The 110951-nt window shown below is 41.0% G+C and overlaps 2 protein-coding genes across 7 annotated transcripts; both read left to right on the top strand.

Moving 5' to 3' along the window:
- The first annotated feature begins 1643 nt into the window (after positions 1–1643).
- Positions 1644–58295, top strand: USP10 (ubiquitin specific peptidase 10). Its single transcript, XM_030025585.2, has 14 exons — positions 1644–1785; positions 22649–22717; positions 26408–26453; positions 31297–32322; positions 38240–38331; positions 39895–40004; positions 40474–40529; positions 41948–42051; positions 42798–42897; positions 44160–44340; positions 47982–48147; positions 53277–53421; positions 54681–54746; positions 57204–58295. The coding sequence occupies exons 1-14, from the start codon at positions 1765–1767 to the stop codon at positions 57389–57391; spliced, it is 2370 nt and encodes a 789-aa protein (XP_029881445.1). The 5' UTR covers positions 1644–1764; the 3' UTR covers positions 57392–58295.
- Positions 58296–65463: 7168 nt separating this feature from the next.
- Positions 65464–94849, top strand: CRISPLD2 (cysteine rich secretory protein LCCL domain containing 2). 6 transcript variants are annotated; one of them, XM_041126163.1, is made up of 17 exons: positions 65464–65569; positions 66551–66597; positions 68944–69129; positions 70661–70986; positions 76313–76431; positions 78473–78605; positions 78715–78830; positions 80833–80933; positions 82504–82653; positions 83509–83569; positions 84191–84257; positions 85234–85364; positions 85513–85556; positions 86430–86502; positions 87187–87262; positions 91939–92072; positions 93882–94849. In XM_041126163.1, the coding sequence occupies exons 4-17, from the start codon at positions 70744–70746 to the stop codon at positions 93934–93936; spliced, it is 1503 nt and encodes a 500-aa protein (XP_040982097.1). In that variant the 5' UTR covers positions 65464–65569; positions 66551–66597; positions 68944–69129; positions 70661–70743; the 3' UTR covers positions 93937–94849. The 6 variants fall into 6 exon arrangements, with proteins under 6 accessions (XP_040982097.1, XP_029881895.1, XP_029881894.1 ...); XM_030026035.2 differs by lacking the exon at positions 68944–69129; XM_030026034.2 differs by lacking the exons at positions 65464–65569; positions 68944–69129 and adding an exon at positions 65631–65717.
- Positions 94850–110951: the final 16102 nt, after the last annotated feature.

Here is a 110951-nt window from a genome sequence, read left to right as displayed (position 1 = left end):
AACTGTATTAAGACGGGATAAAATTGAAGGCGTTTTAAATGTTGCTTAACTAGGAGACAGTGACATCCTTTCTGCCCACGTCAGTTTTCACCATCGGCTGTGGCTTTTAACAGTATTGGTATTTGAATTAACTGGTTTTCAGGTGGGAGGCACTGTGCACATTTGTATTTTCAGCCATTTGAAGGGGAAGCCTTTCCAGCAAAAACAGTCAGTTTACTTAGGCAGTATTGTGGGCAGAAGGGAATTTTTGCCTTCAACCAGATGAGCTACGTAAGGGTTTTCACTCCATTATTTACCTTGTAAATTAGACTCCCGAGGGGAGAGGGGGTTTCAGATGTTTGAAATGCTGTATGCAAAAAGCCTATACATTTGTCTCCCTTTTGTGTTTCTCTCTTTTAATATTCAACAGCCGTTTTCACTGTTAGTTCTCTGCCTTAGGACAGAAGAGCAACACTTGCTAGAAACAAAAGAAAGGGAGCGGCAGCAGGGTGTGTCAACTGAAAGGACAGACGCTGATATAGAAAATCATTTACTGTCATGAGCACACATTAAGTGTTGCACTTCATGAAACGGGAGGGAAATGTCCTTATCATAGAGAGGCTGATGAATCCTCTTTCCACTTCCAGTGAACGTCCTCTTTGAACAGCCAAAGACGACACAAAGTTCTTTTTTTCCTTTTTTCCCTTCAACTTTCACAGTAACGTTAAGCTTTCTCTAACACTCGCTTCCCAACTGAAGTAGACTTTTGCAGGGTTTGGTAGTTTGTTCAAGGAAAAAAATATGGAGTAAATTAGCGATTAATTTAATGGATTCTTGCCTGGGGGCTTCAGTATTCAGTTATGACTCAGTCATCTCAAAATCATGAGATTGGCTTAGTCACTAGATTTTTTATTTTTTTTTTCCAGATACAAACGCCGATCCCATTCCCACTCTCGTTATTTGGGACAGACAGGGGTCAGCTTGGCTCTGCCAGCACACGGGCACGCAGCCTACCGCTCACCTGCCGGAGTAACCCTTGGCACGCGGCCTTTTACCAACTTTCGAGGTGAAGCCACCATTAATTCCTTGGGGCAGCCTGGCTGCTTGCACGCTTGCATGTTTTCAGCGGCGTTTCTCCTGCCCGGCACTACCTCACTCCAGTAGCACTGGGCCGGCTGTGCTACCTTGCCCGGGTTACTCAGCTGGGCCAAAGGCTGCGTGGCTCCAGCTCCAGCAGCAACCTGGGAACCAAGCTCCCGCCACCGGCTCCGGAGGCAGCAGAGCTCCCCTCAGCCGAGGTTCCCCTCAGCCGAGGCTCTCCTCAGCCCGGGCCCGCCTCACAGCGGCCTCATGGCCGCCCGCCTCGCGGCAGCTTCCCCCGTCCCAGACGCTGCCTGGGAGCTGAGAGCGAAGGTTTTTTTGGCAGCCTCTCCCCCTCCCCGCCTCAGGGAGGCGGCCCCACGGGTGGCGACCGCCCCACGGGTGGCGACCGCCTCACAGCGCCCGCCGCTCCCCGCCGCCGGGCCCCTTCCTCAGGGCCGCCCCGCCCCCTGCTCGCCCCTCCACTGCGCCTGCGCCGCCGCCGCCCGCCGCCGCCGCCCGGCCGGCACGCATGCGCGGAGGCGCTCCCGCCCCGCCCCTCCCCTCGCCGGCGGCGCTGTGCGCAGGCGCAGTGCGTGCCGCCTGCCCGCCCGGCTGGTGCGTGCGAGAGAGAAGATGGCGGCGGCGGGGGCAGCAGCGTGAGGCGCCCGGGAGACGCCGAGCTCCCCACGGACGCGGGGCGCCATGGCTGTGAACAGTGCCCAGGTATCGGCCGCCCCCGCGCTGTCGGCCCCGGGGTGCTGCGGAGGGGGTTGTCTCTGACGGGCTCCGAGGGGCGGCCGGGCCCCGCGGCGCGGCTCGCCGAGGGGGGGAGCGTGGTGGCCGGGACTAGGCCCAGGGTGATTCTGCAGCTTCATTGAATCTCCTCAGGGCGGTGGAGGGGCTTCGCTGCCGGACGGGACGGAGGTCTCCCGCGCTCCCGGCGGCGGTCGTGCCCCGCCGAGGGGCCCAGCGTGCCGGGGCTGGCCCCCTCGCCGCGCCGGTGTCACGGCGGCGGGGCGAGGGGAAGGGAGCGGAGGGGCGGAGGAGGCCTGCGGGAGCCCTTTGCGGGGTGAAGTCGGTGCTGGACCCCATTGGGAAGAGGGGATGGTTGGAAGAGTTGATAGCTTGGGCTTTTTCTTTTTTTTTTGGGGAGGGGGGCAGAGACAAGCGATTCTAAAATGAGAAGGGAATAAGGAGATTTGTAAACTAATCTTCCCCCCCCCCCCCCCCCAAACACTCAATAAACCTCAGTGCATTGGGGTGCAAAGGGCTGAGTGTTGCAAGATTACTATGCATGGGGATGCGTGTGCAGTTTCCCTGTCTCCCACGAACTAAACCAGCCAGAATATTTGTGCACGGAGTAAAAAAAAAACCAAAACTGCAGTCGCGGTAGTTTTTCACTGGAAGTTAAAAGCTTGATTCCTGGTCTAATCTAGTGTGTGCTCAGAGCAAATGATTGAATGGGTTAACTTCACTATTTCTTTCCTGTAAGGCTTTTCTCCCAAAAAACTTTAAAACAAAAATGTCAGGCAATGTGTATGGTGCACTGAGGTGTTTATTTGCAAGACTTCATACAACTTTTTTATTATTTGCTAAAAACATTTAGAGAACTTTCATCGTGTTAAAGATAATTCTGTTAAGAAACCGTGTCTTTTGTGGTGGAAGATATCTTTCGTAAAATCGAAGTGTTTCAAACAAGGTGATGCTTTATTCTGAATTCTGTATTTTTTTTTCTGAAGAGCAGTTAAGGTACACATCTAATGAAGTGACGCGCTAGTTTCGCTGACAATTATTTTTCCATAAACAAAAGCTTGTAATCAGTGAAAACTATCATGACATTTCTTGTCCAGCTTGATTTATTTATGTTTGAGAGAAAGAGGGATGTGATTTTGTTAACATGGGTGTTCTGAGGGCAGTTGCCGTTTCTGGAGTTTGCTTAAAATTTAAGATTGTTTTAAAATTTTGTATCATTCAGCTTTTCTTTCAAAGTGGAGGAAACGCACTTAGTTTTGGACTTTTTTTTCTTACCGTCCTAATGAATGATAGTTAAAATGCACATATATCAAAAGGATTCAGTGTCCAACTCGGAAGCTGTTTTACTCGCTGCTTTCCACTCAGTACTAGGCAGCAGTTGGTGCATGTGGTCAGTTTGATAAGACTGGGTTTTACATTGCAGCTTTTTTCTTGATTTAGAAGAATTAAGGACACTCTTGTGTCTGTACTTAATTAAGTTGGTGTACCTTGAAACAAAAAAAAGTTCAGCTGGTGATGTAGTTTATGGTGAAGCACTACATAGCTGTAATTAAAACTAGACCGTAAATTCATCTTTAGTAGTAACTTGTACGTAGACTATTTTAAATCAACCCCCTCTATAGGCAAAGGTAGATATTTAGGTCTTGTGAGGATTACTGCTTAAATTTACAGGAGCAAATCTGTGAGATACCTTTCAGTTAATGCTTTGTTCGTGTCATTAAATACAGCTTATTTTTGTGTTTAAGTTCCCCCCCCCCCCCCCCCCCAATGTAAACAGTTTATTTAAATGCTGTCTGGGATTTATGTGAATACATATTCTAGAGCAATATAGTGCTATAATGCTGAAGGAAGGTAATAATGTTTTGGACTCTTTTGGATGGAGAACCTGAAGATAAGTTCAGGGATGTGGTTTTACATGCATGTGTTTCCTTTTTATTTTAGGATGGTAGTGTTGCAGATCAGTAGAAAAATTAGAGTTTTGATAAAAGTTGTCTGTTCTGAGCACAAGACTAAATAACATTATGTAGTCCTTATGTTTGTGTCATAATGCAGAGACCTAGGCAAAAGTGCTTCGTTTTTCCATGTGACTGTAATTTGGGTGTACCGTAATTGAGACCTTTCTTTTTGTCACACGGGAAAAAAAGTTCAAGAAAATCATGCTCTTCTAATAGCTAAAATGCATAGTCAGATTTCTGCCAATTAATGGATTCATGTAATAATGGGCAGAAATATTTGAGTCGGTTTGCACATTCTAGCAAATGAATCATGAAACATGACCATATCGTATATTTTCAAAGGAGCCTTAATTTTGGATGGCCAGGTAGTTGGCAAGCACATGAGTATATGGTGACACAGTTTAGATATTGCTGGTCGTTTGTACCTCTGTATTCCATGTCATTATTTCATAATCATTTAATGAGATATTTAAGTGTTGCTGTCAGTTTTCTGGGTGTGTTCTGAGTATATTCAAAAGCTGTACTTTTTTTTTTTTTTTTTTAATTAAGATGAGCTAGCAGTAAACCTGCTGTATCACTACATGTTTTGTATGACACTACAGATGTTGAGCTGATTTAGCACTGTATATAGTTGAAACCATTTGTCATCAAGGTCATCTAAAAATCTTCTGTTAAAAACAAAAAAGACTTTAAAAACTATTTCCCTGTTTGGAAAGAGTAATACTCTGTAGGAACTGTATAAACAGTTGTTTTAGCCACTTTTCCTATTGTTTTTCATAGAAAGAATTAATACAAACGCATCATTTATGAATCTTGTGAAAACAAGTTAAGCAGAAGAAAGGATACCATAGCAGAATGAATCATTTATGCTTGTTTTGTTCTTTCACCATTACTGTGGTGTCAAATTAACTCAGTGCCATTTTAAATGTACCACATTGCCCCCAAACCCAGCTGAAGTACAAACCAGTAGAGTTTGTGTTCAGAAAAAGCTGAACAAGCTCATAAGCTGCTCATCCTCACCCAGGCCTGTGTCTGGGCTGGCAACCAGAATAACTGGAACTTAGAACATGGCATGCAATCTGACTCCCTGAAATACTGCACTGCAAACTACCGCTTTTATGGCTGGCTTGGAGTGTTGCTCCCTGGCAGGGTGTAGTTTGATGTTCCCTTAAGCCAGTGCTGTTTCTGGAAGGAAAAAAAAAAAAAAAAAAGAAAAAGGCAGCAGTCTGTAGGCATTTGTTCTGTGCTGTCATTACAGTGTATTGCCTGATGTTTGTGGGTGACCTTGATTAGGAAATCTGTCTCAAAAATAATCTTAAAAAATGGTTGTTATGCAGCTGGATGAGTTTCTTGTGCTTGCTTGCTTGCATCCATGCAGATGTGTCTGATGTTACAGTGTCCTTACAGGCAGAAAGAAGTGTTTGGAGAGAGGGCGATGTGGATGCTGTCAGGTTTGTGAAATACGCTGAAAACTATGGGGGACACCCTGAACACGATATGAAAGGTGTCTCTGGACAAGGGCTGCCAGTGGGTGGATTTGTGAAGAGGTGTTTGAGTGCATCGTATTGCTGTAGCTGCTGCTTCTCCCCTGTCCCGCTCAGTTGCTGTTCTGTGTTTTAAAGAGGTAAAGAAGCTGGATTTGTCTCCCCTCTCTCCCTGTTTTTTTTTTTTTTTTGTTTTTTGTTTTTTTGGTTTTTTTTTTGGTCCTGCTTTCATTGCTCAGAAGGGCCTGGGTTTGTCCTTTTGCCAGAGCTTTTGCCTATGGAGTGAGAAGTTGTTCTAGGCTTCCGTGGTCTTGGGAATTCAGGCTGCAGCTGAAGCTGTGAGTTTAGGTAGCCAGAAGGTATCATTTGCCTTTCTAAAATGTGAATGGTGAATCCATGCAGAGTACAGTGGGTGAATGTGGGTTGGTTAACTTAAAAAAAGGAAGTCTGGGAAAACTGACATAGAACATAAATTTGGAACTATATGGCAGCATGCAAATAATAGAAGAAAACCCACAGGTTTTGTGAATCACTGTTACTTATTCTGTGCATTCTAGACTATAGCACTGATTTGGAGACTTTTTAGAATGGATCCAGCCATTTACCTATTAATAAAGCCAGTTTTTGTAGGCAGTTGCTTAGACACACTGCTTTTTCCATTCATGTAGCTGTTAAAATACTTGTAAAGTTAAGTGGGATTTTGTTTATAGGTAAACTAAGCAGTCTCATTTCTGTTTAGTGATATACATGCAACATGCTGTGTCGTACAAAACAGCCAAATCTGTTGTAATAGAAGTTGCTGGCCTTGGGCCATTGGATTATAGTCATTTGTCACTCTAATGCCATTTCAGCAATGTAGATGTTCATTTCCAAAGAATTAAACATGCTAGAGCTGCGGTTTTTCTTTTTGATGGAAGTGTCTTATGTGTGATCATTAAACATACAACTGGGGATTATGGAACAAAGGGTTATGCTTCATGGTGGAAAAAAGTGTGTGTGTGTGTACATGCGTGTGTGTATATATACACACACGCGCGCGAACACTCCGTAATGGAGCAGTCTGGTGTTTTAAAATTGGGATTCTAAACCCTATTTTTACTTTATGAAATTGTAACGTATGTGTTTAAGACTCCATGTTTTAAGTATTCCCAATAATGGTGCCACGTTGATTATTTTTAAAACACTTTAAAGGTTTTCATTAGATAAGCAGTCATGTTAATATATTCATTAACACTAATAGAGTAAAATTTTGAAGTACGTTAGTCTTTTTTGTTTTGTGTTTGACTTTCTAATACCTAATTTAATTGCAGATGCTCTGGATATTTTAGATACGTGTAAGAACTTTTCCTCCTTGTTTGACAGCATAAGATTTACTGATTTTTTTTTGGTGTGCGCTACAAGGTCTGTTTTTTCTTCACCTGTAGTTAGGCAGAAGGTAGCTTAAATCACAGTAGCCCTAATAAAGTGTTTGTGTAAGGCTTATTTAAATCATACACCTTACAGAAAAGCATGTGTTTAAAATAAAATTAAGAAAGGCCTTCCTGAGATCCTATGATAGTCACAAGTGTTAGTGCTGTACAAACTGAAAGAAACGTGCAAGAGTGCTTTTGGGAATTTTGCAGCTTATAGTATTGTATGTGAATTCATATGATGTATGGAAGTTTTAAAAGAAGCATTGTATGTTATTTGCATTGGAATTACAGTAGGAAAGAGAGGGATATGGATCAACTTCCATTGAATGGAATATTAACACAAACTGGAAAATCACTTAAGGGTTCTGTAACTTTTTTACTTTGTTAAAAAAGTAAACCCCCTGATTTGGGTTCAGCTTTGAGGTAGAAGAGAAAAATGCCCTATCTGTAAGAAACTGTAAAGAATAACATATCTCTAAAGGTTGTGTGAAAAGATGCATTTAAAAAAAAAACTATAAGAAAGTAGGTTTTCTTCAAAGAACTCTGTGTATGAAAGACTTCTCTCTGTTCTTTTGAACCAAACTGAACATAGTAGCAGAAATAACAGTGCTGTATTCTCTCAGTGCAGCGGGCATGTTTTTTCATACAACATTTAGAGCCTGCTGTAGTGATTCACAGGTTTCCTGCCTCATTTTTCCCCATGAATGTTGCAGACCAGCAATGGATTTACCAGTGTAACTTAAAATACAGAAGTTGTATATCATTCATGCAAAGAAGTGAAGGCTTTTGTTGTGAAAATGTTCTGTCTTGGAGTGGGATTCCTTTGTTGGTAGTGTAGCAACATGTTACCAATAGCGATTCTTACAGTGTCAAGGCAATGTTCCTATTTTCATGAGTACTTAACAGCTTTGCCATATGCACATACCTGTCTCAGCAGGAACATGTATGTAATTTGCTCTTTAGCCTGTATTGCAAAAATACACATATGTTTTAAGTTGCTTGAAGATAACCTGTTATTAGCATTGAAAACTCCTAGAATGCAAGTGGGATTACCAAGTATTGGGTGACAAGAGTGACTTTAGATGTGCTGACTTTCATTGTGTGAACGTATCAAGACTTCGAATGCTATATGTGGTATGAAACCACAGGTATTCTTGCTCCTGGTTGTCTGGTGAAGCAGAGTTCCTGTTGCACATGGCTCTCGTTTGAACAGGCTGAGTGTAAGTTTTAAAGAAGGAAATGAATTCAAAGCTAACATTCTTTACAAGGTGGGAGTTAAAGAAATTACTCTGACAGGAAAAGAGGGGAGATAAAGGCAAGATATTGATAATTGCTTTGATTCTTGCTGTAAGCATTAGAACGGACGGAGAGGGAAATGGAAAAAGTTCAGTTGCTTAGCTTAATGGTAGCAACAAGCAATTAGATTAATTGTATTCAAATAATGTTTTTGGACTGTGCTACTTAGGAGGGTATTTGGTTAAAAATGATGCTATACCGGTACGTGATATGGGATGGTCTTGTCATTTTAAACCTGAGTAGGGATGATAAAAGGAGAGGGAAATAAATCAGAGAGAAAGAGAGTCATTGTCAGCACAAGTTACAGCTCCATTGGAAGAAGAATCAACTTGTCTTGAGTTCCAGTCTACTTCAGTCGATCCCTCAAATCATATGGTCTCTAATAATAGCTAGCTGTTACCAAAGAAAATAAGAAATAGTGCTGTAATGTCCTTAAAGCACGGAAAACCTCACTTTCTGTTCCTCTGCTGCCTTTGGGATACAAAACCAAAGCTGCCACTGTTTGAAAATTTCTGTGGAGCACTGTAGTTTATTGATACAAAGTTGGAAAAAAGTCAAAGACAACTTAATTGGGCAATTCCCAATACTCATTTTCTTCTTCTCAGCTAAAGGCCGTGACCATAGGCTATTGGCCCTTAGGAAGAAGTTTAAGCTCCTTAACAAATCTTAGGACAACAAAAAAAAGGGTTTATGCTGTTAATATGCTTCCATAGCAAGCAAGAATGAGATAAATAAAATTATCATCCTGGCATTGCAAGCAACAGAAAACGTAAGTGCAGCAGAATCGTAATAGTGTGAAAGAGTAGTCAGCTTTCAGAGCAGAAGAAATAAAGCTGTTGAGTTTGCTCACGTCAACAGGTTTGCATTCTCAGTCTTTTGAACTTTACCTTTGTTCAAACAGAACACTGAACTGTGGTGGTCACTCTTGTTGCCATGAGTCAAAACGACTGTAAATACCAAATGCTGGCGTGCAGTGTTTCAGATGTTGCCAGACTCAGAGTTTCCTTAATTGGGGAGGATAAAGGCAATGGACATGTATTACACTTAGTACTAATGATTGTCACATAAAGGCCATTATGGTTTTCTGCTTTGGTGTAACTGCATCCTTAATATAGAGATTTCCCTGAGGTCTCATCAGTGTTCACCCCTGGAACGATGCGTTAGGGCAGTTGTGCACACTTTTTTCCTTCGCTTTATGCTGCTGCTAGTAATGGTGGGTACCACCTTCAGAAGTTGTGGTGGGCTAGAGGGATCCCTCATTCCCAGAAGCAGTGCTCAGTTGTGTGCTGAGCTATACAGCATGTGCATGTACAATATTTACATGGTAGTATGACTTTATAGTTTGAATTCTTCACAGTTTTTTCTAGCCAAAAATCTTAGGGCTTAGCTAAGAGCTAAGGTGTTTTATAGCCGTTTGGTTTGCATACCAAGTTTTGTGTAAGTGTTTGTGCTTCAAATTTATTTATTTTATGACAGCTTAAAAAAAAAAAAGTGCTTGTAATTAGTGAACAACTGCTTATTATATTATCTTTGAAGGTCAGCTCCAAGTATGAGTGTCCAACAGTGTGTTTACTGAGTATCCAGAGGTTGCAATATTTGATAATGGTAGACATCACTAATTTGAAACTTTTGTTCAGTTTGTATTTTCTGTCTTATTTGCAAAACAGCCATTTCGAACAACAGTATGAGTGACTGATTGTGTTTACCAAATGTTTTTATGATTTGCAAGATTTTTTTAATTGGATTTGGGACTAAAGGAGGCAATGTACAGCCACATGAGAAGCATGTTCTTTCAAAAGCTGCCTAAATTGGTGTTTTTTGGAAGTGGAAAGTATTATAAATTCACAATGCGCAGGCTGAAATATGAGGGTGTGGTTTCATCGTTGTTGCTCAACCTTGTCAGCGTTGTGGATTAGATGGCAATTTGCTCGTATTTATGTGGGGTCCCCTAAAATGCTCTTGCTCCTTTGTACCGTAGGTGGATGAGGGAGAGGATAGAAGGTGCTGGAGTCGCAGACATGCTCGTGGAGGTGAGGGGTGTGAGCAGGGACGCTGCAGACAGCAGCTGCTTCTGTCCTTGCAGTGAGTAAGCTGAAGAGCCAGTGCTGCGTTGTGTTTGTCTCCCCTGCCGTGTATCCATATTCCTGTTTGTAGATGGCTGGACGTGCAGGCCAAGGAAGTGGCCGACTCCTTCCTGGATGGAGGGGGTACACGAGCTATCGGTTGTGTACTGTCATCTCAGAGCCTTGTGGGCCTTATCAGTAATAGTATGTCAGAGTATACTCTGGTTTAGTCCCCTTTTCCTCCTCAGAAAGCAAGAGAATTTCTGTATCTTCAATATTGTAAACGTGTTGGGAAATATCTTGAGTGCTCTGTTTTGCGTTCTGTTCATTCGTATGTGCAAAAGAAATCTGAATGCTAAGAGAAGATCTCGTATAAGGAAAGACATGAAGTAGCACCACTATCAGTGTTATTCTTTTGAAATGAGCTACCTAAAAAAAAAAAAAAGTTCTAAAATTGACAGCGTTGTTATCATACAGTAAACCTACTGCCATATTAATGCCCAGTTTTTAATGCTGCTATTAATTAATATGGGTGTTTATTAGGCTTACTATCTGTGTTTTAGTTGCAGCAGTGTATTAATTTGTGCATTTGTTTTAACAGTTATCTTGCATCTGCGTAAAATTGTGTTGCAGATGCTTAAGCTTTAAAACTATCTCAGGAGGAGCTGGCGTATGTGTGGTGTCCCAATTTTCATTTTAACTTGCATGCCACTTCAAAATACAAAGTTGCTGTCATGGGCAGTGCCAGATCCTCTTAAGTTTCCACCTGCCACTTACCTCACATCAGGCTGCTAGAGGAAATGGATGGCTGCATATATACTGAGAATCAAAACAATAGATGGTGTCCTCAGTTTCTGTCTGGCAGGGGGATGTGCAGCATACACACGTCATGTGGTGAAGTAGTGGAAGGAGCTTGAGTTCCTGCAGAGAGAAAATCGAGTAAGAACCTCTGTAGAATTACTCTCAAACTTCAGCAGTTACAGAGCTTAAAATATAGGAGACTTTATTATGTGGTGGTAGTTGTGTTTTGTTTCTGTGATCCCCTTGAGTCATTTACCGATCATTGTGTTTTTTGCAAGTTCTCTGGTTTATTTTTGGCTGTTTCTCTATGAGATTATAACCCATTTTTGGCAGGTCACAACTCACAAAGGGGAAAGTCTCATTCTTTCTTGCTCCTGGCCACTTGCATCTTTTCTTTTATGCTGGTTCCTTATCTTCTCTTAACCCTCCTTCCCCCAGTGCAGTAAATAAATAAATAATCTGGATAATTTTCTCTCAGTTTGAGTATAATCGTCTTGCTGATCATTCAGCGTGTGCCAGAACTGGCACAGGGGAAGAGGTGGGATTGTGAATCCAGCAAAACGAAAAGGTGAGTAAAACCTGTGTGGCCTTGGTGAATGGAGCAAGTGGTGCTTGCTTTTAATGATCGGCCAGTGTTTTCTCTTACTGTCACTGTTGAAGGTGTAGCGCCTTGCCGGGGTGGTTACCCCTGTACAAGCTCTGGATATCATTAGCTTTTGCATTGTCTTTTTTTTATTCTCAGTGGCCAGTGTGGTTTTGATAGGACTTTGCACCACATCTAGATTAATACTAAACTTTCTAGGTTAAATCTCATTCAGCTCTAGTTCTAAGCATTCAGCACTTCTGAAATGTAGGGTTGAGATGTGAAGTTAGGCCTTCAGAAGAGGCGTATCAGTCCTGGGTAGGTGGGCTCAACTGCCTTCTGAAGGTGCTAATCTGTATTCCTTGTCAGGATGGAGTCCAGGTAGCTAATTTTTACCTCACCTAATCTTAGCCTTCTTAAATCCTGCCCTGAGTAATTGCTTCTGAAAAGCATTGTGTGGGTGACTTGGCTAGGCATGGTGCTGTTAGGGATAGATTTTAGTTTTCCACAACATTTAGCTACACTTACTCAGAGGCTATCTGTTCTTTTCCTACTTTTCTTTATCTTCCAGTGTATTTTTCAGCTTGCTTGACAGACTGGAACAGCGGTCTCCTTACTGCCCAGGGTGGAATTTTCCCCTGGGACAGGTCTGTATTGATCCTGTGAGGCATTAGTCCTCGTGAAGATGTGAGTAGTGGAAATAAGCAAAGAAAATATCGAATGTACACAAACTAGCGGGAATCAAATGAACATACAAGAAGCCTTAATTTTTGTGCAGCTTTGCTTTTGATTGCTTGATTTTAGAGGCATAGTTTTTAGTGTAATTTCCTTATCTTAAATAATAGGGTGCCATCCTGAATCTCACATGCCGTATCTGCAAGGTTAGCACCTTTGTGTACATGAAAAGGGCGTCTGCTATTAAAGCACATGAAGCAATTCACAAGAGAGGGAGTATTATTAAAGGAGCTGAGATACATACTGCTGTAACTGAATCAAAGAGCCTTTTGACTAACAGTTGAAGGATTATGCGATTCCAGAATTTTGGGTTCAGCTTTTGGAGAGGAGGGTGATCTGGCAGGCACAGATCAGTTCTTTCAATTTTTTTTTTTTCTCCTGTGCTGTCTCTACAGATAATTTCAGATCCTGTGTCATCTCTTCATCTAACTCTCGTTCCTCATCTTTGGCCTCATCAAGCCAATTGTAATCTCCTTGAACCACTTAAAAATGTGCTTATAGTAAAACTTGTTTAATTTCTTAAAACTCAGGGTCTCATTGCACTTTCTCTTCCCAGAGCTCTACATCTCTTTTTTTTCTTCTTAATAACCTCATCCAAGTCTAGATGTATTAGTTTTCCTTTTTTAAATCATGGATTTGGTGGATAAAAGTTGCCTGTGAGGTAAATACAAGTATAGTAAGCACAGAAGAAGAAAAGCTTTTCTCTGCCAGGGCGCTGCCAAGCACCTCTGAAGCTTGCTAGCTGGAAGCCATTACAGGGAAAGCCTGTCTTTGTCCTGGTAGCCCAGAGCATCCTGCCTTGCCGGAGTAGGAATGTACTGGCTCCTCAGTGCTATGAACTATGTGGATGGTAGAAAAGATAGTGCATGTGCTGTTCTTCCACCTGGAGGAATTGAGAGAAGCTCGTTGAAAACAATCCTTCAAAATCTTAGTTGCTAAAATACCTGCTAAATAAAGATTTTGTAAACCTCAGAAAAATGCTGATTTATACAGCATGTCTGGAATTTGGGTGGACTGCTGTGACGTGTTCAAAGACAATTTGCTACTTAATGTGGCCAAAGCAGTGTTCTCCAGATGCAAAACTGATTTTACTACCGTGTTCTTAGAAGTTTGTTCTGCTGTAGGTATCTGGCACAAAAGGTTGCAGCCCTAATGATTTTAGTCTGGCAGGGGAAAAAAATGGCTAACACCAAGGCTTTTCTGCTGGGAAGTATTAGATAAAATTAGTCAGATTTTTTTGCCTGCCCCACCTATAATAAAATAGTAGTTAAACTGGCTGTGTTCTTGAGTAACTTCATGTTCCAACTTCTCTCTCCTCAGTGCTTATCAAGCTATAGTAAATCAGAATAATTCAGGTGTTAATTATTTTTCTTCTTCATTATAGGAAGAGTCTACAATTTGTGCCTTAGACTCAGTAACTAGTTCAGTGCAAGCAGAGCTTGAAGTAAATGTGTTTGCTCAATTATGAGCAACCAGCTTGAAGCTGGTGTTTTCAAACTCTTCAAGGGTGTGAAGATAGAGGCTTAGCAACAGGTGTTTTACCAAGAATGTTCTTGAATTCAAAACTGAGGAAGGACCTGTCTACCCATTTTGGAAGTATTTATTTTTCTTTTGATATTTGCAAGGACTGCTGCTTGGAGAATTTAATAGGAAAGTATTTTTGTTTGGCTTTTATTTTGATTTAACATTGCAAGAAAATAGATTGGAAAATGTTACTTCTCTGAATCACTGGCAGATGTTCTGTGGGCTTCTAGTGGTGGAGCTGCTGGTGTAAAGGTGTCAGAAATTCCATCTTTTGCTCTCCAAAAAGCTAAGATTTGATGTAATCAGCCCTGACAATTCAGTTGTTATCCTCCCTCTTGCTTGCTGTCTGGAGTGCACTTTCCAGGTATTCCTGCTGTAGTCCCAAAATGGCGGCTCTTCACTGCAGCTCTTGTTTGTGTAACACATGAACATATATTCTTACCTTCTGCTCCGGTGGAAGGTACAAGGAAGATACTTCCTAAGCAAGAATATCTGATGCTCTCTAGCAGGATACAAATTAAAAGGTATATAAAATGTATATGGAATCATCCTGTCACTGGGCCGTTGCTTTATGATCACATGTAAGTGATACAGATGCATTGCCCTCTTTATACTATTATTATTTACGAAATAAAATTGTGGCTGGGTTTGGGCATAATTTTTTTTTTTTTTTTTTTTTTTTTTTCATTTTGTGGAACAGAGGAAACATATCAATTGGGGAAAGCTTTAAATGTGAAAGAGCAGAGGTTTTTTGCTGGGGTAGTCCTGCTTTGGAGACCAGAAGATAAGAGAGTCTTTCTGTAGTTGAGGAAGGTACTCATAAATGCAATGGTGTCTAAGATGATGGGTTGTGGTTCTTCCACTCCCTTTTTACCCCCTCTACTAACTACAATCAGCACTTTATAGACAGCTTCCTTGGGCTGGTTGAGCTTTGTAGCAGCTGCTGTTTGTTTGAAATGGAAGACTGCCGACAAGCACCTAACTTTTGGTAATAGAGTCAAGAGTGTACATAAACAGAATTTGTTTGGGTGTAAGAAATTGACTCGTGTTTTGGAACCTTTTTGTATGGTTATTGTTTGGTGTGTTGCTCTTACTTGAATTATGTAATGTGATTGATGAAAATGAATAATAAAGAGTCCAACATGCTCTGTTTTTGTGAAGATTTGAATTACAATCTTCAGGATAAACTGCTCTGATCCATGTTGTGTCCCCATGATAGTGTCAGGCTGTAGGGGCCATTTGTTCGCTAAACCTGCCCTTCCAGTAATGCTGTGGCTACAGCTGAAATTTCACCAACTTGTGCTTTAGTACTAGCCAGTGATCTGTTTTTCCCTCTGATCAGAAAATGAGCTTTTGAGAATGATAATTCTTTTTTTCATAATGGAATAAATTCCCATCACATTAATTCATGTAAAATGTGTGGAAAATTCCTAACTTTCTTCAGCTGCAAGAATTCTGTAATAACATCCAAGAAACCCTGAACTGGGGGGGGGGGGGGGGGGGGGGGGGGGGGGTGGTGTAGGGAAAAGGGAAGGTACACTCATGTGCTATATTTTTGAGCCTTTGATTGCTTAAATGGTAGACAGGCAGAGCTGCATTGACTCATGGGCTTAGTTGACCTACATTTACCTAGCTGTGATCTTTCTCCAGGCACTGTGTAGATTTGTTAATATTCTAGTTTTAAGCTGCAGGCTAGTGATAAAGGACTATAAGCTGTACTAAGAGTTTGCTCATGATTCGTTGCATTTTCAACTGTTAAAAGCTTTAATATGCAACTACTCCGCATTAAAGTACAGCTTCATTTCCATATATTTTTATTTATAAAAATGGACTTTATTTTTCCATAAAGAGGATATATCAGCATCGGATTTTTTCAGAAATGGATTTGCCTAAAATACTACTATTTAGGCTGTGATACAGCTGTAAATATATGGCCAGTGGTCTTCATAGCACCTGGTTTTGGGTTGTTGCTTGCTTATAAATTCAGAATCTAAAAAAAAACCAACCCCAAAACCAAACCTGTTTTTCAGTCTCACAATTTTGTCTGTGTTTTTATAAGCATTTAACCAGTAAGTTTCTTGAGATTTGGAAGTTAGAAAACCTTGTTGTATCAAATTAAGTAATTGTCTGTGTAGTAAGACTTGATGGATTTCAGCTCAAAAGGAAGGAGAACCTGAGGGAAGGTTGTCTTTCCCTACACTTTCCAGAAAAAAATAGACAAACCTTGACAAAATGAAAGAGAAGTAAAGGGTGAGGGAGAAATACCTTACTTGCTGCTGGGATGACTAATGTAAGAGCTTTTTCTCTGCTAATAAAACCCAAGTGTAGTCATATGCATGTGCCCTTTTTTCCTTGCCAGAAAACAGACTTCTGTCTGAATGGTTCATTTTCTTCCTCTACCACAGCCTATCCCGGTAGCTTTAAGAATAAGTACACTTTGTAGAAGTAGCTTGGTGAGCAAGATTGTATAGTTTATGGTATACATAAACTATTTCATAATTTCAATTTATATGTGAACTAGTTTTGACTTGTTAGGCCTTCTGCTTAGATACAGTTGAGTTATTCCTTGCCACTATTAGTAAAAGCTGTATTTTTAACTTGTTTGTGGAGAAGCAGTTGAAATGGGAGTATCTGCAGCTTAAACTAATTTGACTGGAAGAGCTGAAGCTCTTGGGTTAATAGGTGACAGCCATGTTAATTCTTCTTGAAAGCAGAAGTTGACACTTCATTTTCCTAGCTTTCTTGTAGCACAGGTGATGCCAAGATGATGATGCATCAGCAGTGCTATTTCTACCCATTTTTCTAGGACAAGCAGCTGTGTAATACGTACTCCTCCTCCTTGTATTCCTCCAGGAGAGTGTTCGTGTTGCTACACTGGAATACCAGTGGAGATTTCATTACAGGCAATGGGGTAATATTAGCATTCATTTTTTAAGTGGTTAAGGAGAGCACAGCAAAAACAGTTGACGTGGAGAGAGCTTGCAGGTCAGGCATTTTAATCTTTTGTGGTCTTCGGAGAACTTTTTTCCCCCTGTCTTGGAATCAGTTCTGTGGCTGCTGCTTTTGTCTGCATAGTTAAGAAGCCACTTGGTCAGTTATGGTAATCAGAGTTATTGTACATATATAAAAGTAATCTTACTTTCATTCCTGTGAAGTAGAGAACAAATTTTCTTGTATAGATTTGGTTAATTGGTTTTATGTAATTTGTGTTAGTTACCTAGATGTAGTTAGTATCTTGAAGATGTAAAGGTGGTATAATTGATGAAATTTGTTTTGTTCAAAGTGGTGTAGAATCTGCTGGACTGCAGATGTTATACTATTGTAATCATATTGTAGAGATTAGCTTAGAAACTGATTCTAGTTTTGTTGCAACTGGTAACACCAGTGACTGACAATCAGGAGGGTTTGGGTTGTTGCTCAGAGAAGTATTATAACGTGGGTTTTTTTAAAGAGAACTAATGTTGGGAGGCAGGTACTTGATGCAGGAAAATTTGATCTCTTACAGCATGTCAGACTGAACGCTAAAATTGGTGAGACCAGCTCGCTAGTGAGCTTTGGAAACACAAGCTGAAAGTCCTTTCCACTATACCACCTTCAATAGTGTCATTCAATATTCTTGACTTGTATTATAAAAAAAAATGTATTGCAAATGTCATATACTTTTAAAAAAATTTCTCATCTGCAGAGTATTTGTATAATATTCTGGTCTCACAATTTTAAGTTCTTCAAGAAAGTGACAAAGATAAGGTCTTCTGATGTCCTCTCTTCAGGAGTTCAGAACTACAGTTGTATCTGGTTCTTTCAAGATTTTTCAGGAATTTAGTTGTAACTTTTTTTTTGGTACTCTCCAAAGCTGTATGACAATGTTTTGAATTCAGTCCTCAGACTTTAATTGCAAAGTCTTGATGGGTAGAAATAAGGCAAATAAATCTGAAGTACTGGTAACATAAGAAAGTTTAATTAAGAACTGGAGTACCCATACCACCAGCAACTTCATGTGAAAAGAGATGCTGTTTTAGAACTGCACAAAGTATCTTTAATTTTGCATTGATTTTTTTTTTTAATCTATGTGCTAGTTGTTGTGTCGGTATCTGAAGGGAGAGATTTTGTGTCTGTCATGTATCCTCTGCCTAATGCTATCTCATTTTCAAGGTTTATTCCAGCATTCTTTTCTTTTATTTTCATCCTTGGTCTCATAGATGTGAGCATCTGCAGGAAGACATTCACATTTGAAAACTCCCAGAAGTTCAGAGTATCTTGACACTAGCATTTAAAAAAAGGGTGGAAACCAACCCTTGTGAATAATTTTCTTTTCAAAGCGATTGGTTGATAAACCTCAGTATGGAAGGTACTAGATGGAAAAAAACATAAATTTCTGATCATGCAGTGTAAGAAAGGCATTTTGTTATGTTGGTATATGTTTACTCACATTAGTTAAAATCATGTTAATTTTAATATGTTTAATAACATACTGTACATGTCCAGTAAATGGTCAAATTGGGTTACAGTCATGAATTGCAAAATGGAATAGATCCATCAGTATGTTTTGAGTTTGCTATTTTGTTTTTCCATTCCAAAGGAGAGGTTTGGAAACACTGACGAGAAAGTGGAAAGGTAGTGGAGGTAGGGGTTTCCCCCCCCCCCCCCCCCCCCAGAATTCCACAAAGCCTTGTCCTCTCCACACCCTCATGCCCCTGCCTCCCCCCAGAGGAGACTCTTATTTTCCATCTGTTTTTCTTATACAGCTGCAAGTGGAAGATCATTGGAATTTATATGATACTGTTTTGACATTGCTCTTAATCTGTAGCAGAAATCAAGCTCACCAGAGTGAGCTATCTGAAGGGCTCCTTGAATACACTTAATGCAAGGCTAATGATAGCTCTGCAGAGTTGAATAATCTGGAGAGTAGTGTGAGAAATGCAGTGTGAAATATGTGCTCCCAAAAAAGTGAGAGAGGATTCCTTCCCAGGAGCCAGAACAGAAAGCTTCTATGTAGGTTGCAGAGATGGTTTGAGAAGGAGAGGGAGATCAGATTTGACTCTGAATTAAGCCTCTTAGGGATTATGTATCTTTAAAAGTAAGTCTAGGGGTAACGTTACAATCAGAATTTTTCAAAACTTCTCCCCAGTATTTTCTTAGAGTTTTTCTTCCAAATCCAGTGTTGGTGTATGACTGCACTCTCTCTTCTAAGCGTCGTTCCTGCTCTGCCTTGTGAGTTACTACTTATACCATTGACTACTATTTAGCATGTTTTTCAAGCAGATGCTTTTTTTTGTCTGAGCATATAAATCAAAATTAGCTTTTGAAATACGTAATTGAGTGCTAAACAGTATTTTTTGCTTGGAGAAAGCTTGATTCCTGCCCCCCCCCCCCCCCCAATTAAATTTGTGTAAAGCTCTAATTAAGCTTCAACTTTTCACTGGTAGTACTTTTAAATATTTGGGGTTTGCATGTTGCCATACATGCTTTAGTTTATGTACTATCGATGGTAATAGGCATGGATTTTGCTAACTGGGACAATTCAGCTGTCTGTTCATATGCATTGTCATAGCGATTGTGCTCATCCTTTGCTCAGGTAACTGTACAGTTGTAGTAACTGTAAAGTAAGAAGCTGTTGATGTACTGACACATTGGTAATGGTTGGCATGACAAGCAGCTTACCTCCGAGCAGATCACAATCCCTTGCCTGCATTAGGGCTGATGGTAAACAGTCTGTATGTGAAACCCACTTTTTGCTTGGAGCTTGTGTGGTGAAGTCCCAGTCTATTATCCGTGATTGAGACCTCGGAGTACTGTGACGTACACATAAGTTTAGAGGTTGATACAGTGTAGGGCAAATTAGAGTTTGGCATTTAAAGGAATCAATTTGATGTAGTCCTAATGGGTATGTTTGTTTCTTACGCAAATGCACACCTGAAAATACTAAAACTGGAATTGAAATAGTGTGAAACAGCTTTGGCAAAGCTTTAACACATGCTAGTGTATCTCTGTGTTTTAAATGTTGTTTACGGAATGTGGGGTAAATTAATGCTGATTGTGAGAAGCTTGTATAGGAATTGTGTAAATAATTAAACTTTTGTTTGATTGGTCCAATGATTAGATTTTATTTGTCAGTTTGGAAAAAAGCTAACCTTGAGGCTTTTGAAATTATGTGGAATAATTTAGAGTGTACAAGCTAGGACCCCAAAAGCTCATACTGATAATGAGATTATTTCTTGTAAGGGTGTATTGGTTTTATACAATCCTAGTGCTCTCTTGCTTAAAAATGCTTACTACTTAAGCATTTCAGTTGCAGAAAAACCTTTTACATTTGAATTAATGGTTCAGAGTAAGTACTACAGTGATGTTTTTCTGAAGCTGTTTCACAGCTAAACCAAGTATTTTCTTACACAGAGATCATTTGTATAGTGCTAGGCACACTGATTCATTGAGGTGTAGGATGGACGGACAGCAGGCAGGGAGCTAGCGTGGTATTTCAGGTTGCTTAAAATGCAATGGCTTTCCCCTCCGCGTCCTTTTTTGTGTAGATTGTTATACTTCCCAAGTGATGTGAAATCTCAGTTCTCTTTCACTTCAACATGTAGTTGTGCCTTAAAAAGGGTAGAAAATTATGTCGTGCTAGCAGAGGGTGCTGTGTGTGCAACTTGCAGAAATCTTATTTCTTGAGAGCCAGAGGACAGGAAGGTCGGTTAAGTTGGGTAGGTTTAATGTCATCATCAGTCATATGGCCTAGTAAGTTTATTTTGAAACACTATTTTTCTCAGTTATGCAGCCATCTTTTAACTGGTTTACTTTGTGTTTGCAGGTGTAAAGCATTGTTAAATAAAGCCATAAAATCAAATAAAATTCTGGTTTCTTCAGGCCAAATGGGATGGGTTTTTTTGTGCTAGAGTCAGACTAGGATTAGTTTTTGGGTTAGATGTTGGTAATGTGTTTTAAATTAAGAAGAAACAGTTGCATAGACACAACATTTCCCTGTGTGAATACATCATTATATAGTAAAACCATTCCATTAAGACAGTATTAATGATAATTTTGTTTCACTTTTGTTTGGTGTTCCCTAATTAAAAAAGAAGCACTTATTTTGCTCAGAAGTACCAGGCCTGTAACACCTCAGTTAAAAATGCTGGTAAATGAAAAGATTGTATTATTATATGGAAGAATTAGGGTTGGGTTTAGATAACTTTTAGTAGTCTGGAGTTGAGATTTGTTTTGTTTTGATGCATGACTGCATCAAAAATATCTCCTAAAAACATAATTTAGTTATGATTCAGCAAGTGTTTTTTTTAGGCATGTTTTTGGAATATGATAAATTCTAGCTGGTATGTTACTGAATAAAAATGACTTGGTTATATTGAGAGCATAAGCCAAGTTTTAAGTCCTGTGCCAAGAACTGTGAAACCATTCACAAGTACAATTTAGGGATCCTGTTCTGTTTAGGTGTTGTACTGCCTCAGTTGGTAGTTAGCAGCTGATTAGTGAAGGGGTTTTTTTAAAGCATTAATTGTTTCACTGGGCTTCAAACATTGTATCACATATGTTCCAGTTTATTTTGACTGTTGGAATTGTTTGTGGACTAAACCAGATTATATTAATATTTGTTTAAAAACACTGAAGGGCATTAAAATGGTTAAGCTCTTTCCACACATAAGTGATACACATATAAATAACTTTTTGTGTAAGAAAATACATTTTGTAACTGCTGTGGAATTTAACTTAAACTTTGAAATTTATGAATGTAGATGGCTGTGAGTCATGCAAACAGCAAGTACATGAGTTATTGGAATAGACCACCTGAAGTCTGAGAAAAATACTGTGATTGATTTACTGTATCTACAGTTTGTGGCAACAGTCTGCACTTCACTAGAGGTGATTTTTCAAATTTTAAGAACTTTTTTCTATGTTTCAACTCCCAGTCTAGTTAGTTGTATCTTGATATAGCCAAGCTAAGGATTTACCATGAGCAAGACTTGACACTGCTGAAAAAGCTCTTCTAATGGAAGGGTGGAGGATAGCAAAGAATGACTGTCAGAGTACAGTGAAGGTGAATGACAGTGGTATTGTAAGGTACTGGACCAAACTGACCTCCTTTTTTCCATAGCCATAATATTTGTGACTGGTGACTCTTAATGTGAATTTCCTTCCACATGCCAACAGTTTATAGAAGCTTCCAGGTGCTATGAAATGCCAACGTCAGGCCTTTTTATTGGGAATGTTTCATTTTCTTCTTATTGGGAATGTTTCATTTTCTGTAAACTAGGTATAAAATCTCATTTTAGTGTGGGGTTTTTTTGTGGTCTTGTAAGGTACTTTTTTTTTTTTTTTTCCATAGAAGTATAGATGCAAAATACCTAAAGAGGTGCAGGGAGATAATGTTGGGAAAAGACATTTCATCTTAGGTTTGTTGTGCACAGTTTCAGGCACAGGGGTAACAAAATTCGTAAGAGCAGTTGTACCAAAATTGATGATATTTAGATCTTGTGTATTTTTGTACACCTAGGCAGTTTCATTTCTGTGCTTGTGCACTCAGGTAGTGGTACCATTAGTCTTGCATAACTCATTAGTTTAGCAGAACTCTGGAAAAGTAATTCGTGTGTTATCTGTTGTGAAGGGTAGGTATTTGTGTTGTTTTTTAGAAGGTAAACTAGCTTGTGTCTAGGGCTTATATGAACTGATGCAACTTCTCACTGTACGTGTTGGTTTAAAACCAGTCACGGGATGAGCTGCACTTTGTGCTGTGATTACCTCTAGTGGGAATTTGAAGGAAAATGCATTGTATACAGCTTTAGAGCCTAAAGTACTTTGCTAAGTCCTTGGGAAAGAATTAAGATGAGAGTTGGGATGCAAACAGGTGAGTTTCTGCCTCCCAACATACAGGTCTTTTTGAATGCTAGTACCTTAATAGATTTTTATAATAAATTTATTAATTGTATTGAATATAAATAATTCTTTAACAAAGATCCTTCTCTTTTATTTTTAGTATATTTTTGGGGAGTTCAGCCCTGATGAATTTAATCAGTTCTTTGTGACTCCACGATGCTCTGTTGAGGTAAGATCTACTTTAAACCTCTTTTAGAAATAACATTTTAAAGCTACATCTCTTTGTATTTGAAATGTAACAATACAATTATTTTTTTATCATTCTCTTAGCTTGCTAATTTGCAAACTGAAGATATTGAACAGGAGTCATCTTTCCATGTATGTGGATGTTAAGTCGATTTTTAGAAATAAGAAATTAATTATTCCACCTTCTGCTTGTCATCTTTCAGAGATGGTATAGCTAACATTGTAGTGATAGGATATTGAAAGTGAATTATCCAGCCCTATCACCTTAGCTTTGATTTATTTATTTTTTATTTTTTATAGAGGTGGATCTAGAGAAAACTTTTTCAGCAGTGCTCCTGGTTGTAAGTAAGGTGGGCTTCTAAGTCTTGTGAGCCTTTTGAAGCACAGGGATTCTTAATATTTTTTGACAGGTGGAGCACTGCTAACCATCAAAGCTATGCTTACAAGGAAGGCTGTGCATGAGGTCTGAGAAGTGGATCAGTAATGAACTAATTACAGTGACGGCCATGGAGTGGAAACAGTTGTCTTTGTTTGAGTTCATAACGTACTACAGATAGTAGACTCTTATTCTCTGTAGTCCTTGGTAGAGAATGAAGAAACCATTTCCCTTTGTAGGGAAGAGTATTATGCCATTGTCCTAATCTCCAGACTTGAAAAATAATTTTCCTCTATGTCAATTTCCATGTTTTTCCTCCAAACATTTCCATTCGAACATTTCAGTCATGCTTTCTTCCTCCCCCGTCAACATAAAGGAAATGAACACTTCAACTGTAGATGGGGAAATTCTTTTGTCACATTTTACAAATCTGATGGCCATTGTTGATGTGACTTAGTTTCCTGTAACTTAATTTCCAAGTATGGTTAGTATAGTATACCAGTAAACAATAAAAGTGCATGAAGGGAATAAGGTGAGGTGGGGGAAGTTTAGAATGAAAAAGATAGCTTCTACTTGCCTTTAGGGATAGCTTTGTATCTTTTCTGGTAGGTGGGAAGCAATGCAGAATGTATCTTCAGGTAATACGTGTTTCTTCTGATTATATTGCTGTTTTCCCACCATTAAATACAGTAGCAGCAGTGTGACGTTTGCGTCCTATCTAGTGTCACCTTAAGGGTCCTACGTGAGCTATTCTAATGCTTACATTGTGGAAGATGAAAATGTCATACCTTGACTTCTGTAAAGCTATTCTCAAAGTATGTTGAGGAAACATGAACCTACAGCATTAGAACCAGTCTTACTTAATTTTATAACTGTATCAAGTGTACCACTTACTGGTTAGCTATCAAAATAAAAACTGTGTTGAACGATGTTCCTTAAGTTTGTCCTTGATCTGGTTCAGTTTAATGTTTTAATTATCTGGATGATGAAATAAAAATTATGCTTATTAGTTTTACACTGTGCAGATATTTTGGAGAAAAGTGGTCTGAAAAAAATAGGGTGAAATTCAAGAAGGACAAGACTGAGATTATAATACTGCAGTGGTGTTTGACATACATTCTGTTGGGGGCAGTGCCAGTTCTGGGAGTCCCAGCATCTGTTGATGCTGGTGTCCTCCTGAAGTCCCTTACCTGTAGACTGAAGGGTGGACTGAGGCAAGGGACTAGTTGAAGCTAAAAGTTGTCTAGAATGTCTCTTTATACAAGGCGGTTTTAATACATATTCTACTAGATACCTGTTGACTGAGATGATTCAGATGACCCAGTTGTACAAAACAGGTCAACTCAGAAATCTCTGCTTCACAAAAGTGCTGTTGATTAACCAGATATGTAGGGGACCAATAGGTGGACTACTTTTTTTTTACTTTGTATTTTCTTAAGCCCTTTGAATTGGAGAAAAACAGGAATTACGTGTTTTATCATAAACTGTTGACTGTAGACTTTTAGGGTAACTTTTTTTTAGCTCTAACTATAAAATTATATTGAATCTGTGTTCAGTATTAATATGGATAATAGGTTCTTAACAGCTTGGAGCCTCTTTCTGACCCATTGATTCTCATTTGCATTAAGATGTATTATGGTTTATAAATGGATTTTACAGTATGTGTTCTTTTTATGCACTTTTTTATAATGTAACTTCAGAAATATTTTTCTTGCCACTTCTGATGCACTGTTGTCTATAGTGCTTTAAGAAGGCAGTATGTAAGTATCTGTAGCTTCAGAGAACTGAAGACTCCAACAGAGAAATCTTTGATATTTGTTACACCATTATAATTAATATTTAGAATAGCATTATAAAACTGCACTATACTCTCAATGTTTTATCTCCCTCTGCAGAAACAGTTCAGCTGTTCTCCGGACAGCTGCTGGATTGCAATGTAGCAATGGCTACCAGTTCACATGCAGGCACAGGAGAAGGCTTTCAGCTTCTGGGGGAGTTTGGGGGCGGGCAAGGCAGGGATTAGAAATTGCCCACCTGTAGTTACACAGTAGCAGGGGTTCTGTCAACCACTGAGTCCATAAAATGATGCCAGTATTCTATGCCAGTGTTTTATACCAGTGTTGTGGTTTAACCCCAGTGAGCAGCTAAGCACCATGCAGTTGCTCACTCACTTCCCCACCCCACTCCCCCAGTGGGATGGCGAAGAGAATTGGAAGGAAAAAGGTAAAAGTCCTGGGTTGAGATAAGAACAGTTTAATAGAACAGAAAGGAAGAAATTAGTAATAATAATAACAATACTAAAATGACAATAACAACAAAAGGATTGGAGTATACAAAACAAGCGATGCACAATGCAGTTGTTCACCACTTGCCAACCAATGCCCAGTTAGTTCCCGAGCAGCGATCCTCTCCCACCCTGGGCAACTCCCTCCAGTTTATATACTGGGCATGATGTCACATGGTCTGGAATACCCCTTTGGCCAGTTTGGGTCAGCTGTGCTGGCTGTGTCCCCTCCCAACTCCTTGTGCCCCTCCAGCCTTCTTGCTGGCTGGGCATGAGAAGCTGAAAAATCCTTGACTTGGTATAAACACTATTTAGCAACAACTGAAAACATCAGTCTGTTGTCAACATTCTTCTTGTACTGAATCCAAGACATAACACTATACCAGCTACTAGAAAGATGATTAACTCTATCCCAGCCAAAGCCAGGACAACCAGACATATTTGCAATCCAGATAGGAACTATATGCTGTGGTTACATTATGCTTAGGCTGATGATCAAAAATTTTTGTTTTTTTAAAAATATGATTAAGAGTACACCTTAGCTGAAACATTTCAAGGGCAACACTATAGCTGAAGCAGGTTGAGAATCAAAAGGTTTAGGTGTGACTATTGTCTGTGCAAAATTTTGTTTCATCCTTTCACGGGTAATTTGGTCTATCTTCAGTTTTTGCCTAAAAAGAGGATATGTTCTTCATTGTAAAATCGTGGTGAGTACTGTTGATGAAGGAGGATCCTGATGCTGTGAGGTGAATTGCTTGAGAATTTGATGAGCCTATGGTGTGTAACCAAGATAATCTTTATCTTTCAGTAATTGTGGTAATCTGCAAGGACACTTGAAGCTACAGTGTGGGATTTGATAAATACAGAAGCATGTGTTCAAGATATACTCTCAGAAAATCAAACCTTAATACTGGTGTTACTTCTAAAGGATTCAGATGTTTCAAATGAAACTGATATCAAATGTTAATAGAGTTGCTTTGTCTTTAAATAAGTTTCATTTCTTTTTTGTACAGCTCCCCCCATACAATGAAACAGTTTCATGTGGTATTAAGTCCACAGGTAAGTTTCATGATGGTAAGAAATCAACATCTATTTTTTTTAACTTAAAGGTTGTGCCGCTTACCTTAGATTTACTACAGCCTCTCTTTAAATTTAATCTTTAGAACACATTCAGCAGGTATATGCATATATTCAGCAGGTTAGTTTTTTAAACAACTTTATTGAACAAGATTCATGAAAGTATTTGAAAATACTGCATTGAACTTCAGCTAATTAGAGTGGACATGCTTACTCCCCGATTGTGCTACCACACACTTTTAATGTCTTGCTGAAATATTGCAGGATGTAGCTGTAAAAATGTGGGGGGCTGAAGTTCGCTAGAGCACTTGTACTGAAGAAATAAGTAACCAGTGTGGCATTCAGCTGGCCCTCCTGTAAGAGCCATAGCATGAATATTTTCTGGCAGTTGCAACCTGAAGACAGCTCTACAAGCAGTGCTCTGTTTGGTGTTCCTTTTGACTCTTGTTTCTGTCTGGCTTAGCTATTTCTCTGGAAAATCCTTTTTCTTGTGGTGGAAGTATGACTCTTGATGTAAAATGCATTACAGAGTTCCCGTTGTAAAGCTGTAGCAGTCACACATGTACTCTGTCTCAACCCATACACCTTACAACCTGGCCTTACTTCATAGTTATATAAAGCTGACAGTTAAGTAGGAGTTGCCATGTGATCATCACTCTATCTGTATAGTTTAAACCGAACTTTCACAGTATTTTACGTGGAAGGTAAATTAGTGGTTTTTTTTTTTTGCCTGAACCAGAGGAGAGCAAGGAAGCTGAGACTTACCCAGATCTCCTTCAAAATAACGCAAGTGTCTGACTGGACATTTCTCAGAAGTACTTAAGAGGACAAAAATGCACATATTGATGTTTAAGAACACCTAATCGTTATGCTTAGCTACTTTGGCCTTGATGTAAAGGTAAATAAGATAGCCCATCATAAAGAAGGACAACAGGTCCCATTTGAAAGCAGATATGCAACATTTCTGAAAATTTGGTACCTTTGTTTAGTACAAGACCAGTTTTAGGACCCCAAGTAGTTTTAAGAAGAAGTTTGAAAAGTTCATTAAAAGGACCATATGTTATGAATTGTCAACTGTTGTTGAGGACAGGGGTGTCCAGTCATATATTGCTTTGTCTGACTATGGATTTAAGTTCTGTTCTTTAAGACTGAGATTTTAACGTTCACAAGCCATACAGAAAGCTGGTTTGTACAAATGTTTTTCAGATCATTCCTAGACCCTGAGAGAACCCCTCCCAGCCCTGAGATTAGGTAATGACAGCAAATTAGGTTTTGCCTGAAAAATGTCTTTAACAAGCTTGCACTGTACTGTGCATGCATATTGTCACTGTGATGGCTGCATAAGAAGCTGTGGAAACTAAAATGGAATGCTGTGCTTATGCAGAATATCTATAATTATAATAAGATGACATACACTGACCATGTTGTCACTCCCCATAGTCTAATTTTTTTTCTATACTTATCTGCAGTATTTAACTTTTACGGAATTAGAAGTTCTGTTAATACTTACTAGGAATAATCAAATCATGGCTGAAGCTCTAATGTGCAGAACTCTGTTCAGACTGATTAGTAGTACTATGTATTCACAGCTTTTGCTATTGTACATAGGCTTTATCCTTGGAGTATCTGTTGATACTTGTTTCAATATGCGTGTCATGTTGTTCATGACAGATATACCTGTTTCAGTCCATTCGGAAATAGCACTGTGAACTAGATTGAAACAAAGATGCCCAGAAGCAAAGTGGAAAGTCAAAACAAATAGAAAGAAATCCCTCTCACTTTTTTGAAACAAACTTGACACAATCTTACAGCAAATGAGCTTCTGCCAATCATTCCATAGACTAACTATACACTAGCTACTGATGTTTATTATTCTAATGCTGCTGTGAGGTGTAAAGTTTAATTTGTCAGCTGTAACTTCCTAATTTGTGTGTTAAATGCTAGAATATCAGTTATGCTCTTGGCAGGATTTTAGCTTACGATGTTCATGTAGCACCTTCAGCTAAATTACCATTGTGTCATAATCGTAAGGGATGTGTTTTGTTTTCTGCTCTCCAGTTGCCCTGAGTTGGCTCTTGTGATTGTCTGGTGTACAGTAAGCTGATAAGTTCACCAAAAACAGGAAAAAAGAAAATACTCGCTCCAATTTTTTTTTTTTTTTTTTTTTTTTTTTTTTTTTTTTGCTAGATTAGCTTTTGGTAACACAGCTACTGGAAACTTGTTGTAGAGTAGAGGAGCAGGACAGGAGTGCAGAAGTGAGAACTCTCAGTTTTAGCTGTCGTAGACTTAACTTGCCCATGAAGGGAAACCATGTTCTTTGTTTTGAAGCAATTACTATTTTTTTAACTGGGATTTTGGAAAAGAAGCAGAATTCCCAGATTATTTTGAACTGGTAGGGATTTGAAATGTGCCAAATAATTCATTCTTCTCATGGTTGGAGTAATATTAGGTGTTATCAGTTGTTGCTTGTGCTTGTTCCTGTTGTAACAAAGGGTAAAGAACTAGCTCTTGGTTCATGCTTGAACTAACAAGTTGCTCTGTAAGCAGATGAACTAATGAGGAATAGTTTTGTTGTGGATTTGTGTCCCGTACCCCTTAAAACCCCATGCTCTGCATTTGCAAGCAAATGAAGCTGTGGCTGGTTTCGAGCTGTGTGTGTCCTGACAGGTCAGCCAGCGTATAGCACTGATAGCCAGTTAGTGTTGCTGCTGAACAATTAGGTGATGTCTGAGATCTCCCAGCCCTTCCCTCTTAAGTGGATATTGATATCAGGCAGCAGCTTTCCACCTCCCTGCCTCTAGGCTGCTGATTTTTTAAAAAGAAACTTAAGCCCTCTTTTCTGGTTGGTGATAGCAGGTCAGTGATTGCAGAAGTAGTTGATGAATGGTGGATTGACAGGCATGGTGTTATAAAATGCTTTCTCATGGGTGTAGGGGAAGGGTGAAGAAAATTTGAAATTTAGGCTTTTGTTAACATGACTTAGAGAAATCAGATGTGTATGGAGAGGTTTTCGCTTTTTTTTTTTTTAAAAAAAGTTTCCTTTAGTCTGACTGGCAGCAAGATTGAAATGTGTTTACTTCTCATTTAGGTTAATAGATAAAAGCAGAAAAGCAATTAAAATCTGTATTATATATCTTTGTTCATTAATTCATAATATGTTGGTATTGCATGTGTAAGTCAGACCTCAACACACATTGAATGTTTGTTACCCTTCATTTGATATTAAAAAAACATGTACCTTATAGATTCTTTTTCTTTCAGATTTTTTTTTAAAGCTAAAATTTTCATCAGCAGACTTCTCTAGAAAGTATTTGGAGAGTTTCAGAACAGTTATATTGACAGTTATGTATCAAAACATTCTCCACTAGAGTCTGTTCTCCCATAGGATTATTTCTTTAGTTGTGCGAATAACTTTTTTTTTTTCCTTAGGAACTGTTGCTTGCTTTTTGTTATGTTGTTGGGTTTGTTTTTTTTTAAAAAAAACACTTTATTTTTAGTGTCTGTGGTATAGTTGAAAATAGGCATTTGTTGATGTGTCAAACATAATGTAAGTTGCACAAAATCTTTGAAGTTTAGTGGTGTATCCACTTACATTCCTTTGGAAATACCTATCTAGTGTTATTTGGTTCTCTAGTAACAGTCTTAAAAATTTGAAATGTGTTTCTTAGCCCCCCCATCTTTGAGGAAACAAAATATTAAAATGAATGCCTTTGGAACAGTAACATACATATCATAGAAAGACCTACAAAACTTTACTAAAATGTGAGCTTAACCTTTAACGTTCTTGAGACTCAGTTACATTAATTTTAGGTCTTTATTTGATAGTTATGGAAATAGTTGTAACTGAAGTATTCAGTGTGACTAGTTAGCACGCGTGCATTATAAAACTAATTAAGTTCCATGAAACTGCAGTACTTTGTGACTATTTTGTGATACTGCAGCCTGCCATGAGAATATTTCTTGGTGTTTCTTTAAAGAGCATGTAAAAAATTCCTAGGTAAATAAATAAATAGATCCGAACAAAACCCGAAACAAACCAACCCCCCCAATCCAATCCTGTTCATAAATTTTTCAGTACTGCTTGTATGTACAAGTTGAACGCTGACTTATGTTGAGGCGTATCTGTTGTATTTCTTGTCTTAGAATCATACAGTCATATATATCGTATTCTCATATAGTAATAAATTCAACTGTGATAAAATTAAGTAAGTTATTGATGAGCCTAGAGTTTCAAAAGCTGTAATTGCAGTGTTTCCATACAATTAATGAAAATATTTTTCAGTTATTAAGGATGATGATAAGTCTTTACACACCAGGAAAACCAAAGCACGCCCCCCCCCCCCCCCCCCCCCAAACCAAACTCCACACATGGATATTTTTAGAAGTTAAACAGGTAAAGGCTTGGATTTTGTAACTGTCAGTGGAAAAGACTGGCTTTAGAAGCAGTGTGGAGTTAAATATTGCACTATATTTTATATGCAATTATCCAGTAATTAACTTAATGCAGAATATTGCTAAAGTCATTGAGCTTTAATGTTTTTTTTTTTTAATAGGTGAATTTAATAAGTGTTATTTGCAGGAACTGTGCAGTGATTTGGAAAATTACGTACTCTGTTCAAGAAAACCTGAATCGTACTCTGTTGTCTTTAAGAAAATGACATTTTGAAATAGCCTTCAGGATTGAGATAGAGAATAAGAATTATTTTTGTTCGAGGGAATGTAGTTTGTTTTCTGAGTTGCAGGAAAATACAGGGTTTTTTTCTTGATTTTGTAGCTTTTTGATTAGATGTCATTCACTAAGTTAGGTTTGCTTTTGCTTTTCCAGGGGAAGAGTATCAGAGGATTGAATTTGGTGTTAATGAAGTTATTGAGACACAGTCATCTGTACTAAATAACACCGACTACAGTATTTCAAGTACTCTGAATCCTCAGGCTCCAGAATTCATTCTCAGTTGTGCACCTGCTCAGAAAACCCCTGATGATACTCTCGGTGAAACAAACTACAATTCCATTGACTGCCAGTTCACTGATCCAACCCTCGCTTTGGACAGCGGTTCTAACGCTGAAAACGATGGCTTGTCTGGAGGCCTTGGGCAAAGGGAGCGTAAAAAGAAGAAAAAAAGACCCCCTGGATACTACAGTTACTTGGAAGATGTCAGCGATGGCATTGCTCCCACAGAAGCTCTTGTAAATGGCCATGCAAATTCATCGGGACTAAACAGTATAAGCACGGAGGATACGGAACTGACGGGAGATATACCCTCCCTGGCCACACCAAGGACTTGCAACAGCCCGGACAACTCTGTGGACTTCGTTAATGAAGCCGTCTCTGATGATTCTGTTTCTAGCACACTAGACAATACCAGGACTGCAGGGCAGCCTGAGGTATGCCGTGTTACTAATTCTGAACAGTTTTGCATCCCCTCAGAGACTGGCAGAGATAGCCCTTTAAGGACAGCTGTTGTACAGTCTTATGCTGGTACTGATACTACTGAAAATCTTGGCGTTACTAATGGACAAACACTTGAATCCTCTGGTGAGGACACAGCTGCCAATGGGGTAGAATTGCACACTGTGGAAAGCACTGACTCAGACCAAGCTAAGCCTGAGGAAGCTTCACCTACTACTGAGGCAACAGTCCCGGTTGCAGGATCAGTCCCTGTTAATCAGCCTGCAAAATCGTGGGCTAGTCTTTTTCACAATTCCAAGCCCTCTGCTTCCACATCTGTGGTCTATGTTGAGACTAAGTATACCCCTCCTGCCACATCTACTCTGGTCCCTGAAAAACAGGTTGAAGTCAAAGAGGGACCTGTTCCAGTTTCAGAGGATCCTGTAGCCATAAAGATTGCAGGTATAGTTAATACACACGAGTGGATGTTACACTGGAAGGGTATTAACTCTGCTTGTAAACAGGAGCGTGCTGTATTGATAGAGAAGATTCCTCTGTTAATGTTCTTAGTAAGATGACTGTTCAAACACTGCTATGGAAGATGTAATTTAAATAAGCTAGTTTTGTATCCCCCTGCGTAAACATTCCAACAGGATGTTACCATGTCATTATCCCAGATGTGGTAAAACTATTGCTACTTGTCAAACAATATTTTTAAGTGATCTGTGATTTTTAAATAGGCTGGTTGCATTCAGCTGTGTGCTATTGTAATAAGGAGAATTATGTTAGAAAAGTTTGTTCTGAAAATGGTGTGTTATATTATCCAGTATTTACAATCTTGTAATGCATTCTGTTACAAGAAGGGAAGAGCACTGATGTTTATGCCAAAGTAGCTGAAATTTCTGGACTCTTACAGTACCTTAAGTGTAATGTCTAAATAGGTCTTGCTTCAGAAATTCTAATTGAGGAAATAGTTTTTATATTTACTGATTTGCTGTTTGAGAGGTCTGTCTTTCAAATTTTGAAGAATTATCCTTCACCATTATAAACTATTATTTTATTCAGAAACAATGCTAGCTATTGCCTATTCAAGAATAACCACAAGAAACTGTCCAGAGGGTACATCAGGAAAGGCAGTGCATAACATAAGGGTTTTGACAGTTGGTCCTGTCATATTTGTGGTTCTAATGAGAAATGCTAGAATGTGCATGAGATCGTTTTTGCAGATTCAGTTAGAAAACATGAGGAAGAATATCCAGTTGGTTGCATTTTGTGTCACTGACTGGTGAGTGTTGGAACAAAAATAATTTTTTTAAATCTGTGAAATACTCTGTATGTGAAAAGGCTTGTACAAAATCCTGCTATTTATGCTACAAGCTAATTTACAAGTACAATAGTGTTTTGTGTGTGACAGCTTCAAGTCAAAATTTTTTACTGTAACCAGAAGCTGACCTGGAGATTTCTATTCAGAATACCCAGAAGTATATGCCTGTCTCTCATCCCCTCCTTACTCAGTAATGGTTTCACTACTTAAAATTGTTGAGAGGAAAGCTGTTGGAATAACTTATATTTCTGCGTATTTTTTACTTAGGTGTTACAAATGCAGTTGACTGTATTAAAAAAAAAAAAAGTATAACCAGGTGATTGTGGCTTGTATGAACCCATACATGTGGAGTTTGTTGTACTCTTAGAATCTTAAGCTATCATTTGGTAGTGAATTTTAACTTAAAACTATTTTGTGACAATCATAAAGCTAGAACTGCTTGCCATAGATGAAAAGGTTTTTTTCCTCTTGTCCAAGTTGCTTCAGCTTTAAGTTAACTTTCTAGACTTTTACTGTTTCCATACTATTTTTTGCCACCAGGTGGGAGCAGAGCTTTTTATTTTGTCTTTAATGTATTGAAATAGCAATGTAATTTTTATACAGTTTTCTTCTGCACCTTCACTGTTGGCTAGCTGGTTTTGCAGAGGAACAGTCTGAGTATAGATCCTTTTTCAGTGAAAAGGAATTCATCTTCTCATTGTAGCTGATTTAGGTAGGAGTTATATTGCTGCAATTCCTGTAATTCAGATGCTACTGATTTCAGTATAAAACGTTTACTTGAAGATCTGAATGCCATGTAATCAGTGCTTTGCTCTGTGGAAAAAGGTGACTTTCTTCATTGTCTGTTCTTTTTTTAATGTTCTCTGTCCTGTTTGTAAAATGGGTACATTAGTGCTTTGTTCATACCCCCCCACTCTAAAATGTGTTACATGAGTTTCAATTTATGATTTCCAGACAGATAATTTGCTCTGTTCTGTACATAATTAATTTCAAATCTTTTGCCTAGGTTAACATCATTGTATAAGGGTATATAGCAATCCTGTATGTTTTTCATAGGTAGCTGCTGATTGTGTTCCTTGTTTTCTGTGTGGCTGAGTTGAGATCCTGTTGTTGGATTTGCTGGGAATTCACCAGTTTCAACTCGTGCCAATGGGAATGAATTTTTGACCACAAGTGCCGTAGGGTGCTAAACACAGGTAAAATCTAGACCTAAAGTATCTCGAGTTTAGCAAGCAAAATTAGCAAATCTTCTGACTTGATGTTGGAGCTCTGAGGCTTTTCTGTACGGTTTTTATTTAGAACAGCTGCTCAGGACACAAGAAGATAAGTTACTTTTCCAGGGACAAATTGCTGGTTTGTGCTGTAATTTCACCAGTTCTTACAAGGGAGGTTAACGATTCACAGACACCTTGAAGATTGTTTAATGCTACTTGATTCAACTGCAAAGGTCTGTGGTTTCTTAGTCCTCAAATTTAAATGAAAGCTACGTAAGATAAGGAGATGAAGATCAGGACTAGAAGATAAATAGAACAGACAAAGAAATTTCATGTTAATCTTGAGAAAAAAATACCAAAGGGTTAATTTTAGCAAGTGGGTAAGGTGTGTGGTGAGCTTTACTGGCACCACTAGTGAACCAGTTAAACGAACTTCTAAAGCAAACTATGACCCATTGATGTTTATTTGGCAAAACTCAAGGCAGATAGCATCAGAATGGTAGAGAAGTAAGGTACAGCACTTGCATATTTAGAAAGGGACAACTGTACTAATTATATACCTTAGCCTAATTTAGATGCTAGGACAAACATTTTAATAATTCATTTCTAAGGGACAGTAAGGTTATAAATAGTCCATATTTGTAAAAAATAAGGCTCTCTTCCAGGCTTCACTTGCCAAACCTGATAATAGTTAATAATGCCTTATCTAATGTTCTAAGTAACTAGGGAAATAAGTGATTGGAAAACTAGCTGTTCTCTGAGTAGTCTTTTAACTGTTCTTGGTAACTTTAGGAAAAATTTCAATGGGAGAGTCTAAGAAGATTTTCTGAGTCATGTTTTCTTGCAGTGTTTTCATTGTGGATGATGGTGGAATTAACAGTGCACGTAAAATTTGTTTACAGCAGGGAGAATTTCAGATGAATTGAAGAACACAAACATTTAAGATCTGAATAAATCTGGAATGATTTTAAATTAGGAGGGGGGGAATCCAGTAAATGCAAGTATGGAAGAATACACCAGAACAGAAATCAAATGCAAGCATACAGTACAAAGAATAAATGGTTGGTAATAGTATTAGAGAATAAAAGGATCTGTAAGTTCTAGGGAATTGATAAGTGTCTGTAGTAAAGCTGAAGATGACAAAGTTTTTTTCCACTGTGTGTTAATACCAATTTACATGGAAAAGATGGAAGATAACTATAATTCTGTTGTTGCTGTTGAGGACTCAATGAAAATGCCAGTCTTTGGGCATTACTTCTCAAGGAAGGTGTAATAGTGCAGCAGCGAAAACAGAAGTAAGACTTGAAAACCATACTCTCTTGGCAAACATGGAAAATTTGTATTTACTTTGTCTCGGATGAGATTGTTGGAGTCATCATGGATGTAACTTCAAATACATAAAACAAATTCATAAAGAAGATGACAAGTCACTGCTCTCCCAAGACTGTAGTGAACAAGACAAGAATTACTTAGTTTAATTTGTAACAAAGGTGTGTTTCAATGTTACATAGTAGAAAATTTTTTGTTACTAATAAAGCTAGGTAAGCACTAGAAGTAATTGTGGCAGGGAGGGTAGCAAGGTTTGGGCTTTTTTATAAACAACTTCAGAAAGTTATCCTGTTGTACTATCAAAATGCATTCTTGCAGAAACTGATTTTGTGTAGGGTTATCTAGCAGTGTTGTCCTGGCATTTTTTTATCATCGTCTGGATATGAAGAAAGATGTGAGTGACATATGTGATATTTGCCAAATAATAGTCTCAAGCTAAGCCTTAAATTGCTAACTTGTAACACATATCTCTTCAGCATGGAGACCATATCCACAGGGTTTCTCTTTTGTTAAACTTTGGACTTGCATTGATTAGGGAATTATCTCCCCCCCCCCCCCCCCCCCCCAAAATGTGACAGGTGTTTGTAATAACCCCACCTGGTGAATAAACTTCAGCAAAATGTTTTCTGTTTACCAACAGAAATTTCTAAATATGATAATATTATTCTAGATAGATATGTTTTCAAATCAAGGCTATGTTTCACAAGTCAGTATCCACCAAAGTGAATGTGAATTCTTTCTGGTTAGTGACATGTGCTTTATAACAGGCTTTGAAATTTTAAGAAGGTTTTCTCATGGTTGCAAGTGGGTTTTTTTCTTCCGATACTCTTGTTAAAAGTTCCTTTAGCTATTGTGTAAATGTTAGATGTGAGATGAAAATGTGGTATTGAATGTAACTGCTGTACACAAAAATAATTCTTTGTTGAAAGAAACAAAACTCGCTGTAATTGCTCTAGACATTGTTTACAAAGCAGTTTTATGACCACAAGAGGATGCTAAAGGTCCTAATAACATTCTTATTTAGTATGATACAAAAATGGGGAAAAACACAGTTAACCTAAAAAGTTACTGATAGACATTAAAAATAAATACCTTTTTCATAATTTTTATGCTAATTTTCCTAGTTATAGTTATTTGTTATCCTAATATCCTAGTTATATTAACAAAAAGATTGTATGTGTGCACAACACGTTTCAAACTTCGCTGCTTTAACAATATATTCTGAAATACTTGAGCATTAATAATTTAATAACAAATACATTTCAACACTTGCAGAAGAATTTTCACCTGAATCTGTGCTAGGTGCTGATGTCTTCCCTTTTACATCTTTTTGCTGTCTGCCCTTTCAGGTGTCAGAGTTTTTATGTAATAGAAGACTGATTTAAATATTTTCTATTTTTTGGCATGTTTTTATTTGGTTAGAACTGGTGGTGTCATCAGGAAATATGATCTTATTGGTAAAGAGATAGTTTGCAAGTAGCAGGACATGGATTTTGTTTGCAATTCTGCCACCTCCTCTGCTTAGTCATGGCTTTGTGCCACTGCTTTTCCACCTATGTCATGTTATCTTGTCTGTTTCGATAGTCCTTCTAGTGAACAGCTCAAACTTCTAAGTTTATGTAGTGTAGCATATAAGGGCTTTAGAGGCTCTCACATTTATTGTAAAAATAAATAACCTCCTTGGTAGACAATTGCTATGTTTATTTGCATGTTTTAGTCTGTCTTGTATACCTCTTGTCCTTATTTTGCAAATTTAAAATATAGCAGATCCAATATTTTCCTTAAACAGTTTTTATTTAGGTACCTAAATAACAGGTCAGACTTCCTGGAAAATCTTTCCCCTGTTGCTCTCAGTTTCATAACTGAGACAGACTTATTTATGTGCAGTGGTTTCTAATTTTTAAACTCAGGCCATTGCTGAAGTTTTTGAAGGCAGGAAAACAGTACACATTATATTATCTAAGCCTGTTATCTTGTAGATTTTGGAAGTCTTAAACCAGTAAATAAAACATATTGTTCCAAAGACCACGTTAACATCTGTCTGTCCTGTTTGCACTAAGGTATTTTTGTTGTAAGGTAGTGTTGAAACTTGTAAACTGAGACTGCTGTATCAGCTTCATCTCTCGTCAAAGCAGAAGAATTTGGGAAATACTTCATATAATTGGTGGCAAGGGATTACTGCTAATGATACTTTTATATCTATATCTATATAAATAAAAGTATCTGGTTTTAGGAAAACTGAAAACAAATAGGTCATCTCAGTTTTGAAATTACAATGATTAGTTTTTGTACCAGCATCCTCCTGACCCAAATTCCAGGATGTCTTTGGTTGAAGAAATATGTCTGATTTGAAATATGAGCAGTGTTTAAATGGAGCAAAAATTATTTGCTGAAGTTTCTGGGAATCTTGTTAATTGATTTGAAATATTTTGTAATGCGTCAACAGATATTTATTTTGATGGCTAGCACATGCATTTTGTTGATGCTCAATTTACTGTTTCTCATTCTGCAGAAATACTGGAAAATGTAAGACTAATACATAAACCAGTGTCTTTGCAACCGCGAGGGCTGATCAACAAAGGAAACTGGTGCTACATCAATGCTGTATCCTTACCTTGGAAAAAATTAATACATTTAAGTTAAAATTTGTATATTATATCTGTCAAAGTTTTTCTGGATTATTCTGGTAAGTATTTTATAGAAGTGTTTGTCTTCCCATATCCTACTACTGTGGTTAAAATGTTTAAGGGTAGCATCTAGAAATCTAGGCGTATTTTGGATCATTGAACCGTGTGTCCAGGGTTCCCCTGCAGCTGGTTGCACAATCTTGTTTGCAACTTGTCTGTTACCTCTGTCAGAATACTTCAGAACTGTTAACTTCCTCATGACTGAAAACCTTGTAATTTCTGGTTATGTTTACTCATGACTCTTTGTGCGTCAACTTAAGTCGTTATAGCTCTTTTGTACATGAAGTCAACTATTCTTACTCTTAGGCTTTGTTTTGGCGATTTGGTAAGTGGATCATTTGGTTTTCTGTTGAGCAGGCTGTCTATCATATCAACTGTGTAAATGTGGTGTTTAACCCTTTTACAAAGGGATGGAAGATTAGCTCACTCTTAATGTATTAGAATTGTATTCCCCTGCAAAAGCGACTTGTACCTTGGGTAACAGAAATCTTCCTTTTTCACTGCTGTCTTATGATAATTTTATCAATAATAATTTTTTTATTAATGTATCTCTATTGCTTATGTTGTCACTTGCAGTGAGCCATTGTTAATTAGGATACTTTAACTGCTAGTGAAAAATATTACGACCAATTTCAAGACTGATCATTGCAGAACCTAATAACGCATTTCCAGACCAGCAATCGTGCTTTAAACGTCAGCTTTTATCTCATGTAACCAGTTCTGCACTCATGTGATTGTATGTATTAGCTCCCATTTTTTTAGTCTTAAAATGTTACATGGGAATTTGTTACTCAATTTTTGCACACTACAGGAACCAAGTTAATATATCTCTCTAGCTGTAGAGGTTGCTGCCTTTTTTGTCATTTCACTGCCCCTCCAGTCTTTTAATACATTTCCTCTGTTCACTGTTCTTGCTGAGTAGCACAGACTTTGATGTGTTTAAAGTATTTTCTCCCAACGTAGGCTGTAGTTTTACTGGTTACTCCAAACTCTTCCTTACACTGCAGAATGTTTCACATCAGCGCGTTTTTTTGGTTTGGTTTGGTTATGGGGGTGAATCATCACCTTTAACTTGAAGTCTGTCAGCTGGCTTCTTCCATTCTTTTCAGAAAGCATGTTACAGGTTATCACTTGCCAATTTTCAAATTGTTAATTTTATGAAGTCTTTCCTATGAAGGTTCTTTTCCTCTCCTGCTCCTGGACTAAATGTTTCCTTTCCCCTTAATTAAAGTTTTTGACATTATTGACGTGCCAGCGAAATCACTGCATGTTACAAGATGCCAGGGTTTTTTGGTATAACTTCTCTGCATTATTAGTTAATGTTATGATAAAAGTCCATCCATCTGTTCCAATTTAGTTATTGGATTGGTCTACATAATAAAGAGTTAGCTTTGTTTTGCATATAACTTTAAATATAATTGAATATTTGGTTAACATGCAGATTACATTTTCTGAATATTTCCTTAATGCCACTGCATAGACCCTGCAAGCCTTGGTTGCTTGCCCTCCAATGTATCATTTAATGAAGTCCATTCCAATGTATTCAAAATCACAGCGGCCGTGTACCTCAACACCAATGATAGACAGTTTGTAAGTAGCTTGTTAAAAAAAAATATAAAATAAATCTGTGATCTGACTAAGCTCATTCAGAAATATCTAACAGATGATTGTTTACTGCAATTGTTGAAAGTTGATATGTATCCAGAAGTCTTTTTTGTGGGTTTTTTTGGTGATACATGGTTTTTATAATGAACTTGGTATTTTACAATTGCTTGACTAGTCAAGGAAGATAGTTCCTGTTGCCTGAGGAAGACCAGTTTTAAATAGTGTTTAATATGCAAAACTGAACCGTGAGAGCTGCAAGAACTAACCTAACACCTTGGTTTCATTGGCAATGATCAGGTTAATTTTTGTGTGAACTTTACTCAGACTTATTATGATATTCTTTGGTTTGGTTTTTTTTTGGCGGTCAGTAATGACAATGATCTAATTTTATTATTTGTCCTTCTAAGTCTTAACTTGCTGCTCATGTCTAGTTGTTCCTTCCATTCTGTTTCAGTGTTCGTTTAATGAATGAGTTCACTAATATGCCTGTACCTCCTAAAGCAAAACAAGGTGAGTGGTAATAGAGGGAGAAAAGTCTTAAAATCATGATAAGAAGGCTTTGTGGTAAGGATCTGCATTGTGTGATGTACTTAAGACATTTAAATACTGGTGCTTGAACCCCTTGATGGCTCTTTGGACTTTTGGCGTTTCTTGATATCTTAAAAAGTTTGTTACTGCTTTTCTGTCAGTGTTATGTGTTTTCTTACTGGTGATTCATGTCAAGAAGTCATAGGTTTTGCACCTTAAATTTTTTCTTTTATTTGGTAGACTAAATGTACAAGTGCAGTAAGAATAGTTTTTGTTGAAGATTAGCTTAAATGTTAAGATGTCTTCTAAGAACATGCCCTTTGTAACAAAATAATTTGATATTCACTGTATTTTACTCCGTTTCCTTCCTTACATATTCCTAGCTGTTTGGTTTATCAACTTGCTCAATTCTATCACTTTTCCTTAAATATTAAACACTTACTTTTGTTTGGAACAAAATGAGGCCATAATAGGTCTCTTTAGCAGTTAGAGATTGCCTGCAGGCATGTTATCGTGGCTTTTAATTCCTCCCTATCCTATGCACTATTTCAGTGTGAAAACTTCAGAAGTGTATGGGTCTTGCTAACATGTGTTTAGGATCAGTGATGATTATGTAGTGAGGAATAGAATGGGGTTTTTTGATGCAAATAAATTATCTTGTAGGTTTCATTTTTTAATCTCTGAACCAAATCTGTTGTATTAATAACTTATAGAAATAAAGAACAGTTTCAGGAATGTGTTTATGTAACATTATAAGAAAATATCACAAGGAGCTGGTTATTCCAGTGATTTCCAAACAGTTCAGACATTTCTGTGGTTTGCTGCTTAAGTTTTGTTTCTGTAAAACAAATCTTACTGTCTTATGCAACTTATTATAGTTCTAGGTCATTTTATTGTATTGTGTAGTTTTCAAATATAGTTTCTGAGGCCTTGTATTGCCACTAGGTTGAACATTCTGTCAAACTGTTCCTTGTTGGTTTTTTTGTTTTTCCTCTGCAGTGAGGAAAAGTGATCTATTGGAATTACAAATGTATAAAAGACTTAAGGAAGTGTTCTTTGAGTACAAAAGTAGTACAAAAATTCAAATAGAATTATTCTTTTATGATGGTTATGGATGTTCTTGCTAATCTTCAGAGTGCTGACTATAAAAAGAGTACTAACTTTTCCAGACCATCTGTAAGTCTATGTAGGGTGACATAAGACGTTTTTAAAAAAATGTGTATGGATAAGAGAGTTGTATCTTATGAATTCTGAGCTTGAGTCACTAAAATTGTAATAAGACTTAATAAAAAATAATTTTGGATTCCAAAATCTAGTGATGTGTGAAGAGAGTGTTAAGCTATAATGTAGAAAAACTTCTATATATTGTTATTTTTATGTACTTCTTTTTTCCCTTGCAGCTTTAGGTGATAAAATTGTGAGAGACATCCGACCAGGAGCTGCCTTTGAACCTACATACATTTATAGACTTTTGACGGTTATAAAGTCAAGTCTGTCAGAAAAGGTGTGACTTACAAATCTTTGACTTCTGTAATTGCATTGCAAGGCAGTAACTGTCATTAAAACAATATAAAGCCATACATCAGGTTCTGTGCCTAAATACCACTAAAATCAACTAGTTGATAGTTCATTATAATGAAGCCAGACTGTCTTGGGACTTAAATTATAGGAAGATGTTAATTACAAGTTTGGCAGTTCGATATGTCAGAATAATAAATTACTATTGGAATGGAATATCTCTTTTTATAAAGAAGGTACCTATTGATTTATATTTAAGAAATGAACAGTGGTTCATTTCTGCTTGGGATTCAGCTTGGAATGGTTGAAGGTCCACAGAGACTTCAAAATACTATTTCACGTTTAGTTTTAATTTAAAGAAAAGATAATAGTTCAAACCATCTTTTGATTTGGCCTTGGTTTGACACCAACTTTTAATATCACTTTTTAAAGAAATAGCCCAAAAAACCAAAACAAAAAAAAAAATTACCAACTCGGATGTTAAATTGAACTTGTATTGAAAAGAAAGCAGAAATGCTTGTTTCCAGGTCAAGCTTATGTGTGTACTTACTGCTTATGGCAGGTTAATGAGGGTTTGTTATAGTAAAATTTAAACTTTATTTAATTTTACAACTTCGCTAATTTACCAACTATTCAGTCTAAATTTACAGGAGAAGGCTAGATGTTCCATGTCATTAACCTTCTGTTAAAATGAAAACGTCATATAATAATTGAAAAAAACATTTTATTTAGGGCAGGCAAGAGGATGCTGAAGAATACTTGGGATTTATCCTCAATGGACTACATGAAGAAATGCTGACCCTAAAGAAACTTCTCTCTCCACATAATGAAAGTTAGTGGATTTTTTTTTTTTTTGTAGCAAACTTAATTTCTTTCAGATATTCTCCTTTTTTTGTGATTCTGTAATACAGAGTAAATGGTTGGAGTAGATGTTGAGATAGGGATAGAGTGCCATGTTTTAGGGGACTCAAAAGACATTAACAAATAATCTTTTGTTAAAATGTGTCCGAAGGATAAAATGAGTCCATTCTGTCCAATTTATGAATGATCTGAAGTGTTACTGGGATTTGGAAAAGCATTATCATTCTGTAAATACTCTGAATGACAATAAGTCATACACTTGGTCCTCCTGAACAACGAATTTCTGTATTGCAAATTTTTACTGAGCTCAACTGAGCATTATTTGAGGCTAACTCAAGCTGACTAGTCTTGTCTTAAGCATAGGTACGTTTGTCTGCCATTCATAATACCTGCAATGTCAGTTGTTTACTGGGGTTTTGGCTCTCTCCATGGTAGTTCAAAAATATATCGGTGTGTTTTTTCACTGATCTTTAAACCACTGTTAAGATCTTTTTTTGAACTGGAAACTTCTAGACTAATGGCTAATTTCCATCTAATATAAAACAAAACATACCAACTTATTTTAAAATTCTTATTGACAAAATTGGAGAAAAATTTTCTTTGGAAGAAGTATTAGAATTTATGCAGAGTAAAATGCCATTTTATTTTACAGTGGCTTTATGTTTGGGTCCCCTATTAAAAATGAAGCAAAACGCTTAGTCTTCATAGAATTAAGATCACTAGTTACCCACTTTCTCATTAGTAGGGTAAATTCTTTATGATATAAAATGATCATTTCATATTTTGTTCTTTAGCTGTGTGCAGTTTATAGCCTCCTGACTTTGGCACTTGCAAAGAAAATATTTGCTAAGCCTTGGGTTCCCTGTAAAATATCTGTGCAGAAAAGGAGTTGTATTTAATAATGGCATAATTATGTTTCCAGAATAACACTTGACTTTCTAATTTTCTACCCCATAAATTTGCTACTAAAAATATATCAAACTTTGCTAGAAAACTACATTTGTTTACATACAGTCATCAGTGAGCTGTATTGTGTTAATGCATGGATATGTCCAGCTGTGAGTGAGCCTGGAATATACTTGTTCTCATTTACTTTCTCAAATACATGATCTATGAAAACATTTTATCATCTGAAAATTATTTGAATTGGATTTTTTGCCTTTTAAATTCTTTATCTGTATACATGTTTTATTTGTAAAATACCAATATGGTTTTTTTCTTCTTCACTTTAAGAACTCTCAGTTTCCAATGGCCCTGAGGCTCAGACTGTTCATGAAGAAGAGGAGCAAGATGAACAAGGGGAAGGCAGTGAGGATGAATGGGAGCAAGTAGGACCTCGCAACAAGTCATCAGTCACTCGACAGGCTGACTTTGTTCAGACTCCAATTACGGATATTTTTGGTGGTCATATAAGGTATAGTGTTTTTTTCTGAAAGTTGTTGAGGCCATAGGCTTCTTTGCCTTTACATTTAACATTTTCCTCTGCTTTGCTTTCTGTATTTTTCACCATTATTGAATAGTTGGATGGAAGAGACTGCTACACAGTTTGTTCAGGCCAGGAGAGGTGAACATTCTACCATGAAGCATTTGTTATGCAAGAGAGAGTTCAGAAGATGGAACAGAATGATCAAAGGATTGATCAATGATCAAATGATTCTATGACTTACTGTAGAGTCTGAATCTTTTTAAGTGTCTTAAAAGAACAGATAGTTTAGAGAACAAAAGCCCTGAATTGCATATAGAGGAGGAGTTTGAAATATGTATGCTTTGCATATTAATGTCTAAGAATTCCAAAGAACTTTACAGCTACCTAATTTTTGTGACCTCTGAGGAGTCTTGACTCGTTTTGTAAATAAGGATACTAAGGGGTAGTGAGATTTGCAAAGAGTTAAATCTGGTCAGTAAATGAATGACATAAAATTAAAAATCATAAACTTTTGGTTATTTAGACACTTATGCTTCCCAGAGGCAGGAAAGTTAGGTGTAATAGTTAATAAATGTTAAAGGCGAAAGAAGTTTGGAAAAATGTAAATTACTACAAGATGTTACAGGAATGAAAAGCATGTGGGACATTACTTGTATTCAGGTCTGATACCAGATGAAGGCAGAAAGTAGATACTGAAAGAATATTTATTGGAAAGGAAGCCTTATGACTTGTTTGAAGAAATGTGTAATTTAAAATGAAAGCAAGGTAAACACTTGCTAAAAACATATTCCAAAACAAAAATACTAGACTTGAAGAATTATTTTTAAATTGGAGACAGACACTTAATTGCTAGTGTTTGACTCCGTGTTGCCAGGTATTCAGTCTAGAGGTGTGAATAATGTGGGCTAGTGCCTTCTGCCTGTGAAATGCACTGAAATTATTCTTCTGGGATTTGAGTCAGACAGCTGGCAAATAAAATGATATTTTCCATAGAAATTGGCAGACAGATGTTTGTACGTATTGATGAAGTTCCACATTGATGGTATGTTCACATACCCAAGGTATTGTTAATACCCTTAGTATATTTATCATGGTCAGAATTGTTTAGATCTTTACATGATTCCATTAGTTTTTAAATTAAGAAGACCAAGAGAACTCTGTCTTCTGCAGAAGTCCACAGAAAATGACATACAGCAAAGGTAATACTGAAAAAAGGCAAAAACTTGCACTGAGCAACAGAACCACAGGGTCCAATCCAACATCTGTTGTCTGCTGTCACCACACCCACTTTATTTAGCCTCCAAACCAGGTCACAGGGTTTACTGCAGAAACAGTATCCCATGTTGTGATGTTGGAAAGCTTCATCCTCTGAAGCTGAGGGTGGAGGTAGGAAGGATTGAATACAGAATTACCAGTAGAATTCCACTAAAGGAAAGCATCAGAAATTGGAAAAATCGAATGGAAAAAGCAGCTAGGAAAACATGGTTTGAATTGGCATCTTTTGGCTTGGGAAACTTTAGGCTGTCCTCTCAAGGCTTTAATTGTCTTTTAAATGCCTGTTTAGGCACAATTGCTTAAAAGACCCCCAACAACCCCAAAAGTCTTCCTTAAGCAATGTGAGACTTACACATTTAAGTACAAAGATACACAGTTCTATCAGGGTCTGGTTTGTTCATGTGCAGGAGTCCCTTTTGACTTTCAGTTTGTGTGAATTTCAAGTATTTGTTATGCAAGCTAGCTCACAAGCCAGTTAGGAGTCTGCTAAATATTTCCGTAAGTAGTACCAACTTTTCCCTTCAAATGCACTGTTATTTTAGAAGAAAATACATCAATTACATTGTTTTAGTTTAAGCAGGGTAGCAATGGGCAGTGCCTGCATTCCTGAAAAATTCTTACTGTAGAGTTCTTGCAGGACCTGAGAGTAATTATTCATTGAAAATGATGCATTTTCCCTTGACCAATTGAAACTTGTAATTATTCTAATAAGTGGTATTGTTACAGAAAATCATAGTCCAGCTAAGGTTTTGCTATCAAATAAATTTCTGCATATCTTTTTGAAGAAAATGTTTTGAAGAAATGTTGCAATTTAAATAAAAATAATAATAATTATTCCTGAATGTTATACTTTCAGAATATTATCCATATTATTAATTGAATCTTTAATACATGGACTTGAAAACTGTTGGGAGTTGTTAGCATTTTTCTGTTGATTATTGCACTAAATAATGGTTAGCTTAAAAAGGGTTTGGGAAGTGTATCCAAAAGCAGCAAGACTTAACAGTGAAGGGTTTGTTTGTTGAAACACTGCACTTGCCATGTGTTGAAGGTTTTGTCCTTAAATATAGCCAAGGAGGAAGTGTTAAACTGGAATAAAGATGCTACTGTTTTTCATACGCTGTCTTTCCTCTAAAGGATATATATTTGCCAATATAAAGATGCATTGGCTTTCTGTTTGTGCTTCAGGGCTTTGCCTGAGTCAAGGGGCTCTTTTGATAGGAGTTTGCAGTACAGGCATTAAACCCATATGTTAACATATTGTACGTGACCTGGAGAAATTTCAGCATGGCTACATGAATTAATACTATGTTAATTATCTTACTTTCAAGCTTTGTAAAGGCACTGTGAGAAGCGTAACAATATTGTAAATGAATGATTTCTTTGGCTGTATAAAACCACATTTTTGTAGATCTGGAGCTTTTTGATGCAAGTACTGCTTTCAAAATAAAATAAAAAAATTCTTGAGCCATGTTTGATGGTTTTAAGTTTTCAGCGAAGTGTAAGAGAAACGAAAATCAGAAAGAGTTCACTTAGTGCAGTGATGTTGTGGCTGAAGAGTGTACTGTCTCGTTGCACAAGACGATGATCACCAAGCCAGGCTACTTAAAGGCTGCAACTGAATACACTTCAAACAAAAATAAAAACAAAAAAACAGGAAACATGTTCTCATGCCCTAGGTCGTTACTCCTGTCAGTTTTCCAAACAACTCCAATTTATGTACAAAGGAGTAAATGGACAAAGCCTGGACACAGAAAGTGATGGGAGGAAAAGGAAATGCCAGTCCTTGATGGAGCACAGTTCATACTTCCTATGGCAAGATTTAAGCAAACAATTTAAAATCACTGTGAAATTGGTTTTAATGAAGTGACTACAGAATTTGTGTATTTTTATTGGAGAATCTGGCATCAGTTGTAATTTTTACAGTAGAACATGCAGTTAGATAAGCACTAGTATTTTGCACTTCTAAAGATCTGTTGGAAAACATAATTTCAAAACTCTTAACAAAAAGAGTCCACTGGTGAATCTTTTTAAATGCATTATCAAAAATTTCAGTATTTTTCTTTAAACTTGATGCTTATCCAACAACTGGTTTAGTCCTTGCATAAATAAAACAATTCAAATATTATCCCATTCAGTATGCTCTAAGTGGATGTGAAAAACATTTAAATTGTGGTAAAGTGGATTCAAGTCATTGAAACTTATCCTTAATCTTGTATTTGTATGTGTTGCTTTGGATTAACTATAAATCAAGTTACTAAAGTAGACTTCAATCCGTTCTTACTTGAAGGTTCTATATTGTTGAAAATTACTCTGCTTTATTACATTTTAACTTTTTTTTTTTGTTTCCATAGATCTGTTGTTTACCAGCAGAGTTCCAAGGAGTCTGCTACACTGCAACCTTTCTTCACCCTGCAACTGGATATCCAGTCAGACAAGATACGCACAGTTCAGGATGCGTTGGAAAGTTTGGTGGCAAGAGAGTCTGTCCAGGGTTATACCACAAAAACCAAGCAAGAGGTGTGTTCTGTTGACCCCTTTTTACAGCCAAATACTAAACTTTTTAAAAGGGTTTTTACACAGCTCTTGCCTTACAAATAGTTACTTGAACACTATTACTTATGTTAACAAAAGAGGTACTAACCTTTTCAAAGTATCCTGCAGCGGTAAAATGTATTACACTTGAACACATACACTGAAAGGAAGAGACCTAACTCTTAAACAAAACCATGCCTGTAAATAGGTATGTTTTCTGAGTTGGTGTAGTAATTGGTTGGAGATTTTACTGGAGCGTATATTAAATTAACAGGGTGAACTGTGGCAATAATACATACTATTATGAGTAAAATAGCTTGTAGCTGATCTTAATATACTGATTCCTGGGGATTGCCAGATGTTCTTAGTTAAAGGAGTGGCTCTTCAGATTATTGTTTGAAAGTACACTCTAGCTTTAAGAAGAAAACTCTTGTAGCAGAACACTTGCATGGTTGTGTGTGTGGCTATCTTCGATGGGTTTTGATTTACACATTTCACTTACAAATCAAAAATGAAAATATTTACTGGTGGTAGGCCTGGTAGAAGTCCATCTAGACCTCACTAAAATATCTGATGATCACTGCCTTTCTCTCTGGATTAATAATCTGAAATCTTTCAATAGCCAGTAACACCTCTGTTCAGTGTCCTTGGCGCTATATAGTTGACTGGTTTGCTGTACACAGCCCTAAAAAAACTAACTTGTCAGTAATACTGTATTCAGTTTTAGGTCATCAGTTCAAGAAAAATGTTCTTCGCAGTTGGAGAATATCTGGAAAAGAGCAATCAAAATGAATGTTAGTATAAAATTTCTGATGGAAAAGGAACGAGTGAGGGGGAGGAGCTGTTCAGCATCAAGAAGAAAAAACATGGAAGTAGAGAGATGGAACCAGATGTAAAATTTAATATGTCAAAGGCTGCTCTGAAAAGGAAAAGACTGATTTTTCTCAGTAATCCTCAAGCAGTAAATAGGAATAGGACCTAGACTAGGTATTATGTGGTGCTTGTAGAGTTGTCCTCGCTGCTTTAGGAGAAGGTTGGAGAAACACCAGTCAGAATTTACAGAAATCATTATAATTGATTCAGAGGGGATGGAGCGGAGGACCTTTTGATACCTCCAAGCCCTGTGATTCTCTGTCACTTTCAAGTACTAGGACATTCTATTCTCTTCTTGTGCAGCTCTGCAATTTCTTTTATCTTACTTTACAAATAATACAATACAATACATAATAGTAGTAATTGCAGTAGAAAAATACTTCATGGGAAGAAAAGCATGCTTTTGGCATTACAGTTTGAGAACTTGTGATATAGGGTAATTAAACTTTTTCCCAACTAAGGTATTGCCTTGCTGCTTATGGTGTGCATTAGTAAAACCATTATCTCTCATGTGCATGGTTTGCTCTGATGGAAGTTTTGTATGCGCTATTTATAACTTCTTTCAGTAGGCCAAGATGGAAGGAGGCTCTTGAGTTGTAGTTATTCTCTCTGACATTCATTTCTGTATCTGTATGTTTTCTAAATACTCCTAATGAGAATATGATTAGATGAAGGAAGGCTGGAAAGGATTTTCTTTGAAAACTAAAGATGGATAGCTGAAATTTGTATGCCTTGTATACTCAGTAGGAGTGTTAGAGAACATTTATTTCTCCAGTTATCTTCCATGTGAAAGAAACTTTTGCAATGCAAGCTCATCATGATTTACCACATAGATTTTGTTTTCCTAGTCGTTCATTTTTTGGTTTTTACTGCAGATGGTTTTAACTTCTTTACTGACAACCCAGTGCTCAATTACGGGGTTTGGAAGAAATGGGTGTTCAAATTAGGTGCTGGAGGTTTGGTCTGGCTTATATTTTAGAGTCTCAATGGAAATACAAGCATTCACAATGTCTTTTAGATCTTTTTTTCAAAAGTTGAAATAGCCATTCTTGTATTAAAATTGTAGTGAAAACGCTGAACATACTGATTGTAGAACAAGCATAGGACTTTGCAGACAGTAATTTTCAGAATGTACTGCAAAGAAGTATTTCATCTCTATTTTACAAAAGGGGAGCTCAGGACTACTGATAAAGCTAAAAAATCATTACTACATTATTAAAAATTATTACTGTCTTCTGATTGTTTTCATCTGGACTGTATTCTTTACAAGTTGTGGGTATAAACTATAGATATGAAAAGAATAATCTTCTACATATATGTGGATGGTTTCTCTTAAAGTTTGTTTTTTAATAAATTTGAGCTGATTTTGAATTTTATGTCCATATTAACGTAAACAGGAAATCAGATTTTTATGCAGTGTTTAAAATAATTAGGCTTTTAAAATGAAAATAGGTGTTTAAAATGGAGTGGCATTCTTTTGCTGTTTCTGATTTAATTTCACTTGCTTATCAGCATTTGAAGAAAGTTGGTTTGGTCCTTCTGGTCTTGCAGATCAGTTTGTTAAATCCTGAATATTTCAACAGTTAATATGCTTTTTTTTTTTAAAGGGCTTAATTTTTATCCTGACTGAATTGATTTTCTTTTCAGTCTCTTATTCCTATTTGCAGACTTGCTCATGTTGTCTAACAAAACTGAAGACTCTTGAGTTAACAAACTAGCCTTACCTCATTTGCTTTTCCAGGTTACCTTCCACATACTCCTGAGAAGGAGTCTTCACGTCTCTTGGGGTTCTCAAACTGCTCCTTGAGGATCTTACAAGTATTTTCTTGGGACTCTGACTCATGTTCACTAAACAAACATTTATGGCACTTTTGGCTGGTAATGTTGCTGCCAGAAATGAGGGCCCCTTCACAGAGTCAGGACAGCAGAACATGTGCTTATTCCTCAGCTGCTGCTCTTCAGTCTGGCACCGTTAACACAAAACTGCTTTGATCTGTGGTTTAAGCTAATACGGAGCTGCGCAGCTGAGGCGCAGGCATCTGTTCGCATACGCCAGCTCAGTTACCAAGGACAGAGAGTGGCAACTGCTTAAACCACTGCAGTGACGTCTTCAGCATCCTCTATTCCTGGGTTGGGAGCTGTTAAGTTCTTTTTGCACAAAACTCTGAATTCAAAAACTTCAGATTTGAGATTTAAAAGGCTCAATACAGGAAAATCTTGAGATAGTAATAACCGGGTGAATCAAGTGCATGTTTTTTTCTCTCTATAAAGCCTCTCTGGATTTTCTCGCTAAAAGCAGAAGTTGTTCCATGCTGAGATGCATGGAAGATGCATGCTCTCATGAGTTCATGGAAGAATTGTGTGAACCTCATGTTGTCACCTTCACTTTCAGAGTTTGCCTTCTAACTTCTTACTCTGCATGCTGTTTCCTGGAAAGTGAGGAGGTGGGCACCAGCAGGTGCTTGTTGAATGGAAAAGAACAGGGTCCTGTTTGGCTTGCTGGTTTTAAAAGAAACCCAAAACAAAACACAAACAACTCCTCTCAGTGCTCAGTGAAGCTGCTGCTTTTGCCAGAGGTTTGATGGGTTTTGGATGCAGAAGGTCATATTTTGAACCCTTGAGATACAGGTGAAATTTTACACAGTTTGTAGAGGCTATTTCTGTTTCAAATGTAGAATTGCTTCTTGTAAAATGGATCAGCTGAAATCCATGAGTAAATCAAGTACTCTACAAAATCTGCTTGCTTCAGCATCCTAAGAGGTTTTACTTTTTTGTGCTTGGAAAGAGGTAATAGTTTCTATTCCACACTTAGTAGGTTCGAGCAGAATGAGGGCCAGTATTGAAAAATAATATGCCGATGATTACAATAAAGAGATTTTTCTCAATAAAAAAATGCAGAAAAACCTAAACCATTTATTTGGAGAAATGTTTTTATGTCATAATTTCTAGGAAGGCAAAACATTTTTGTTCTGCAATTCTGAGTTCAGTTTCAGGTTTTCAGACAGTAACTTTGCGGATTGTTTGGTTATAATTATATAAAAATCAGTATATAGTAGAAAACAGTGAGGTTATAACTTGTACTTTTCTCTTTGAATTTTCTTCAGAACCTTTTAAAGAACCCAGCATATTGTTTTAGAAAGAAAAATGTTTAATTGCCAATCTCTTCCATAACAGCTTTTCATGATGGCTTACTCATTTTTATGTAGCCTACATAACAGCTCACTTTGGTTTTTTGAGGAACTTCTTGAATGACAAATATTTTCTGGTTAATGCGAAAAAAATTTTGAAATGTTGTAGTACTGATATCTTAATACATTAATTATTATTATCCTCCCTGTGAATAGGTCTGTATTTTAATGATACCGTTGTGAGAAGGTGTTTTTCAGCAGTGTTTCAGGCTTCTTTTGGTGAGAAGCAGGGAGTAAAAATAGTACTATTTAAAACTGCAGGAGTCTGGTGTAGAAACTAGTATTTCAGTGGGGAATCACGAGGTGTGCTCAGGATGCCCTTTAAAGGACACAGCATTCAAACTTTTTAGCAAAGTAGTTGTAATACTGCTTTTCCATTTCAATCAGTATTTCTGGAGCATTCAATGGAAGTTCTCAAGATAAATGTAGATTTAGGTGCTTACATCAAAATCTTTTATTTTAATAGTTTGCCTTTGTTTTATAGAGATTCTTTTTTGATTATAATTAATTTACCTATTGAAAATTAAGATGTGATTCAGATTAGTTCTTATTTTTCCTTCTATTCAGCTTTTTGTAAAAAGGTGTCTGCTCTTAGACGTGAAAACTTTTGCCTCGGGTACTGAGGTGTGGTGCTGTTGTCTTGTACAGTTCAGAGTTCTCTGAATTCAACATGGGTTACAAGTTACTGACCTTCGATTACAGTATAATAGCTTGCTAAGAATTATTAATCACTAAACTGTCATGAGGAGTTTCTCCTGAGGGATCTCCAGCAAGCTCTTTTTAGTACAAATATCTCTGCTCATTCTAACACGTTGCGTTCTACTAAAAGGTATTGGGGTTCTCCTTTAAGACAACACTTTGGTTGAAAACCCAGTCTGCTTTAAGTCATAAACTGCAGTGTTTATCATAAACTAATATTAATTTTAAAAAAATCTGTGTTTTTTCCGCTAGCATATGTAAAATTAAATATTTATTCGTCTTTTAAAGGAGTAATTTTGAGCAGCTAACAAAAACCAACAGTTTTTCTTCATCTTTGTTCTATGTATGTTTTAGGTGGAGATCAGTCGAAGAGTGACACTAGAAGAACTCCCCCCTGTTCTTGTTTTACACCTCAAGCGATTTGTGTATGAGAAAACTGGTGGATGTCAGAAGCTTATCAAGAATATTGAGTATCCTGTTGATCTGGAAATTAGTAAAGGTAAAGATTTTTGAACAGAATTTTGTCCTCTTTAGGGAAAAGGTAATGTTGTGTTTCCTAGGGATAGCTGTTTGTGTTTTTCAGCTTGCTTTCTTCCTCCCAGCTTTGTGCACAAGATTTCTTCTCCATTGTTGTCTAGAAACTTAGTAATTTGGATGAACGTCTTGTATGGGGTGTGGTGTGGTGGTTTTTGGTTTGTGCGGGTTTTTGAGGGGGTTGATTGGTTAGTTTTTTCGGGGGGTGGTGTGTTTTTTCCCCATAAAAAGAATATATTTAGGTTTCTGGTTTCAGTCTTGTGCCTGTATATGAGTTTGGGCATCCATTTTGCAAAGAACATTATGGCGAAAGATCTTAAAAGCTGTGGTACATCCTGGACATGGGGTTGGCCAAGTAAGAGCTTCCTGCAGGTTTAAGGAGTAAGGTTATAGACTGTTGAGGACAAATATTGGAATTTATCCTGTTGAATGAGGGGTATGTCCCTATACAAGGCTGTTGCCAAGTAATACTACATATTTTTATGTCAGATTTCATTCAGAGAAGTGGCAAATTATTGTAATAAATAGTGGCTGATTAAAGGAAACTGTTGTTTTACAGAAAATGCAACCTGAAGGCAGACAAGTAAGCTGGAGTTCAGAGGTTAAGCAACAAAGTTCATTCTTTTATTATATGTCTTAAGAGATACCTATTTTACAAAGTGTGAAAACTTTCATATAATCCAGCATCTGAAGCTTGCCAAATTAAATGCATTTTGTTTTGATCGGACAAATTGACTGTTAGCCAGCCAGTGGTTCAAATAGGAAAAAAATAAAAATAATAATTACTCACGTCTCAGGTGAAATGCATACTTTGTCAGACAGTACACTTTTATTTTACTTAATATTTTATTTAAAAAATTGTGTAAAGAATGGGTATTTGTAGAACTAGTTCAGTTTGCCTTGATTGACAAAACTGGTTGTAGTATGGCTTGGAATCTGAAATTGATTTTTGTCATTCTCTGAGAGCAGGAATGCAAGGAAAAGAAATGAATGGTCTGATCTCTTCCTCCCCTTTTTCTTCAGTTTTTTTTGTGGTAGTTTTAAACCTTCTGTAAATGTTAGTGTCAGCAAACTGAGTATTAGAACCTTGACCATTCTTTAAAGGCTGCAGAAGACAATTAATCTATGGTAGTGTTGGTTTCTCTTAGAAATAACTGATCCCTTTGAAATGGAATTTTAAAATTGCTAACTATTGCCTTTGTGACTTTTTTTTTCCTCCTCCAGAGCTACTATCTCCTGGTGTGAAAAGTAAAATTTTTAAAGGCCAAAGAACCTACCGGCTCTTTGCAGGTATTTTATCTATATGCCTCTAGTCCCTGTATTGCAAATACAAATTCTGCATATAGAATTCTAGAAACACTGGAGTTTCCTGGATTATATAAAATATTTTTCTTTAAAATTACACTGAAGTAACTTGTGGGTGTCAGGTTCTTATATTTAGTGATTTCTTGCATATGTGCATATACACATATATTGCTATATCTTTATTTAAATATCTGACTGATCCAGCTTGAAGCTCGTGCAAAAACAGAGTTTCGTAACAGATCCACCCTGAAAAATATCAGAAGCTGAAATACAGCTGTAATACAACTATGCCTAAAATACACCACATATTCTCAGAATAACGTTTCAAATGTCTTTTGAAATGGCCGTTTGAATGCTGGCTTTGCATCCCTTTGAACCCTCAAGATGAGTATTGCTGGCAGGGTATGAATAGCATGTTGTAGGTGGAAAAGTTTAACTTGGAGACCATGATTTTTGTGTGAGGAAGCGATGTTTTTAAGAGTGTCTGCGATGTATATGAAATACCTAAATTGGTAGTTAAGATTGGAAGTTCGTGTAAGAATTCAGAAACCGCATTTTGATATTGAACAAAACAGTCTCTGGGCAGTAATGAATTTCCTGAAGTTTAAAACTCCTACACAGTTTACGATTTGCACCTGCTTATTTGTGTTGGCGTCAGGAGAACATAATAAACTGGAGAACCAGAGGTCTTAACTTCTGCGTCGCCAAATCTGTGCCAGTACTGGTGGCCTTATGTGACTTGGTGGTTTGGATTCAGTTTTGTGACCGCTGAGGTTACAGAAGGAAATAACATACCTGTCTCTTGTGGAAATTCAGGACTGTTTCTGGCAGTGTAAATTTTTTTTTGTATTGATAGTGGTTTTCATGGGACAAGTTTAGACAGTGTACTTAAGGTGGCTTGAAGAAGATGTGTTACTGCTGTAATTTTTTCTAACTCCTATGGAAAAGTACAATACTTCAGCAGTCTTCTATCAGTCTAGGACTTCTCATCCACAGAAACTGAGCTTGTTAGATGAATTTTAAATTACTAAAATAAGCTTTTGAAGAATTAAATTTCAGATATCATCCAGGGTTTGCCTAATTATCCAACAAGAAAGTTTAGAACATCAATAATTCAAGTTTAAGTTACTGTAAAAAAATTATTTCCTAAATTCCACCAAATGTATAGATGTAGTATATTCTGCCTTTTTGCTTTGCTTAAGTCTTGTTATTCTGAAATGTTTATTTTCATAGAAGTGTGAAGAAAATCTGAGTGAGCTTGAAGTGTGACTCTAGTCTGAAAGAGCGTAAACAATTTCATAATTATATACTTCTGCTCTTGTGTCAAATATGGCAATTCCTTCCGTTTTTTATTTGTTCTTGTTAAGTGTATGGTTAGGGCTCACATGTTTTTAGAAGAAGTTAAATGCAGTTTCTTATGTGCATCATTAGAATTACATACATAAAAGATCTCTTCCATTTGGAGGCAGTTGCCACACCTAGCACTGAGAGCTCAGCATTAAGCTTTGGGTTTGGTTTCTGCAAGGAGAGCTGAGACGTCTTTTCTGCAGAACACTTCTGGCAATGGAGATAACTGAGGAAAGAAGCCAGTTTGATTGTCTCTTGGAAGCAGCAGTATTAGTGGTTGATCGGAGGTGTTCAGTTCACAATTTTCTTAAGGAGGTTACTGAGAACTAATAAATGTGAAACTTGTAGATTGGTATTTCAATAGAACCTGTTCTCAGAATAAAATTGCAGTTAAGACAAAACAAAACAAGAAGGTCAGAGGGGGAATAACTGGCTTACATTTGTAATCAATGCTGTTTGAAAAGTGTTCTGTTGTACTGGGTTGCTTAATGTCATCTCATTTTTTTTTTTCTTCAAATTTAGGGTTTTTTGCATGAAGGACAGTTTTATGATTTTTTTGCCTCATAGAATACTCCATAGTCTTGCCCGATTTTTTTTTTTAATAGACTACTACATAGTTTTACCTGACTCTTTTTTTCTTTTTTTACAAATAATTTCAATAACATACTGTTGTCAGCGGCAGACAGAGCGAATGTGTAGCTTACAATATCTCACTAAGTGTGGCAGTACCTGTTGGAAGCTCTGAAGGGTGTGCTGCACTGTTGCAGATGGCCTTTGTGAGGCAAATCCTTCCCAGAAAATCCTCTAGGAATTTATAAAAAGCAATTTGATGCTTTCGATTCTTAATTTACTTACACCTCCTTTTAGAATCATGAGATTTGGTATGCTGGAGAAACTTTACTAATATTACACAGCATCAAATGTAAGCAGGCACTAAACACTTAAAGATTCTTGCTTAAGCCAGATCATATCAACTGGCTAAACCATGAGTATGCTATGAAGAAAGCAGTATGTGACATTTTTTCTTTATTTACTTTTTCAGTGGATATTTATCTACGTATAGTGTATATGTGCATCACGAATTTCTCTTTGCAGTTGTCTATCATCATGGAAACAGCGCAACTGGTGGCCATTACACTACGGACGTCTTCCAAATTGGTCTAAATGGCTGGTTACGCATTGATGACCAGGCAGTCAAAGTGATAAATCAGTACCAGGTGGTGAAGCCGTCTGCAGAACGCACAGCCTACCTCCTGTACTACCGCCGAGTTGACCTGCTGTGAAACTTTCCCCTTTTATGCTGTGTGTGCAAGATACCTGCTTTGTAGAACGCCAACTATCACTAACTTTTTTCTCCTGTAAATGCTCTTTTGAGTGAATCTTTTTTCTTTTTTTGTTCTTTTTTTTTTTTTTTCCCTTGCAACTATGGGATAGAGTGATAATGGAAACTACCTTGGGTTTGTGCACAACATAGTTTGTGTTGACTTCTGACTTTGCAGAATGAAGTCACTTGGCTGAAAGACTCAGTCTCATGAATCACAAAAATACAAAAAAAAATTAATCTGAGTTAATGCTGAATCCTAAGATAATAAAAGGGGATTTGCATTTGATTCCCACTTTCTAATTGCGTAGTAGAAGAAAACCCTGCACCAGCAACAGAACTTGTAGATTTCTGTGAAAATGTTTTATCTTTACTTAAGTAAAAAAATAAAAAAATAAAAAAAATAAAAAGTGCTCTCTGCTTCCCCAATAGTTTTTGATAAGTGGTAAAATATGAGCCGATGTGTATGAGATGGAAATGGTCCTACGTGCTTCAAAAAATGTACAAACGTACAAATTGCAGAGTTGCTGGTTCCTAATAGGAAGACACATTTTAATAATTGTGCGATGAGAAACTGCTTAAGTACACATTGCAGATCAAATATTTGGAGTTAAGATGTTAGTCTATATAGATGGGTGATTGTAACTTTATTGCTATTAAGAAATTTCAAACTGCATTTATGCTTCTGTGTACATGAAATTAAAAAAAATGGGCAAAATAATTAAGATTGATATTTCTTTAAGTCTGCTTTGTTTAATTTTGCTGTCTGCTCTCCTATAATGTTGAGTTCCTAATTGTACACAGTTTAGTGATATCTAGAAGTATAAAGTTGTCGCCCATCAATAAAAGTCACAAAGTTGGTTTAAGGTGTGCGTGTGTGTGGGATTTGTTTTTCCTCCAGTGTAAATTCTACCCTTGAAAACTCGAAAAATTGCTGTGTAGCACTTTCACAAGGTGTAGATAGCGTTCCCCAGATGAAGGGCAGATGATTTTGTCTCTCACAACTTCTTGAAACTTCAGAAATGTTCCCATTAGGCGCTGAGCTGGAACTGAACTTTGAGAGGAGAGAGGGAACGGGAGAGGAGACCAGTCAGCCCAGAACAGCTACCAGTCTGACGCAGGGCCCGCACCCGGGACGTGGTGGTCCCCGGGCTGAACGCCCCTTGGCCAGAAGAGGGAATTGGTTCTCTTCTGTATCCTACCTGAAAGCCTTGCACGGTTCTTTTGGAGGTAGCTGTTGGTTTGTTTACCTTTGACTAAAATATTCCCTTCTTTAGCCAGTTGACATTTTTCATTGAAAACTTTGGTAAAAATGTTGCCTTGATCAGCTTCCTGTTGTGTTCCCTGCTGCTGAACGTGATTAAAAAAAAAATCTATATGTTTAATCCTTCATTTGATGATAGTGGTGTTACCTGCTTACTGCATCATTGGAAAACTGTGTTAACAATTGTAGCCAGTGAAACAGGGCTAATTTTAACAGGGATTGTCAATAAAAGGTTAAACTGCTGATACTCTGACCAAATACTGTTCGCTTCTGAAAGTGACGTTTAGGAAAAAAAAAGTTATTTTCCGCAAAGCTGTGGAAATAAAATTAGCTGCATAATTTTACAGGTACTGTGTTCCAATAACTTCCTTCAGCATTTCTTTAAACTGCTGATTTCGTTTTACTTTGAATGGCCTGTCTGTCCAGGAGATGGGCACAGGTCTTTGGTGAGAAGCAGTGTTAGCTTTTTCAAGAGAAGGAAGCAGCCCTGTAAATGCCTTTAGGTTTCAGCATGTGCCCATTGACACGCTCTTGCGTGTTCTGCCCAAGTCAAACAGCAATCGGTCACTTTACAGAAGAGGGGAAGGTCGTTCATGGCTCCTTCTTGGAGGGAGTTAGAGGTGGAGGTGTTAAATCATGGCTGTAGTTTGCGCGATTTCATTGTGTAGGGCAGTCGTGGTGGATGTGCGGCTCCTGTAGCGGAAACAAAATTCCTGCGACTTGCCCAGGTGTTGGTTGGGCAGTACGGCTTGCTGAAGAAAACCCTCCTGATTTGCCTTCTGACTTTTCTTCCCTCTCATCAGACGGTGGAGAACTTGGGACTTTCCTGCCTGTGAATCACTGCTGGTGATGCTGTTCCGTGTCAGGAATGAGCGTCCAGCCCCGTGGCCGGGGCGAGGCTGTTTGTGGTGGTCCTCTTCTGCCTGCTCAAAGTTGGGTGATCTTCAGATGGATCATCTTCTGTTTCTTTCTTGAATTGTTAGGCCATGTTAACTTTATATCACTACCGCAATCCCGATGCTGAGAAAATTTTATGGTTTTTTTGTCAGTTGGCTATCCAAACCTATAGTTATCTTTTCATTGATCAGCAAATTTTATTAGTATTTTCTGATCTGAAGGTTGCGACTGAGACACTGTTCTTGATTTTTGGCGACATTCCACCAACTCTGTAACAGTTTTCTGTCCAAAGCTTGGTTTGATTTTGACCAGTTGCAGGGAAAACCTCAGCTCCTGGCTGCTCACTGGGCACGGTGCCCCAAAGCTGGGGCTACCGAGGCAGTGTGCCGGGGGCTGCCAAAGGGCTGGAGCTTCCAGGGTTTCCCAATGCAGGGCTGCCCATGATGGGAACTGCCCCAGAGCCGGTGCTGGTGAGACATTGGTTCTGCTTTGAATTTGAAATCTGGGGGAAGTGGGTTGGGGGGTGGGGGTGTTCCAAATAGGAAAGAAATGAGGTTTTGAAATTGCTGTTCTGTACTGGTTATTATTCATGTCCTGTTTCTGCACCCTGGTTGAAATAGTTTTCTGTACTGCAGAAATCTTTTTTTTTTTTTTTTTTTTTTTTTTTTCCTCATGTGGCTGTGTTGAATATTCACCTGTATCTCCAGTGGATTGTGAAAAGGTACCTTTCTGGTAGTGTAGGCGTACCAGAATAGTCCAGATAAAATTGCAGGTGATCAGTAATTAATATATTACTTTGATATCAGGTCCTTGCAATTAACTTTGGTTTTGACTGGACAAGATGGTTGGCTGGTGAGTTTTGACCCATGTTACTCAAAAACTACAGGTTGGAGTTTGCAGGTAGGACAACGGGTATATTTAGTAGAAACAAATTGCACCCCGTGTTGTTGGTCTACTCTTGCACTAACAGGACTCCCGATGGTGAGGGATTTCCTAGCACAAAGCTTTTACTGTTTACAGATGTCTTAACCAGTTGTGGATGGGTTTGTCATTAGGGTGTATTAAAAATACAGATATAATAACAATAATTTTATTTTTTATTTAGGGGGGATGGTTGCTGTTTGCAAGCAGCAAGGCTTTGCCAGGACTTGGGAATGTACATTGAAATTAAGTTCAGGTTTTTGCTCTCTGAAGTCCTGCATTTTGTTATCCTTTGGGAAGGAAATGCTGTATTAGTCTTAGTCTTCCCGTGAATAACGAAACGAGTCTTCATGGTCATAGGTGACTCATCAGCCTCAGAAACGACAGTGTTCAACCTGGAGTGGACTCCTCTTTGTGATGAGCGGTTTCGAGTGGAGTCCAGCACAGCAGAAATAGCTTAAAAAGGGTAAAGCGAAGAAGAAACGAAGACTAGGATGAGAAAGAACGAACTGGTGTACAATTAATGAGATTTTAGTAGTATTTCATTTAGCTGTGCTTATGCTACTGCTGAGGTTTGCTTAGAGTTGCTGCATATGTGATGGATTAATATTACAGTATTTAAATTACAGTTTAATCACCTAATATAGATTTGCCTAATACATGCTTGGTCCTGAGAACATCCTATTTGATATTTTTTGCTATCAGGAGGTTTTTGGTGTTGAACAGTGCTGTGTTCCTTTGAAGCTGTGGGAGCTCCAGGGGCTTCTCTCATGTCCTGTGCATTATCCCCTGGGGTAAAAGAATAGAAAATGAATTTATATCACAACTCAAGTTCTGGTATACAACCTAGACCTTTCCTGTTCATAAAAGACCTGTATAGACATGTTGTCTTCTCTGATCCTGACAACTTTTATAAAAGAGGAGCTCCTGCTGTAAAAATGCAGTTCACTCTGAGTCTTTATATTCAGTTCTACATTTAACTTAACACGAACAGGTTACAAGTGTTACTAATTATTTTAAAGAAATGGCAATGAGTAATTGCCAGTTTAAAAAGCAAGTGTTGAAATCCTCTCTTAGTATGAAATGGAAGTTGTTCAGATGGTATTAATTTTTTGATTTTTCACTAAGGATATTACAAATGCACTTGTTGCTAAAATCTGTCTTCTGCAGTTTATTACTCAAAGGAAGAAAAAGACTAAAAAGTATGTGGCAATAGTCTGATGTGAACACATAACCACAATTTTTATTTTCTATATTAAACTCCTCCCATTGTTGCAAAAGAAGGATTTTGCAGCCTTTTGATTATTTGCTTTGTCTGTGAGGGATTATGTAAAAAAAAAAAAAAAACCAAAAACCAAACCAACACCCAAGACACGCTCCGCCCCCCCCCAATACACCAACCTGGTGGTTGTTTACTGATGTTTAAACCAGGTTTTAAGAAATGGTTTTTGAAAAACGCACATTAAGACCTCAAGTTTTCAAAACTGGAAACTTTGGATGTGCGAATCCAAAAGGCTGTTAGAGAAATCTTACGCCACGAGCCAGGTCCGCATGGGGAATGATTTGATGGGGTGGGGGATGAAAGATTATCAAAAGCACAAGGTGCTTGGGGGGTATGGGGAGATCGTGCGGTTTTTAATTAAGAAACTACTGTTTTCCACAATATCCCCCTGAGATGCTGTCACTCCCGAGGCGGGACGGGCTGCAGCAGAGGGCAGTGGTGGCACACACGACTTTCGTGGTGTTCCAGCTCTCAGCTGCTGCCAAAATTGCTGCCCAGACTTCAGGGAGCTCCCGGGCTGTCGACAAGGGGTTTATCTTCATAAATCTGGTATAAATCTCTCTCTTGTTTTGAACAGGAATGAAGCGTACGCCTTCGACATGCACTGGGTGTTCCCAAGATGTTTGGGGATTCATGCAACTGTGGGTTTTATTCCAGGCTATTTCCAATGACCCAAAGGGGTTTGGAAAGAATTTGTATTAGCAAATCGCCAGATGCAATGGCTACGGAGCTTGCGATTGCAATTCACCTTCTCTCTTTGGGAGTGAAATCTCCAAAAATGAGCATTGGGTTAATATTTCTTAACTGTTTCAGTCTGCGGATCTGTACTCATTACTTTAGTATTAAAACAGCGTGTTTCAACATCTCTCACTGCAGATGTAACCAGGAAATGTGGTGAGCTGCAATAACAAGGTGAGGTGTTTTGTAGTTTTTAGTTCACGTTTCACTTGTACTTAGCGCGGTCAGCGGTGCCCCCAAAATTTTCTGAAACGGCTGCTGCTTGTGTGCTTATTTCCTCGTCTTACCTCAATTTTTACCTGGGCACTGACAAACCAGCACAAGCTTTGGGAAGTTTTGTGGGGAGTTGTTTTCTTGCGTATCATCAGCAGATTAAACGTTTGGGGAAGCTGTCCCAAAAGAAGAGAACAGCAAGAGAGAATAAATAGGGGTTCACAGTGCCAAATATTAGTTGTGTTTGGGAGTAAATCTATCAATGCCTGGCTTTCGCTTCGGTGATTCGGGATCCCCACGCTCTTAATTCATCTGCTGGAGCAGCCTCCGTATAATTCCGAGGCAGCATCATGCCGTACGGTCAAGAGCATCTTCATCTCATCCCTGCGGAGGGGCAGGACAAACACAGCAGAGGTTTCTCGGCCGCCTCTACCCCCCTGCATCGTCCTCCAGTAGAGATAAAGCCCAGACTGGAGGGGAAACGTAAGCGGACAGAAAAGCTGAGGATGGTTCCCCCAAACACGAGCGTGGCCGTGCCGCTGCCTGCCCGGTGTCCATCGGGGGTAGCCGATGGGTTGCTGGTCTTCTCCATTATATTCTCCTTGTACATGATTACAGCCAAGTTTCTGCGTGTTTCTTCTTGCCACAGGGTTTGCTTCATCCCCGTTATTCCCCTTGTACTCCCTCTGTTCTGGAGCAGGAGTCAAACCCAGATAGTAACAGGAGTTAGCACTCGGGCTTTCAGTCTCTCGCCCTGTTCTTCGCTCTGCCCCTGCTCGTGTTCGGTGCTGTTATTACCGAGCTACTATTTGAATAGGAAATAAAGGGGAATTTAGTTGAAGTTGAAAATCAAGACATACTGTCTGCATGTTCCATTAGGAGGGCATAGTGAAATCTCTGTTTCTTCCTATTCATTGGCTATTGCATTAAAAGCCTTCTCTCCTAATATATACTTATATATGCAGCCTGCTTTATGTGGCTTTTACCACATATGAAATGGAGACGTTATAATCAAGGCGGTAATAACGCTGAATGATTAAAAGTAACTTCTGATTGTTTTGGCTTTGGTCAAATGTATGACCTGAAACTGCTGACTCGAGACAAAATGAGGTGGATAAAAAGTCTCGTTCCGGGCTGTGCTCATCCCTAAGCACAACCGTGCACCGTGTTTGACTTGTACAGTGAAACCATACTGGTGGATGTTAAAAACAAAAAATTAAAAAAACGAGTCTTTGTAAAGCAGCAGAGTTGATGGAGAAGTCAGACAGCCCAAACCATCCTACTGGGATTAATTTCCCATAGGAACATTTGTGGAGATTATGAAATACTGAGTTTCCCTGAGATCTGGAAACCATTTGTACGTGAGATTTAAAATGAGTTAATTCAACTTTCTGGTAACTGGAGTGAACAGCACCTTCTGAGGGCTGTGAGTCAGGGCTGTGGAGCTGCGTGGTTTGGGGGTGGCAGCCTGTGGGGGGGCACGATGGTTCACCACTGTTGGCCCTCGTTATTTGGGGGAAATTAGGAAACCAGGAGCTACAGCATCTTTCAGCTGGTGAAATAAGACTTCTGCAAATACAGCAAAGTCATTGATCCAGTGTGAATCAGAGGAGCAAGGAAAAAAAAAAAAAAGAAAAAGGAGGATACAGTGATTTTAATGTAAAGCAGTGTAGAACCTCTTGTCAGCCCAGTTCTGTGTGGTCTTTGAATTGCCCATGTTGGTGGCAGCATCTGAGCCTTTTTGGGAGCGAGCTGCCCAAATTGGCGCTGAATCGCTCTTAGCAGGGTAGAAGTGCCAGGTCCAAATGATGGACCATATGTTGTCGGTTCACACACATAGTTTGTTTTGAAACTCTTTGTAAATACAGCTGGGAGAATGTGGCCAGTGGGGAAGAGCAGCCAGAAGGGGTGTCGTGGCCGTACCAGGGACTGACTGGTGAGGACTGGTTCCCCCATGTCTCGGCTATGACTCAATTTAAAAGACACAGACCAGGAACGGTGCTGAAGATACACCCCAAGTGATGATGATCTGCTGCTACTTGAAAAGTTCTCAGGAGAATGGTGTAAGAGATTAAATCAGCAGATAGGTCTTGGAGCTGACTTCAGAGGGGTTGTTTTCTTTGCTCAATGGAGTTGTTCTCTCAGCTGCCAATATTTGCTATTTTCTGGTTTGCTCATGCACTGTTGAACAACTTTGATAAATGTCATTCTGCTTTCTGAGCACTGCTGGGCTTTAAACAAGCTGCTCAGCAGCAGAATAGCTTGTAAGCTCCCTTCTTGTAAACAGTAAACAAAAGTGGTTGGTGTTTTGCTCAAAGAAATAAATATTGACCGTTTAGAAGAACGGAAGGACTCTTTTCCCAAGAACTTTGGAGAGAGGAGGACTGGACAGTGGATTAGGAAAAAATCATAGCTGCTTTGCTTTGGATATGCCAAATCCGGGAGATGGGTGCTCCCCTGGCTCCGGGCTGGGGCTGGGTCACCCTGGGTTCGTGGCAGCAGATGTGGGGACCCCGCAGCACAGCTGGATGAGGACCCCAAGGGACTCCCATGGGTGGGATGCCTGGACCTGCTCACTCTGGGTGCTCAGCACCGCAGCATCCCGCTGCCGCAGAGGTGCTGTAATACATTCATGATACTGGTTTATTTTTTCCTGTTTGTTTACCAAAAAAAAAAAAAAAAAAAAAAAAAAGGAACTTTCAGCTTGTCTTTTGCTCAATCGTTTCCTTTCACAGGGAGTAAAACCGCGTTTCGACAGTGGACGCAGGCACGGAGCTCGATGCGAAAGCTGGGGCTTTTGGGGCATCAGCCGCGCAGTGGAAGAGGTGAGCCTTGCCTTGATGTTTCCCTAACTTTATTTTCCTTATTCTCTGTAATTCCTGCTGTAGGTGCTGGAACGGCAGGGCTGAACCGCAGCTCTGTGCTGGGAATGTCAGCAGCGCTGGCAGAAGCTGCCGGAACGAATTGCAGAGGGTGAGAAATCTCCTGTTTCCCAGCAAAAGGCCAGCTCTGGCAAAAAAAAAAAAAAAAAAAAAAAAAAAAGGGGGGAGCTGCCGTGGGGTTTGTCGGGGGCTGGACCCCAGCTCGGCCCCGCTGCCAGACCTGGGGACCCCGCTTCGCCGTGGGGTCCTGCGGAGCTGTCTCAGCCCTGGAGCGACGGGACCCGCCGTGGGGTTTTCCCGTGGGGGGAAGAGGGAAATGGCTGACCTGGGAAAAAATAAAACCTCCTTTCTCGAATGACCCCTCCCTCATCACCGGAGCCCCTCACCGAGGCGTCGGGGTCCCCCCTCGGCAGCGGGGAGGATGCTCGGGGAGCCGGCCGGGCTGCGAGCTGGCTGCAGGGGAAAGCAAAGCAAAACCCTTTTATATGATCATTTGCTTGCACTCCTCCTCCTCCTCCTCCTCCTCCCCCTTCCCCGGGTATTGCGTTACCGCCTTTGGGAGGATGGCCCTAATTTGCTGAGCCCCAATGACTATCTTCAAACTTATCCGACACCCCTCTGCTTTTTACTCCTGCCTCCTTTTCGTGGTGTTCTCCCCCCCTTCTTTTTTTTTTTTTTTTTTTTTTTTTTTTCCCCCCCTTCTTTTCGTTACTACTCCAGGCCCGTTGCCAAACAGGGCGATCCAGGACTGTCCTCTTTGCCTGGAGAGCATAAATACCACTGGGGAGCTCTGTGAGACTGCAGTTGGGACGAGCTGCTGAGCTGAGACCTTGCACATCTCGCACCTCCTCAGGCTTATTTCATCCTTTTTCCCCTCCTCCTAGTTTAAATATTTCAGATATATAATTTATTTTCCACAAGCAGGCTTGGAGGAGCTGCAATTTCCTGGGGACTTGGAAGTACTCAGCGAGGTAAGTGTAAGCTTTGGTCCCTGCTTCTGAAATGTGGTTTTAGGGGGTGGGTGTGTGTGTGCAAGAAATGGCTCTATTAAGAAGGCACAGTTTTAGTAACTTCTCCAAAAAGTTGCCTGCATGGTATAAAATAGCACAATACTGTCCGAGCTTCCCTTATGTATGCTTTGCAGAGGTTAATGCAAGATTAATAAACATTAATCTTGAATGAATGGGAGGAGTTTGCAAGTACAAGAGTGGATTTCTGCACAAATAGAGAATATCCAGGGGATGCTGTAGCAGCCTCTAATAGCTGACTACCCATGGGCACACCTACTCCGCTCCAGGAAGCCTGTGTTTATGCAACTCTGCTCTAAAGTCCTGTCTAAAAGGAATTTCACAGTGTCGCCACATGTTGTGTCTGTTACCAGTGGGTTTTCCATGTGGTTTTGCGTAGAAACTCACCCACTTCAGTTCTGTGGGAGTGGATTGTAACGGGAGATCCAGATGTTTTGGCTCGTGGCCTTGAAGATGCTGAATGCATAGTGTGTTCTGTGCACACAACGTTATGTCCTGTGTCAAAGAACTTGTCATCCCGCTTTTCTTTCGAAGCCGGCGCAATTCTTCAAAGCTCGAAATGCGTGCATCTCGGTTAAATAGGTGACCTGGCTTTTAATGCGTTAAGTATGTTGTGCCTTTAACACTGGATTTCTTTGCACAGGTTAGAAGCTGATCCCAGGTTAACTCTTTTCTGCTTTGCTGTTTTAGATGCTTTGCAGGCATCCCCTGCTAACTCTTGCATTTTCCTGCCTTGTCAGCTTGTTCCGTGTAAAGCTCCACAGGCCCTGGGATATTTTAGCTGCAGATGTCCTCCATAACCAAGGAGTAGAGACCTACTCGCATACTTTACCAGGGAGAGAGTTAAAGATCACTAGCCATAAGGAATAAGGTGAAGCGAGGACATAATGAAGTACAGAAGTCAGCCTGCATGTGGCTTTAGCAGGCAGTGCTGCATGCCAGGCTTCAAATGTTACCAGCTCTTCTGCTTTCCGTGAAGTGCAGACACCATCCATTAGCTGGGGGAATAGCTTTCTAAAAATAAGTTTTTTCCAAAGTCCGGTGCTGCTTTTTAACTTCCTCAGACCCCAGAAGAAGGCCTCCCCTTTGTCCCCAGTTTGGACAGGCTTTACAGCGTATTAAGGAGTCGGTTTCTGCCGACTCACGCGTTTCTGATTGCTCCCAGATGTTTACCTGGCACCAGTATCAAGGGCCTGATGCGTTTCAAGGCAGGCTGTGCTAATGCTCCTCTCGAACCCTTGAAAACAACAGCAGAGACTTCCTCAGCTGACTGTCAGGTGATAATTTTTTCTGAATAATGTCAAATCCCAACTCCAAGGCAATATAAATTCGATCTTCCCTGACGAGGAGTGTCTGATGCAGCCCAGAGGCTCTGCAGGGCACTTGGGCCGGCTGAGCTTTAACACATGTCCGAGTGTTTCGTTGCACCTGGGCACGAGGATATTAAGACAGGCAAACGGATGGACATCTGAAATCAATGAGACCTTGCTGAAATGTGAGCATCTTCCCGCTGCTTTCAATTAATCTGGCCGGGGAGCTCTTTGCTCCCCGTCCCTCTCTGATCGCTTCATCCTTCCTTTGGATGCTCAGCGCTCCCCGTTTCGAGCCAAAGCAGAGGCAGGGACCTGCACGCCCCAAGTGAAAAAGAAGACAGTGCCAAAGTGACCTAATTTTAGAGAGGTACTAGTATCCCCTCGCTCGCAGATGGGATACAGGGAAGAACATCCCGAGGAATAAAGCACCATCTGTTGCAAAGTTTTGGCTGGATCACGAAACCAGACGCGTTGGCTTCGTTGCGTAGCCGTGAGTGGTGCAGCTCTTCTGGGCTTTCAGATGTTACAGCTGATTTTTTTCAAGCTGCCCCTTCTGTAAGTTCAGTGTTTGCCTTAAATGGGTGGTGGATACGGGCTCCTATTTAGCAAAGGGCACCCGGCCAAATGAAGGGGTACGACTGCAGCGTATATTAGCTGTCTGTTCCTGCCTGCTCTACCTACAGGGCAGGCTGCAGTTAAAATTGCCTGTGCTAAATGGCCACATTGTAAATGGCTGTGGCAGAGCATCTATTTTTAAACTCTTGGGGAAGTGCCTCAAAGTAGGAATTGTTCCCTGAATTTGGGTCAGACAGTCTACAAAAGCAACAGCTCGTTTTTGCTTCCCCTACCCCTCTGTAGCCGGGTTAGAAAGTTGGGCTCCTGCTTGGGGGGAAGCAAATGCCAACAAACAGGGCTGAGGAGAGGATGAGGTTAAAGCGATATTTGTCCCGCCGCCGCCGAACGTCCTGTCTTTCAGGTGTGCCTGGAGCTGGGGACAAGGCGTGTGTGTTTGACTTGCTCTGCAGAGCAGGGAATAATGAGAAGCCGTTACCTAACCTGAGCAAATTACGTTCCCGCATTGTTCTACAGAGGCAAAGGCTTAATGCTCTGCCTGGAGAGAGACTGAGGGCAGCTGGTTTTCATCTGCCTTAACACAGTACAAGTAAGAAGCCTCAAACAGGGACTTTGTCTCTTTTGCGTAGACAGCCAACAAGTTTTCAGGGGTTCTCAATGGCCTCCGAGGTTTTTGGGGATCCCCACCCGTGCAAAGCACCTCGTGCTTGCCGCTGTCCTCCACGGATGCTGTCGTGCTGGGTCTGGGGAGCAGAGGGTTTGGGACTTTGTGCTCGAACGTAGCTTTTCCAGCTGGGAGCTGGAAGGCACTTCCCTGCTTCGGATGGTTTCCAACTCGTCCAGTCTCAGCGTGTCCAAATCCCGTGTCACTGGGCTGAAACTTCTCGAATAATTCCTGCTCATCTGGGGTTTGTTTTCTGATGCTGCGTAGGAATGCTTTCAGCGTGTCTTGTAACAGTGCTGTCAAAACCGGATCCTCACCTAGCGTTGAAGACGGGGATGGGGAGGCTTTCTTCCAAAATTTAGCCCTAAGGAGAGAGATGCTGTGCTCGCACCGTCTGTACGAATGCTCATTGCGCCGATGGATTGATTCTGCTCTTGTGGCTCTGAGATCCCACCTAAAGAGCACTGGGTGCTGCAGAGCCATGCAGCAGCGCATATTTCCTTCCCCGAATAGCTCACGATCTAAATAAACCCAGCCAAGATGCACAAGGCTCATAAGATGGAGAAGTCGGGGCGGGGGGGAGAGGAAGGGAGGAGGAGGTTGGAAATGGCAGGTGGAGCGGGAGCACCATGGAGCAAGGGAGGGGATGGGGATTAAATGAAGCCGTTCAAACCCAGCGATGGCCAAATCAAGACCATCTTTCCGTGCCCTCAGTGCTGACAGCTACCGAGTGTGCATGGGAACACCTAATCTTCTGACCGGGGGAGGTCGGGTGCTCCGGTTCCTCTCCTAATCTATCATAATTTATATCGCTGGCCGTGCTCCCGCCCGCCGTAAAGCGATGCGTCAGCAAGAACACCCCGGTGCGTCATTCGCCAGCAGGGATTTCGGTTGTTCGACGTTACGGTGACATTTCACATAAACAGCCGCTTTCACAGAGTCTGGCAGCTGCTCTGCTGGAGTCTATTGGCAGAGCGGGGGCCTCCGAAATAGCTCTTGCTGATGTCTGACCTCTGCGATCTGGCTTGCTGGGAATTTTACTTTCCCTTTTATTCATATCTGTTCACTTTAACAGCTGCTCTTTGGGCGAATAGCTTCAAATGTCTCCCCGCCTGTGAAGGGATGGAGCTGGGATTATTCAGAGCTGCTGGGCATTGCTGGGGGACTCCTGCACCCCTGGCATCTTTGGTGGAGAAGGCATCCACCGCCGTGCCTGGGTAATGTTCGCTCCCAATGCGGTGTCGGTGGAGTTCCCCGGTGTAATAAACCGAGTTCCCATCACTTACGGTGGCGTTCAGGTCTTCCTGTCACTGGGGTGAACGATAATTGCTGAGACTGTAGGCACCTCCCTTTTCCGAGCAAAAATCTGGCTTGTTGTGGCTTCATCGTTGGGGGACATATGCACTGAGAGCTTTTCTGGCACTGCTCTGACTGCCTGTTTCTCCCCAAAATCCAGACCCACAGTGAGCCACGGGAGTCCCTGCGAGAAAACCTACCGTCGTCTTCGTCTCCGCATCTGCTGGCTGTAGAGGAGGAGGCATGAATCCTGCCCTGCCTTGGATCCTTCCTCTTGGATGTGTACTGCTCCTGACAAAGGCAGCCGAATGCTTTATCTTGCACAACTCGAGTCACCTGGAAAGCATTCTGAGTAAATACCAGGATGGGGAAACTCACTCCAGATCCAAGAGAGCCATTTTATTCTCAGACAGACAGGAGATATTGATGCTCCACAATAAATTGAGAGGTCAAGTGTACCCAGCGGCCTCTAATATGGAATACATGGTGAGTCTAGCTCCTGATACCTAACTTTATTATTACTTTTTTTTTTTTAACTTTATTTTAATCTTCTTTACGGTGCAAGAGGTGTAGCCAATTTCCTCTAAAGTAAGTTTTTCTCAAGAGGTTTCCTGGAGCAGTTTCATTCCAGAGTGAAAGATGCGTTAGATCATTGGACTGTTTTGGTTGGAAAGGGCCATTAATGGGTCATCGAGTCCATCCGCTGCATAGTTTCAGGACTGGTTCCATTATTCATAAACTAGCGTCTGGCCCAGCCCTGGATGCATCTCCAGTGATGGTAATTCCACAGCCTGCCTCAGCAGGTTCTTCCATTACCTTAATGTCATAAAAGCATCAAATTTTCCCTAGTGTTTAACCCACGTTCTCCCTGTGAAAGCTTTCAGACCGTTGTGACTGGTGTTTCGGGACACCACAGTCTGCTCAGAGAAACTTCTGGTGGTCTTTGGGTTGCCATCAGTTACCACCCAACGCCGGAGGTAGCATCTGCCCTTTTGTCATACGCTGATCACCACAGATTATCGATGCGAGCCAAGCATCTGTGGTGCTGCTGGGAATCTGCTCAGGACCTTAGAGAAACAGGGCTTGAGGAATGTTGCTTAATCTGCAAAGAATTTCAATCACTGGAAATAGCTGGAAAGACTTCGGGAGTTCATGGGTGGATGGGTCAGTGCTATTGGCTTTTTGTAGTTCAAGAAACCAAAATAAAAGTTTGGTCAATGTATTCTCCCACTTCAGAGGGAGAATTTAAAAGTATGAGTATGAAATATGCCTTCACCATCAACAATTCAGATGAATAGTTTTTTTTCACCTGATGCCAGAGACCCTACTTTGAGCTATTTTTGACATGCCATCAAAATATTGCAGGGCCAGAAAATTATGTAGGCAAATAATTTTTTTTTTTTGTGTGTGTGTGCCTTTTCCCAATGTGCAAATATAGTTATGACTGAAACTAGTCTGACTTCAACTGTGTGCTCCTGCTGACGGATTAAATGATTAATGATTTGTTAAGACCACGTTTAAAAGGGTAAAAGAAAAGTACACTAAATGTAATATAAAATTGTTTGCCAGCTGTGCTGAAATGAGTGCTGCAAATGGAAAATCCTGCCTTTTGTGACTGTGGGGAAAAGGAAAAGAGAAGGGAGGGCAGAGAGGAAGGACAACTGTCCATCAGTTGGTCTCCATGAGCGTTCACACCCCTGGTCTTTCATCCCACTTTTGTCAGAAATCGCACGCCTTTCTAAGGACCGGTGCTTTGTATCTCTCTCTCTCAGCGAGCTCTCGCGTTATCCTGTACTGCCAGAGAAGAGGTGACTTGATTAATTTCCAGAAAGTAAACACAAAGCATGAGAAAGCCAAATGTGTTTTTGTTGGCTTTGAGGATCTGAGAGGGCTGCCGTTGCGGGCTGTCCACTGGCCGACTGCTGTTTACGCTTGCAGCAAGGTTACACTTTTATATTTGCCTTTGCTCGGTGTGCTTTTCTAGTGGTTTTCATGGGCGATTGAGGGTAAATGAAAGGGCCTTATATGCTGTGAAGAAAGAAGCTTGAGTATAAGATGGTGCTACTTGGAAAGGCTATAATCAGTCTTTCATGTATTCGTGTTTACCCAATATTGCTTGGAAATGCTGTGTGTATTCTGAACGTGAATTTCACTTTAATCCTTTGTTCTGCATAGGACATTTCTCATTTGGACTCGTTTAAGAGGATGGCCTGTCTTTAGTACCCTAGATAAACTTTTCTCTTTTCCTTTGGTGCCGGTGTGGAGCGTCACAGGCGACGTGCGGTGCTGATTTGTGGATAAGTAGGTAGAACTTGTTCTTGCCCATCGACCTCCAAACGCTGCCTTGCGAAAGTCCTTTCTCCCAGCTCCATATCTGACGTGTTTAAGTGAACTAAAGTGGCAAGGGGAGCTAATATATTCCAGGAAAAGGACATATTTACCTACTACAGGATGAACTTTAGTTGGTGGAGGCTGTTAATAAGAAAACAATAATGCAGTGAGTCCCATGACTTATCTGGAGATCAGAAGAATTATATATATACGGGATAAAGGTAAAGTGGAGTGAAGAAATGAAGAAAGAAACAGTTTTGCTGCTGGGTTTGCATAATTAATTGAAAGCTAGCACAGGTATTCAGTGTTAATGGAAAATGAGTGAGCAGCGTACATCTTCCTGACGAAGCTGGTCAAATACAGAATTACCTTAACCCCTCGAACAGCTTTACGATTGACACTTCCACTGTGGGTTTGGACTTTATAACAGCAGTCACAGCAGTGGATGGGCTCCAAGAGCAAAACAAACTCCTTGTTAATAAACCCAGAGTAAAAAGGACATAATAGTTCTTAAGACATCGTGACCTTTTAAGATGGCTTAGTCAGATGGCTTTCAGCAGTGATGAAAGGCAGAAATCTTTCCTCTTGCGGAGGCCTCAAAGACAGCTGGATAAAACAAAATTGTTCTCAGTACAGATTGCTGGAAGGAAAATAGTTTGTTTTCATGTGTAAGGTATGCATCCTTCCTCTAAACCGTAGGGTGGTGACTTTCCTTGTCGGGATGGGATAGTATTTCTGTGTGGGTTAGCAAAGCATATCCAAGCTTCTGCCAGTACATGTCAGTCCTGGACTCCCATGCCACTTTTCAAAGTAAATTGCCAGTATTGCAAAAAGTCTAAGCCGGGGAGAAAAATGTGCGAGTAACCCGATCACTACAATTCAGGTGTCTGGGGTTAGATTTACAGACTAGTTAGGCTGAGTAAGTAGACTCCTTGTGGGATATATTCTTATTAAATCTGAACCTACAAATTGTCGTATAGTGTGCGTGTGCCAGGCATGTATTTTACATAGACGGTGTATACTGTACTTTGAAAGGCCATTACAGATTTGCAGGAGTAAAAAAAGAGAGTCCATGTGCTAAATCACTTGGAATCACACATACCTGAAGGTTTCTCTATCTCTGCTTAAGCATAGGCGTACACTGCCCCTCTGGCTTCAGTAGTCTTCCTAGATACTGCTTTGAATATTGGCATAAAGAACTCTTGCAAGCGTAGCTGGGAAAGTCTGAAATCTCTCTTTTTTTTTTTTTTTTTTTTAATGTTTATTGCTCTGAAATAATTCCAGCCTCCTGACCGCATTCACGTCTGAGAAGCAAGAGGCAAATAACTGCTCTAATTTAAATGGGGTGGCTTTGTAATCTGACGCCTGCAGAAATGAGCTTCTCTACTCATCAAGCACAAAGCCATGCAAAGACGTAGCTCGCTCCCAATTGCCTGTTGAGTATCTTTTGTCCGAGTTAATTTATTTTATCCGTAGGCATCAAAGGAAGATGTAATGCATATGTTCACATCAATTTCCATTTAATGGCCTATTGCTCATAACGTCTCTGCATTAAATTAGGAGATTTGGAACATCTCTGCATTTGAGGCTGCAGGGAATAACGCTCTGCTAGAAAGCCTGAAGCGCTGATGTCTTGGGAGAGTTTCTGTGGCTTATGTGTTGGATGGGAAGGTGGATTGTGGCTGGTCATTGCCTAGTGCAGAAAGTGGGAGACCACAAAAAGCTGTGTGTCTAGGCACAATTGCAATAGTCTGCTCGAACAGAGGTTTGGAAATGTGCGTGTGGTGGGTCAGATCCCATCCACCTTCAAGGAGTTGGAGGGCTGAGACGGAAAATGGTTTTATTCCCTCTGTCAGAGCTTTGTCCGCACAGGGTTTTGCAGACTGATGTGAATTTTCTTGGCCACCGGTCAGTTCAAAGCCAGGCTGATGAGCTCAGAGCAGCTCTGGGATGTTGTTGGAATTTGGGTTGCTGAGCATGCTTAATGATAAGCTGTTCTCAGAGGTCTGGGCTGTTAGCTCAGTTAGATGAGCTCATGTTTGCCTTACAAAGATAGTGTAGACACACCGAGTTCCAGGAGACACTGCGTTTTCCTGTCGTCTTAGCCAGGGACATGCGGTCCCTCCCCATCCCAGTTATAACTGCCCGAGACTGTCTTCAGATACTTACTCGGAATGAGCACTTGTTGCTTTTTGAATGTGTTTGAGAGCCTAAAGGCCCTCCAGTCCTCCAAATGGGCTCTGACAGGTCCTTTGATACGTTTGAGATCAGAAGTTCCTTTTCTTGTGGAGACGACAGGACTTGGAAAGACCAGCTGGTTGTGATGGTAAACGTCCAAAGAGGACATAATCTTGCGCTGGTACGTGAATGGGCTGGAGACACATTACAAGACCTCTCTTCTCTTTGGTTTTATTTGTAGGAATGTGCGGTAATATTTTAATCCCAACAAATTATCCTCTAAGGACTGTTCTGAATAGACCAGCTGTCAGTAATTACACAATGAATTCAGGGTACTGTCTACTGGGTCCGGCAAGTCTGGCCTTTAAAACAAATACACTCCTGGGCAGTGGAGCCAGTGAAGCTTGCTTTCCGATTTGCCTTTGTATCGAGTTTGAGCTCTCGTTTGGCTTACAGCTGGGTGATATTCAATGAGGACTGATGTCACACCAATGTCCTTCCCTCAGTGGGAACATAAATGGGATTTGTCACTTCTAACCCGATGCCTCTTTCAGTGAGAGTGGTATTAGCTTAACAGCTCTGGGATTTTGCCACCTCTGTTAAATTTGACTGGATCCGTTGGTGGACTCGGCAGTTATTCTGGAAGGAGGAGGGGAGATGGGACCGGGAGACTCAGACCCACACCCCTTGATTAAGAGGTTGGGCCAAAAATCTCCAGCTGTGTCAGTAGTGGAGGGCAGGAGCACATCCACTGTCGGAGTTCCACTTCATGGGAAAGCCTGGAAATGTCCTGATAGTAAAGACAGTGGATGGAAAATAGTGCTGAACTTCATCAGAGTTCGTGCATGTTAGAATTCTTGCAGATCTCAGAAATGGGTGTCATGAGGAAGTGCTAGGATCTCCATCCTTGATGGTTTGGGGGATTTTTCTGAACAGATTAGAAAAACATCTGCGAAGAATATCTTGTGTTTTAGGGTGGGTAGTCTTAGAGGGGTTCTCAAGGTCTTCCCAGGTGTGTTTTCTGCTGACCTATGCAAAGATCTCCTAAGAAGCGTGGCATCAAGCAGGAAAAATAAGAGACCCTTTAGTGCCCTGCATTTCCGTGGTGGGGGGACGTCCTGACAAACTTGCTTTTAGGTTAGGGCACATCACTGAGACGTGCTGGCTTCACAAAGACAGGCCGGATGCCAGGGGTGAGCTGTCCTTTAGTCCTTCCCCACTAACTGCTGTTGGTTGAGTCTCTTGATCTAATAAGCTTGAGATGATGAATTGACCTGTTCTTTTCTCTCCCCGCACCCTGAAGACCTGGGATGACGAGCTGGAAAGATCAGCCCACGCTTGGGCTCAGCAGTGCATCTGGGACCATGGACCTAGTGCCCTCATCAGGTCAATTGGACAGAACTTGGCGGTTCACTGGGGCAGGTAAGAGTTGAGGTGCTCCAAGCTCATTGCAAAGAGCAATTTATGGAGCCTCCTTTAGAACCAGTTGGAAAGGTGTGCCTTGTTGATGCTTAGTAGAGCACTGGGGAGACGGGAGAAAAGCCGAGGATCGCTAATTGCTGTTGCTTCGGTGAAATGGTTATAGCGATAACATCTGCAGCCACCTTCGGCTGACTGTTCCCAGCAAACCAGCATTGATGTGGGTTACTCCATTTATCTGTATCTCTGGGTAACGCAGCTGTAACGTGCTTAAGATCACTCTTAGTCCTTAAAGAGAACAGCTACAGAAGTCCTAAGCCCTGCTCCTAAATCTGCTGTTTCAGGGGGGTTTCTGGCACTGTGCTGAGAACCGGCTGAAAGCTGAAGTTTCTCAGGAACAATGTCTGGACTCAGCTGCTAGTTCAGAACTTAATTATCTCTTGCTGTATTTCCCATAAATATTTATCCAGATCCTCATTTCACTTTACTGGAAACGCAGATTTTTTTTTTTTTTTTTTCAACTTCCTGGGGAAGTTTTTAACCTAGAGTTGTTGTCCCAGTTAGGAAAGGCTTCCAACTGGATTTGCCTCTCCATCTCATGGTGAAATTTGTTTATTGTTAAGCCCCTATCATTAAGCCTGTTATAGGTTAAACCTGCTTTGTACAGCAAACATTTTGTATGTGCTCAGGAGCCCTAATGGGTGGAAGTGCAGTTACGTTTGTGTAAATCGGGTGGAGCTTGGTTGAAAGCAATGGAAATTTGCTAGTGTGAAATTAGCCCGATATAAAATTCGGGCCCATTTTTATTGGCAGAATTAAATAATGATTGGAAAGTAGAGTGGTTAATCCATTGGAAACAAAGTCAAAAGATCGTGCTGTTCTTGGCTCTCCTACAAGCGTTCAAGATGGCCATGGGTTACTGATGGAGGTAGATCCAATCTTGCTCCCTTTGCAGTCACCGAGAGGAAAAAGAAATCAGATTTATCTCAGTTTTTTCAGGAACGGGCCATAACTTGATTGCCTCAATTTCCTCTCCTGTAAAATAGGATTCGGAAAGTATTCACTTAATGACATCATGACATTAATGTTTTTAAAATACTTCTAATGAATGATTTTTAATGAAGAGTTGGCTGAAAGACCAAACTCCAGTTGGTAATGATATCATTTATATTTCTGGCCGCTTGCTTCATGTGAGCTGTTGAAAGCAATAAAAAGCAGTGGGTTTGAAGTGCTGCTCTGATACAAAATTTGCAGGTTGCTCCGTTTGCTCACTGTGTACGTAGCAAGCAAAATGCCTATGAGTTTCTATAGGTAGTTTTAACACCGTTTGTGTTCTCCCAAATGGCACAAGTAGCATCAGCAATGCCACAGACTGCAATATCTGGTGCATAGTTTGCACAAAGTACACGCGGCGTACGTGGGGGCTTGGTGCAGAGGGAAATTGCTGCAAAAAAAAAAAATGTGTACGTGTGTAGTGCACCAGCTATTCTGCGCTAACTCTGGGTGTGATGTGAGTGTGAAAAAGCCCACTCGCTTTCAAAGGTCTTACAGTATTAACTGCTAGCGTCCTTCCAGATTTAGCAAATTGCCTGGTGGTGAAATAGGTACACGATGGCTTTCGGTTTAAGATGTTTGGCAAACCTTAACTTCTGTTTACTTTCAAAATACAACTTTCCGCCAAACTAGAAGTTTTTTGTAGTTGTGTGGAAAAGTCAGGAGGACATTTCAGGTCAGCGGCACTTGAAGGGCATGTCAAACCTATAAATAATACAGAAAGTGAGACCGGGCTGTGAATCTTGGGGGAAAAAAATCATCTTTAACACTTTCAATGAGATTTTTTTTTTTTCTGTTCGTTAGACCGTGTTACTGGGTTCTTTAAGCAACACCTTCTCAATGAACGGAACTTGCCTTAAGAAACTTTTATTTAAAAATCAGCAAAACTTGTAGTGAAAAAACCTGAGCTTCCAACACGGCAGGAGGCTACGGGTATTGTTTGAAAACTTCTACCAGAACTCTGTGATTTAAACTGTCTTTGTTCCTTCAGGTATCGGTCTCCGGCTTTCCACGTCCAGTCTTGGTATGACGAAGTTAAAGATTACACATACCCGTATCCCCACGAGTGCAACCCGTGGTGCCCCGAGAAATGCACTGGCTCGATGTGCACGCATTACACCCAGGTAAAGGAGACGGAGGGCTTTTGTACCTCTACCCTCTTCGTCCCACACCGCAACGCGTGCCCGCAGAGGGCTCGTCTGCTCGTTTTTAATAACTGCGTTGCGCTTGCAGATAGTCTGGGCCACGACGAACAAGATCGGCTGTGCCGTGAACGTCTGCGAGCAGATGAACGTCTGGGGCGAAATCTGGGAGAACGCCGTCTACCTGGTCTGCAACTACTCGCCGAAGTAAGGCAGATGAGCTGGGCTCTCTCCAGCTTTCCTAAAACTGGCAGCTTGCTTAACTAGCCCAGGATCTGGGGAAAAGATTTCAGGCAGTCTAGACCGGTGGTTGTGGCTTTAAATTTTCTCTTTCGACGGCAGCCGGTTCGAGACTTCTGAGCGTTGCCTGGAAAACTGAATGAGGGGCCGGGGCCAGGCCGGAGCTTTGATGTTCCTGCCATGGGAAGGAGGAGCAGGAGATGGCCAGGACGGAGCTGGCGTGAGCTGCCGAGCGGGGCTCGCTCGCTCGCTCTGCTGCTCGGAGGGCGGGAGGAGAGATGGGGCGGTGATTAACGCCGCTCAGCGCGGCTCCAGCAGCAGCCGTCGTAGCCGGCCAGGTAGGCTGCCGTATCGTAAGGCGTTTTCGGTCCCGTTCCCCTCGGAAATCTGCTGGTTTAAACGTAAAGTGCAAAGCCAGCCCCGCGGCAGTCGCTGGTGGGGGCGAAGCGAGCTGGGGCCCCGCTGCAAGGAGCCGCAAAGAGATAAATCTCGGAGCCGGTGAGGTCCCCGTGGCTTAAAAAAAAAAAAAAAAGTGAAATAACTGCATCAGTCAAGATTTAGCTGGCTCGGTGGTTTGATTAATTTTCAAAATGAAAATCACCTTTCTCGACTACTACACCCAGGAGGAGTTTCCTCCCTGGCAATGGCAATTAATATTTTCTGCTTTAATGACTAATAGGAGAAACATTCCCACTCCAAGTCCTTGGCAATTTAAAACTTAAAACCAAAATGGAATAGGGAAATCACTATATACAAATGGAGTGGCTTGGGGAGCGTCTGACTTCTGAAGATCATAGGGCAGAATAATGCGGAGAAAAAAAGGTGTGCGGGCATAGAGCTGGCAGCTCATGGCACGATCCAGGCAGAGCTCTATGGGTGGGTTGTCGAAGCCCCTCTCCCCACGTTAGATACCGAGCACGCTGTGCTTCGGTGGGATTTAATAACCTGCTCCTCGTAAGGGATCACACCATCGCCCATGGAGCTCCCACAGCAGGCTGGGCTATGTGCACGTCATCCATTCAGGGCTGCTGGATGGAAAAATACTCTATTTCTGCAGTTTCTGGTTAATCTTTTCTCTCTGGCATCAGTGCGCATTGTCCTCATCTAGCCTTATAGGTGGAGACAGCTGAAAGAGCAATAACCCAAGGGTTCGTAGCCACGGGCTGAACTCCGGCTCCTTCAAGCCCCTAAAGTTTGCAGTATGGAGTGCCAAAAAGGGCTTTTGTTTCTGGGTAGTTTCTTGTGGAGAACGCAGTAATCCATTGATCTACTTCTGTTTACATGAGATTGCAGTATTTATACAGAAGTTTAACGCAAAAGCGATATTGCACGGCATTTATTTAAGTAAAACCCTAAAAATGTCATCTTGGAGGTGAAATGAGGAGGAACGTTTTTCTTACGAGGTTTGCCTAGGCTGGTTGTTTAGTCTTTGCTTAGTTGCTCTGGGCCAGGACGACGTTTTTGCAGCTTCGGAGGCAAAACTGGGGACTTGAGGACGGCCACCTTGAGCGAGGAGAGAGCGCGAAGCGCCGTTCTGCTTCCCAGATGATCTGGCGTGAGGGTCCGTGTATTTCTGGTGTTTTTCCGTTTGGAAATGGTTCCATACGGAAAACGGAGCAGCTTTTAAATGGTAAGAGCTGTGCTCCAGCATGTCCCATACAGCTGCCTGGGGGGTTTGCGGAAAATAGTGGGAGACTTGTGGCTCTGATGACCGAGAGAGGTGAAGGCGAGTGTCAGGCAGATGGAGGCAGCAGGCAGGCAGCGGCCGAGCGATCGCTGGAGAACCACAGGCAGCACAAGGATGGAAAGAGTTGGGGACAGGCCGTCTTTTCCCCATTTACGGCCCCTCGTCCGAGGATGAGCGCAGCAAAAACCCCCGTTTTCCCCACTCCCTTAGGGCCAGGCGGTCTCGGGGGCTTGGATGGGTATTTGGGCGTTTGATGGGTGTAAATTGCTCCTGTGCTTGCAGGGGTAACTGGATCGGAGAAGCCCCGTATAAGACCGGCCGCCCCTGCTCCGAATGCCCGCCGAGCTACGGAGGAGGCTGCCAGAACAACCTCTGCTACAAAGGTACGTGGTGGAGGGAAAAGGCTGGCGCAAACTTACGCCTGGAAACTTTTAATTAGAAGCAGCCGCAGCTTTACGTGCCTTTTAATTAGCCATCCTTGCTATTTCGACATCACGACACGTGGTAAATCGGCGGCCGCTGCTGAAACGGAAAAGCCCTGAACTGCTTAAAATCTGGAGCTCGGTTTCGGCGCGTTTTCCCCGGTGAAAATGAGAGCGAGCGCTTGGATCGGGGAGGGGGGAAACTGCTCTGAGCTTACATGGGTTTGGCTCGGGAGCTCCGGTGGGATTTTGAGTTGTTGGCAGGCTGCAGGCAGGAGCGATCCCGTCCTCGCGGGGTTTGTTTGGGAAGGGAATGTTCTCCAGCGCTTACCAGAGGCGACGTGGGTGGGCAGAGCTTGGCCGCCTGCCCCGCTCCTTCGGGGGCCGGGGACGGAGCGTTTCCCTCTCTCCCCACCTTGGTTTTCACGGCTGCGAAATGAATACAGCGATTCGTGCCTCTTGGAGAAGAGGAGGGGATCGTGGACGGTTTTTCCTGACCTGTGGAGTTTTCTCGGAATAGAGGTCAATAGAGTGAAAAATATTAACGCTGAAACCTCCGGTGAAGCAGCGCTACCCCGCTAGCACGCAGGATTTTCTGGGATGGCGCATTGAGGGCCTTTTTCTTCTCCCACGTGTTTTGCTTCGCAGAGAACTGGGCTCTCGGAAACAGGCAGGTTCCCTGGAGACTTGCCCAAAGCAGACGTTTATTTTGCTGCAACGTTGGGTTTAGCGTTTTTAGCCTGTGGGGTTCGGGGGGAGAACCCCAGTTTGCAGGTGGGCTGCAGCGGGGAGAGGAGAGGGGACGTCCCGGTGGTACAGCGAGAGGCAGAAAGCCTTCTCGGAGCCACCATCCATCATCCCTTCGTTTGCATCGTTCCTCTCCTCGTTACTGAGGACGAAAGCAGCACGGCGGTTTCGGGTAGGACCGGCCAAAGCGGAATAAATTTTGCTGGCACAGTTTCCCAAATCCCTTTGCCCGGCTGCAACAGCAGGCAGCTTGTTTCTCCGGCGGAGGTAAAGCGAGGGATAAACCCGCTGAAGCCGGGACAGAACCCGTGCTTTACCGGAGGATCGGCTGAAGCCGTGCTGGTGGGGTGGTTTGGAAAAGCAAACCTAGGTGGGAGGAGAAGAGGTTTCGGCCACCTTCCTAAATACAAGGGCCCTCTTTGCACGAGCCCTTTAGCAAATTTGTGTTTTCCTGCAGAGAGAAAGAGCTGTATGGGAAGCAGAAGACGAAATATCAGCACTTTATATCGGTGATTAGCGGGGTTCGTTTCAAACCTTTATTGTAAGATGCTCTGAATGCCACTTCATGCGCAGAGAAGCGGGAGAGGAGCAGATCTCCCCTCCCGGTGCCGCACCTCCCCTGGCGATAGTCCCGCGCTGCCTTTCACTGGCATTTTGGAGTTTCCAACTATTTAAAACCAGATCCTAGTCAAACCAAATCGCCTCCCTCAAATTCTTGAACCTGTCTGACTTCCCCATCAATGCGAACACGTTGTAATTATTTTTAATCCCCTCTTCTAACAAGATTACCGTTACGAAGATCCCGTCATCACTGAGACGGATGAGACTAACGAAGTGGAGATTTCGCAGGTGGCGGAGCAAAAGCCGGTGCGGTTCCATCCTCCGGAAAGCAAACCCAGCAAACCCAAGAAAATCATCCCAGACTCCTACATGAGTAAGATGGCCTCTTTCTTTTTCAGCTCCTATAAGTTTTCAAGTACCTTTATGGGAAAAGGTGTGGAAAGCGGTGAGAAGGCTCGGGGAAAAAATAACTGGGAGGATGTTTGAGTGGAGGGGGAGGTAACCTGTGCGAAAATTCGCTGTTAATTATAGCAGAAGCCTGCCAGAAGCAGGGAGCAAACCTTTCAAAAGCCACTCGTGCCTTCTGCACGTCAATCTGCGGTAGTTATTTGGTCTTTTAAGCCATCTTAAGGGAGTATCGATGAAGACCGAAGGTCCCCTGATCAGTAATCAATTTAGGAAATATTGGTTTTATTTCCCGTTTAAAATACTCCACGCTCAGCAGTTATCCCCTTTGCAGCTTTTCTGAGTTTTTCAGTTTGTTTCCTTTTTATTTTTTTCCTTGGGAAGATTTCTGAAGTTATTTGTGGAGCTGGTAGTACTTCCTCAGTTGTTCTCTAATTGCTGTTAATTAAAAGAGACTTATTGTAAAAACAAGGTGAGGCAAGCCAATGCATCCTTTTCAAGTTTATCTACCAGCATCTTGAGAGTCTGTAATTAAATGGAGAATGAGAGCTCTGGCTGCAGACCTGAGGCTGTAAATCAAAGCCTTCAGCTGTCAGATGTTTCTTCCTTGCTAATATTTCCAAAGACACCTGTCTCAGGTGAAGGGCTAAAGAGGCACAAACCGCTCCAGGCTGGGTTGGTCTGTGATAAGCTTTTATCTTCCTGCACCAAAGACCTCCAGGAAAGATGCATGGCGGTTGCTCATCTCCGTAGCTCAAGAGCAGGCTGTGGCAATCTCTTTCCTTTTTAAAATATTAATTTATTTTATTTTTTTTCTCCTCAGCACAAGTCATTACCTGTGAAACCAAGATGAGAGACAAATGCAGAGGCTCAACATGCAACAGGTAGTGTTTTATTGATACCTCTTGGAGCACTGCGGGAAAAAGTGGCCTAAAAATTGTCCAGTTCTCGCAAACATAGGCTATACTATGTATTTTTTGTGACTATCTAGGTAGGTCTTTTTTTTAAAAAAAAAAAAAAAAAAAAAAAAAAAAAAAAAGCCTTAATTTCTCTTAATACAAAGCCTTCAGCCAAGCCTAGCAATAAGGTGACTCAGTTTATTTTACTCAGCCATGATGACCCACAGTTTCGGGTGTCCAAAGTAATTTAATAAATTTTGGCAGAGTAATTTTTGAGCCTTTTTCATGCATTCCACCACTGTCCAAGCCAGACCAATAATTCATGGCTTGTTCCCTCCCAGCCAGTCAAGAACTTCTGGTTAAGGTTTCTGCAAAGAACGGGACAGTTTATCACTTGGAGAAAAACCAAATCCACAGAATCTAAATATTGGTTGGGCTTTTAAGGAGGGTGGAGAAACTGTTTTAAAAAGTAGCTATTTTGCAATCTTGTTTTTAAATGGAAGAGTTACGTGAAATGAATGGAATGACTATTAAATGAAATAGAGTCAAAGTCTGTTTTTCTTGAATTGTTTTTTCGCCACCCTCAAAGATATATATCTTTACTAGGTATTTGTGCCCAGCTGGCTGCTTGTACAGTAAGGGAAAGATCTTTGGAACATTTTATTATGAGAGTGTAAGTACCTTTTAATAGCTCATAGATGTAATTTGTGGGGAGTTAGCGGTAATAACAGAAATGGGAAATGCCAACAATTCTAGTGTAATTTGGCTTTTTGTATTCTCCAGTTGTGGTGCTGTAAAAGGGTGCTAAGAAAGATTATCTGTATTTTCCTCACCTTAGTGATGAAAAAAACCAGCAGTCTGGAAAGGCAAAGGGATTCCAGACATGATTTTATCATGAATGCCCTTAATATGCAATGAAACCCATGGAAAGTGAGGGATGGGGATCAACAGACAGCTCTTACAAAGATCTCTTCTTTAGTGTGGGCAGCTGTCATGCTGAACAGAAACTTTATACGAAAAACACTGTTAAACGTTGTAACTAAATAATATTTTGGGCTGATTTGCTGGATCTTGAATTAGGAGGATAATTTATTTATAAAGCACGGCACTGTTTTCCCATCAAAACTACTTTTGGGGTGAAGAAAGCTTGAAGATAAAAGGGGTTTTGTGTTAAAGCATGTTTTTGCTTTCCCCATTCTGACTGTTGGTGCATGACTGCATCGCCCATGATACATATTTGCCCTGCAACTTCTGTGATTGCAGACAGCCGCCTCCTCCAAGTGGTTTCAGCAGAAATATTTTGGGTTTGAATATTTTGTTGAGAACTGGAAATATTTCATACTGGTTGTTAATTTCCAATGCTGCTTTTCTTCTAAATTGTATCTAAATGTACGGTTTTGTTATTTAAAAAAAGCTTGCCATTCAACCAGGCAGTGCTTAAAATAATAAAAATAATAATAGAAGAATAAGGCTGTGTTGGGAGAGTAAGATTTAACAACCAGATTCCAAAGGAGTGTACTCAGCTTATTTTCCATTTGGCACTTTGGTGGTGGTTTCATTTCTTCTTCATTTTTTGCACAGCGGTTGGTCAGCGTTGCTCTGTGAATGAGATTTATTTCACATACTATTTGTATTTGTACTCTTGTCAGTCATCAAGCATATGTCGTGCTGCAATTCATTACGGCATCCTGGACAATAAAGGAGGACTGGTTGATATCACGAGGAAGGGGAGGACCCCGGCTTTTGTGAAGTCTACCAGGAACGGCGTGGAGTCTTTTAGGTACTACCTTCATGAAAAAGTTTTTGCATTTGCTTTAAGTATATGCAGACGTTCAGTCGTCTTTGCTACTCGTATGTAGGCACAGTGATTCAAGTAATTCTAGTCTGCTTATTTTTTTAATAAATGTTTTCGTTTGCTTGTTTTGCAGGAAGAGTAAGCCTTCAAATGCATTCATGGTTTCCAAAGTCACAAGTAAGTTTTAAAAGTTGAGAAGAAACCATTGTTGCTAGAGTTTTATGGGATACTTGAAAACGTCATTCCTTACAGCGCTCTTTTTCATTTTAAGTGGTCACGCAAAATGGCTCAGTACCACAACTAAACCCTAGAGTGGTGATCCATCACCCGCTATGGGCAACTGCACCATCAACCACCTCATTTTTCTGTGCGGATCTAAGAGGAAGGTACAGAAAAAGGTGATGATGGGCCATTTCCAGCAGCATCTGGTGGTGGATCACGGCCGGGTCCAAACGTTAGCTGCAGTGTCACAAGCTGCTGATAATAAAGTGATGGAAGATGAGCCATCCTTGTATGAAAGCCTCAGTCTAGAGTGAACACTGGATAAAAAAAAAATATAGTACCTAATATAATAGTGCAATAGTATAATGAAACACATAATACATACGAAATTAGTTTATAACAGTGAGTCGTCATATTTACGATGAGCATATAAATAAATAATGTGGAGTCCTACTTTTTAAACAATTCCCACTCTGTGAATGTCTTTGAATAATTCCTCCTCCTCCTCCTCCATATAATCAGCATTTTGGTTAGATCCACTTGAGCCACTTTCAGGGAAAACTACAGGTGCCAGGTTATTTGCGCTCCACGTCCGGAACTGTAGGAAAACTGCACCGTCTTGTGGATCGGCTGCTTTTCTCTTTTGAAAGCTGTGACCTTTTTAAGGCCACGTCGTAGGATGGTAGCAGAATTTCTGCTGGAGAGCTGCTCAGCCCTCTCCGGGGTGCATGCCGCTGGTAAAGCGGACCTCCAGATGCGTCGTGTGTTTTCTGCAGCTGCCTGAGCTATTAGCTCTAGTAATTTGCCTTTCCCTATTTCTCTCCGCAGCACAGACGCTGGATTGCTATACTACAGTAGCTGAGCTGTGCCAGTTCAAAAAACCGGCGACCCATTGCCCAAGGTAACTGCGTGCCGCGAGCCCGAGCCTGCTTAAGTTCAGCTTAAACCCGCTCTGCTCTGGGCGGGGAGGATGCTGAGGTCCCCAAATCTGCGGGCTAGCGGGAACGGAGCTGATTTGACCAGATGAACTGGAGGAGAGGGCTGGGAATGGCGTGTTTCCTCCTGCCACCGTGCTTTGCTTGGCATCGCGTAGAAAAGATTTCTGACTGCTTCAGTAACGTATAAGTCGGGCTACGTGATCCCGTTTCAGCACACCCCTATGTAAGAGCGTGCGGCTTCGCGCTCTGTCTTTATTCTCCTGCACTTGCTGGTTTTTGGACGTGGTTTTCCTTTCCACCTTAAAACGTGGACGAAGTTTGTTCTAGAAGGCTGCTTTGTGCAGGTGTAAGTCGTGGCGGGGGGGGGGCACAAGCACGTGCAAATAATGACGTGCACAGCACTGTGCAAAAACGTAAGTACTCCCCTTTGAAAATGTCATAAAAGACCAATCCCTCTTCTACTGGTCTAAACGCTTCTATTTGCAGTTCTGCAGTAACTACCAAATGTCATCTGAGGGGAACAAATAATTAAATTCACTGTTGCCACCTGCAGACCAGATGCAGGCACTTGAAATGTCCCAAGAATGCAGCTTGCTTTCCTGTTGAGCCTTGATATAGAGAATAAATATGAATAAATTGTTTTCTAGGATTTATTGTCCAGCCCACTGTAAAGACGAGCCATCGTACTGGGCGCCGGTGTTCGGCACAAATGTTTATGCAGATGTGAGTATGAGTATGCTCCTTTCCTTGATGACCCTGTATATCACAACATCCATATCGCAGAGCCGGGGTCGTACTCTGCGATTTAGTCAAAATCTCCGTCGTCGTTGCGATGTGGGGATGGGGTAAATGCGGATGGAGGAAGAAGTAGCACCAACAGCTATGACACCAGGTTGGGGAGCCCTTCCACTCTCTGACATCGATTTATTCGTATGGACTTGGGCAGGTCACTTAACTGCTCTGTGCCTTCGGGGCTCTGGCTGTGAAATGATGGTAGCCCTTACCTGCCTTTGCAAAGTGTTTTGGGATCTATAGATGAGCATCAAAAGGCTTTTATTATATACGGTCACGCGATATAGTTGGCAAAAATAGGCCTTCTTCCCCCTGCCCTGTCCTCCTCTTTCTGAAGAGCGTTTTTGAGCAGTCGCGACACAGCGCAGAGCAGTGGAAAGAAAGCATGCGAGTTGGTTTTATTGGTTTGTTTTTCTAAACTCTGCTCACGGCGATGAGCAGAGACTTGATGCTAAAACTAGGCAGAGAGTCATTTTTTTGAAATCTTTTAATATTAGGCCTCTAAAAACTGGGTTTCAACGTTTTTCTGTTTGTGGGTGCCTCCTTTTTTTTTTTTTTCTTTTTTTTCCTCCATTGGAGATTGTGTTTCGAAATGCCAGCTCCCTGGCTGGTGTGTAGGAACGTGCTTTCTGAAGGCCTGGGGGAAGCAGTCGGTAGATTGTGGACCCCCAGATTGGGATCAATGTGGAGCTTTGCAGACTCCTGAGAAAAAACATCCTGTAGAAATCATACAATAATTTGAGGCAAGAAATTTTGAAAGCATTTTAAAAGAAAAACCTACTGAAACGGATTTTTTTTTAAAAGGTAGAGCTGCACAAACAGGTTGGCCTAGACTAGCTCACATGCAAATTTATCGGGCAGCTGCCACCCTACGCTACCTGCCTCTGTGCATGCTCTGACCTGCAGGAAATGGGAAATAGTTTTTTCTCTTTTATGAGGACGAAACTACCTCAGATTACCCCCAAACGGGGCCTGCGATTACAAGGGTATTAGGCAAGGACCAGCATCCTGGGCTGGCGTTGTTTCCTGATTTGTGCTGACGCAAAAGGATTAGTGTCCTTTAATGAATCGCAAGCTCCATTTCCTACCGTACCCCCTGGGTATTGTTTCATAAATGGCAGCATGGACTGTGATTTGGGAGAAAAATAAAATAGGAAAAAAAAAAAAAAGTCTTTGGCCACTTCCTAGAGGGTTTGGTTAACATTTTTCTGGACTACTGTACTAATAAGGGTGATGTGGGTGTAATAAAGAAAACGTTTAGGTTTTTACAAGAGTGCAAGGTTGGTAGCAAAGCGGGTGAAACCAGCTGGGAAAAAAAAGTTTGAGGCGGCTGTGAAACGTGCTGCAAAGGCAGAGGTATTGGTGCGGAGAAACGTTCAGGCTGGAAAGCTGACAAGAGAAACACGCGTGCCGTGCAGGGAGAATTTGGGCAAAAGGCTTTTCCAAGGGAGCGTGGGCTCTGCAGGATGCTCTCCAGGAGGGGATGCTGTGAATTAACTTGAGCCTGCGGCCGAGGGATAATTAAAGCAGGCAATAAGCTGGATGAGACAAGTGCTAGTCTTCTGGGAGGGCTCTTTGGCTTCGTCTAGAGTGGCACCGTTATGGCCCTGGGGGGACTTGTGCTCCAGCTGTGTCTTCTTAAATAAGTTATCTAAAAGAAAATGAAGCCTTTTGCCCCATTTCCAGTCCGCACTGCCGGCAAGGTGCCCTCTAGCCTTTTAGCACCCTCTCCAAAACATCCATTTGCTAAATGCTCTGGCAGGTAAGGAGTTGGTAGTCCGAGCTGTGATGACAAAAATGCTTGGCTAGTCTGTGTTATGACCTGATTCACTGTGCTTCTGGCCTGAGATAGCATTCACGTTTACATGATCCCAGGAAGGCATGTGAAAGTTTGTTTTGCCACGAAGAACAAAGCTGTGACATGAAGAATTGGCAGGTTTTGTGGGATAATTCTGATTTTTATTCAGGGGGCATAGGAGCCACTATCTCTGTTTGCTTTAAGGGATTTTTACCCACTTTAAATGCTTTCTGATCTTTTTTTTTTTAACTCATCATTATAAAATTATCTTGGATTATGTGTTTATAAGATTATCTCCTGGGTACTCCTGGTGGCTTAAAGCACAAAGAGATATTGGCAGCCTTTGCTTTAAAAGGCAGTGCAGGAAATTGTTTGTGGTGAAATTAGTAAGGCTGTGGAACAGGGACATAGAGGAGCCTTAAATTTTGGGATAAATGAACAAAATGCGAGAAAATACGCTATGGGAAAAGTTGATGCCCAAATCCCAGGTCTTTCCATTGAATGGCATTACTCTTTGGTGAGAACAGACTTGCTGTCTGCATGCAGTGTTTGCAGATCAAAGTGGCACAGGGAGGGCACGGGGGGAACATATCCAGCATCATCCCAGTGCTGAAACTAGTAGCGAGAAGCAGCTGGCTAGGGAACAGAAAATTTGTTGCCTCTTTTCCCTGGCGGCACATTGCAGCAAAGTTCTTTACACTGCCATGTAAATGGGGAGGGAGAATAAAAAAAATTCTATGAGCACATGATTGTGCCTAGGAAATAAAACTCATCTCTTGCTAATGCGGACAGGACCGGTTCTGGGGTGATGCTGGAGCTGTGTGAACGCCCAGGGGTATTTTATCAAGGCTGTAAAAGAGCTTTTAAGTTTCAGAGACACTGTCATTTGTCACTCTGCCTGGCTCCTAGTGTGACATAAGACTGCAAGGGAAACCTGTCCCCATCCCCGCTCAGGAGTCCTGTCCAGCTGGGAGAGAAAATGACTCTCTGCTCTCGAGATAAGATCTTTTATCCACAGTTGTGCGGCAATTAGTTGGAGAAGGATAGATCACCTACATAACGAGGCAGGCGTTTATCACCAGAGCAAAGCAAGTTGGGTGGCTCAGCTCTCAGGAGATACGAACTTAATGATTAAACCAGTCACACTAATGAGGAAATTATGGGTGATTAAGCTCATAGTCACAAACTATTGCTAATGGCCCACTCTAAAAGTATTGTCATTTTATGGTGTGTGCCTCAGAGTCCACTTGGTCAGGAAATGCTCTCAGAGCGTCCCAAGGGGCTACGCCGTGGAAAGCCGTTGCGTTGTCCGTACAGCTGTCCTACTTCTGAATTTGAGGGGAAGGCCTTATTCTCATCTTCCAAAAGCTCTGCAATCAGTTCATCAAAGTGATGCCTGGCCTGGGAGATAAGAGGGCTGTAAGCCAACAGAGTGATAAAAGGAGGTTTGGGTAAGGCAACAAAAAGCCTGTTGGTCAAAGCTTTGAGTCAGAGGCAGAACAGCAAGTCCTGGAAAAAAAAACAGGAATGCCTTGAAAAGAACATTGTTTAGGATGTCTCCCAGTGGAGAGTGTTGCAAATTGATTCAGGACAGTTTAATTTTATGAGCCAATTTTAGATTTACAGATTTCCCACTGCATACTAGGGTGAATTCACAGCATATCTTCCAAACGCGGTGTTCTCTTGCTCCCTTGACCATATATAGAAGCAAAATACCAAATTGGCACTCAAAACTCAGAGAGCTGCCAAGAGATAGGCCATCCAAAGTGATAAATATATAGGGGACAAGGCAAACCTGCCATATATGGCCGCGAGAATGAAGCAGCACGATCCGTATTGTACGTACGCTACGGGAACATTTGCCCTTGGCACTGGTTTTGTGGTACTTTGATTTGTAGCGATCAGGGAGTTTATGGGGTTGGGATTTTCACCCGCTGCTGTTCCCTGTGCAAAGCTGGGTTGGTTTTTTTTTGGGTTTTTTTTTGGTTTTTTTTTATTCCAGCCTGCTGTATGTAAATCCTCTAGGGACTCGATGGCCAAGTTTATACTACGCCTAAGCGTTCTCTGCATTTGCTCTCTCCTCTGGATGCTTTGGGAGCTTAGTCATCAGTTGCTAGTGTTTCATGTTCCTCCAGCTCGTCTGACTCTGCACATCTTGGAGAGCCGGGAACGGCGTGATGTGCAATAGAGAAGCTTTAGTCTTTTCAGAAGTGTTAATCTCCTTCCATACCTGGTGTTGTCTTATGGGGTAATGCCTGTCCAAAAACTACACCACTCAATGGGTGCAGCCCTTCTGTTTTTCCTAGAAAGGAGGAAGTGAACTGTCCTGGATAATTGGTGGTCATTTACCTTAATTCAGGAAAAGCGTCTGCTTTTCAGGCAACTGGGTGAATAAACTTTGCTGAGGCGGCTGGTCGCTAGCAAAGGGTTTCACCACAGCGGTTTTTCTGGTGCAGACCCAAGAGTCACTGGCTGGAAAGTTGTCCTCAATTCAGCTTTGGCTCTGGATAATCTCCCAGGCGCAGCTCCACCGCAGGTGGGAGTGGTGGAAAGGCTGCTGGTCCTCTGCGGTGGTGGTGGATCTTCTTACAGCCGGGGCTTATGACATACCTGCAAGATCTGGTCCATGACATCTTTTATCCCTGCACTGTCCATAAGAGGGACAGAATTGTTTCACAGCTTTTTCACTCTTTCTATTTATTTATTTATTTATTTATTCCCTGGTTTTCCTTGATGCTTATGGAGACGGTAAATCTCCAGATATAAAATATAGACAGTTTGTAAGCCAAAATAATCAAATGTTTTTCAGAGCTCCAGTATCTGCAAAACCGCGGTGCACGCAGGAGTCATTCAAAATGAAAGAGGTGGTTTTGTGGACGTGATGCCTGTAGAAAAGAAGAAAAGTTATGTTGGCTCCTTAAAGAACGGAGTCCAGTCTGAGAGGTGGGATTTTTTTCTTTGTATTTTTCTCTTATTCTCCACTGTGCGTTCAGCTGTATGTCAAAGTCAGCAGATATCAGCTACAAAGGCTGGTGGATTGGAAATACGTGACTTAACAGTGTCACTGTGAATTTTGAGACCCAAACAAATAGAGCGTGTTGTCCTGCTCTTACCTTCCGCAAGCAAGGAGCTGCTTTTAGATTGGTGTGAAACATTGTTAAGCCTTGTTATATTTTATTACAGTACGAGTCCAGATATTTTTGTGGTTTCTTTTGGGCCAACCTTGCTGGTTTCAGTGAAGAATTGCAAATCAGTGCTTCCAAAATCCTGCACCTCCAGATGACTGCAAGGGTCAAGTCAGCACTCATTCAGTCCTTTCTAATTTGAAACTTCTGTTTCAGTCTGTGATGCATTTTTTCAGATATCGGTGTGATGGTACTGATTTCTCAGAGCTATCTTTGCAAACATAGAATTTCCCACTACTGGGGGGGGGGTGGTCACTACTAACATGGGTCTGCCTGCTCTATGTAGTTTCTCTTCTATAATACACCATAAGAAATCCAAACAAGTTTGCTGTCTTTATTCTAATAATGGAAATCCCAGCATGCTGTACAGCATCTCAGAAAATAAAAATAGACTAAGACAGGAAAGATATAGGCATTAAATATGGGCTTCTTTATAGATCTGTCCAGGTCAGCATTTTGCAGTTCTGTGATTTGCAGTTACGTAGATTGGATTTAGGTGACAAAACCTCCTGTTCGTATGAGTTTTCTTCTATCTCTGTCTCGCTTTCACTTACCTTTTATACTAACAGACAACGTTTTACTTGGATGGCAAACTCTGCCCTAGCTAAGAATAAACTCTACCTCTAGCAGTGACATGCAATATGAGCACCCGGTGCTGATCTAGGAGGTGAGGGAAACCAAAGACGTTCTCGCAGCAAGGATGAGCATGAAGATTTAGAAAGTGTTATTTACACTCAGCAATAAGGAGCACCTTCTTGCTGTGAGATCCACCGGACAGTGAAATAGCTTTTCAAAGATCAAGGTGAAAACCTTATCCTTTAGGACACTGGAAATAACCTTTGGTAAAGACACATACCCAAATAGGCATGGGAAAAGGTTGCCTTTAAGATTTACTGAGTCTTTACCCTTGTTGGAATGGGTTTTTTTGCGGGAATATGAAATTTTGCCCTTTTCCTGGGGTTTTGCAGCCCAGCAGGGCTGAAGAAACAAGAGCTGGGAATAGAAACAACCCCTTGCCCCCATGCACACAGCCACCCCCAGCAGCTCGGAGTCAGAGCTGTTGGAGACACCTCTGCAGTTTGAAAACGAATATCCATATTTATTGTCATTTAACGTGAGCTGATCTGGCTACTCCCATTGCCAGCACCAGGAGATGGGCCAGACAGGCCCTGGGAAGCTGCCAGCCTATTTGACAACTGTTTTTTAGGAAAACATGTTTCTCTTTATGCCTGAATCTCTGCATAAGGGAGCACAGTGTTCCTTGGATAAAAGCTAGCACTGTAAGAGAGGCTGTTTTTTTCCCAGCTCCTTTTGTTGGCATTAGCACTGTAGATTTGGATTGAAAACGTAAAACAAAGGCGAACTTGTGGATTTGTTCCTCTTCTTTTTTCATCCTTTATCTTTTTCCTGCTCCTGGTAGGGCCACAGCAGCACAGAGCCAGCATGCTGAAGCAGTGCACCCCAAAGAAATTTGAAGTTGCCTGTAGGTCTATCGCACTTTGGGTCCCGCAGTGCTTGCATTTGGTTCATTACGTGTTTTTTTTTTTTTTTTTCTTTTTTTCTCCAGCTTGAAGAATCCTTCAGATGGAAACGCTTTCCGAATTTTTGCTGTGAAGCAGTAAATTCCCAGGGAAGGTGCAGTTTTCTTTGGGAGAACGCTCTGTTGATCTCCAGAGACAGGAAGGCTCCTCTGATGGTATCAGCTCTGACCGTACCCTCCTTGCCGATCTCTTTCAGGGAATTAAAAAAGAAAAGGAAAAAAAAAAAAAAAAAAAAGACACCAGGTTCTGACTCAGCTGTTCGCATCTCATCGCACCCGTTCAGCGTTGTATCTTTCCGTTTCGTGTTTTTGTTTCTCTAGGGGCATTCAGCAATGATAAACTGTTCTAACTTCCAATTTACGAGAGGTGTGCTACACAGAACAGCGGTGGCTCAATGTACAGCAGACGTAGGGATCTCGGCCTGGCCCTGGATGGCATTTTTAGGGTGTGAAGCATCTACCGTGATGGGCGTGAGGACGTGCACTGCCGAGCAGACTCAGAAGTGAGCGACTGTCCAGGCGCTGGACCCTTTTAAAACGAGAAACTGTTTTAAAAGTTGCATCTTTTGGGGAGAGGCTGGGCTTTGATAGAGTGGTTTTGCGTATGTTTGATGTTTTCTGGGCAAAAGAAGAGAAAATTTGGTCTTTTCCCAACGAGGCGGCATGCATCAGCACCGCTGTGTAAGGCTGCTGGGGCATCGCGCTAGGCGACGTTGTACGGTGGTGTCACGTTTGGGGAGAGGACGTTCTTGTTGGCCGGACATCAAGGTTTTTTTGGGGACTGGAGTAGGGCGTGAAATAGAGGCAGAGATCCTCGCTGCAGAAAATGAGGCCACCAGAGAATCAAAACAGCAGGTTTAGTGTTTGCTGGTCAAACATTCACAGGTGTTTTGCAAGTCTGGCAACCTATGAGAAGTCAGTGAATCGGGGCTCCTGTGCTGGCACATCTCATCCTATACTACACGCCATTTCAAATAAAATTTCAGTTAAATGCAGTGTATTGTTTTATACAGCAGTGCTGGTTGTTTTATCTGTAGTAGTTAAGTAGCGATAAAGTTAATCTTATTTCTGCTAGGAATGGTTGCATACATAGGAAGCATGTTCACCTTTGTGAAGCTCTTTGTGGTGTGTACAGTTCTGAGACTTGAATGATATGGCGTAAATTGGGGTAGATGAATTTTTCCTGTTCAATTTGTGAAACCAACAGATCCCCACTTTCAGTGTAAATGCTGTACCCATGAGCATTTGATATCCAGGATGGTATGTTTTGCAAAACCCATAGGTGTTGTAATGATGTTATTTCGTATTTTGTTATTATGCCTCAGCATGTACCCAAATGCATTTCAAAGCCAAGAGAAGAGCCTGGCATGACCTGCTCTTTTAAGGCAAGAGAGTGTTCTCAGCTCTATATTGGAAATGAATTTTTAGAATTGGTCGAAACACAAATCTGGTTGTCTTTTGATGCACACGCATCCAGTAACGTCGTTAGTCATAAGAAGGCAACATAAACTTTAGTTCTTCAGTTCTTGTAAATGCATAGACCTTCTGCTCAATAACTTGATTTTAATGTTGTATAACAAATGGGAAAATATTTCCCTCTATTTGGCAGATGTCTCCTAGCTGTTCTTACGCTCAGGCTCTGTTTGGTTTAATCTAGACAGATATAAAAGCCATCTCTTCAAGCTGTTTCAAAACACAGACCAAAAATGTTTATCTGATTAAACACTTCTTTAATTCTGTAAACACCATGAAATCAGCAAGGAAATTACATTTATCACTCAGTTTGTCTCAACGTTGGGGCTTCTTTCTCTGTGAAATCTGAATTTCGAAAGAGACCTTTTGTAAAGTATGAAATCGGAGCTGCTTTGCATCGTCTCCAAAAGTGCTGCACAGCAAACCTACCTTTGGGGTGGATAGAGAGAAATGACTCTGTGTCGTCTTCGTTTATAGAGTATCGTCTTCCGAGGTGTACAGAGTTTGCTTTAGATAGGAAAGCTGAACTATTTTTTTTCTTACTAGGTAAACTGATGTTAAAAACAGCTGGAACATATCTTTGAAAATCTGCTGGTTGGAAGCGTTTGAGATCTTGGCAGTGAGATAAGGCTTCCCTGTTTCTGCCCACTGTGAATAATTATGCTATACATGGTCTGGTTCAACCCTTTAAATACTGCAGCATGAATCTATGACCATCATGGGCCAAATGGTAGCCACAGTGCTATTTCTTGAATCGGAAAGAGTAAGAAAGAGATGCGATCAGGTATTCTTCATGGGGACTGCAAGAGTACGTAAAATGCCTCAATGCTAACATGGGATCCCACCTCTAATATGCTGTCCGTGACAATTACGTATGCTGTAAAATGATGGAAAGAACTGCGAGGGCTCTTTGGGGAAAAGTCCAGGGGATTATTGTGAGCACATAAAAATCCAAACAGCTTGGGATCTATCTACCTGACAGAAAGGGGGCGAGGGAAGAATTATTATTCCAACAGAAATATCCTAAAATGCTTAATTCAAGTTACAATTGCGTATTTTTATCTTCAGCCAACTGGTTTGGATTTTTAGAAACCGATGTTAATTTAAGTCTGTATCTGTTTATTTTTGTATTTGTTGTACAAAAGAGAAATTGTGACTTTACTACACAAATATTATTCGAGGTCCTGGGTGCTATTAATTTAAACATACCTCCACCAGAATTAGGAGCGATCAGGTCCTCCAAGGCAGTCATGATATATCAATTACTTGCAATCATGTGTGCTAGCTATTCATATATAGGTGGGACAGTACCAGTTTTTAGCCACATATTTACTGATTTTATTTCCGATACCAAAACATTTCTCAGCCTAATATATTTCAATGCAGCTTAAAGATGCAGCATGTCTTTATACCACCAGATCCGTTCCTCCTTAGAGCCCAGCTCAGCAGATTAGTCAGCACGTACCAACTTGAAGCACTCGGGTGTAGCCTTACCGAAGCGTCTGGTTAAACCCCTGGCAAAGCGGATGCTGCCTGGTTGTTCTTTTCCAACAAATTTATTTTTGAAACCCAGATTGCCAGTGCAGACACTGTCATTGCAGGGCATCTCAGCTCTGCATAGCCAAATGTCCAGAAAACACAACCAGCGTGAAAGCCAAAGCGCGGCGCTTCCCCAGCTGCCGGTGTGCTGTCGGGTCCATAGGCTCCATTAATTTCTTCATTTTAAGATGTTCAGCCAACAGCTGATTGAGGAGTCTCCAGTTGGTCGGTTGTGCAGTCTAAATATTTAGGGCCAGTTCATAGAGTTGCTTTTTTTCTATGAAAAATGATGTATTTTACTTCCTATGTATAAAAGTTTCTTGTAAATTTTTGTGTGCCTTTGCATGTTTTTCAAGGGGCCGTGTGTTTGTTTATAAACTATAATTTTTTTCTAATAACAGAATTGTAAAATATCTTCTTTTCCCCCTCCAATTTCTTTTGATTTCTGAATTATTTGTGAAATAAAACCTTCCCAGAATGAATGCTTCCCTTGTCTTTAATGCTGAGCCAGAGCTGGGGTTGTATTTAGAAGAGCTATTTGGGATTACTCCTGGGGACTAGAGTATCCCCTGGAGAGCCCAAGCGAGATCAGGATGTGCAGAGTCTGTTCCGCAAACAGATAAACAAAACTGCCCAGTACCCAGGCATTAGAAGCCAACCTTTACCCCATCAAGAATAAGATGTATCCTTTCCTGAAACACCCTGAGAGTAAGGGAAAATCAGTGTCTGTCTTTAAGTCCCTGCAATATAAGGGCTGAAGTAGATTAATGGGTTGGAAAAAGTGTTTAATGATGCAAAATACAACTGAGATGAGCTCCTCCCCACCCGACCAGACTGTTGTTAAATGTACCCTTATGTTTTTTAAGGGAAAAAGTGTACAGGTTTGGTTTTTTTTTTTTTTTTTTTTTTAAATTCCCCTTGAAATTTTCTCCAAGCTCGTACTTGCTGACAGCACCACAAATCAAACCAAGTTGTTTCATGGTAATTCAACACCATCTTGGTTAAAGGAGCAACATGACAAGGAGGTTTACAACTCAGCCTCCAGGCAATGAGCACCATATGGCTTTTGACCAAAAATGTGGACTGAACCACGGGAGGGAGTCCTGATTGACAAGGCCATGAAATTTTATGTTTTCCGTTATGTACGCAACAAGATCAACATAAAATACAGAGATGTTTGCATTACTCCAAAGCTGGCCTGATACAGTTTTGGTTGAATGGTATTTACCTGTAAAACCCAAACCAAGGACTGACATGGTAACATGGTTATTGAGCTGCTGATGATTTCTGCAGAAGGAAAGTTTCGTGGCTATTGCATGCTCTCCAGTTACAAACTGCCCATTCGAGCTTGCTCATGCCCAATTTATGCTTGCTCTCCCCCACTCTCGCTGCTGCAAAAATATCTCCCTTGCTGAAAATATTGGAGAAGATTTTAACAAGCTTAAGAGTAAGCAGACAAGGGTATTCAGACTAATGCTCATGGTCACGCTGAGGCTGCTTAGACCATCCTATTGATTGCAACACTTACCTGATTTCCAATTTGCTAGGGCTACAAAATGCCCCAAAATACCACTGCAAAATTTAGGTCTGGGTTGGCGGAGGGAGGAAAACAGCACAGCATCCAAAATTTAAGGCTGATATTCCTGTCCTTTGTGTTAGTTTCCATCCCTTTGGCGCTGGCTCTGGTTTTGCTAACTATTGTCGTCTCCTGCTTGAACCATGTGCTTTACCCTATGCTTGTCAAAAAAAAAAAAAATGCTGTTATCAGGAGTTCTGTGTGTGAGCAATGCTGCAGCCAAAGCTGTGTCTTCTTTCCATACAGCAGCCTTGCAAATCAGGTAGGTGAAGACTTAAAGCAATACACAAAAAGGTAGGAGAAAAATTTAATTTTTTATTTTTTTTTTCCATCCGGGGGTGGGATTCAGGTTCATGCTTTAGTGAAGAGGACTTAAAAACTGGAACTGAATGTAAAGAGAGTGGAAAGGAAAGAGAAACCCATGTGGATCTGAGCGAGGGTAGCAGTCTACAAAAGGAGCGGACCTAATAACCCTGTTTTCCCACTTTGCTGGTAATCCTTCAGGATCAGCAGGATGCAGGGCTCTCCCTGCTCGCTGTTTCGGGAGAAATGTCTTCTTGCCTGTTGCTCTGCCTTCTGCTGCCCGCTCCTCATCCTGTGCTGAGCTCATCAGAGGCTATGTATAGCATGGGCATACCTTGGGATGGGTGTTCTTCCAAAAAACCCGCATTCATTTATAGGATGCACCCGGGTGATGTTTTCAAAGCCATTTTGCAAACGACGGGGTTGCTTCTCATTTATACTAAGGACCTACTTTAAGGCACTTAGAAGACATTTATGCCACTTTAGGGTGTGGACAGAGCAGTGTAAAGAAGCCTCAGTGTAAATAGAAACCACCCTTATATCTTGTTGACAGTGGTTAAAATAGGGTTATGGAGTTAAATCAACAGACAAGGTCTCCCTTATGCAGTACTCTTCTCTGCAGTGTTTGCTCCTCACCCTTCGTACCATGTGAGCAGCAAGGGCTATACGCAGTTTCCCTCATCATCCGCTGCATAGCCGAGCACTTTGTACTGCTCTTAAGTTTCAAACTGAAGGCAAGGCTATTTATAGCGGGCTAAAAGTCAGGAGGCTCAGGTGGAATATTATAGCTGAAAGCCAAACGAGGTGGGAGCACAGGCTTGTAAAAGAAATTCAGTGCTTAAGAATGCCTTACAAGTAAGCGTTGCTTCTTACAGGCTTCGGGCTCCTCTGGTTTAGCAGCTGTGGGTGACCATGACCCCAAGAGAGGACCTGCCAAAACATACACTGTCCTGAGAAGTGCTTGACGCCGATCCTCAGGTTTTTATTTCAGTAGCTGCTTTAAGGCTTATTTCTGCACATCCATCTTTTGCACTTGTGGAAGCGAAGAAAGTACCATCTATGAACTACGCCAAGGGGCCAGAGAGCAAGTTTGTCAGAAACAGATCTTAAAAGCAGCCTAATTTCCTTCTCTGCCAGCGTAACAGGCCTTGTGAGTAGGAAAAAAAAGAGTAAAACCTGATACAGATCAACTCGAGGAGGATTTTTGATACCCTCTCACTTGATGTGCTTGTAATCAAAATACAGTTTAGATGAATGCAAGGGGCTCCAAAACTGCATCAGTAACCGTGTGTGTCTAGAGAGGAATTCTCAATGGTTCACAGCTGATATCTGTTTTGTTTCATTTGGTTAAATCTATGGAGACCTGTGCTCTGCAGGCAAAATTTTAGCCTGATTCTAACCAGTAATTTCATTAATAATCAGCGTGGTGGAACAGAGAATATGATTATTAAATCTGCACCGGGATGGATGGCACAGAGCTGAGAAGGACTGAGAGTGTGCAGAAAGGTAAGACGGGAAAACACAAATCACTCTAAAAGCTGGAGAAACAGTCTGTGAGAACAAGCCAGCACTCAGAAGGGAAGAATATGAGGAATAATAAAAGGTGGAGACCAACCAGCAAGGCAGTAACTCAGACCAACTGAGCCAAAAAAGTCAAAAACTTTACACTATTGCCGAGGAGGTAAATGTCGTATTAGGTGTGCAAAGAGGGATACAGTCTGCAAGACACGTGAGAAACCTTTCAGCTTTGCTTTGCGTTGTTAAGGTCACTAGCACAGTATCACGTCTGGGTTTGTACAAAACTGCCCCAAAAGTATGCGACCGACTGCGAGAAGTCCGGGAGGAACCAAAGAGAGAGACCTGAGAGTTAAAACAACCCCCAGGAAAGGGTCGCCGGGGATAACAAAGGGAAGGGTGAAGACTCTTGAAGTGTGTAAAAGTGGCATAAGGGGAGAGAGGGCATCTGTTCTTCATGCCCAAAGGGGCCCCACTGAGAAGTAATGGGTTTAAACTGTAGTAGGAAACATTGAGACTGGCCATTAGGAAAGGCTCTGACTGGAACAGGTACTCTGCATGGTCTTTTCAGGCTGTCATTCAAGGTTTTTTCAGAAAACGCTGGATGGCAGCTCCTAAAAATGAGATCCTGCTTTGAGTGGACTAGAAAATGTCTTCATGGCCTTCCCAACTGTAATTTCTATACCGTTCAAGGCCAAAGGAAACATGAAATCATATGGGAAGTGTTACCATCTATTTGGACCAGGATGGTGCACAATCATGGACTGGCGTTGTCCCATGGGTGATACAGGTAGAGACCTTCTAGTAGAAGTGGCCTAGGTGAAGGTACGCAGGGTCATGCTAGTAAGGATTGAGATAACAAAAACTAGTCGTTGCTCTCCTAAGTGTTTGTTGTTCAGGTTTTTTTTCCTGTAGGTCTTTTGGCAGACAAATGAGTCCTGTGGGACCTCGAGGCGGGTTTGCAGATGGACCTGTGGACCTCCTGCCACATCTGAGGTAAAGTACTGGGGACAACTCTAGAAAAATGTTGATCTGAAATGCTGGCAAGGGGTGATTTAGGGCATCCCTGTAGGGATGTCACTGAGCAGAATAACACAAACTGAGTGTTGGCTGTTGGAGAGCAGCGCGGACTGCTGAAAGGTGGAGGAGGCATCTCATACCAGTGCCAGGCGTGTAGCACCATCTGAGGGCAGGCTTTTGGTGGGAAGATGGAGACCATGGAAATTTTCTCATCTACAGAGTCATGAAACAATCTCAGGCGTCTGGGGGCAGCCGGCCAGCTCAGCAGGCTGCGTTTGCCTTTCCAAATACACGAGTGAAGTCAAGCTGTCTTAAACCATTACAGCAAAACAGATGCACGGAGCTGAGTAGCCTACTGCTGGTCAATGCTTTTCTGAGGAGTGGCTTCTTTATCAGAAAACGATGATTTTTGTAAATCCAAAGCACTAAATTGGAATTTGTTTGAGCACCAACCATTTTAACAGGAGCAATAAAATTATGAAAGTAGTTGAGTTTTGATGAGCTCAAAACTCTAGTCTAGATGAAGAAAAGGACTTAAAGAGCCAACTCTAGTTGATATTGTGGACAGCTCGGGATGCTGTTCCAGAAAACGCTTGTGATCCTCTTCTGAGGAGAGTTACTGGAAAAGTGGTCAAGCCCTGGCGTCCCGGCCACGTGCACAGCGCGGCATGACGGCAAGGGCTCGGTGCAGAGGGGGTCCCCGGCCCCCCCCGGGTGTCCCGTGCTGACGCAGGAGAAGCTTGTGTGAGGTCTCTGCTCTTCTCTTATATAATCCATGACTTCAGATAAAATTAATGCCAAGTACCCAAAAAAGGGATTGTGTGTGCTCTCTCGCAGCCTCTTCCCGTAATCTGAACACAGCGTTCAACTGTGACATTTTTGCCAGTAAAAGAGAGGTTTTTCCTTTGCCTTGAGATCCAGATTTAAAATTAGCTGTGTCTCAGCAGAGCCATCGGCAGCGATCCCTGCCAGCCTCAGTGCTCGGCGTTAGAGGTTCAGGGCCATAAAAGAGCCCAGCAGCCCAGTTTAAACAGTGACCAGAAAAGTTTGTTCAGGGAGGGCTCCCTGGCCGTTAACAACAGGAGCTTCCATTAGCTCCTACGTCGAGAAAACCAGTCAAATTTTATAAAAATACTTCCTAAAGTAAATACTAGTGAGTCACAGATACTAAATATTAATAATTCATACGTTGGGAACAGAAATATTAGCAGGATCTGTAAGGCAGGTCTTTTTTATGTGCAATATTACAGAATTGGGTATGTGTTCCTTTCATTTTTTTTTTTTTTTTTTTTTTTTGTCTTGCGTGTGCCAACCTTTCACGTCTGAGATGCAGGCTTGGAGCTGCTCCAAGGTCTTGGGTCAATGAAGCTGGTTGGTGTCTAAGTCCCACGAGGGCAGCAGCTTGCCTGGAAGGGACCCAAGCAGGCAGCGCTCCTCGTCCGGGGGTCAGTAACGGGGCACTCCTGGGGAATCGGCTGGTTTGACTCCATACTTGCAAATTGCAGATAAATGAGGGGTTTTTTTCATTGCCAGACTGACCTCTGGAAAAAAAAAAATCAACCCCAAGCCAACCACATTTATGCAAAGTTTATGCAGCCACCCAATCCCCCAAAGCACTTTTGTTGCATTAAGGAGCAAAATGGAGTGAGAGCCACCCCTCATTTTTCTAGTGAGGCAGTTTTAATTGAAAAGTGGTTTTGTTGATCAAAATGAAAAAAGGAAAAAAAAAAAAATCAGAGTTTTAAAAAGTGGAATTGCAGATATTTCAGTCATTTCTTTTCATGTTTGAAAGCATGGCTTCTTAAGAGTTTGTTGGCACTGAAAAGCATTAACAGAAAATTTTAATTAGACTTTTTTTTTTTTTTTCGGTTTCGCATGGTGTATAACCAGCATTTTCTGGCTCATGGTGGAGACTGAGGTATTCTCTGGGTGAAGAGGGGAGTAATTTTTTTTTTTTTTAATTGAAAAGAAGTGTCCATTGAAAAAAAAAGAAAAAGAGAGATTCCAGGCAGAACTGTGCAGGAGAAAGGCTTTTCTTGGAGGAATGGAGCAAAAGGAGGAGTGAAGAGCAAGGGGCTATGATGAAGACTCAAACTGGAGTCTAACACCTTATTTTTGTCAAATCTGAGGGCAGTTTTGCCTTGGATGTTGAACGAAAGCCAGTCCCCAAAAACCAGAGGGGTGAGTGGAAGTCAGGATGTGAGGTGATCCCAATGCTTTGAACCACCACAAACACATTTGCCTCTTCCTCCCCAAAAGAAAAGTGTTCTATTCTGCCAGTTATGAAAGACTCAGTTTCATCATTGGTGCCTAATTTCAGGATGATGTGCCCTGGCCCATCCTGCCAAGGCTTGTCCAGCGCAGTGGTGGGGAGACTGCTGCCACTTAGGTGGTCCCAAATTACTTCTTGCTTCTTGTTCCTCAGCTCCTTTAAGTCAAACTCGAGCTTTGCAAGGACTCTGTGAAAGCTTTTCACTCTGAGCAGTTGATTCATTAATTAGCAGACACCTTAGCTTGAAGGTCTGCACCTCTCGGTGGTCGCTTTTTGGTCCCACATGGCAGTGCAGGTGGAGGTCCCTTTCCAGGAATGGGGAATGGATGTTCCTCTTCACATTTTGCTTTTTGACCCTGGATTTGATCCAATGCAAAGAGAAAAGACACACTATGGCTCTAGGGAAAATACTTGTTACTGAGCTGAGAGCTGTATTGGTACGGAGATGCCAGCCAGTACACATGGAGCCAATTTTCTCTTTCCTCTTAGTCTGAGGGTGTTAGGGGTGTAGGAGATAAGTCTGTGTCTTCCAAACCTGCTCTGGACAGTTTCTACTGAAAGATCTCACATGATGCTGAAATTGCCCCAAAATGCTGAGGACATGCTTCACCCTTCCCCTGAAAGCACGTGGAAGAGGACTACTATCAGCTCTGTCTTCTTCCAGGAAAACCATCTTCCGTGAGATACCAGATCGTGATACTCTTCCAGCTAAATGCAATGTAAAGGAAATTTCTCACTAGGAAAGGACAGCCACAAGCAGCCTTTGGGCTTTCTGGAAATTAATGGGTGGCTTTCCAGCTCGGCAGGTGGCCAGACAACATGGCCGTTGTTTCTGCCTCGTCATATCGATGGCTTCCCAGTGGACCTTCCTCAGAGAAAATGAAGTGGAACAGCTAACTCAGCTGGTCAAATAGCACACACAACCTGGAAAACTGCCGAGGATTACAAGCCTGGACAAAAGCCCAACTTCTGTTGTTACACCAATGGCAGATATCATTTGTTTTCAGGTATCATTAGTTTTGTGCTTGATCACTGACAAGTGGACGGTCCCTTGTAACTACTCCATTTGTAGACCTGGTTTAAACACCCATGTGTTGAGACACGCCAGGCTGCTCCCTTGCTGGGGTGCAGCAAGGCTTTTTGTCTTAATAAGCTGCATCCCATCCACGGGAACATCTCAGTTTTGGTAGATGGGTAAAGGAGTCATTCCCACAGCTGGGGGCATGCAAACCAGAAGGAAATCCTATTCCCACCAACACCTTCTACCTACCAGCCCTCTGGGCACAGGAATTTTGGCAGACGTGAATTTCTCATCAAAGCCCCACTTTGTGCTGAGCTCTCCCGTCCCTTCTTATTATCGCTCGCTGACTGGTCTAGTCTTCTGTAATCTCTAGCTTTAATTAAAAGGAGATTGGAGACCTCTGGGACTTGCACACACTGCCCCACCTTGGCATTCCTTCTCCCTTCCCATGGCAGAGGGGCAGGCAGGGTGGTGCTGAGCGTGGAGGGCAGCTGTGGCAGCAATTTGTAGGCATAGGCTGTGCTCAGGGTACACCATCACGTTAAAAGGGAGCCAAGTTTTTCCTGGGAGAGCAGGGTGGCAAGAAAACTATTAGAAGAGGAAGCAAAAGAGAACTACTGATCATTTTTAATGAGTGTACTGAAAATTACTGTAGATTTCAAAATTTGTTTTGACTGGGAGAGGAACCCAGTATTGCAAAGGGTGTAAAGGCACAAATCCCCCTTTTAAAAGGAAGGCTCACAAAATGCTGTCAGGATCTCGTTTATCATTAAGCCAGGGCCTGAGCACTACATGTCTGCCCCAAGTTTGCCTGCTCAGCATTTGCACATGAACCCCAGTTCTGTACAAATTAGAGGCTCTAAACCAGCCAGGCAGAAAAATGCAGATTTTTTGGAGTGGTGGCATCTTGGTGAGGGTGTCTTTACAGGACAAATTATTTCCACCGTGGAAGAAGCAGGACAGGAGATGCCATCAAACCATGCCTCTGGTTGTTGGTGGCTGTGCTGTTACAGCTGGCATTAAGAAAAATGTATGGGCAGCGTCTCGTGTGGGTACCCACAGGGCTGTGGGAGGGGGTCTGTAACACAGGCTTACCAACGAATTTTCTAATTAAAGGGTTATGAGTGGTCCTCACAATATGTTGGAGGATATTGCATGGCAAAAAAAGAGGCAATCAGGCACCATAGGAAGCCCACAGACTTGAACCGCAGCTGCGTAAGTCCTAGTCTGCAAACTGCACTGCTCTGATTCACGAGTATGTGATGCACTGTTTGGTAAGAGCCGCTTACTAAATTGCAGCTATCTTGATGCTCATTTCCTCGCTTATTTTATTGAGGTCTGCTTTAGGCCCATTGTTAAAATGACTGCAGAGTGTTGGTGGGCTGATGTGGAGCAATGTCAGGGTGTTGCATCATTTGGTATTTGAATAGAGTGTCTTGCAGGGACGGTTCCCTCTGGGCGCAGTAGTACCTCTTCCTGAACATAATCACCCCTCGTTAAGCCCCATTAGTCTGCTGGCAGCGCGGTTGGTTGGACACCAACCCTCACGCAAGCGAGGCAGCGGACGACAAGGTGGCGTCACACTTTACGCTGCAACCCCATCACACGGTGCAACGTGAGCTTTTGGTGTCTTAACCTGTTTTATGGCAGGAGCAGGAGTTATGGAATGGGAATTTTGGAATTTACTATTCCAAATCCGGAATCAAGGCATTGTGAGAGATGACCTGTGATGAAGGATGTTTCCAAGTATGTCTTGACTTCAGGGAACAGGATATTACGGTGATGAGTCTGACAGTTGTTTGCATCCTCTTAGATGTATGAGAAAAGCAAGAAAGTCTCAAGAGAGTGTGACATAACTATTGCAGTTCTTGACTGTACCAAGAGGATACAGTCATGGGGGTCTTCATGATGTGCCAAGGGAAATGGGCCAGGAGGTGAAATCAGCCTCCAAGTCCTGCCTGTCAACAGCAGCCCATATTGCTCTGGGTCAGTGAGATATGGATTCTGGACAGGAGGGCCAGGAAAAAGAAAGATTGCTTGTCTCCTTATTAATGAGGCTAATTATGCCCATCCAGAAGCAGGGAAGGCAGATGTGAAACATCTTTCCAATAACATCAAAGATGTTATTACATTGTTTGTAGCCCTATTTGGCTGATTCAAGATTGCCAGTGTTTGTACTTCATCAAAATAAAAGCAAGAGCTGCTCACATCCTTTTTCATCCAGAGGAACCAATCTTAACCATGAGCTTTTTGAGCCAAAGAAACTAGGGCCACGTCCCGAGACATAGAAAAGGCAGCCACATTTTTAAACTTACTATATTTTCCTTCATTGTGCTTTTACTCATGTTGGATCCCTGTACACAGCCTGTCTCATGGCTTCGGGAAAGAGAGAAATAGGTATTGCCTGCTCAGAAAGCCAACCGCTAGCAATACACCCAAACCACCATGTTGGACCCTCGAGTTCCTTGTGTGGATGATTTCCAACTAAAGCTTCCCGTCAGTAGTCATCAAAGGGTACAGGCAACAACCAGTTCCACATTGCACGTTTCACCCTACCAGTCTTGTGCTCTCCTTTACCCCTATCTTGTCCTCTTTAACACAATGTCCACTAGGATCAATCTGAGATTTATTTTTGGAATGAAGATAAGATGGCTTGGTACATATCCAAAAAACATGTTAACTCAGGACATTCTTTTGATTGTAGAGCAGATAAACATAATTCTGCACTCTCCTTTATGAATTATTTGCCCCGAGAAAGCAACTGAGTTTTTGTCAATGGGCAGCAGAGCATGCAGTAACTCTTTGTATAGCACGGAACAGAGATGCACAAGTCATTTGGAGAGCTTTGGTGCCTGGTTTAGCAAAGGTGGTTTAAGGCGTGGCCATTTTCTGATCAAAACTTTTTTGGTGGGAAAGTTGAACTTCTGACATCTGAATTTTGTGGCATTTTAAGCAAGGCGTGGACTTTTTCCCTGGAAAATTTTAGTACTCTCATGGGAAGATGAGAGCATGCCCAATCTAAATACTAAAACAAGTCACATACTGCTTGAAACACTTCTTCCATGCTCCAGGAAGCTGGTGGGCAATTACTGTGTGTTGTTCTTTTCCTTTACAGAAAAACCCTCCAACCTGTCCTGTACGTGTGTCACCCTGACTCCTGACATTGCATGGTATGGATTTGGACAGTAGGAGAGAGAGGTCTTGCATTATACTCTGAACGTTACTGTATTGGATTACTTCTGATTTTGATAGGAGCATGTCCTTATTAGACACAATTTCTCTGCCTTGTGATAAATCTTTTGAACTGTTTTGATGTCTTGGAGAATCTGTATAACTGGTCCCAGGTATCTGGGAAATACAATTTGTAATCTTACTTCAACTTCTTAGCCAAATGAATGAGAATCTTAAAGGAAAGTTTCATCTCAGAAATTTCTTTTTCCCTAATGAAAGAAAACTCATATCCTGCTTTGGATTTGCAGCACTTAAATACATGGCTCAGACTGTGTTCTTGCCCATAAGTTAGATCTGAGTCCGAAACTGTAAATGACTTGTCTGGGGTTTGAATGGGACACTCAGTTTTTCAAGGCACAGTAAACCCTCACCGGCAGTATCTGAGGTGGTGTAAATTGGCACAACCTCACTGCAGCTGATGGACGTACTTCGCATTTTGGCTGCAGGTGTTTACAGCCTAAAAAAGCACACGCTGTTGCTGCTAACGGAGTAAGATATATAAAGTCATGCATGCTAAACCCAGCCCCATATTCAGGGCCAGTTAGACTAAAAGCAATCTCATCACTGCCCAAGGTTCAGAACATGACCTGGTGGGGCTTGCAAATCTTAGCTGTGAATTATGCCATTGCTGATGGTGGTTTCCTGTTTCGGTTGGAAAGGCTGCATGGATTCAGGCAGAGCTGCCCTCTCCCAGGGAATCACATGAGCCTGGAAACAGAAATAAACTTCACATGGCGTTTCTTCTAACTGACTGCTTGCTCCTCTGAGGTATATGGTGTATCAAGAGACCAGCGTCAGCAAATGCATCACTCTTCACTTACTATAATGTTATTTCTAGAAGTTTGCTTGGTTTACAAAGAACAGAAACCTGGTAAAATGGTTGGATGAAGCACAGGGTAAATTCAGCTGTTCTACAGATGTGAAATGATAGAAAGCCATTTGGTTCTGTCGCTTTTTAAAACAAACCAGCTCCTTCACTTCTTCAGCATGCAGTCTCTTAAGCACTCTCACAGCCTCTCCACCCCAGTAAAAAGAACAAATATCCTCCCCATGCTTTCACTGTTGGAAACCCATCTGCAAGAGCTGTGTTTTAGGCTTTGTACATGAATATATTTTTCATAGTCTCAGGGCTCTGTGTGGGTAAAATGGTGTGAGTAAAGCAATTACAATGAGCGTAACAGTTGTAAATAAAATGGGAAACCCTGTTTAATAAGAATAATTTAACAGTGAACTTGACTTTGTTGTTACTAATCTTTTTTCTCAAGCTGAATTTCTGTGAAGAGGTTGTCAAAGAAGTTCAAGGACTTCCTACATGCACTTGTCCATTGGATGAACTCAACTCTTCTCTTGGCCTTCAGGTTTCTTCGCTTTTCCTGATGTGCCCAACTGCAATTGCAGGTAGATGTCATGAGAGACTCTCTTCAGCTTTTCTGATGGAAAATTGGTACCTGACTCATGATGCCTGGCATATAAAGCTAAAAAACTTTGCTGCCACGCTGTTGTCCTTTACCTTTTATATCTATTGCAAGGCTTCTTGGAAACACAGTCTATTTTCTCTTCTGTTCTGCTCTCTACATGGTGATACACTGGAAGATATTAAACAACAAAAGAGCAAAGAGGATATGTTTTATATTATTTTGTTTATAAGAACACTCTTGACTGGTAAATAGCTACACCCTTTATAAGTGTTTTCAATTTTCTCTTTGAAATACGAAACAAGTAATGCTTTCAACAAGCAGTTCTTCTTTGTCAAGTATTTTTCTTGTTTTAGGATACCCAAATAGTTTGAAAATCAAAATGTTTCCAGAAAACATATTTTGGGTGCACTTTTTTTTTTAAAGCCATGCAAAGTTCAAGCTGTGACTATAAAGACATGACTGTTCACGATGCTGAATGCTTCGTGCCGAGTAGAATAGCTTTCAGTATGGGAACCAATGTGTGATCTGTAAAAAGACACAGCAACCCTATAAAGCCACTTGCATGAGAGACTTCACTTGGTTTCTTTCTTATTAAATTCAGCAAAAAGCATCATGTATAACAAACCAATAGCTTGAGATGTAGGGAAGAATGGTACCTTCAGACACATTGGTGGCCTGGAGTAAGAAGTTCTTGTGATGCTCGTTTCTCGGCAATGAATGACCAGACCGTGGCATTTCAGTGCCCCTGCTATGTTGCTCCCAGAAACACGAAATGATCACAAAAATATCTTATTTACCAGCTCATGACTTTTCCCTGGGAGAATTTCTGAGTGCATGCCTGATACTTGGTCCCTATTCCCAAGTAGGGCACAGAGGTGGGATTCTCCTCGACTTCACCATGAGAAAACTTGACAAATTAGGTCTGAAAGTGAGGTGGCCCAGACCCAGTTTGTTCTAGGTTAGCCTTACATCCTCATGAAATGCTTTTTGGTCTTGCTGTAGGTGGGATGGTTTCCCCTAAATGTGCTGTACTCCACTATATTGTTCTACGCTTCCAGAGAGTGTTATTTCAACCCAGTTTTAGGTCACCTTGAGAGTGGCTGGGCTTGGCACAGCTGATTTCTGGGCCCGGGACTTGCCGCTGATCTCGAGTTGTTGGCTGATTACACAAAACAGTTTATAGATTAAGTCTGAATAAACCCTTCAATTGAGGTCACAGTAAATAAGATTCTACAGTTAAAGCACTTCATGGCAAAACATGCTCTTAGGAACCAGTCATATTAAGAGTAATGATTTGATTAGAGAATGAGAAACAGGACTGGGAAGACAGGAACCTGACCTCAGCAATAAAATGCGCATAGTTACTTTTTTTTTCCTTCTTGGAAACTGGTGTGCAAAGGTACAATTATACAACATGGCCAACATTTCAGCAGGCCAATGCAAACGATTTGTGCTTTTCCTGACTCCGGGCATCTGCACAGTTTTGCTTTGCTTTAAACTTTCAGGCCAAATCCTCTCTCTAGCATGCGGCGCAAAGAGGTTGCAAGGGGAGGGCTGAGGCTGGTGCTGGGACCCTCCACTGGCTGGAACTGGTGGAGGTGCCCATGGAGGTGAACTGACCATGCCAAGCTGCAGGGGCGTTTGGCTCCTCCAGCTCAGAAGAAGCTTTTGGACACTGCCAATCAATGAGTTGAATTTAAGCATATCTGCAAGCAGAATGTAATTTGGA

Source organism: Aquila chrysaetos, chromosome 9, assembly GCF_900496995.4.
Source record: "Aquila chrysaetos chrysaetos chromosome 9, bAquChr1.4, whole genome shotgun sequence".
NCBI classification, from domain to species: domain Eukaryota; kingdom Metazoa; phylum Chordata; class Aves; order Accipitriformes; family Accipitridae; genus Aquila; species Aquila chrysaetos.
This window is presented reverse-complemented; position numbering and strand designations above follow the sequence as displayed.

What these genes read in the sequence shown, in the direction of transcription:
- USP10 (XM_030025585.2), top strand. Translation starts at nt 1,765, where the DNA reads ATGGCTGTGAACAGTGCCCAG. An exon ending in ATGTGGTATTAAGTCCACAG is followed by an intron (nt 26,454 to 31,296) that starts GTAAGTTTCATG and finishes TTGCTTTTCCAG; the next exon opens with GGGAAGAGTATCAGAGGATT. An exon ending in CCACAAAAACCAAGCAAGAG is followed by an intron (nt 48,148 to 53,276) that starts GTGTGTTCTGTT and finishes TGTATGTTTTAG; the next exon opens with GTGGAGATCAGTCGAAGAGT.
- CRISPLD2 (XM_030026035.2), top strand. Translation starts at nt 70,744, where the DNA reads ATGAATCCTGCCCTGCCTTGGATCCTTCCTCTTGGATGTGTACTGCTC. An exon ending in GTCTGCAACTACTCGCCGAA is followed by an intron (nt 78,831 to 80,832) that starts GTAAGGCAGATG and finishes CTGTGCTTGCAG; the next exon opens with GGGTAACTGGATCGGAGAAG. An exon ending in CATCCCAGACTCCTACATGA is followed by an intron (nt 82,654 to 83,508) that starts GTAAGATGGCCT and finishes TTTTCTCCTCAG; the next exon opens with CACAAGTCATTACCTGTGAA.